Source organism: Homo sapiens, chromosome X (genome assembly GCF_000001405.40).
Source record: "Homo sapiens chromosome X, GRCh38.p14 Primary Assembly".
Lineage (NCBI taxonomy): Eukaryota > Metazoa > Chordata > Mammalia > Primates > Hominidae > Homo > Homo sapiens.
The window spans coordinates 106,802,466-106,940,452 of NC_000023.11; the positions used below are offsets into that span (position 1 = coordinate 106,802,466).

General features: G+C 40.0%; 3 protein-coding genes across 11 annotated transcripts, besides 3 other annotated features; 2 read left to right on the forward strand and 1 right to left on the reverse strand.

Moving 5' to 3' along the window:
- Positions 208–73,685, forward strand: TBC1D8B (TBC1 domain family member 8B). Of its 6 annotated transcripts, none has more exons than NM_017752.3 (21): positions 208–518; positions 16,198–16,308; positions 18,412–18,530; positions 19,512–19,737; positions 20,761–21,001; positions 23,565–23,772; positions 24,705–24,872; positions 36,843–36,992; positions 37,583–37,733; positions 38,205–38,419; positions 45,721–45,838; positions 47,560–47,845; positions 51,056–51,185; positions 51,733–51,831; positions 63,094–63,162; positions 63,328–63,568; positions 64,332–64,397; positions 65,928–66,011; positions 67,020–67,076; positions 68,251–68,348; positions 71,105–73,685. In NM_017752.3, the coding sequence occupies exons 1-21, from the start codon at positions 389–391 to the stop codon at positions 71,498–71,500; spliced, it is 3,363 nt and encodes a 1,120-aa protein (NP_060222.2). In that variant the 5' UTR covers positions 208–388; the 3' UTR covers positions 71,501–73,685. The 6 variants fall into 6 exon arrangements, 5 of the variants coding, with proteins under 5 accessions (NP_060222.2, NP_001428144.1, NP_001428143.1 ...); NM_001441215.1 differs by having other exon boundaries at positions 208–340; NM_001441214.1 differs by lacking the exon at positions 36,843–36,992.
- Positions 60,813–60,872: an enhancer, noted in NCBI's record as "active region_29830". NCBI's record gives its function as "activates an Ori minimal core promoter by ATAC-STARR-seq in GM12878 lymphoblastoid cells {active_cell/tissue: GM12878}" and the evidence as "EXISTENCE:reporter gene assay evidence [ECO:0000049][PMID:35858748]".
- Positions 92,190–92,714: an enhancer, noted in NCBI's record as "H3K4me1 hESC enhancer chrX:106137885-106138409 (GRCh37/hg19 assembly coordinates)". NCBI's record gives its function as "activates a minimal SCP1, AML or CMV promoter by ChIP-STARR-seq in naive H9 embryonic stem cells {active_cell/tissue: H9 hESC(naive)}" and the evidence as "EXISTENCE:reporter gene assay evidence [ECO:0000049][PMID:30033119]".
- Positions 97,598–100,876, reverse strand: RIPPLY1 (ripply transcriptional repressor 1). 2 transcript variants are annotated; one of them, NM_138382.3, is made up of 4 exons: positions 100,668–100,876; positions 99,675–99,750; positions 99,009–99,073; positions 97,598–98,443 (listed from the first exon to the last, which is right to left on the reverse strand). In NM_138382.3, exons 1-4 carry the CDS (start codon positions 100,820–100,822, stop codon positions 98,284–98,286), a joined length of 456 nt encoding a protein of 151 aa, NP_612391.1. In that variant the 5' UTR covers positions 100,823–100,876; the 3' UTR covers positions 97,598–98,283. The 2 variants fall into 2 exon arrangements, with proteins under 2 accessions (NP_612391.1, NP_001165177.1); NM_001171706.2 differs by lacking the exons at positions 99,009–99,073; positions 99,675–99,750.
- CLDN2 (claudin 2) lies at positions 97,699–128,396 on the forward strand. Of its 3 annotated transcripts, none has more exons than NM_001171092.1 (2): positions 97,699–98,039; positions 125,586–128,396. In NM_001171092.1, the coding sequence occupies exon 2, from the start codon at positions 125,764–125,766 to the stop codon at positions 126,454–126,456; it is 693 nt and encodes a 230-aa protein (NP_001164563.1). In that variant the 5' UTR covers positions 97,699–98,039; positions 125,586–125,763; the 3' UTR covers positions 126,457–128,396. The 3 variants fall into 3 exon arrangements, with proteins under 3 accessions (NP_001164563.1, NP_001164566.1, NP_065117.1); NM_001171095.2 differs by lacking the exon at positions 97,699–98,039 and adding an exon at positions 115,895–116,004; NM_020384.4 differs by lacking the exon at positions 97,699–98,039 and adding an exon at positions 117,937–118,086.
- Positions 130,600–131,101: an enhancer, noted in NCBI's record as "H3K4me1 hESC enhancer chrX:106176295-106176796 (GRCh37/hg19 assembly coordinates)". NCBI's record gives its function as "activates a minimal SCP1, AML or CMV promoter by ChIP-STARR-seq in naive H9 embryonic stem cells {active_cell/tissue: H9 hESC(naive)}" and the evidence as "EXISTENCE:reporter gene assay evidence [ECO:0000049][PMID:30033119]".

The following is a 137,987-nucleotide window of genomic DNA, read 5'->3' on the forward strand; positions in this document are numbered from 1 at the left end:
ACTTCAGATAGGCAAAACACACTTAACTGATGGCTGGGACCCGCTTTGAAAGCACCCCCACCCATTCTCACCCCAGTGTATTGTGGGAAGGGTAGTCCCATGTTCCAGTCGCTTGAGCACAGAAAAGCGCGTAGGAAACTACAACTCCCAAGAGGTAAAGAAGCGGGACTATTTCCCAGTCTGGCGGTAGCGCTGTGGGAGGGAATTGGCAATCTCTCTGCCTACGTGGGAGAGAAGGGAGGGTTGGGGGAAGTGTGGAAAACCTGAACCTGAGCTGCTGTCGCCTGAGGAAGATTTGGTGGGAGGAGAAGCAGAGGGGAAGAGACGGGTTGAGAGTGAGGTGAGGAGGGCATCTAGGTCACTGCTCCCGGGGGGCACAAAGTTCGCGATGTGGCTGAAGCCTGAGGAAGTGCTTCTGAAAAATGCGCTGAAGCTGTGGCTGATGGAAAGGTCCAACGACTACTTCGTGCTGCAGCGGCGTCGGGGCTACGGGGAGGAAGGCGGAGGGGGGCTCACAGGTAAGCTGTGGCCACCCTACCTGCCTCTGGGCTGTGTTCGCTGTTACTTAAAAGGTGGTGAGGACAACAGTTACTCGTCGCTACCAGTTTCCCGATCCTAAATCGTGGGCGGAGGGACTGGGGTTCTTCTCCCGACACCACCTTTCCGCCACCACCTCCAAGTCCTGAGAATGTCTCACTGGACGACGAGTTGCTCTTTGGTTGGGACAGGTGAAGGGAGGAGCGCGGTTCTTTCTGAGGCCAAGGAAGAAACGGGTACCTACCTTGTCGCTTCCCATGGGGGGAGGGAGGCTGATGATGAGTGTTAGACCTAGACAGGTCGCATTTAGGCTGGTGACAGGGGCCAGTTCGCAGTTGTGAACTTAACTTTTTTCACAGAACCCATACCGATCATCAGCACCCTGGGGAGATTAAGCGTATGGGGGATGGGATGGAGTGGGTACGCGGGGATGGTGAGGAGAAAGGGAGGCGCCCAATCACATCCTGAGAAATAGACTTCAAAAGAAATATTAGGGAGGAGGGAGAACTGGAGTCAGGAGAGGTGGAGGGGTAGGCTCAGAATTGCTGATCTCTCCCAATTTAGCATCTTTTACTTTGTCTCCAAGTTTTCAATCTTTGGGATCCCCTCTCAAAGGCTATTAACAACGTCGTAATAAATTAATCTCTTGAGTGACTGGTGCTGCCCCTTCATTCAAAGCTGTGATTGTAAGCCAGACGGTAAGAGTTTAACTCTTCCTGTCTAACCCACCCTGACCCCAATTCTTAAAAAGTGTTTTTTGGCCAAATGTTTAAAGTTTCCAGAGAAAGTTATTTTGAGACCACTCATCTTGGGTAGGGATATTTAAAGTTTTGGACGTTGGGAAAGCAAGAGCTCTTTTTCTAATCAATCTCTAATTTGGTATTGTGACCTTGAAGTGGTAGACCAGGCAGCGTGATGTAATGGAAAGAGGGAAGAGTCCCGAAAACCTGCATTTTAGTCCCATCCTACTCTCTTACTTGTTGGATGACATTCCTCAAACTCTTTCATTTACTCAACCTTAAGCACCTACTGTGTGCCACAAGGTTCACAAGATTCAGTTTCTTGGCTTTGCAGTGCTTATAATCTGGATAAGAAGGGTGGGAAGGTCTAAAGGAAAAAGAAAACCACCTAGTAAACTAGGCAAGTTATAATTCATGGAGGAGATGACCTTGCTTTTTCTCTCTTGGAAAATGGTGCCTACCTCACAGAGTTGAGAGGATAAAACGAAAGATAATAGCACCAAATCAATGTATGTCGTCAAGATGGTGATAAACGTATGCTGTTATTTCGTTTTCAAGCCACTCCCGGGGTGCAAAGAATTCTGAGGTTCTACAGGACATTTTTTAAAATTTTGCTAGACCTATTAATCTTATCCAGCTTCTAAAAAGGCCCTCTCGAAAATATGGCAACAAAAATTGCCCTGTTAAATGTGACATTTTGTCATTTTCTAATTTTTAAAAATTACAAATGCTATTTTGCAGAAGAGTCTTTCCATTTAATAGATGCAGATATTTTCGAGATCAAAATTTTAGAATCGATGTTCATAATTACCCAGTGACATAAATTATCCACTTGAGTCCATTGAGAATAGTTCAGGATATATTTAAAATAGATTTCAGGCCGGGCACGGTGGTTTATGCCTGTAATTCCAGCACTTTGGGAGACCGAGGCAGGTGGATTGCTTGAGACCAGGAGTTCAAGACCAGCCTGGACAACATGGCGAAACCCCATCTCTACAAAAAATACTAAAATTAGCCAGCCATGTGGCCCCAGCTACTTGAGAGACTGAAATGGGAGGATGGCTTGAGCCTGGGAGGTCAAGGCTACAGTGAGCCGTAATAGGGCCACTGCACTCCAGCCTGGGCAACAGAGGGAGACTCTGTCTCAAAAAGAAAAAAAAAATTAAAATAGATTTTATAGTCCCGTGTTACAGCCTCAGGAATAGTCTTATAATTTATTTTCGTTCCTCATACTAAAACTGTGTTCCTTTAAGTAGGTAAATCAAATTCTTGAAAATATAATCACTGTAATGTAGTATTGCATGTTTTTTTTAACTTGTTGCAAGTTTCCTTTTTTTTTTTTTTTTTTTTTTGTTTGAGACAGGATCTCTCACTCTGTCACCCAGGCTGGAGGGCAGTGATAGTGATGTGATTATAGCTCACAGCAGCCTGGAACTCCTGGGCTCAAGTGATCTTCCCACCTCAGCCTCCGGAGTAGCTAGGGCTTCAGGTACAAGCCACTAAGCCTGGCTAATTTCTTTTTTTTTTTTTAAGAGACAGGCTGTGTTGCCCAGGCATGATCTTGAACACCTGGCCTTAGGATCCTCCCACTTTGGTCTCCCAAAGGACTGGGATTGGGATTAAAGGAATGAGCCACCTCACCCAGCCTGACATGCTTTCTTCTTAAAGCATGGACCAACTGCACTAGTTTACCTCTATCCTGCCCACTCCATTTACTAGTCCCCATAGTCTAGAATAAGAGAAATTTGTCTGAAGAAATAAACTAAGATTTCTACCACATATATATGTTGTGACTAGTGATATCCACACTTATTTAGTGGTCAGTTTATAACTCTTCATGATTATTTTATCTGTGGTATTGACAAGATGCTTGAAATTACCACATGAGAGCTACCACTGTAATTCCATGTAAATTAAACAAAATGGATAAGAAAGAAACAAAGAGGTGCTTTTAAGGTTCATTTGGTTCTTTTTGGTCCAGAGCATAAGTGTGTGCTGATTTTCCTAGCTGCTCAATTACTGTATTCTTACTTAAAATCATGAAGCCAAAAGCTTTGTTGTGCTTTACCACAAATCCACATTTGGATTAGCTCTCACAGGAGCTTGACTGTGTGCCAGCATAAGTTTGCCTCTGTTCACTTTGTTTGCTAAAATCCAGTGTTATGTGTTATCCCTTTAAAAGATTAGTTTATGCATTTTGTTTAATGAAGAAATGATAATGATCATCTAGAAACCTTAGTGGTTATACTTTAAGATTTCATTTCTTTGCCATATGATAATTGGTGGTAATCACCAGCAATGTAATGACTCTTAAGTGTGGACTTGATAAAGTTAGTTGACTCCATTTTTTTCTAATAATGGAATAGCAGCAACAGAGAACTCAAGGATTATTAAAACAAGAGATGAGTTTGTAAGTTAGAATTCTGAGGTACCTCTTTTAAATTGTTGAAACACTTCTAGTGGATATCTGATAGATTACTGACCATTTGCCTAACTTTATCTTAATTGTTCTGGCTCACAGCAGGATGGAATATCTTGTGGAAATTTTTGGTATACATAAGCGGTTTTATAGATAAAGCGATTTTCCTTCATTTAGAGAAATAATTCACCCTTCTGGATTTTACGGTCCCCTTATGTTATCTCTTGCTTCTCCTAGCTAATAATGACTTTTCTATGACACCTACATTTAGCACCTGGTTTTAAAGAGTTAAAACTAATTTATGCATATTTGTCTTATTAAGCACAAATCAATTTGCTTTGCTTGGCAGATGGGAACTACTACACGAATGGAGCTATGGGGCTACATTCTACTAAGTACTCTAGTATATGGGATTTAGGAAGGTCTGCCAATCAGGAAGCCTTCATATAGGTAGTTTTTAAAGAGTATTTTAGTCTTGAATTTTCCATATCTGAATAGTGTAAGCAGGTTCTTCAGTGTTAGATTGATAAGCTCCCTCAGTAGACCTTTTTTGTGTGGTGTAGAACAAAGCTACGAAGTAAAACTTATTAAAATGGAGAATTTTTAGACATTCTGTTTCTGATTTCCTTTTTCATCTTGGTACCATTACTTTGAAATTAAATTGTCTGTAAAAACCAGAATATGATAATATTTGAAATAAGCTTTTCATTTTATGATATTTATATAGACTGAGCAAATCACTGTGTAAACAATTTGTCATAAACCCATACATAATAAACAATAAGGTAACCTTTTTAAAACCTCTTAGTGACCATCCCTTGAAAATATAAAGCTTCTTTCCCCTATTTCCTCACCCCAGACTCAAGGAGTCCAACTCTGAAAATGTGCGCCTTAGTTATTAGCAAAATATCCCTGCATTTCATGCTTACAAAGGACATATCTGATAAAAAAATTTTGGCCTTCTAAGTACCTGTCTACTGAGATGAGGGTGCCCAAGTGCCAAGCATGACATTTCATTTAAGGTAAGGAAAGATCTACCCGCCCCCCCCCATACACACACACACAAACACACACACACAAAATTAATAAGTTAACATTTTGGCTTATTAAAAAGAAAATCCCATGGGGCAACCCCTAGAGAGGGCAGATCACGCTTTGTGCTCCCATCCCTCTCTGGAACATCTTGGTCCCTGTGAAATCAAGTTAAAGATTACTTTTAAAGATCTCTGAATGAGAAAGAGCAACTTTGTAGGAGGTTTTGAGTAATGAAGGATGATCAGTGTTACCCTCACCTTTTTTTTTTTTTTTTTTTGGAATAGTGGAAAGATTATTGACTGCATACCTAAGTAGAAAACTAATATTTGGTTTCAAGTAGATTTAATTCTAATGAAAGAAAAAACAAGACTGAAAAGTCATGACATTGACCGTCCTTTATTTCTCAAAATCTCCTACAAGGCTGCCCTTTCTTATTCAAAGAGATCTTTAAAGGTAATTTTTTACTTGATTTCAGAGAACGAAATGTTCCAGGGAGGGAGAGGAAAACAGTGTGATTTGCCCTCCCTAGGTATTGCCCTATGGGATTTTAAAAAAATAAAAAATAAATAAACCAGGCTGGGCACAGTGGCTCACGCCTGTAATCCCAGTACTTTGGGAGGCCAAGGCGGGCGGATCATTTGAGGTCAGGAGTTTGAGACTACCCTGGCCAACACGTTGAAACCCCATCTCTACTAAAAATACAAAAATTAGCCGGACTTGGTGGCGGGTGCCTGTAGTCCCAGCTACTGATGAGGCTAAGGCAGGAGAATCACTTGAACCCAGGAAGTGGAGGCTGCAGTGAACCGAGATCGCACTGTTGTACTCCAGCCTAGGTGACACAGGGAGACTCCATCTCAAATAATAATAATAACAATAATAATAATAATAAATAAACCAACTACAAGCCAACATCCACAAATATATGAATATAACACCAAGTTCAGTGATTCCACTTGCCCCATTAACCCTGTTTCTTTTATCTTCCTTGATTTTTTGATAGTTTTATGTCTCTATTCAGCTATAATTATTTTATAAAGGCTTAGTTTCCTCATCTGTAAAATGGGGATAAAAACTTGTCTTTCCTACCTCACAGCATTTTTTATGTGGGTCAAATGAGTTTTGAAACTTGTGAGCAACTATACAAATACTTGACATTTATCTATTAATGAAAGAGAAAGACGTTAAAATGCCATTTTCTGGGCCTGAAGAACAAAGGGGTTATATATTTATGCCATTTTCCCTAGTAATTACTTTCCCCATGTTGTATATAGAAATTGATTTGGAGTGGTAACATAGATTATATCTGATATGCAATGATATCACTACAAAAACAAAACACTGATAGTTACTAATTGAAGAATTTGGGCATGATAGTGATTATGCATTTATGGTTTATAATCAGAATAATGTACAAGAATTAGAATAACTTATCATGACATCATTTCCTTTTGATCTGTCATCGCCCAAAACCTGGAAGTTCTCAAACAGTGCTTCCGTAGATATCAGCATCACTTGTCTTGCTGAGTGGTGATAAAGAGTACATATAACATTGGTTACCTTAGTAGTATTTTTCAAAACAATACTTAAAAAATAATTATTCAACTGGTGAAAACTCATGCTGTTTGTGAACAGTTGTGGAAGGCTTATGGCTATAAGGTAAGCTAAAAATAAAAAATAAAAAGCAGTCAGGCATGGTGGTGCACACCTGTAGTCCCAGCTACTTAGGAGGCTGGGGCGGGAGGATTGCTTGAGCCCAGGAGTTCGAGGCCAGCCTAGGCAATATAGTGAGATAAAAAATATTTTAAAAAGTAAAAGGCATTATAATGTTTGCCACATTGCTGTACAGCTATGACAGATTTTATATTGCCTTTATTTTAGAACATTTGCCCAGTTTTCCACCTTTTGCTACTGCTATGTAAGCACAAAAGGTAAGATTAAATCCTAAATGTGATGGTATACAATGCTTTAATTCAACAGATATTTACCGAGTGCCTTTTAAAAAACAAGCACTGTTTTAAGTGCTGGAGATAAAGCAATGAAAAAAAACAAAGTCCCTACTCTCATGGGGCTAATACCGTAGTTGGGGGAGGCAAATAAACAAATAGTATATGATATGACTGGTGCTGATAAGCAATATGAAGAAAAATAAAGTAAGGTATCATGATAGAGAGGGGAGGGGGTTGGTATATTAGAGAAATTGGTCTGGGAAGGCCTCTTAGGATGAGCTGTGGACAGAGACTTGTGGTACTAGAATATATGAGCCAAACAAATATTTGGGAACAGAGTGAATACATATAATTTTTTCTAGAAGTTTTTTCTGTGAAGGGAAAGAGAGAAATAGGGTGGTAGCTGGCCCTTGTCCTGGGTGTTGAGTATACAGTGGTGAATAAGACAGGAATAGTTCTGGCCAGGCGCAGTGGCTCACACCTGTAATCCCAGTGCTTTGGGAGGCCGAGGCAGATGTATCACCTGAGGTCAAGAGTTCGAGACCAGCCTGGTCAACATGGTGAAACCCCATCTCTACAAAAAATACAAAAATTAGCTGGGCGTGGTGGCACACACCTGTAATCCCAGCTACTTGGGAGGCTGAGGCAGGAGAATCACTGGAACCCACGAGGCGGAGGTTGCAGTGAGCCGAGATCACGCCACCGCACTCCAGCCTGGGTAACAAGAGTGAGACTCCGTCTCAAAAAAAAAAAAAAAAAAAAGACAGAAATAGTTCCAACCCTTACGGAGTTTATCATGTGATGGCTCAGACAGTTGATAAATAAGTAAGCAAACCAATACAATTGCTAGTGTAGTCAATAATAATAGCAGCCTTGTTCTGTTGGCTTAGAAATCTCCATAATGCAGGGAAACCCTCAAAGCAATTTTCCAAGGCCAGCTGTCTTATAAAGTATGCTTATCTGAAGTCCTGTTAAAGATACAAATATTTCCTAAAAGCAGTGATTAATAATAGGTGGTGTACTGGTGGCAAAGTTCCAGTGTGGCATCTGTGAAGCATCTTGCCAAAAACCAGTTTGGGGTGTTTTCAAATTAAATCATCCATCTATGAGCACTAACAATATCTGAGAGGTGGTTTGGTAGAAGTGGTGGGAGGAGGGGGGACGTTCTAAGTAGGAGGAATAATGTGATAGTGCAAAAGCAAAAGATAACAGTTGTTGGGGACACAGCAAATATTCTAGATTCATTTACGTGGAGTTGAAAATATGAGACTCAATATATAATGCACTTAGCGACTAGAAAAAGGTTATTAAAGAGCAATGTCTTAATCTATACCAGAGGAAAACCTGAGATAGAGAATTAAAGGGACCTAATAATTAAACCTTTGTTTTTTGTGTCCACTGTTCTTTCAGTGGACATAAAACAGCCTATGTATAACAAAAATTTCCACAAGATATTCCATCCTGCTCTGAGCCAGAACAATTAAGTAAGATAAAATTAGGCAAATAGTCAGTAATCTATCAGATATCCACTAGAAGTGTTTCAACTCATAAGCCAAATAAATTAACATTTTGGCTTATTAAAAGGAAAATCACGTAGAGCAACCCCTAGAGAGGGCAGATCACACTGTGTGCTCCCCTCCCTCCCTGGAACATCTTGGTCCCTGTGAAATCAAGTAAAAAATTACCTTTAAACATCTCTGAATGAGAAAGGGCAACCTTGTAGGAGGTTTTGAAAAATGAAGGATGATTAGTGTTACCCCCCCACTTTTTTGGTAGCAGTGGAAAGATTATTAACTGCATACCTAAGTAGAAAACTAATATTTCCTGTCAAGTAGATTTCATTCTAATGGAAAAAGAAGAAAGAAAAAAAGAAAAAGAAAAAACAAGACTGAAAAGTCATGACATTGGCCATACTTTATTTCTCAAAATCTCCTATAAGGCTGCCCTTTCTTATGCAAAGAGATCTTTAAAGGTAATTTTTTACTTGATTTCAGAGAATAAAATGTTCCAGGGAGGGAGAGGAATACACATTGTGATATGCCCCTTTTTCCCCCTCCCTTACTACACTATAAAGAACTGAAGTTTTAAAACAAGGTATAGGGCTGGGCACGGTGACCCATGCCTGTAATCTCAGCACTTTGGGAGGCCAAGGCAGGAGAATTGCTTGAGCCCGGGAGTTGGAGACCAGCCTCGGCCACACAGTAAGACCTTGTGTCTACAAAAAATAAACAAAATTAGCAGGACGTGGTGGTATGCGCCTGTAGTCCCAGCTACACGGAAGGCTGGGGTGGGTGGGAGATCGTTTGAGCCAGGGATGTGGAGGCTCCAGTGAGCTGAGATTGCATCACTACACTCCAGGCAGGGTGACAGAGTGAGACCTTGTCTCAAAATAAATAAATAAAACAAGGTGTAATCACATTTTCTGATTATTATTATAATATTAGTTGCTCTCTTGTTTTAAACTAACCAAAATGATGGGCCTGGTTTAGTTCTTCTAAATAATGTTTAAAAGTACTACACTGTATACCAGTTTATTCATTTGCTATCATATTTGCTTTCTTCTTTGTACCTAGAAATTCAGGTGTTGCAATTTATTTGCTTTTCTGAGGGTTACTCTTTTTGTGCATTGGTGTATAGGTCTTGAAGAGTAAGAAGTGGCTGTAAATATAGTACCAATTCTCATATTTTCCTGTGTCTCTATCTTTAGAAATGTTTCTGGGTTTGATTAATAATTCATCTATTCTTTTTTTCCCAGAAGACATTGTAATCTGTTGTTTGTTATATCAATTGCTTCCCTAAAAAATTCTAAATCCTTTAATGAAAAAAAGATTTCAGTTAGGGAAGGAAATGAGTGCTTATATATATATATTCAGTTTTCAAGTAAGTCCCTTTAAAAGAATGCAGGGAGAGAGAAAACAGGACCAAAGAAGAATTATTTTTATTAACTGTTTTCCGAAGCTCTTAATATAAAGTTGGCAGCTTTCAAAATGCCAACTGTGGCTATTGAATTATTCCAAAATAAGCATTCATAGTGTCATTTTAAGGACTTACATCTGGTAGCAAAGTAATAGAATCAGGAAAATCCACAAACTTTATTGAGCACACTACCTTCTCTTATTTGAATATATTTCCTGCTAAGTGTATTGGCAGTTTACTAATTAGTTTGTTTATTAACATATAATGAAACTAAGTTCAGTAAAGTTGTACTTGTTTGACTTTGTAAGCATGACAACTTATGACAAGATAAAGAATCCACTGTAAGTTTCCAGTAATCATTACCGTGGAAAAAATTATAATTGAACATTTTACTTAGAATGGAAATAAATCTTGTTTGTAATTAGGAAGTTCATTACATGGCTCTTCTGCAGCTAGAGCAGTATTCACTTACACAGTGCCCTCAATCCAGTTTACAAACAGAAAGAGCAACTTGTCAAACTAAAGGACATTTTAGTTTGTGTACTAAACTAGCACATTGATAATGAGTATCATTTTCAAGCTGTGGCTGTTTTACTGGTCTTTCCTCTAGCACTCAGCCCATTGCCCTACCTGTTCATCATTACCATTGACCTAATACAAAAAAAGAAATGTTTATGAAATTTGCAGGTGTCTAAATATTGGAAGGGGCAATTAATACCATAGATCAATGTGCTCAATATTGGCCACAGGTTAGATTCAAATGAGGACCTTTTATTTTTATTTATTTATTCATTTATTTATTTATTTTTGAGATGAGTCTCACTCTGTTGCCCAGGTGGGGGTGCAGCGGCGCAATCTCAGCTCACTCCAAGTGATGCAACCTCCGCCTCCCGAGTTCAAGAGACTCTCCTACCTCAGCCTTCTGAGTAGCTGGGATTACAGGCACCTGCCACCATGCCCAGCTAATTTTTGTATTTTTAATAGAGACAGGGCTTCACCATATTGGTCAGGCTGGTCTGAAACTCCTGACCTCAGGTGATTCACCCGCCTCGGCCTCCCAAAGTGCTGGGATTAAAGGCGTGAGTCACCAAGCCCAGCCTCTGAGGACCTTTTAAAATAAACTAAAAGATACTGGATATTCATGGATGAAATGATACAATGTCTAGAATTTACTTTAAAATACTCCAGGAGGGAGTATTTAGAACCCAGAAATTGGTACATATTAATTTCTGAATGACTTGCAGGGACTTGATGATGATTACAGCTTAATGAGCTGGAAGAGTTCCCCAAGTGACTAGAAATGTAGTCTAGCACTAGTTTCCAAATTATTTCTTGCATAGTTTTATACTAACTGCCTGATTTCACACTTAACAAAACTGAGCAATTTTCTTTCTACATAGTACAAGGCGCTTATAATCTTGTGAACATTTCTGCTGCCAAAAAGTGACCTTTCTTGCCAGTGATTTTGACTACTCCTCTCACATCCACATAGCCACCATTAATCTTTCAACAGTATCTTCAAAAAGATAGTTATCTTTTATCTTTATCTGTTATCTGCTAAAGCTATCCTGTATTCAATAAAGTGCCTTCATTTGAAATTCTAATTCCTTTATTTTGACAAATTTGACAACTTATGTTTATTTATATACACACACATTTATGTACTTAATTCTGTTTTTCAACATAGTGATAGCTCTTTTGGTTGTCTTTTGCGACTACTCTTTTATCCCTTTTTTTAGTATTTTCACATTCCTATCTTCAAATTGAAAACATTCTCCTCTTCTCTATTTCCTCAGTAATTTTTTTTTATTATTACACTTTAAGTTTTAGGGTACATGTGCACAATGTGCAGGTTAGTTACATATGTATACATGTGCCATGCTGGTCTGCTGCACCCATTAACGCGTCATTTAGCATTAGGTATATCTCTTAATGCTATCCCTCCCCCCTCCCGCCACCCCACAACAGGCCCCAGAGTGTGATGTTCCCCTTCGTATGTTCATGTGTTCTCATTGTTCAATTCCCATCTATGAGTCTGAACATGCGGTGTTTGGTTTTTTGTCCTTGCAATAGTTTACTGAGAATGATGATTTCCAATTTTATCCATGTCCCTACAAAGGACATGAACTCATCATTTTTTATGGCTGTATAGTATTCCATGGTGTATATGTGCCACATTTTCTTAATCCAGTCTATCATTGATGGACATTTGGCTTGGTTCCAAGTCTTTGCTATTGTGAATAGTGCCGCAATAAACATACGTGTGCATGTGTCTTTATAGCAGCATGATTTATAGTCCCTACAAAGGACATGAACTCATCATTTTTTATGGCTGCATAGTATTCCATGGTGTATATGTGCCACATTTTCTTAATCCAGTCTATCATTGTTGGACATTTGGCTTGGTTCCAAGTCTTTGCTATTGTGAATAGTGCCGCAATAAACATACGTGTGCATGTGTCTTTATAGCAGCATGATTTATAGTCCTTTGGGTATATACCCAGTAATGGGATGGCTGGGTCAAATGGTATTTCTAGTTCTAGATCCCTGAGGAATCCCCACACTGACTTCCACAATGGTTGAACTAGTTTACAGTCCCACCAACAGTGTAAAAGTGTTCCTATTTCTCCACATCCTCTCCAGCACCTGTTGTTTCCTGACTTTTTAATGATCGCCATTCTAACTGGTGTGAGATGGCATCTCATAGTGGTTTTGATTTGCATTTCTCTGATGGCCAGTGATGATGAGCATTTTTTCATGTGTTTTTTGGCTGCATAAATGTCTTCTTTTGAGAAGTGTCTGTTCATATCCTTTGCCCACTTTTTGATGGGGTTGTTTGTTTTTTTCTTCTAAATTTGTTTGAGTTCATTGTAAATTCTGGATATTAGCCCTTTGTCAGATGAGTAGGTTGTGAAAATTTTCTCCCATTCTGTAGGTTGCCTGTTCACTCTGATGGTAGTTTCTTTTGCTGTGCAGAAGCTCTTTAGTTTAATTAGATCCCATTTGTCAATTTTGGCTTTTGTTGCCATTGCTTTTGGTGTTTTAGACATGAAGTGCTTGCCCATTCCTATGTCCTGAATGGTAATGCCAAGGTTTTCTTCTAGGGTTTTTATGGTTTTAGGTCTAATGTTTAAGTCTTTAATCCACCTTGAATTAATTTTTGTATAAGGTGTAAGGAAGGGATCCAGTTTCAGCTTTTTACATATGGCTAGCCAGTTTTCCCAGCACCATTTATTAGATAGGGAATCCTTTCCCCATTGCTTGTTTTTGTCAGGTTTGTCAAAGATCAGATAGTTGTAGATATGCGGCATTATTTCTGAGGGCTCTGTTCTGTTCCATTGATCTATATCTCTGTTTTGGTACCAGTACCATGCTGTTTTGGTTACTGTAGCCGTGTAGTATAGTTTGAAGTCAGGTAGTGTGATGCCTCCAGCTTTTTTCTTTTGCCTTAGGATTGACTTGGTGATGCAGGCTCTTTTTTGGTTCCATATGAACTTTAAAGTAGTTTTTTCCAATTCTGTGAAGAAAGTCATTGGTAGCTTGATGGGGATGGCATTGAATCTATAAATTACCTTGGGCAGTATGGCCATTTTCACGATATTGATTCTTCCTACCCATGAGCATGGAATGATCTTCCATTTGTTTGTATCCTCTTTTATTTCATTGAGCAGTGGTTTGTAGTTCTCCTTGAAGAGGTCCTTCACATCCCCTGTAAGTTGGATTCCTAACTGTTAGAACCAAAGACAAAAACCACATGATTATCTCAATAGATGCAGAAAAGGCCTTTGACAAAATTCAACAACGCTTCATGCTAAAACCTCTCAATAAATTAGGTATTGATGGGTCGTATCTTAAAATAATAAGAGCTATCTATGACAAACCCACAGCCAATATCATACTGAATGGGCAAAAACTGGAAGCATTCCCTTTGAAAACTGGCACAAGACAGGGATGCCCTCTCTCACCAGTCCTGTTCAACATAGTGTTGGAAGTTCTGGCCAGGGCAATTAGGCAGGAGAAGGAAATAAAGGGTATTCAATTAGGAAAAGAGGAAGTCAAATTGTCCCTGTTTGCAGACGACATGATTGTATATCTAGAAAACCCCATTGTCTAAGCCCAAAATCTCCTTAAGCTGATAAGCAACTTTAGCAGAGTCTCAGGATACAAAATCAATGTACAAAAATCACAAGCATTCTTATACACCAATAACAAACAGAGAGCCAAATCATGAGTGAACTCCCATTCACAATTGCTTCAAAGAGAATAAAATGCTCAGTAATTTTAATCACATAGTTCTGAAGACACTATCTGCATATTTTGGCTCCTACTTTTCTTTCTTTTTACTTTACCAAATCTCCAATTTCTCATAGTCACTATTTCAATGCTAAAAGTGATAGAATTATTTTTCCTTTTATCCCCAAACCCATCAGTAATTCCCTCCTCATTAGTTGAAATATAATTATTTTCTGTTTCCCTCATCCTCATTCCCATTGTCTTTTCCCCAATACTTTCTCTTTCATAATATTTGTCAGTTTTCTCATTTCTATTTTTTAAAAGCTTCAATTCATACTTGAACTTTTTTTCATATCAGATAACTTCTTATCTCTATAATCTGCACATACTGCCATTGCCAAAATCTTCTTTCTTGAACTTTGCCCTATCAAAATCCTCAGAAAATTTCTAATTGATGCTATGCTGCATTTGTGACTCCTGTTTTTACTTTTTATCAATTCCTGTATCTACTCTCCTATCCTTTCCTTTCAGCTAAGCCAAATTTCTCTTTATGTCTTTGTCTTATCTCCTACTCTTCTAGTTTACCTCCTTCTATGCATGTAACTTCCTAATGTGATAGGAAGTGATGTGAGGCAAATGTGAGCATCTGCCAATCTATCTATATTCTCATTCAAACCTTGCTTAAAATCTCAATTCTTTTTAAGTGGGTCAAAATAGGAAGAGAGCCAAAAGCCTGGTTTATAATTGAATTAAATTTTTCTTAAAAATCTGTATTCTAAATTAAAGGGAAATGCCTCATAAAGCAAAACCAACACTCAACCAATCAGAGCTTCCAGAAAAGGAAGGTAAATTTATATATTTCAGCCATCCCATTGATATGGTTAAATCAACAAACTATATCCTTATTGTGCAGCAATATGTTGAAAGTTATGGATATAAACACAGAGACAGAAGACATGGTTATTGTCCTCAGAGGACAAATAATCTAGATAAAGAGACAAAAATTATATACATGAAGCTCTTAGAAAGTAGTTATAATAACCAGCCTAATATATGCTAGGTTGTGTAGTACAGGTTAAACATCACTAATCTAAAAATGAAAAATCTGAAATGTTCCAAAATCCGAAACATTGATTGCTGACATGATGCCGCAAATGGAAAATTTCCACACCTGACCTCATGTGACAGGTTGCAGTCAAAACTCATGCATAAAATTATTTAAAATATTGTATAAAATTATCTTCGGGCTATATGTATAAGGTATATATGAAACAAATAAGTTTCATGTTCAGACCTGGGTCCCATCCCCAAGATATCTCAGTATGTGTATGCACTTAATCCAAAACCTGAAAAAATCTGAAATCTGAAACACTTCTGGTCACAAGCATTTCATATAAGGGATACTCAACCTGTATAGACTCTAAGTCCTATGAATATTCAGAGAAAATGGAAAGTATTATTGCTTGGGATAGCCAGTGAGGATTTCATAGGGGAAGTGGGTCTTGAAGAAAATGTAGAATTCAGATTAGTTGGACTGGACTAGAAGACTTTCATTAGGATTTCTTTTTTTTTCATTAGCATTTCTAGGTAAAATGATAATTGCTTAGCAAAGACCCTATGGGAGAAATTAACTGGTTGTTTAAGAAAACAGTGAACTTTGTTCTAGGAAATAGTAGGAAATATAATTAGATTATTAAACTGGAACTAATTGATCAAGAACCTTGAATTCCTAATTGAGGAATTAAGAATTGTTGAAAAGAAAATCCCTGTACAGAAGCATTTTATTTAATCAAGGTTTTATCTTGTTTAAATATCTAAGATTTTCTTAAATAATAATAGTATTAACTAATATCGGGTGTTTTACTGTGTGCTAAGCATTGCTCTAAGTGCGTTAAATGTAACAACTCATTTAATCTTTACAACAGCCCTTTGTAGTAGGATCTGTTTTAACCTTATTTTACAAATGAGGATGCAGAAAGGGTAAGTACTTTAACTTGCTCAAGTTGACACAAGCGACAGAGCCAGAATTTAAACCCAGTTAGTCTATAGTACTATATTCTACATTCTTATCTAATATACATACAACCTTATGAACGAGATACATAAGTGCTGCAGATACATTTTGAGATTTGGACAATTGAAGCTGACTTAACTCTTTTATTGAAAGATAATTTTCTCAGATACTACTCACATTGGCATACTGTAATCTCTCTTTATCCCAAATGTATTTTTTCTTTAAGAAAAATCTCTGTAAGGACTCTATGGGCTAGAAAAGTTTTAAAATAAATTTATTAGTTTGTTATATGAAGTGATACAGATTTGATTTATCTCTTGTAAAGTCCTTATTTCAACAATCTTTCTATTACAACAGGGCTTCTGGTTGGGACTCTTGATTCAGTCTTGGACTCTACTGCTAAAGTAGCTCCATTTCGCATCCTACACCAGACACCAGATTCTCAAGTTTACTTGTCAATTGCATGTGGTGAGTATGATTTTTAAAACATAATTCAAATTAAATAAGGGTACTACAAAGCTGAGTATTCATATTTATTTATAGTCTGTAGTTGCTTTGAGATTTAAAAACAAATTAAATGTGCAACTTTACTTTGAGAGAATAGCAAGACCTCTATTTTTAAAGGATATGGGTTATTAAGTTTTTTTTTTTTTTTTAATCCATTGGTGTGAGGGACCTGAAGCATGTGGTCTAGCAGGGCTGATTCTGCACAGATTTTGGTCAGTGTTACTGCTATATAACTCCTTTCTTCAACTTCTGCTTTATCCAACTGCTGGGAAGATGAGAACTTCTCCATGAAATAAATTGTTTCATTACTAATAACTCAAATGAGAAGAATCTGAAGTTATCTGTGAACCCAAAACATAATGACTCCTAAGGAAGTATAAGCCTGGAAAATTAAACCTTTTTTATTCATTCCCACCTTCTCAGAAAAAGCATCATATCCTTGAAATATGAAGGAATGTCTTACAGTTAATGTTACATATTCATTCATGCCAGGGTGGTTCAGATGCTTCAACATATATATTATGGGTAGAAAAGGAATTAGGATAATCCTTTCTAATAAAGCAAGTCAAAATAAATTTTTAAAAAGCTGCATTGACAGTTTCTTACTTCCTTTTATGATGCCATTATAATGTTGGTCTAAATTAGAATCCCAGATTTCTAGCCTTTTTGATATTGAAAAACTGCCTTTCTTCTTATCCCCCTCTCTTCTAAAGTAGATATATTATAATTTTTTAAAAAGAACAAAAGCACATGAGTTTCTGGAACATTCATATGTGTGAACATATAGCATACAATTAATTTTTTAGGTTGTGTGGCTTGTTTTTTATATTTCCGCCTAAATTTCTTTTAGTGTTGCCAGTGAGTCTTTCCTCCTGGCCCTCTTAAAGTGAATGTCACTTAACCTAAATGAGGTTGACATTATACCTGCTGACATCACGAGAATTCTGTAATCTCAACTCTAAATCTGGTTAGTAAAAATTATTTTTTTTAAAAAAAGGCCTTTCTACTTAAATAAAGATGATTGTATAACTTATTTCCCCCAAATTAACCTGATGCAGAAATAGTGTAGTTACCTACTAATGAAGCTTCCTTATACCAAAAGAATCAAACTTAAGGCCTTAACATTTCCCCCATGGCTTTTATTTGTGGTCCATTAAAGACAGTTATTACTCTTGCTATGGTGACTTAGTAGCATGAATAAAATTCTGATTGAATTGTAGGAAATAGGCCATTTGCAATGTCAACAAATTTTTTAATATGCCAGTCTCCATATATTATAAAATATACTAAAAAGTCAGCATATTTCTTTTGAATATTTATATAATCCATAGTGCTGAGAAGACTTTAATGGTATGTGAGTGATAGGAAGAGATTGATAGATACTGAAATATTCTTCAAGTCAAAGCAACTAGGGCTAATAATGTTTAATCTCACCCTCAGCAAACCTCTTAACACTGATTCAGCGGGTCACATGGATTTAACCTTGCTACAGAATTTCTAACCTCCTGTATGAAATTTCTGTAAGTTTACTAGGTCTTTTGATGAATGGGGTTGCTCTGAGCAAAGGTTTTGTGGCTTCTGAAATAAGTAGAGTGGCCACAGTTAAAATCTACATTTACTTAGCATGCATAGGATTGTCACATACATGCTGTTTTCAGCCACACATATTATAGACACAGCACTAACTGCATTATTTGGAGACCAAGGATTGAATTACACATTATGTATTTTCTGGTACTCTACATATTTTCTTAAAAGATACTGGTTATTCTTTAGGCACCAGTTACTAGCATCTTGTTTTCAGAATTTTATATATTTTCTCATGAGCTGGATTTACTTTACTCCCCTTTCATTAAATGTTTTGTTCTTTCTATTTATGAGAAGTACTGTTCATGCCCACATAGAGGGATAAAGTAGGAATAAATGTAAATATTTTACTCCTTTATGACCATCATTTTTTAAAGTGAAAATGTTATTTCTTTTTAAACTATGCTTTTAAATAACAAGAGCAGTTTTATTGTGGAGTTTTCCTTAAGTGTTTTATTTTCTTGTGTTATTAATCAGGAGCCAACAGAGAAGAAATAACCAAGCATTGGGATTGGTTGGAACAAAATATTATGAAGACCTTATCTGTATTTGATTCAAATGAAGATATTACTAATTTTGTACAAGGAAAAATAAGAGTAAGTGGCACGGATATATCTTGTAGATGGAGTGCCAAAACCTTTGACTCTCATGTATGAGGATCAAAGTTTGCATGGAAGGTCATTGTTTCACTGGCACCTTTCAGGATTGGTAGAAACGAACATATGAATTTCAGAATCAGTGTGCTAAAGAAAACTGTAAAGTCTTTAGCACAGGGGGAGATTGATAGATATTGAAATATTCTCTTAAAACATACTGGTTATTCTTTAGGTACCAATTACTGACATATTGTTTTCAGAATTTTATATATTTTCTCATGAGCTGGATTTACTTTTTTCCCCTTTCATTAAATGTTTGTCTTTGGTGCCCTTGTGAATGCTTTTAGGGGCATTTTTGTTTCAATATCTCTTGAGTTTTGAGTTGAATAAACCATTTGTTCATTCAAAAAAATATATTTAGCACTTGTATTTGTAGTAGTTCCTTATGAGGCATTCAGAAAAAAACCTAAGCACAAAACTGAAGAAAATTTGCTTACCTCTGTCCTAAGAGAATTATCTATGTACACACATATGATATATGTACCTGTATAGATATATACAGTCGTCCCTAGGTATCTATGGGGATTGGTTCTGGCCGCCGCTGTAGATACCAAAATTCACAGATGCTCAAGTCTCCTAATATAAAATGGCATAGTATTTGCATATAACCTATGCACATCTGCCTATATACCTAAAGTCATCTCTAGACTATTCATTCCTAATACAATGCCTATGCATCACTTCATTTGAGTGGACTCTGCATAGTCTTCGGTGCATGGCAAATTCAAGTTTTGCTTTTTGGAACTTTGTAGAATTTTTTTCCCAAATATTTTCAATCCCTGGTTGGTTGAATCCATGGATGAGGAACCCATGGATATGGAGGGCTGACTGTACAATTGTATTCAATCAACTGTTTGAATGTATGAAATATATTTTTGTTGGTAGGTGATGAATTTTCAGAAAATATTTTGTCTCCTTTAGGGATTAATTGCTGAAGAGGGAAAACATTGTTTTGCAAAAGAAGATGATCCTGAGAAATTTCGAGAAGCCCTTTTGAAATTTGAAAAATGTTTTGGTTTACCAGAGAAGGAGAAGTTAGTGACCTATTATTCATGCAGTTATTGGAAAGGACGGGTTCCTTGTCAGGGTTGGCTTTATCTTAGCACCAACTTTCTGAGCTTCTATTCTTTTTTGTTGGGATCAGAAAGTAAGTGGTTTCTATTGCTTACTATGGCCTTGAATTTGCTGTCTGACCTACCAACTCTAATGATGTTAGGTTGTAAATAAAATAATAGGATTGATATTAAAGGTAATTAAACTGTACAATAAAAAGTTTATTTCATCTAGGGAAAGAACTCTTTTAAGACTGGTTGCTTAACATAAAACCATTAGAAGTGTATATAGAATGCCTTGCATATCGTGGGAAGTGAGTCAGTATTAAATGATGATCTGGCATATGACTGCTTTCAATTCCTTGTTATGAACTACCTACATGCTTTAGTCTGTGTTTTAATCTATTTTAAACATACAATTTGAATATAGTGGCCATAGTACCTAATGGCCCACATCTCACTTTGTAGCTACAAAGAAGAATCAAACAGTGCTATTTATAGCATACAAACAGCTTTTACATTGGTAGTTATATAATTATGTAATTATATAAAGAGATAGATTTAAATATCAAATCAGAATCATTTTTTTTAAAAATTATCTAAAATTAAATTGGGCACAGTGGCTCACGCCTATAATCCTAGCACTTTGGGAGGCCAAGGCAGGAGGATCACTTGAGCCCAGGAGTTCAAGACGAACCTGAGCAATATAGTGAGACTCTGTCTCTACAAAAAAAAAAAAAAAAATTACATTAGCTGGGCATGGTGGCACATGCCTGTAGTCCCAGCTACTTGGGGGGACTACTTGGGATGTGAGAATCACTTGAACCCGGGAGGTCAAGGCTGTAATGAGCCATGATCATGTCACCTCACTCCAGTCTGAGCAACAGAGTGAGACTCTATCTCAAAAGAAATTATTTAAAATTAGATCTCTTCCTGGAATCACCAATTCTTGCACGTTCATGTTGATGCTTCAAATTTTTAACTAATCTTGAACTCTAAACTATTTTAGCTGTTTATAGTATTTTTCAAGGGATTAACTATTGTTTCAGAAGAACTGATTAATAAACATAAATCACTATGAAAATTTAATCATACCTGCTTATACCTCTTATTTGCAGTAAAACTCATTATCTCCTGGGATGAAGTCTCAAAACTTGAAAAGACTTCAAATGTCATACTGACAGAGAGTATTCACGTGTGTTCCCAAGGAGAGAATCACTACTTTTCAATGTTTTTGCACATTAACCAAACATACCTTCTTATGGAACAGCTGGCAAACTATGCCATTAGAAGACTTTTTGATAAGGAAACATTTGATAATGACCCAGTCCTTTATAATCCTCTACAGATCACCAAAAGGTATTCAAAGCTTAATTTTTAGTTTTCAAAGTATTGTTTGACCATAAGAATGAAGATAGTATTGCTTACCATTAAAAGTTAACTCTTCTATATTATATGATAGGGTTTTTTTTGGAGTTGATTGTGGGTGTGTGTGTGTTTTGTGAGTTTATTCATATGCATTACATAAATAGTACCCTTCTCTCCAGGAAATTTAATTGTAAGAAATAATAGAAGTTAGATTTGAAAATTATTTCTTGAGATTCAGATAGGACTTGCCCTGGAATGCTTTTAGAAATGCAGAGATTTTTATGTGTGGTTAGTCTAACTCTAAATTTCTCTATGAATAGTCTAGACAGTTTGGGTCTGAAATTGTTAAACATATTGTTTATTTTTTAAAATAACTTACAGAAAACATTTTTTAATGAAGAGGCAAGTTCGTGGAGTCAGTGGAGCATGGACTTTAGAATGAAAGTAGAACAACCCTTAGACAAGTCATATCTCTCAGGACCTCAGTTTCCTCATCTGTCATTTCTACCTCAGAGGGCACTTATGAGGAATGGGCATGATATGTGTGAAAGCACTTTGTAAAATATAAAATATGAGGCAAATATTAATCATTATTAGTGCCTCCTTCAGAAGTATGTGTCTGATAGCTGTTTGCCATTATATTTGGTTTGTTGAAACTGACCAGATATCTTTTATCCTGCTGAACATTCTGAACAGTTGACTAAAATGAGCATGCCAAAGGGGAAAAGGAGAGGAGATGATCCAGAAATAGCTAGTGAAAGCAGCTTCTGGCAAGGAGGATGTCAGTATAGACTATATGGGAAAGTATAAGAGGAACCTAAGCCAAAGTCCTATGGATAGACCAGAACAAGTGACCTAGAAGGTTGTATGATCACTACATAGCCCTCATTGGGTACAGTTGTTCCTCTTACCTGTTCCTAAACTATTCCTAAAATTGATATACATGAGGATTTGTTTGTGAGCCTCCCTGCTTTTATGGAAATTAGATCAGCAAGGTAAATTTTTTATACTTCAGTACCAAAACTAGGTCTCAGTATGCATGATTTATAAATAGAATTCTATAAGGATTAAGAATCCTGTTTGTATTATATTATAGGTGGGCGTTTGTTTTTGTATTTCATTTCTTTATTGGCAACCATAAACAAACTGTTTTGCCATTTTATTTCCCTTAAAATACAGTCTAAAAGGCTATCAATGAGTTATTCATCACCAAATCGGTATTTAATTAAGATATAATAAATCCATTTTTGTCTGTGTGCATTTTTAGGAGAGCCCATTGAAAATCGTACATATCTACATCTTTTTTTCTAGTAAGTTAAAAAGAACAGTAATTTATTGGGACTTAGTCTCCAAATGGCTTTTTTATAAAATGGAATATCTTTATTGCTCTGCTTATTGTTTTTACAAATATGTATTACTTTTATAGTTTAAACAATACAGAAGCACAGTAATGATAGTTAAGTTTAGCGTATATCCTTCTAGGCTTTTTAATGCATGAATTTATAAATATTTGCAAAAATAGGTCTGGACATCACACATTGTTCTACAATCTGCTTTTTTTCTCTTGTATCATGGACAACTTTCTATTCACATAAATGGACTTTATTTTATTTAAATAATAGTGAACCCACAAAATTGCAATTTATTTGTTTTATTAGCTTTCCCAGTTTGAAAAAAATACCATTTAACTGAGGTAAAAATTAACATGGTTGTGTTTTTCTGTTCATGTTTATCCGAAGTATTTTGAAAGACATGATGAACTACCACATATTTAAATAGTATATGCAGGAAGAATGAATTTAGTTTTAGCTTTGTTGGATTTGAGTTAGAACTTGCATTATTTACTTATTATCCCAGATGGCATTGCTGCTTAATGCAATTGTTTCGTGTGCCTAGAAAAAATTATACTATTTAAAGCAATTGCTTTTTACACAAAGGCTACATTTGTCTATCAGTTAATAAGCCCTCTGTATTTATTGACACCTATCCTGTGCCCAACATAGTACAAGCAGTATTATTTTATCATACTTCTACTTTAGATTTTTTAAAACATTCATTTAAAATTTTACTTCACTTAATTTTTAATATCGTCTTTAATAGACTACTCTTTCCCTCTAAATTTTTATGCCACAAATTTTCATTATTTTATTTTACTTGAACTGGGTAACTCGCTTGATTTTCTGGTAACCAGATAGGAACATTGTTGTCTTCCAGGATTGATTTTAACCATAGTCACATATTATGCCTATATGATAATATAATAGTCTTCTAGGAAATCACCCCTTAGAGATAGTTTGAAGACCTACATGATCTCTAACTTTTGTGCATTTTAATCTACTAATAAAATGAAATTGGAAGAAAAGAACAAACAAAAGGAGTTTGCAAGGAATCAGTGTATTTTTTTCTATTTCAGAATTTGTTGAAAAATATAGCATTTTTAGTGTTTAATCTGTGTGCACAGTGTATGTAGATTAGTCAATATAGGCATATGTATACCTTAGAATTCATTTCTAAAAATTCATTTGTGCCTTATCCCATTTTTTCTTTCCTACAGAGGTCTGGAAAATAGAGCCCACAGTGAGCAATTTAATGCCTTTTTTAGGCTGCCCAAAGGAGAGAGTTTGAAAGAAGTACATGAATGTTTCTTATGGGTACCATTCAGCCACTTCAATACTCATGGGAAAATGTGCATCTCAGAAAATTATATCTGCTTTGCTAGCCAAGATGGCAATCAGTGTAGTGTAATCATTCCACTACGAGAGGTAATGTAAATTTGGTTACATATCAGTTTTTAGTTTGAAAATGTTATCCTTCACAGAGTAAAATGTCCTTTAATTCTATAAATTATTAAAACCTCAAGATGCAATATCCTTTTAGTAATTTAAAATAATTATTCTTCAGAATAAGAGTACAGCCTTCTGAGATATTCTCAGTTCCATTTAGTAAAGTCTTTTTTTATTATTATACTTTAAGTTTTAGGGTACATGTGCACAATGTGCAGGTTAGTTACATATGTATACATGTGCCATGTTGGTGTGCTGCACCCATTAACTCGTCACAACATTAGGTATATCTCCTAATGCTATCCCTCCCCCCTCCCCCCACCCCACAACAGGCCCTGGTGTGTGATGTTCCCCTTCCTGTGTCCATGTGTTCTCATTGTTCAGTTCCCACCTGTGAGTGAGAACATGCGGTGTTTGGTTTTTTTGTCCTTGCGATAGTTTGCTGAGAATGTCATACATTTTTGAATGATCAAGCTCCATTTTGCATTAACCTAAATGCTTATCTTGTTTTTAAATTTTAAAGTTTTAAAATTTTCACTTTCAGTAAGAGCTGTAAGACTTTACTAAATGGTAAAGTTAGACTATCACTTTTGATGTACTCTGTCAGAAAAAAATAACATTGACATCTTTTACGTAAGTCAGAAATAAATTGTTGGTATTTGATACTGAATTTTTACATTTGTACTGTCATTTTTAAAGGATACATGTTAGACCTTTTTCTTGAGAAGTGAAATAACTTGCACTGAGGTTAATTGTATGATTGGTGCAACTAGTACCCAAAGTCTATTTCTTAATAAGTCATACTATAGACCAAAACTTTTGGCCACAAAAGAGTAAGCCAAACACATTTTACTTGAAGGTGTCAACAATAAAGGAAAATTTAATTGACCTCTATGTTTTTCACCCCCTAGGTCTTAGCTATAGATAAGACAAATGATTCCAGCAAATCTGTCATCATTAGCATCAAAGGAAAAACAGCTTTTCGCTTCCATGAAGTTAAAGACTTTGAACAACTGGTAGCAAAACTCAGGCTCAGATGCGGAGCAGCTTCAACTCAATATCATGATATTAGCACAGAGGTAATTAATTATACAGCAATCAAATCATTTGGAAAAAAAGGTGTGTGTTTAGTGTAGCCCATTCTTCAAGAGGAATTCATAGTACCTTTCCTATTTATGCCCAGGGGTTTTTTTTAAAGATAGAATCTAAGAAATTATATTGTCTAACTCACATCCTTAAGCAGAAGTGAGAATTAAGGACTTTATTCATTTTTAGGAACCCATACATTATAAAATTACTATAATTTGATCTTTCTTTTACTCTATTTGCTGTTTACCATATAAATATACCTTGTACTTTCACATAGTTTGGTTTTTAAGAAGTCAAAATATATTTGAGAATTCAGTGAGGCCTCGAAAAAGGACTCCTCTTACTGTTGCAAAGACATAGCAATTTTAAACCTGTCTGGATATCTTTTATTTAATATCTTATAGGTCAGCCTTATTTACATAATCTGGCCAAAAGCAAAATAGTGGTATATCTGTTTACTAGTAAAATATTAGAGAGGACAGAGAAATCAGGAAAGATCCAAAATTGACACCCTAACATCACAATTAAAAGAACTAGAAAAGCAAGAGCAAACACTTTCAAAAGCTAGCAGAAGGCAAGAAATAACTAAAATCAGAGCAGAACTGAAGGAAATAGAGACACAAAAAACCCTTCAAAAAATTAACGAATCCACAAGCTGGTTTTTTGAAAGGATCAACAAAATTGATAGACCACTAGCAAGACTAATAAAGAAAAAAAGAGAGAAGAATCAAATACACGCAATAAAAAATGATAAAGGGGATATCACGACCAATCCCACAGAAATACAAACTACCATCAGAGAATACTACAAACACCTCTACGCAAATAAACTAGAAAATCTAGAAGAAATGGATAAATTCCTCGACACATACACTCTCCCAAGACTAAACCAGGAAGAAGTTGAATCTCTGAATAGACCAATAACAGGAGCTGAAATTGTGGCAATAATCAATAGCTTAACAACGAAAAAGAGCCCAGGACCAGATGGATTCACAGCCGAATTCTACCAGAGGTACAAGGAGGAACTGGTACCATTCCTTCTGAAACTATTCCAATCAATAGAAAAAGAGGGAATCCTCCCTAACCCATTTTATGAGGCCAGCATCATCCTGATACCAAAGCCGGGCAGAGACACAACTAAAAAAGAGAATTTTGGACCAATATCCTTGATGAACATTGATGCAAAAATCCTCAATAAAATACTGGCAAGCCGAATCCAGCAGCACATCAAAAAGCTTATCCACCATGATCAAGTGGGCTTCATCCCTGGGATGCAAGGCTGGTTCAATATACACAAATCAATAAATGTAATCCAGCATATAAACAGAGCCAAAGACAAAAACCACATGATTATCTCAATAGATGCAGAAAAGGCCTTTGACAAAATTCAACAACCCTTCATGCTAAAAACTCTCAATAAATTAGGTATTGATGGGACATATCTCAAAATCATAAGAGCTATCTATGACAAACCCACAGCCAATATCATACTGAATGGGCAAAAACTGGAAGCATTCCCTTTTGAAAACTGGCACAAGACAGGGATGCCCTCTCTCACCACTCCTATTCAACATAGTGTTGGAAGTTCTGGCCAGGGCAATTAGGCAGGAGAAGGAAATAAAGAGTATTCAATTAGGAAAAGAGGAAGTCAAATTGTCCCTGTTTGCAGACGACATGATTGTATATCTAGAAAACCCCATAGTCTCAGCCCAAAATCTCCTTAAGCTGATAAGCAACTTCAGCAAAGTCTCAGGATACAAAATCAATGTACAAAAATCACAAGCATTCTTATACACCAATAACAGACAAACAGAGAGCCAAATCATGAGTGAACTCCCATTCACAATTGCTTCAAAGAGAATAGAATACCTAGGAATCCAACTTACAAGGGATGTGAAGGACCTCTTCAAGGAGAACTACAAACCACTACTCAAGGAAATAAAAGAGGATACAAACAAATAGAAGAAAATTCCATGCTCATGGGTAGGAAGAATCAATATCGTGAAAATGGCCATACTGCCCAAGGTAATTTACAGATTCAATGCCATCCCCATCAAGCTACCAATGACTTTCTTCACAGAATTGGAAAAAACTACTTTAAAGTTCATATGGAACCAAAAAAGAGCCTGCATCGCCAAGTCAATCCTGAGCCAAAAGAACAAAGCTGGAGGCATCACACTACCTGACTTCAAACTATACTACAAGGCTACAGTAACCAAAACAGCATGGTACTGGTACCAAAACAGAGATATAGATCAATGGAACAGAACAGAGCCCTCAGAAATAATGCCGCATACCTACAACTATCTGATCTTTGACAAACCTGACAAAAACAAGCAATGGGGAAAGGATTCCCTATTTAATAAATGGTGCTGGGAAAACTGGCTAGCCATATGTAGAAAGCTGAAACTGGATCCCTTCCTTACACCTTATACAAAAATCAATTCAAGATGGATTAAAGACTTAAACATTAGACCTAAAACCATAAAAACCCTAGAAGAAAACCTAGGCGTTACCATTCAGTACATAGGCATGGGCAAGGACTTCATGTCTAAAACACCAAAAGCAATGGCAACAAAAGCCAAAATTGACAAATGGGATCTAATTAAACTAAAGAGCTTCTGCACAGCAAAAGAAACAACCATCAGAGTGAACAGGCAACCTACAAAATGGGAGAAATTTTTCTCAACCTACTTATCTGACAAAGGGCTAATATCCAGAATCTACAATGAACTCAAACAAATTTATAAGAAAAAAACAAACAACCCCATCAAAAAGTGGGCGAGGGATATGAACAGACACTTCTCAAAAGAAGACATTTATGCAGCCAAAGAACACATGAAAAAATGCTCACCATCACTGGCCATCAGAGAAATGCAAATCAAAACCACAATGAGATACCATCTCACACCAGTTAGAATGGCGATCATTAAAAAGTCAGGAAACAGCAGGTGCTGGAGGGGATGTGGAGAAATAGGAACACTTTTACACTGTTGGTGGGACTGTAAACTAGTTCAACCATTGTGGAAGTCAGTGTGGCGATTCCTCAGGGATCTAGAACTAGTCATACCATTTGACCCAGCCATCCCATTACTGGGTATATACCCAAAGGACTATAAATCATGCTGCTATAAAGACACATGCACACATATGTTTACTGCGGCATTATTCACAATAGCCAAGACTTGGAACCAAGCCAAATGTCCAACAATGATAGACTGGACTAAGAAAATATGGCACATATACACCATGGAATACTATGCAGCCTTAAAAAATGATGAGTTCATGTCCTTTGTAGGGACATGGATGAAATTGGAAACCATCATTCTCAGTAAACTATCGCAAGGACAAAAAACCAAACACCGCATATTCTCACTCATAGGTGGGAATTGAACTATGAGAACACATGGACACAGGAAGGGGAACATCACACTCTGGCGACTGTGGTGGGGTGGGGGGAGGGGGGAGGGATAGCATTGGGAGATATACCTAATGCTAGAGGACGTGTTAGTGGGTGCAGCGCACCAGCATGGCACATGTATACATATGTAACTAACCTGCACATTGTGCACATGTACCCTAAAACTTAAAGTATAATAATAATAAATAAATAAATAAATAAATAAATAAATAAAATATTAGAGAGGACAAGGAGGATTTTGATGTTTAATATGTCTCTCATGGAAATGCAGACAGGTCAAATTCAAATGAATTTTCTTTTACAATGTCCAGGAACCCCAAGTTTTAATAGATTGATACAACTTATCAAATTATAGCTATTTGTATTTTAATTAAAATTCAAAGAAAAACTAAATGTGTCTTTATTGGCTATATTATTTTATTTGAATTGGAGTATAGAGCCTTTTACTGCTATCTCCAGAGTAGAGATTGAAAATAATATGCTAAGTCAATTATAATGCAGTATTGATAAAACTAATTTTCCCTTTGATAATTAAAAAGCACAATGAAAACATGTAATTAAATTTTTTTTTCCATCTCAATTCCAGACGCAGAATTTCTACATTGGCCATCAAGGGTTTTCCTTGCCCCAACTTTATTATCTCTCATTCTCTTTTAGTATGTACCCAGGATATTCCTTAGTTTGATGTGGGAATACAAGTAAAATCTGACCAGCCTTAGTAGTTTTCTCTCCCAATGCTCCCAAATTCTTACTTATATCATGTTTTCCTTGTTCTGTTCTATTTCACATTCAGTCCACGTGTTAGCTTCAAAGCTCAACATATCTTTCTTTTTCCTTTAATTTGCTTTTCCAAAACCTGAAGAGCTGTAACTGTTCCCCTTAAAACTTTCATGTGCTTTTAGTAGCTGAATATGCTCAGTTGTCAAGAAAGGATTTTGTTTCAAAATGAGTTTACCATCTTTCCAAATATGCATCAGAATTCTACAGTTTTCTAGTTTCTCACTCGTTTTTAGAGGTTTTAATAAATATATGTACAAAATACCAGCTAGTATACTATCTGCTTGGAAATATGTATTTTTAAATTGCCATAATATTCTGTTTTCACTTAAGATTTTTATCTTATCAATGATGAAGAATATTGACCCATTTTAGTATCTGTATATATCTAGTTTTAATAATAGTACACGTAAAAACTTAGTAAAGAGAAAGCTTTTTAAACAAGAGCTAGTTCCATTTGATTTCTAAGTAACAGAAATTATAGCTATATTCTTTTATAACTACACTTTTACTAAAACGAAGAGAAAAATTGCATTCTATAATTTTAATAAACCTGGTGACTTTTGTACAAACAGCAAGACTTTTTATTTTAAATCTCCAAGAGTCTAAATCAACAAGTCTAAATATGAATACAGGAAGTACTTTAGGAAATCTTTCCTGTGAGAATGTCAAAGACATTATACAAAGAACAAGTCCTACCAGAAGTAATTGAAATTATGCATGAGTACCAGTTCTATCCAAGTTTTTATATGGGTATATATTTAAATGTTCCACATTTTAATAAGTTATACTAAAATCTGGGCATATAAAGAGATTTAGTAAAATTCTAATAAACTGCTTGGAAAAATACATGAATCTTTTACTTTCATTGACACATATAATCAAGAACTATTACTAGATAAGGTAATTTTTCAAAACTACTCAATGAAAGAAAAATGGGCCCTCTTAGGTTAGTTTTAAGCAAAGTGGCCTAAGAATGGAAAGCACTACTGAAGATCCCTTGCCTGATGCTTTTAAACTACATTATGAATGAATTGTAGAAACTATGGAATGTCAAGAAAGGTAGTAATTGAGTTTATGCCTTAAAGTTTTTAGATGGGCAAATAAGTATCTTCTACATATTATCACAGAATATGTAAACATAACTTGTTTCATATAGTTAGTAAGATAGTTACTAACTGTATGTAATATAGTTATTATCTTAATAAGATAGTTTCATAACCAGGACTATCTTACTAAGTTTTTAAATAGAAGTAATGGGTTTCCTACATGATAATGTAGATCAAAATTGTAGTTTAACCAACATAACTGATTTTTTCTTGCCTTGATAAGAATAAGGTGCTTCCTATGACCATAATATAAATTTGGAAAATGATTTTTAGCTGTGGGGGTAGATTTATTTCTAAGTTGGGAAACCAGAAACTATTAAAAATGAAATTCACACCCTTTAAATTGTGGACTATGAACAGGATCCTATTTAAGATAAGCTTCTGATATTTGAGAAAAGCATTTGTTTATATTTTTTTGTTTTAATTATTGGTTTTACAGGTCAACTCTGGCCCCCAAACCACCATTTATTATACCGAGTTTATGAAGTATTCTAATTTAAATATAGTATTTTGTAGAAATTTACACATAAAGAAATGTTAATCTTTGCTTTGTCTTTCCTTCACTTTTAGAGCCATATGATAATTGTAAAATCAATGTCAGATAATAAAAATGAAACAGATTAAGAATACCTGCTATAGAGTTAACAATCTATGTTGCTTTCTAGATGTGATTGGATTTTGCTCAGGCACTAAAAGTCTGATGAGTGCCAAGTTTATTTGTCGTAAGTGTGAACACCCAAATAAATGGAGAGAAATATAGATATTTATCCAAGTATATATATAAAACACCATGGGTAAAAGTTTCCATTCAAAAGAGCCAGAGCAAAAATGTTCAAAAACTTTAAGTTTAGTTCCTTGAATAATCTACTTTATTACACTCTTCAAAATTTCAAACATTAAACTACCATCTTTGAAGGTAAATGTTTTTTATTTTATTTCTTTTGTCATTTTTTTAAATTTTCTAACCACCTACTGCCTGTTGATGAAGGTGAAGGTTTTAACGTGACTTTATGAATACTTAAGAGGCAATAATGGATAGAACTGACATACTTGTCATCACTCTTATAAATTTATGTTTAGGGTTTCATTGCTTAAGAGGTTATTTTTTTCCCTCTGGGATACTTTTCCTGTAGTTTAGAACAATAGATAAACTGATGATTCAGTCATTTAAATTAAAGGAATGTGCTGTGCTTGAGATCCAGACTACAACCATGAATTTTCCAACCTGTATTTGCAAAAATGTAACTCCTCGTTCAAACAGCTAAACTTAATATTAAGTTGTCAAGTATGTGATTTGTCAAAATAAGCATTTAAAAAAAAAAAGAAGGGAATTGTTGCAATTTGAGACCTATACTCTCTAATCATTAATTTTTCCTTTATTGGCTTCTTCTACCTTACCCTTTCATTTACACATTGATTTGAATACTCCTTAACTTTCCTTGAATCCTATCTATACTCATCTGTTCTCACGCTGCTATGATGAAATACCCAAGACTGGGTAATTTATAAAGAAAAGAGGTTTAATTGACTCACAGTTCTGCGTGGCTGGGGAGGCCTCAGGAAACTTACAATCATGGTGGAAGGCACCTCTTCACAGGGTGGCAGGAGAGAAAATGAGTGCTGAGCGAAGGGGGAAGCCCCTTATAAAACCATCAGATCTCATGAGAACTCACTCACTATCATGAGAACAGCATGGGAGAAACTGCCCATGATTCAATTATCTCCACCTAGTCCTGCCCTTGACACGTGGGGATTATTACAATTCAAGGTGAGATTTGGGTGGTGACACAGAGCCAAACCATATCATTCCACCCCTGGCCCCTCCCAAATCTCATGTCATGTCCTCATATTTCAAAACACACTCATGCCCTACCAACAGCCCCCTAAAGTCTTAATTCATTCCCATATTAACCCAAAGTCTGGGTCCAAAGGCTCATCTGAGATAAAGCAAGTCCCATCCACCTATAAGCCTGTAAAATCAAAAGCAAGTTAGTTACTTCCTAGAGACAATGGGGGTACAGGCATTGGATAAATACACTATTCCAAATGGGAGAAATTGGCCAAAACAAAGGGGCTACAGGCCCCATACAAGTCTGAAATCCAGCGGGGCAGCCAAATCATAAAGCCCTGAAATGGTCTCCTTTGACTCCATGTCTCATATCTAGGTCACACTGATGTGAGAGGTGGGCTGCCACAGCCTTGGGCAGTTCCACCCCTGTAGCTTTGCAGGGTACAGCCCCCCTCCTGGCTGCTTTCACAGGCTAGCATTGAATGCCTGCAGCTTTTCCAAGTGCAAGGTGCAAGCTGTCAGTGGATCTACCATTCTGGGGTCTGAAGGATGGTGGCCCTCTTCTCATAGCTCCACTAGGCAATGCTCCAATGGGGACTCTATGTGGGGGCTCCGACCCCACATTTTCCTTCCATACTGCTCTAGCAGAGGTTCCCCCATGAGGACTCCACCCCTGCAGCAAACTTCTGCCTGGACATCCAGGCATTTCCATACATCCTCTGAAATCTAGGCAGAGGTTTCCAAACCTCAGTTCTTGACTTCTGTGCACCTGTGACTTCTGTGCATCTGTAGCCCAACACCATGTGTAAGCCACTAAGGCTTGGGGCTTGCACCCTCTGAAGCAATGGCCCGAACTGAACCTTGGCCTCTTTTAGCCACAGCTGGAGCTGAAGCAGCTGGGATGCAGGGGACCATGTCCTGAGGCTGCATAGAGCAGGGGGGCCCTGGGCCAGGTTCACGAAACCATTTTTCCCTCCTAGGCTTCCAGGCCTGTGATGGGAGGGGCTGACGTGAAGATCTCTGACATGCCCTGGAGACATCCAAATTTGGTGATTAACATTCGGCTCCTGTTGCTTACACAAATCTCTGTGGCTGGCTTGAATTTCTCCCCAGAAAATGAGTTTTTCTTTTCCGTCACATCATCAGTCTACAGATTTTCCAAACTTTTTGCTCTGCTTCCTCTTGAACACTTTGCTGTTTAGAAATTTCTTCCATCAGATATCCTAAATCATCTCTCTCAAGTTCAAAGTTCCACAGATCTCTAGGGCAGGAGCAAAATGCCACCAGTCTTTTCACTAAAGCTCCATTTCCCAAGAAGTTCCTCATCTCCATCTGAGACCACCTCAACCTGGACTTCATTATCCATATTACTATCAGCATTTTGGTCAAAGCCATTCAACAAGTCTATAGAAGTCCATTGTCCATATTACTATCAGCATTTTGGTCAAAGCCATTCAACAAGTCTATAGGAAGTTCCAGACTTTCCCACATCTTTCTGTCTTCTTCTGAGACCTCCAAACTGTTCCAACCTCTGCCTGTTACCCAGTTCCAAAGTTGCTTCCACATTTCTGGGTATCTTTACAGCAGCGCCCCACTACCTGGTACCAATTTACTATATTAGTCCTTTCTTACACTGGTATGAAGAAATACCCAAGACTGGGTAATAAAGCAAAGAGGTTTAATTGACTCACAATTCCACATGGCTGGGAAGGCCTCAGGAAACTTACTATCATGGCAGAAGGCACCTCTTCACAGGGTGGAAGGAGAGAGAATGAGTACTGAGTGAAGGGGGAAGCCCCTTATAAAACCATCAGATCTCTTGAGAACTCACTCACTATCATGAGAACAGCATGAGGTAAACCGTCCCCATGATTCAGTTATCTCCATCTGGTCCCATGCTTGACACATGGGGATTATTACAATTCAAGATGAGATTTGGGTGGGGACTCAGAGCCAATCTTAATGTCCAGCCCTGCTAGGGCTTGTACTGGCTTCTTGGATTTCAAACTAAAGTACCACTGGATTGGTCCACCCTAAGCTGCTACTTTTCCTCTGCCTCAGTCATGGGCATTCTTTATCTTACTTAAGCTACTAAGGTTTACTAAAGTTTAAGGGATGAACTTAAGTGAGTCTTTTCTTCTTTTTTTTTTTTAGCACTCCTAGTAATAACTTGCAATAGCTGGTGTAGTTATAATCCATAGAAGCTGGGTAACTGATATGTTTTAAGAGTAAAACTTTGGTGTTCATAAAGTTTTATGTGGAAATACAAAAGACTCAGAGTAACTAAAACAGTATTGACAAGGAAAAACAAAGTTGGAAGACTCATGCTTTCCAATTTCAAAACTTATTATACAGCTATAGTAAACAAGACATTGTGATACTGGCATAAGGGGAGACATGTAGATCAATGTAATATAGTTGAGACTCTAGAAATACATTCTTACATTTATGGTCAGTTAATTTTCAACAAGAAGGCCAAGCTAACTCAATGGGGGAAAGAACTATTTTCAACAAATGGTGCTGAAACAATGGACAGCAACATACTCCCCACCCCCAAAAAGATGTTGTACTCTTTTCTTAAAACATACACAAAAATTAAATTAAAATGGATCAAAGACCAAAATGTAAGAGCTGAAACTATGAAACTCTCAGAGAACACATAGGAGTTAATCTTCATGATCTTGAATTAGGCAATTGTTTATAGATATGACAACAAAAGCATGTGACCTTAAAGAAAAAATAGGTAAATTGGATTACATCAAAATTAAAAACTTTTGTGCTACAAATGATATCATCAAGAAAGTGAAAAGACAACCCACAGAATGGAGGAAATATTTGCCAATTATATGTCTGGTAAGGGACTGCTGTCTAGAATGTATGAAGAACTCTTACAACTAAATAATAAAAGGCAAACAACCCAATTTTAAAAATGGTTAAAGGATTTGAATAGACTTTTCTCCAAAGAAAATAAAGAAATGGCCAATAAGCACATTAAAAGATTTTTCATATCATTAGTCAATAGAGAAATGCAAATCAAAAGCATAATGAGATACCATTTCATACCCACTAGGGTGGCTATAATTAAAAAGAAATATAATACTGTTGAGGAGAATGTGAAGAATTGAAACTCTCATGTATTGCTGTTGGGAATGTAAAATGGTACAACCCTCCCACCCCATACTTTCTGTCCTCTAATAACCATCATTCCACTCTATACTTTTATGAGCTCAACTTTTTACCTCCTTCATATGAGTGAGAACATATGGTATTTATCTTTCTGTGCCTGACTTATTTCACTTAACATAATGTTCTCCATGTTCATCCATGTCGCTGCAAATGAAAATGTTTCATTCTTTTTTGGGCTGAATAGTATTCCATTGTAAAAATTTATCACATTCTCTGTATCCATCCATCTGTTGGTGGACATTTAGGTTGATTTCATATCTTGGCTATTTTGAGTAGTGCTGCAAGAAACATAGGGGTATAATTTATATATTTGTGCTTATTTAACATTGCATGCCTGTATCAACACATCCTCATAAGCAATTGGTATTTTCAATGTTTTGGGTTTTAATAGGTGTGTAATGTTGTTTTAATTTGCAATTACCCAGTGACATCTGATGTTGAACCTCTTTCATATGATTATTTGCCATTTATATCTTCCTTGGTGAGGTATCTATTTAGATCTTTTGCCCACTTTTTAATGGGTCCTTTATTTTTTTAAACATAGTTTTAATTCTTTGAATATATTTATAATAGCTACTTTATAGTCTTTATTTACAAAATCCAACAAGTGGGCCCCCTCAAGACACTTTCTATTGGTTGCTTTTTTAAGTTCTTGTTTCTATTTTTAAGCCTGACTTCCTTGGATCACCCCCTGAATCAGTATAATTTAGTGGTTATTCAGTGATGGGTTAGATTTCCTTAAATGCCTTATGCTACCAAATATTCTACCTTTTTCTCAAGGATATCTGTGTGAAGGTATATGTCAAACTTCAGGCAATTTTCACATCAGCTTTAGCTTTTATTCCCTGCTTTCAAAGATAGCCAGAGTTGAGTGACTGGGGCTTTCTTCTGTCCCATTTCTTTCCTAGGCATGTTCACAGCCCTGTACATGTATTCATTCTTCTAGATCCCCAAGAATATGTTGCAGCCCTTCAAAGTTCCACATCATCATCTGGTTTTTCAGGTCTTCCTTTTAAATCTTTAGCCAGGCTCTTGTTTGCTCTAGCTGAAATCATAGCCTTGGACAGCTGGGTTGTTACCAACCAATTGCTATTGTTTTCTATAATACCCTGGGAACAGAGTTTTTTCACCAAGCTGAGCTGTGAATAAAATCAAATGATAACAACACCCTGGGAATAGAGATTTTCCAGGGAGTTGCAAGTTTGGTCAAATATTGTCTATGCCCTAGGGATAGGGCTTTTAATGAAACTCCAAAAGATCCACTGGTTGCCATACTGCTGGCTTTCATTTCTGAGCTTGGGCAGGTGGATAGAGTTAAAAGACCCACAGACTCTTCTGGTCTTACTCAGGCAGGCTCATTAGTTTTTCTCGAATAGGTGCTTTTCAGTTTATTGCATGCCTTTGGTTAATTCCAGTGTTCTGAAATGGTTTATTTTGAATGTTTTGCCACTATTTTGTTGCTTTTGTTGGGGAGTGTGTTCACAGGGGTTCTGAGCTTGCCATTCTAGAAGTCAGGTTGTTGACATATCTAATTTTGATAGGTATGTCTCTGAGATATTGCTTTAATATTTGTTATGTATACAGATTGTGGCTTATAAATAACAGTAAACATTAGAACTTTTTTTTCTTGTAGAAACGTAAGCATGCATCTGGGACAACTACATTCTTTCTTTTTCAGCTTGCTATTAGTTCTGAGTCTACAGAGCCATCTGATAATTTTGAGGTGCAATCTTTGACAAGTCAGAGGGAATGCAGTAAAACTGTGAACACTGAAGCCTTAATGACAGTATTTCACCCTCAGAATTTGGAGACTCTTAATTCTAAAATGGTAGGAAAACAAAATATTTAAACCTATGGGCTGAAACATTTGGTGAAAAGTAAAAATCTTAAAAGCAGACTAGAAGGTATCACAACTGAAAACTCTTCTTTTGGGACTTGAAAAGTTTTCCAGCAGGTACTACTGTGTAACTTATTTAGTTCCACTGTACACAAGGACTATTATCAGGAATGAAGATAAAAGATAAAAGTTGGACATTGGGGATTTTTACAGATACATAATAGTCGTACATATTTATTGACATTGGGTTTTATTTGCATGGATTTCTAATCCTTACATAGATGTGATTTGGGGAGAATGATGGTTTAAAGCTTTGCCTCCCAAGTATAACACTTTTACCATTTTTATATGAGTTTAGCTAAGAATTAAAATAGTAAATTAAGCTGCTATGCTCACATGAGTTTAAAAGATTTTCATGATGACAAGGATTCAGTGTTTCACCCCTGGGTGAATACTGATTTTGGTTTTCTATGTTCTTAATTTCTATAGATGTTGTTTCAAGGTAAAGAGAGTGGGAAAGTTATTTTGCAGAAGTTAATTTCTCACTAAATTTAGTTGTTTTGATTTTTCTGTCATTACAGTTGAAAGAAAAAATGAAGGAACAGTCATGGAAAATACTGTTTGCAGAATGTGGACGTGGTGTTAGTATGTTTCGAACCAAAAAGACTCGAGATCTTGTTGTAAGAGGGATTCCAGAAACATTAAGAGGAGAACTCTGGATGCTTTTTTCAGGTATTACGTTTATTCATTGTATTTATTTAATAGACATTAACTATGCCTTTCTAGGAGTTATGCCCTAAGCTAAAGCAAAAGAATTACAAAGATGGTTAATACAAAGTCTTACTCATCTTGAGTTCGGACTAGTCAAAGAAAGAAAGGTAAGTAGTTATCTATACCTTACCTATCTATCCACACATCCAGCATCTGAGCACATTAGTTTATTAGGCAAGATATGTATACTGGGGGAATCTTTAGTGTCAACAGTCAGTTAAGGGGGAAAAAAGCTCATGAAATTGGTATTCTGTTGGATAAATTAGTAGCTTGACATAGATTCTAGTGTAAAGCTCTTTTCTGTTTGTGCTCAGAAATCACTTAAGCATAAGGCTAAATATCAAGGTAATGAAATCCAATTATTTATGTATATATGGAAATAGCTTCATTATATCCACCTTCTGTTGTATGTTAATGTAATAATCTTCACAGGTGCTGTTAATGACATGGCTACTAATCCTGACTATTATACTGAAGTGGTTGAGCAGTCCTTAGGGACCTGCAACTTGGCTACTGAAGAAATTGAACGTGATTTACGTCGCTCTCTGCCTGAGCACCCAGCCTTTCAGAGTGATACTGGCATATCTGCTCTGAGAAGGGTACTCACAGCTTATGCATACAGGAATCCCAAAATTGGATACTGCCAGGTATGACTTAACTATGAGCCCAACTGTGTGTATGTTCCAAATAAAATCACATCAAATCCAATTCCACTAATTTGGAAGTGGCGATTATAAGGAAAGAGATGGGGGTGAGATAGATAGAGCATAGTATTAATGTAAGTAGGATGGTAGTGGGAATACTTAGGAGAATTGATATTTCATTATTTTTCTTTTTCACTTAACAAATGTTTATTGAACTTCTGCTCTATAAAAGATACTCTGCTAGGTACTTAAGGCTATATAAAGATGTATCAGATAAGGGTCCTCCCTTAAAAGTATGTAGACCAGGAGACATTAAAGCATATTCATTAAGAAACAAAAATCAAGTGAGAAAAACTGTTAGAGAAATATAAATTCCTGTCATGATTTATAACAAGGAGAAACTATTTTTCATCTGGAGGAGTCAGAGAAGGCTTCGTGGAAAAGGTAGCATTTGCAAGTCTTAAAAATTGGTGAATTTTGGACATATGGAAATGGAATGAAAAGAACATGCCAGGTGATGGAATCCATGTAACCGAACATAGGTAGAGGTAAACGTAAAGTATGTATAGGACCATGTTTGTTTAGTTTGGTAGAAACATAGGGTGGATGAAGTGAAGTAGTTGGAGAAAAAAAATCAATAAGGTAGATTGGGATAGAGCTGGAGTTTGAATTTTATTTTATAGGCAGTGGAGGAATCATTGGAAAAAAATTATTTAGGAGCACACAATCAATTAGGATAGGCTAGACTGCTAACACAAACACAGATAATAGATGAAACAGTATAATTTTATTTCTTGAAGGAATAAACAAAGGAGATTGACTCTTCAGGTCAGTAGGCAGCTCTCCTCCATGAGATTATTCAGGAACTTAGACTGTAGACTGACAGCAGACTGTCATTTTCAAAACAAACCTTCCCGAGTACATTTTCATCACCATTAGCACTCACAGGAACAGGGAAAGAGCATGGAGAAACAACTGTGAAAGATTTTATGGGCTAGGCTTGAAAGGGGCAAATATCACTTCATGCACATTCTATTGGATGATCTTAGTCACGTGGATACACCTATTCACAAGGAAGTCTGTGGAGTATAGCGTGGCTGAGCAGACATGAGCAGCTACTATGGAAGAAGAGGAGATTGGAATGTCATGGATAGGTAGCACTCTGTGCCATACGTTTATTTATAATGGGTTGAATACCTGTAATTGTTACATGTCAATACTACCTATCCACTGTAACTTGTCAATAGAGATTTTTTTTTTTTGAAAAACTGTTTAAGTGAATGGAACATCTAAATGGCAAGGATTTTTAGCATATTTTAGGATCTCTGAAAGGTACAAAAGAAGCATAATGCTTCTTTTCTCAAAGAGCTTATACTCACAGACCCTGTGATATTGTCTATAAGCAGTAGTTTAGAGATAGCTTCAAAATAGGCAGCACTTAATATTGACTTCTAAAAGATGAGAGCAAAGTTAGAAACATGGAGGGCAGGAGGAAAGTTATTTGGGGCTAAAGTATGAGTGATACCATTCAGGTGAGAATAAGCCCACCTTGGGAGATAAGATTGGCTAGGTTCACATTGGAATAAAAAAGTAAATTTGTATGGCACAAGATCATGAAGAATCTTTCAAGCCTGGGAAAAGAATTTAAACTTAATATGGTAGACAGATTTTGTTGGTTTTGATCAAAAACCCACGTGAGACACATGGCTGGCTAGCTTGCTCTATCTATCTATCTATCTATCTATCTATCTATCTATCTATCTATCTATCTATTCTGTCTCTCTAATCTTTTCTATCATCTGTCTCCATCTATCTATCTAATGTTGATATATAATTCACTTACCACAAACGTCACCCCTTTAGTGGTCTCTCATATATTCACAAAGTTGTGCAAACCTTCACCATTATCTAATTCCAGAACATTTTCATCACCCTAAAAAGAAGCCCCATATCCATTAGCAGTTACTCCCCATTTCTCCTACTACCAACCCAAGCAATCACTGATCTACTTTCTAGCTCTATGAATATGCCTATTGTGCACATTTTATATAAATTGAGTGATACAATATGTGATCTTTTGTGCCTGCCTTCTTTTACTTAGCATATCATTTTCAAAGTTCATCCATGTTGTAGCATGTATCAGGACTTCTTTCTTATGATTTAATAATATTCCATTATATGGATATATACCACATTTTGTTTATTCAATGTTAATAGTTATTTGAGATGTTTTCTTGTTTTGGCTGTTGTGAATAATGCTGCTATGAATATTCATGTACAAGTTTTTTATGGACATTGCTTTATTATTCTTGTGGGTAAATATCTTGAAGTGAAATTTCTGGGTTATATGATAACTGTCTGTTTAACATTTTGGCGCACTGTCAAACTATTTTCCAAAGAGACTGCACCATTTTATATTCCCTCCAGCAATGTATGAGGGTTCTATTTTTTCTTTGTCTTTATTTTATTTTATTTTTTTACCAAATCTCCCCTTCATTGTATGTACAAGGATTCTAATTTCTGCACATCCTTGACAACACTTCTTAATTGTCTTTCTTTTTGATTGCAGCCATTCCGGTGAGCGTGAAGTGGTGCCTTGGCACTCTTGTTGAAAATTAGTTGACCATAAATGTTAGAGTTTATTTCTGGACTCTCAATTCTATTCCATTGATTTATACTTCTACCCTTATACCAGTGCCACATTGTCTTGATTACTGCATCTGTGTAGTAAGTTTTGCAATCAGGAAGTGTGAGTTCTTTAACTTTGTTCTTTTCTAAGATTGTTTTGGCTCTTTTAGTTCCTTGTATTTCCATACAAATTTTAGGATCAACTTGTCAATCTCTGCAAACAAGAAAAAAAAAAGGCAGCTGGGATTTTGATAGTCATCATATTGAATCTGTAGATCAATTTCGGGAGTATTTCATATTAACAATATTAACTCTTCCAACCCATAAACACAAGATGTCTTTCCTTTTCATTTATTTAATCATTCTTTAATCTGTCTCATCCAAAGATGTTTTATAGTTTTCAGTGTTCAAGGCTTGTACTTCCTTTGTTAATTTTATTTCTAAGTATTTTAATTTTTTGTTATTATAGTAAATTGAATTGTTTTCTTGATTTCATGTTTTGATTGTTTGTTGCCAGCATATAGAAATACAACTGATAACTGATCTTGTGTTCTGTAAGTTTGCTAAGCTTATTTATTAGTTCTAGTAGATTTTTTTGTGGATTAATTAGGATTTTCTATATACAAAATCATGGCATCTGAATAGTGTTACTTTTACTTCTCTTATTCCAGTATGGATGTCTTTTTTTCCCTTATTCTTGCCTAGTTGACCAGGCTAGAACCTTCGGTACAATGTTGAATAGAAGTGGTAAGAATGCATGTCCCTGTCTTGTTATTTATCTTAAGGGGAGTAATCAGTCTTTCACCATAAAGTATAATGTTAACTGTGGGTTTCTTGTAGATCATCTTTATCAGGTTGCGGAAGTTCTCTTATATTGCTAGTTTGTTGAGTGTTTTTATCATGAAGGAGTATTGATTTTGTCAAATGATTTTTCTGTGTCAATTGAGATGATCATGTTATTTTTTCCATATATATATATATATAAACATATATATATAAACATATATATATATACACACACACACATATATATAAACATTGATGGATTGTTATATGTTGAATCACTTTTGCTTTCCCAGAATAAATCCCACTTGGCCTTTTGGGATCCTTTTTATGTGTTCTTAAGTTCAGTTTGCTAGCATGTTGTTGAGGATTTTTATGCTTATATTTGTAAGATATATTGATATATAGTTTTTTTGTGATGTCTTCGTCTACTTTGGGTGTCTAGGTTTCTTAGAATAAGTTGGATAGCGTTTCCTCCTTTCCTATTTTTTGAAGAGTTTATGAAGAATTGGTGGTAATTATTCTCTAAATGTTTGGTAGAATTTGCCAGTGAAGCCATCTGCTCTTAGAGTTTGCTTTGTGGAAAGTTTTTTCATTACTAAGTCAATCTCTTTATTTATTATAGGTCTATTTCACTTTTCCCATTTTAGTTTCAGTAGTTTGTGGTTTTTTTTAGAAACTCGTCCATTTTATCTAGATTATCTAATTTGTTGGCATATAATTTTTCATCATAATCACTTATAATCTTTTTTACTTCTATAAGGTTGATAGTTCTCTATTTCCTGGCTATAATAATTTGAGTCCCCCTTCTCACACTCTTGCTCTTGCACACTCTCACTTTTGCACTCTTGATCTCTCACTCGCACTATCTCGTTCTTGCTCTTTTTTTTTGGAAAATTTTTTTAGTTAGGCTACCTAAAAATATTTCTATGTTTTTTATCCTTTTTGTCTTTTTTAATCTTTTCAAAGAACCAACTTTTGCTTTTGTTGATTTTTCTCTATTTCTAGTCTTTTTTTTAATTATATTTTAAGTTTTAGGGTACGTGTGCACAATGTGCAGGTTAGTTACATAGGTATACATGTGCCATGCTGGTGTGCTGCACCCATTAACTCATCATTTAGCATTAGGTATATCTCCTAATGCTATCCCTTCCCCCTCCCCCCACCCCACAACAGTCCCCAGAGTGTGATGTTCCCCTTCCTGTGTCCATGTGTTCTCATTGTTCAATTCCCACCTATGAGTGAGAATATGCGGTGTTTGGTTTTTTGTTCTTGCAGTTAGAATTATTTCTAGTCTTTATCACTTTCTGCTCGCACAAAGCTGGAAGATTAGCTGGAGATAAGAGCTTAGGTCTTTTCTGTTCTTTCCTAAGAATACATACAACTGTGAGTATACATAAAGCCATATGCATGTAGTTGGCCTTCTGGGTTCCCAGGAATATGTCACAGTTTTTCAAAGCCCCCACTTTTCTTTTAACACTTTGTTAGCGTATTGTTTGGCCCAACTGCTATCCACTGCCTTGGATAGCCACATGTTCAACAACTGCCTCTGATTGTTTTCAACAAACACCACAGGGGAAAAGGCTGTTTACACCAGAGGAGCTCTGTGTCAAGTCAAATAAAGACAGTCTTGTGAGAGGAGTCTTCCAGGGAACCACTAGACAAGTCAAATAACAACAATTATTTGGGAATGGGGCTTTGCTGGAGTTCCAACCCCAATCTGTTCCATTCAGTAGCTACTAGGTACTGGTTTCCACTGTAATTGCTAGATGTTGGTTTCTTTCTTTTTTCTCTCTCTCTCTCTTTTTTTTTTTTTTTTTTTTTTAATGATAGAGTCTCACTCTGTTGCCCAGGCTGGAGTGCAGTGGCATGATCTTGGCTCACTGCAACCTCCACCTCCCAGGTTCAAGCGATTCTCCTGTCTCAGCCTCACGAGTAGCTGGGATTACAGGTGTGCACCACCATGCCCTGCTATTTTTTCTTTATTGTATTTTTAGTAGATACTGGGTTTCACCATGTCGGCCAGGCTGGTTATGAACTCCTGACCTCAAGTGATCCACCCACCTCGGCCTCCCAAAGTGCTAGGATTACAGGCATGAGCCACCGCACCCGGCCTAGATGTTGGTTTTTAAGGCTACTGTGAAACTGGGGAGGGGGGTGGGAATAGGGCAATTTAAAATGCCACAGAGCTTACTGGTTTTACTGAGATTCAGCCATTTTATTAAATAAATGCTACCTGAATTGCTGTAAGCTATTGGTTAATTTCCAGAGTTCTAAAGTTGATTCCGATGACTTTTGTCAGTGTTCTTGTTGCTTTTATAGAGGAGAGCATTTTTAGAAGTTCTTACTCTGCCATTTTTACTACATCCCCTCCTAGTATGGCTTCTTGCATGGGAAAATGATTCAGTAAAAACTAAGCTTGACATCAAACAGTGTACTAGATTAGGCAAGAAATTGGCATAGTTAATATACAAATCTATATGAAAGGTATGAAAGTATAAAAATGAGCAATGGACATGAAAGGATTAATCACAGAAGAGAAAATACAGGTTGATGTTAAAGTCTGAAAAAGAAAGTTCAACCTCAAAGAAATTAAAATTAAAACAATGAGCTACCATTTTTCACTATCAAATCAATAAAGATGATTATAGTTATTACGATTCACAATATTGGCAAAGATGCAGTGAAATAAACATTTAAACACTATTGGTCAGAAATATAAATTGGTATTTTCTTTCAGGAATTTAATTTGGCAATAATATGAAGTCTTTTAAAAATACCATGTGACCAAACAATTTCATTTCTAGGTATGTGTCCTGAGAAAAAAGTATAGTTGGATGAAAATTTATATAAAAAAGATAACCATTGCAGCATTATATGTAATAGTAAAAAATTTGAATTAACCTAAATGTCCAACAATAGTAGAATGGTTAAATAATTTATATTAGATCCACCTTAGATTTTTTTAGTCATTAAAAATACTGTTTTAGAAGAATATTTAGTGGCATTGAATATTACTATATAGTGCTAAGCAAAAAAATAAAGATTTAGTACACAGTGTGATACAAATTTTAGGAGAAAAAGGAAGAAAAAACTGCAGAAAAATATATCAACTTGTTAACAGTTTATTTCTGGGTACATAGGATACAAGAGGTTTTATTTTCTCATTCATACTTTTCCATTCTCTCCAAATTCTATCCATTAAGGATTTATTACTTTATAATAAGGGATGTGGCAATGTATATAAAAGTAATGATCTGACATTTGTATGCAAGATAGGTAAGAAGCAGCAGCAAGTTAGAGTGGTAGTGGGAATGGGAAGGAAAAAGCAAATCCGAAAGACGTTTTATAAGAAGAAACTCTAGGATATGAAACAGATGCAGCAGATAGAGGGTTTTCAGCATAATCAAAACTAGGATAGGTAAGAAGAATCCTACTTGATAGGGGAAAGAAGATATTCAGTTTTGGACAAAATTGAGGATGATTCATATCTGAGGGCTATTTCTTTATAGGTAGTTGGAAATACAGATGAAGTTCGTTTTCTTTCGTTTTAGTATGTCTTTGAAAATTATGTAGGCTTTTTTCAGATTAGTGATAATTAAGGTTTTTCACTCTTCGAAATTAGAGAGGTTTTGCTTATTATGTTCTGTATTTATTATATTACTGCTTCACTTTTCTTGAATGTTACTTTATAAAATAACTGATTATCAAATGTTAGCCTGACTTCACCTTGTTTTGCCTTGGACTGGCTCAGAGTTCTCATGTTTCCACTGTTATTACACTATTATTACTCTCAGTTGTTCTTGTTGCTGTCAAAAACTATTATGTTTGAAGAAGTATAATTATTACTTGAGCAATATTTGCTTTTTAATACTGTTTTCTATGAATTTTAGGCAATGAATATTTTGACTTCAGTGCTGCTTCTATATGCAAAAGAGGAAGAAGCTTTTTGGCTTCTGGTTGCTGTATGTGAACGAATGTTGCCTGATTATTTTAATCGTCGAATTATTGGTAAAAGAAAAACCACACACACACATATGCATACACACACAGAGATGTATATTTCCTTTCTAAACAATTTCAGTGTCTCTTGTCTAATTACTAATAAAGTAGAAGGACTGATGGATTATGTTGTGGTATAAAATGCAAGCAATATCAAAATGTCACATTCACTGACATTCTCAAAAGAAGAGCTTTTTGTACTGAATGTATAGTCAGAAAGATTGTTTAATATGTTGCTTTTAAAAATAAAATACCTGGTCTGTTTCTTAACAAAAATGGAAGCATTAAGTTTATAAACTCTATGTTGCTAAAACAATGGTGATCTCAAGTATCCACAGCTACTGGTGAATTTTTGTAGTTTTTTGATGGGAGGGAGATTTCAATCTGCTTAAAATCTCCATATTTGTATGAATTATATAGATATTTGCAAGATTTCAAAGAAGGATCGAGTTCTTAGTTTGTTAATTGTATAATTTTTATTTTATTTTATTTTATTTTATTGAGACGGAGTCTTGCTCTGTCGCCCAGGCTGGAGTGCGGCCTCGGCTTACTGCAAGCTCCACCTCCTGGGTTCACGCCATTCTCCTGCCTCAGCCTCCCGAGTAGCTGGGACTACAGGCACCCGCCACCACGCCTGGCTAATTTTTTTTTTTTTTGTATTTTTAGTAGAGACGGGGTTTCACCGTGTTAGCCAGGATGGTCTCAATCTCCTGACCTCGTGATCCACCCACCTCGGCCTCCCAAAGTGCTGGGATTACAGGTGTGAGCCACCGCGCCTGGCCAATATTTTCTTTAATCATCAAATATTTACAGATCTGTGACCACTTACCTTAAAACTTATGAATGGTCTCTTTGTACCGTAATAGGCTTTCAGGATTGTGGTTAGGTCATCGATTTTACTGTCTTTCATTATAATTATTTGTGTATTTTTTTTTTTTTTTTTTTTTTAGGTTCAGATGATTTTATGCCACTAGTAAGAATCCAAGGACAATGTGTTATTGGGGAGAAGTAGAAAAAGGAAAATCTGGGGTAGCACCTGGCATGCTCTTTCTCCAATTTTCTACTACTTACTCCTATTCCCCAAATTCTCCCATCAAGGAGGAAATGAACTCTGAGACAGAAGATGAGTTTTCCTCAAAGCTTGACCAGGATATAAGTGGATGCCTTATTGGGCAAAGCAGAGGGTAACCAATTAGAAGGCCCTGGCTTCTCTTGATTGATAGCTGAGAACTCATCAGAGGGATCAGTGCTTTCTCTGTGTATTGCTGGAGTCTGAAAGTGTGACTCTCATGTCACTGATTCATTTCTGAAGTGTTAAATTCAGAATAAATTTTTGATAATCAAAATGAACTTAGAGAACTTTGTTGTTTGGCATTGTCAAGAGTGAAGAATTCTAATTATTTGTGTATTTATCTTGTGTTATGCTAGATATTAAACTCCCTGAACATGAGACTATTTCATTAATTGGTATAGCTCTTATAATACCTAGTACAGGTCTCTGCATATAATAAAGACTCAATAAATAACTCTTCAAATGAATTTGAATTGTGTTTCTGAAGTACATGACACTACTAGCAGTTAGATGTATAAAATACAGAAGAGGTTCTGAAAGAGTTCATAATTTAAGGAAGAAGAATGAGATACATCAGCATGCTAATAGAAGTGGGGAGGTATGGAAACAAGTCCTTTTGAAAAATGTTTATTTTTAAACTTCTTTTGATATTCTGTAGGTGCCTTGGTGGATCAGGCAGTCTTTGAAGAACTTATCAGGGATCACCTTCCTCAGCTGACAGAACACATGACTGATATGACATTCTTTTCCTCAGTTTCTCTCTCTTGGTTTCTCACACTTTTTATTAGTGTGCTACCTATTGAAAGTGCAGTGAATGTGGTGGACTGTTTCTTCTATGATGGAATAAAGGCCATTTTGCAACTGGGATTGGCAATACTTGACTATAATTTAGACAAACTGCTGACTTGTAAAGATGATGCTGAAGCTGTGACAGCCTTAAACAGGTATTGTAAGAACCATAACATTTAAATCTGGAGGAGATTTGAGAGATGATGTTGTTCAATCCCCTATTTTACAGAGGAAACTGAGCCCTAGAAATTTCAGTTTGTCCGAGATTACAAAACCACTTGAATGAAAGAGCTACACCTAAAGTCCAGTCCTCTATCTCCAGAAAAAATATAGCAAGAATAAATCACTTTGAAGTGAACCACTAAATTATGTACACATTTACACTAATATTGTTGATTCAGTATGCTAGGACTTTCATATTCCCAGTTTGAGCTATAAAGTGTCTATGTAGAATTAGTTCAAGCAGGAAAAGCATAGTTGATAATGTTAAATATCCAGTGGCCGGGAAGTTATTCTGGTTTCTATGTGGTTTCAGGTGGGTTGAACTTTATTTTCCTAGTAGCTTCTGTATGAATGCTATTTTGTATTGGAGCACATGTGTTGTATGTGTGTGTATGTGTATATGCACACATTTGTATATGCTAAATGAATAAATTTGAGTGGGCAACTATCATAATGCCACATGAAATCCCATTATGTACAGAATAAAATACAAACATCTTACTCTGGCATTCAGAACTCTGTGGTAAGGGCTCAGTGTACCTTTCTTCACTTATTTCCCCCTATATGCTTCTACATACCCTATATTCCACTCTTACTGAGCTGTGTGGTATTTGCCAAGTACTCTCTGAGCCTGTTTGCTTCCTTCAAAACCCCAAAATGATTCCTACACTATCCCATTTCCCTCACCCATGCCCTCCTAATGCTCAACCATCTTCAAACTCCACTTCTTGACCGGGTGCGGTGGCTCATGCCTGTAATCCCAGCACTTTCGGAGGCCGAGGCAGGTGGATCACCTGAGGTCAGGAGTTCAAGACCAGCCTGGCCAACATGGCAAAACCTCGTCTCGACTAAAAATACAAAAATTAGCCAGGCGTGGTGGTGAACACCTGTAATCCCAGCTACTTGGGAGGCCGAGGCAGAATAATTGTTTGAAATCAGGAGGCGGAGGTTGTAGTGAGCCAAGATTGTGCCATTGCATTCCAGCCTGGATGACAGATCAAGACTCCATCTCAAAAACAAAAAACAAGTTCCACTTCTTTTTTTGTTATTATTATACTTTAAGTTTTAGGGTACATGTGCACAACGTGCAGGTTTGTTACATATGTATACATGTGCCATGTTGGTGTGCTGCACCCATTAACTCATCATTTAACATTAGGTATATCTCCTAATGCTATCCCTCTCCCCTCCCCCACCCCACAACAGTCCCCAGTGTGTGATGTTCCCCTTCCTGTGTCCATGTGTTCTCATTGCTCAATTCCCACCTATGAGTGAGAACATGCGATGTTTCATTTTTTGTCCTTGCGATATTTTGCTGAGAATGATGGTTTCCAGTTTCATCCATGTCCCTACAAAGGACATGAACTCATCATTTTTTATGGCTGCATAGTATTCCATGGTGTACATGTGCCACATTTTCTTAATCCAGTCTATCGTTGTTGGACATTTGGGGTGGTTCCAACTCTTTGCTATTGTGAATAGTGCCGCTATAAACATATGTGTGCATGTGTCTTTATAGCAGCATGATTTATAATCCTTTGGGTATATACCCAGTAATGGGATGGCTGGGTCAAATGGTATTTCTAGTTCTAGATCCCTGAGGAATCCCCACACTGACTTCCACAATGGTTGAACTAGTTTACAGTCCCACCAACAGTGTAAAAGTGTTCCTATTTCTCCACATCCTCTCCAGTACCTGTTGTTTCCTGACTTTTTAATGATCGCCATTCTAACTGGTGTGAGATGGTATCTCATTGTGGTTTTGATTTGCATTTCTCTGATGGCCAGTGATGATGAGCATTTTTTCATGTGTTTTTTGGCTGCATAAATGTCTTCTTTTGAGAAGTGTCTGTTCATGTCCTTCGCCCACTTTTTGATGGGGTTGTTTGTTTTTTTCTTGTAAATTTGTTTGAGTTCATTGTAGATTCTGGATATTAGCCCTTTGTCAGATGAGTAGGTTGCAAAAATTTTCTCCCATTCTGTAGGTTGCCTGTTCACTCTGATGGTAGTTTCTTTTGCTGTGCAGAAGCTCTTTAGTTTAATTAGATCCCATTTGTCAATTTTGGCTTTTGTTGCCATTGCTTTTGGTGTTTTAGACATGAAGTGCTTGCACATGCCTATGTCCTGAATGGTATTGCCTAGGTTTTCTTCTAGGGTTTTTATGGTTTTAGGTCTAACATGTAAGTCTGTAATCCATCTTGAATTAATTTTTGTATAAGGTGTAAGGAAGGGATCCAGTTTCAGCTTTCTACATATGGCTAGCCAGTTTTCCCAGCACCATTTATTAAATAGGGAATCCTTTCCCCATTGCTTGTTTTTGTCAGGTTTGTCAAAGATCAGATAGTTGTAGATATGCGGCATTATTTCTGAGGGCTCTGTTCTGTTCCATTGATCTATATCTCTGTTTTGGTACCAGTACCATGCTGTTTTTGTTACTGTAGCCCTGTAGCCTGGTAGTATAGTTTGAAGTCAGGTAGCATGATGCCTCCAGCTTTGTTCTTTTGCCTTAGGATTGACTTGGCGATGCGGGCTCTTTTTTGGTTCCATATGAACTTTAAAGTAGTTTTTTCCAATTCTGTGAAGAAAGTCATTGGTAGCTTGATGGGGATGGCATTGAATCTATAAATTACCTTGGGCAGTATGGCCATTTTCATGATATTGATTCTTCCTACCTATGAGCATGGAATGTTCTTCTATTTGTTTGTATCCTCTTTTATTTCCTTGAGCAGTGGTTTGTAGTTCTCCTTGAAGAGGTCCTTCACATCCCTTGTAAGTTGGATTCCTAGGTATTTTATTCTCTTTGAAGCAATTGTAAATGGGAGTTCACTCATGATTTGGCTCTCTGTTTGTCTGTTATTGGTGTATAAGAATGCTTGTGATTTTTGTACATTGATTTTGTATCCTGAGACTTTGCTGAAGTTGCTTATCAGCTTGAGGAGATTTTGGGCTGAGACGATGGGGTTTTCTAGATATACAATCATGTCATCTGCAAACAGCAACAAAGTTCCACTTCTTCATAAGACCTTCCCTTGTCCTCTCAGTTGAAAGTAACCTCTAACTAACTAGGGAGAAATTATGTGTCATTTCTCTGCTTTAATAATGGTAGTTCCACTAATTCTTGTATTACTATCACTTTTCAATAGGTTCTTTGACAATGTCACTAATAAGGATAGTCCATTGCCTTCAAATGTTCAGCAAGGTTCAAATGTGAGTGATGAAAAAACCAGTCATACTAGAGTGGATATTACAGATTTGATTAGAGAATCAAATGAGGTAAGTTTTTTCATGCCATAAATATATTAGCTAGCATATTTAAAATGATTGAACTATGGTCTATCTCTAATGGTATATTAAGTGTAAGATAATAATGCAAGTAGACATACAACTTAAAATCCAACTTAACTTTTAAAATGAGTTCTGTGAACTGTTCTAGGTTGTGTAACCTCCTCTGCCTCAATTTGTTTTTCATTAAATGAAATTAAATTCACTTGCTTTCACAAATAATGACCACTTTAAACATCTATCACTGGATTAAAAGGTGAATTATTCTCATTATTATTATTCACTTCTTAGAGATTAAGAATTTTACCTATATTTTTGTACTTAGTCTATTCACATAGTAGATGGAATTCTCTCCAGTGAATATATTTAAAAACTGAAACGTGGGAGGTAAAAATTTGCAAAATCATTGAACAAGTCAGGAAATTCCCTAGAAATAGAATCAAGGCCTCCAAGAATTCAGTCTGATAAAACTGAATTGTAAAAGAAAAAGTGGATGTTTATTATGAGTGAGTAGCCACTGAAATCATATCTCTTGCAGAAATATGGTAATATTCGCTATGAAGATATACATAGTATGCGCTGTCGAAATAGGTTGTATGTGATACAGACCCTAGAGGAAACAACAAAACAGAATGTGGTAAGTATGCAACCAATGAGGAAAAACCAGTTGGAGTAATTTTTTTTTTCTATAACTTTCTTTAGAAATTATCTTCTGGGCGAATAAAATGAAAAGGACTAAACTTTTGAGCTAGATCCTTGCCAAGGTTTACCCTATGGTAAATTCTTTTTTAGAGAAAATACATTATTTTCTTCTGGTTGAATTATGTTGCTTTCTCCAACATGTTTTGTACTATTTGACCTTCAAGACCACTGAGACAGGGTCTCGTTCTGTTGCCCAGGCTGGAGTGCAGTGGCATGATCGCAGCTCACTGTAGCCTCTACCTCATGGGCTCAAGAGATCCTTCTTCCTCAGCCTACCGAGGAGCTGGGACTACATGCACACACCACCATGCCTGGCTAATTTTTAAATTTTTTTTTTAGAGATAGGGTCTCAGTATGTTTCCCAGGCTGTCTCAAACCCATGGGCTCAAGAGATCCTCCTTGCCTAGGCCTCCCAAAGGGTTAGGATTACAGGCGTGAGCTACCACACCTAGCCTGCAGCTCAGTGTTGAATGCTATCATGTTGGCATTTAAGCATAACATATTTGTGATGTGCTGCATCAGTAAGAACAGCCGATCTACATAGTAGTCAGTGCTCCAATGAATATTATTATCCTTGGATACCTAAAGTAAATACTATGTTTTAAATACTTGTCTTTTTAATATTTGGATGGCTCCATAAGCAACTGTTAATATTGGTTGCCTTTGGTGAATCGGATTAATAGATTGCTGGTCAGAAGGAGGAGAGTTTTACTTTGCTGTTTATATTCTTCTGTACTGTTTGAGCTTTTATCATGACCATGTGTTGTTTTTGTAAACCTACTTGCTTAAAGGCCAAGGTCCTCAGAGATACAAATCTGGGAAGATTAATGTTTCTGAAGATTCCAGGTTTAGATTTCAATTGAATAATTCAGTGAGGTTACTGTGACATAGTTAGCATAGGGCCCCTTGTTTTAGTTTTTATATGTTAGCATTTTTAAAAATTTACTGAAGTAATACATGCTCACTGTAAATAATTTAAGCATTACATAAATGTAAAAAGTAGATTCCCCACCCCAGAAGTAACCATCTTAAAATAATTTGGCATATATCCTTTCAGATCTTTTATCTAGGTGTCTGCACACATGCATGTGTATTGGAAGGATATAGTTTTTGAAATGAGATCATACCAGTCACTTTGCTCTGCAACTTTTTTCATTCAGAAATAGATCATGGTTATTGAATATCAGTAAATATAGATCTACCTCACTCTTCCTAATGCATTGAATAGTATGCCATAATATGGATATGCTATAATTTATTCACTGCTGATGTACATTTAATATGTCTCCCTTTTTTGCTCTTACAAATAATACTTTATGTAAACATTCTTGTATATCTATTCTTTGCAAGATAGATATCTGGAAGTGGAAGCTGGGTAAAAGGGTATGCCCATTTAAAATTTGACAGGTCCCTGCCAAATTATGCTTCAAAAGATTTTGCCAAATTGTAATCCCACCAGCAGCCTGTAAGAATGCCCCTTTCCCCACATTCTCACTAACACCAGATATTTAAAATCTTGAATTTGTTGGCCAGGCATGGTGGCACACACTCGTAGTCCCAGCTACTCAGGAAGCTGCGACGGGAGGATCACCTTGAGCCTGGGAGTTCCAGGCTACAGTAAGCTATAATCATGCCACTGCACTCCAGCCTGGGCAACAGAGCTAGACCTTGTCTCTAAAACAAACAAAACAAAACAAAATCTTCAATTTGTGCCAATGTGATAGATCAAATACTTTTAAGGTTTCAATTCACTGATCACATATGTTTATTAGCCTTTTTAATTTCTTCTCTTAATTGCCTATTCATAGCCTTTGCTTATTTTTCTATGAGATTGTCTTAAGTATTGATTTGTAGAAGCTCTTTTGACTATTAGTAGTACCAGTTCTTTGTCAGCTATATTTGTGGCCTAATATTTTCCCCTAGTCTTATTATTTCTTTCATTATCTTTATAATGTCTTTCAGATTATACAAGTTACAAATTTTCTTGAAGTCTTTCTCTTTTTTATTACATGATATCTGGGTTTCATATCAAACTTAGCAGGCTTTCCCTATTTAAAATTATATAAATTATAAAAATATTTTTTCATATTGGCCTATAGTACTGGTATTGCTTTTTTAACATTTAGAACTTTAATATACCTAGAGTATATTTTTTTATTATGTAATATTATGTTTTTCCAACCAAAATCACTCATTTTCTAAAAACCAATTATTAAATAGTTTATCCTCACAGTACTCTACTTTCTTCATATGCTAAATTCTTATATACATACATGGGCTTTATTTTTGGACTCTCTTTTTTTGTTACTACAACAGTACCACACTCTTTCAATTACCATAGTTTGTCTACTTTGAAATCTGGTAAGGCTTTTATTCATTTTAACAGTCTGTCTTTTTAAATGTTCTTTAGTAAGCATTTTAATTTTCATCATCTAGGTCTTACACATTTCTTATTGGGTTTATTCTACCCCTATATATTTTATGGTTTTGCTGCTAATATGAATGAGATCATTTTTCCTTTACATTGCCTAATTCTTTATTGGCTGTGTGTGTAAAAGTTATTGATTTGGGTATGTTGCTTTTCTAAGTGGTCGCATTATTGACTCTCATTAATTGTACTATTTTTTTTAGTTGACCTCGAATTTTCTGAATAGACAAGCATGTCATTTCCAGTCTTAGAATTTTGACCCTTCCTAACATTTATACCTCTTTTCTTTTTTCTGTGTTATTGCATTAAGTAGGATCTTCAGAGAATTATTGAATAATAGCAGTAGAAGCAGGCTTCTTTGTCTTATTCTTTTTGTTTTTTTTGAGACTGAGTCTCACTGTCGCCCAGGCTGGAGTGCAGTGGCACAATCTCTGCTCACTGTAACCTCCACCTCCTGGGTTCAAGCAATTCTCCTGCCTCAGCCTCCCGAGTAGCTGGGATTACAGGTGCCTGTCACCATGCCCAGCTAATTTTTGTATTTTTAGTAGAGATGGGATTTCACCATGTTGACTAGGCTGGTCTCAAACTCCTGACCTCAGGTGATCCACCCGCCTCAGCCTCCCGAAGTGCTGGGTTTGCAGGCATGGCCACCACACCCAGCCGCAGGTTTGTTATATAGGTAAATTATGTGTCACAGGGTTTCGTGTACAGATTATCTCATCACACAGGTAATAATGGTACTCAATAGGTAGTTTTTTGATCTTCACCCTCCTCCCACCCTCCATACTCATGTAGGCCCCTGTTTCTATTGTTTCCCTCTTTGTGTCCATGTGTACTCAATGTTTAGCTCCCACTTATAAGTGAGAACATGCAGTATTTGGTTTTCTTTTCCTCTGTTAGTTCACTTAGGATAACGGTCTCCAGCTCCATCCATGTTGCTCCAAAGAACATAATATTATTCTTTTTTATGGCTGCATAATATTCCATGGTGTATATTGACCACATTTTCTTTATCCAGTCTACTGTTGATGGGCATCTAAGTTGATTCCATGTCTTTGCTATTGCAAATAATGCTGTGACATACATACACATACATGTGTCTTTATGGTAGAATAATTTATATTCCTTTAGGTATATGCCCAGTAATGGGATTTCTGAGTTGAATGGTAGTTCTCTGTTAAGTTCTTTGTGATATCTTCAAACTGCTTTCCACAGTGGCTGACTTAATTTACATTTCCACCAGCAGTGTATTAGCATTCCCTTTACTCCACAACCTCACCAGCATCTTGTTATTTTTTGACTTTTTAATAATCATCATTCTGATTGTGTGAGACGGTATCTCATTGTGATTTTGATTTGCATTTCTCTAATATTTAGTGATGTTGATCATGTGCTTGTTGGCTGCATGTAGGTCTTCTTTTGAAAAGTGTCTGTCCATGTCCTTTGCCCACTTTTTTATGGAGTTGTTTGATTTTTGGGTTTTGTTTTTTGTTTTTGTTTTGAGACAGAGTCTTGCTGTGTCACCCAGGCTGGAGTGCAGTGGTGCGATCTTGGCTCACTGCAAGCTCCGCCTCCCAGGTTCACGCCATTCTCCTGCCTCAGCCTCCTGAATAGCTGGAACTACAGGCATCCGCCACCATGCCCAGCTAATTTTTTGTATTTTTAGTAGAGACGGGGTTTCACCACATTAGCCAGGATGGTCTCAATCTCCTGACCTTGTGATCCACCCGCCTCAGCCTCCCAAAGTGCTGGGATTATAGGCATGAGCCACCACACCTGGCCTGGTTTTTAATTTTTTAACTTCCTATGGATTCTGGATATTAGACCTTTGTCAGATGCATAGTTTGCAAATATTTTTTCCCACTCTGTAGGTTGTCTGTTTACTCTGTTGATAGTTTTACTGTGCAAATGCTCCTTAGTTTAATTAGTCCCATTTGTCAAATTTTATTTTTGTTGCAATTGCTTTTGGCATTTTTGTTGTGAAATCTTTGCCACCGCCTATATCTAGAATGGTACTCCCTAGGTTTTCTTCAAGGCTTTTTATAGTTGTAGGTTTTACATTTAAGTCTTTAATCCATCTTGAGTTGATTTTTGTATATGGTGGAAGGTAGGGATCTAGTTTCAATCTTCTACCTGTGGTTAGCCAGTTATCCCAGCACCATTTATTGAATAGGTTGTCCTTTCCCCATTGCTTGTTATTGTTGACTTTGTTAAAGATCAGATGGTTATAGGTGTGCAGCTTTATTTCTGGGCACTCCATTCTGTTCCGTTAGACTATGTGTGTTTTTGTACCTGTACCATGCTGTTTTGGTTACTGTAGCCTTGTAGTATAGTTTGAAGGTGAATAACGTGATACCTCTAGCTTTGTTCATTTTGCTTAGTATTGCTTTGGCTATTTGGGCTCCTTTCTGGTTCCATATGAATTTTCTAGAATAGTTTTTTCTAATTCTGTGAAGAATGTCATTGGTAGTTTGATAGGAATAGCACTGAATCTTTAAATTGCTTTGGTTGGTATGGCCTTTTTAACAATATTGATTCTTCCTATCCATGAGAATGGAATGTTTTTCATTTGCTTGTGTCACCTCTGATTTCTTTGAGAAATGTTTTGTAATCCCCATTGTAGAGACCTTTCACCTCCATAGTTAGCTGTATTCCTAGGTATTTTACTCTTTTTTTGGCTATTGTGAGTAGGATTGAGTTCTTGATTTGGCTCTCAGCTTGGACTTTGTTGGTACATAGAAATGCTACTGATTTTTGTATTCTGAAACTTTGCCAAAGTTGTTTACTAAATCTAGGAGCTTTTGGGCTGAGACTTTGGGGTTTTCTACATATAGAATCATATCATCTGCAAATAGAAATAGTTTGACTTCCTCTCTTCCTATTTGGATGCCTTTTATTTCTTTCTCTTGCCTGATTGTTCGGGCTAGGACTGTCTGTACTATGTTGAACCAGAGTGGTGAGAGTGGGCATCCTTGTCTTCTGGTTCTCAAGGGGAATGCTTCCAGCTTTTACCCATTCAGTATGATTTTGGTTGTGGATTTGTCATAAATGGCTCTTATTATTTTGAGATACAGTTCTTCAATGCCTAGTTTGTTGAGGCTTTTTAACACGAAGTGATGTTGAATCTTACTGAAAGCTTTTTCTGCATCTATTGAGACGATCGTGTGGTTTTTGTTTTAGTTCGTTTTTGTGATGAATTGCATTAATTGATTTGTGTATGTTGAACCAACCTTGTATCCCAGGGATAAAGCATACTTGCTCATGGTGTGTTAGCATTTTGATGTGCTGCTAGATTTGGTTTGCTAGTAGTTTGTTGAGGATTTTTGCATCTGTTCTCCTCAAGGATATTGGCCTGAAGTTTTCTCTTTTTTTTGTTGTGTCTCTGCCAGTTATTGGTAGCAGAATGACACTGGCCTAAAAGAATGCGTTAAGGAGGAGTCATTTCTCCTCAATTTTTTGCAATAGTTTCAGTAGGAATGGTACCAGCTCTTCTTTATATGTCTGGTAGAATTTGGCTGTGAATCCATCTGGTACTGGGCTTTTTATGATTGGTGTGTGTGTGTGTGTGTGTGTGTGTGTGTGTGTGTGTGTGTGTGTTTCTGATTCAATTTTAGAACTTGTTTTTGGTCTGTTCAGGGTTTCAATTTCTTCCTGGTCCAATCTTGGCAAGTTGTGTGTTTCCAGGAATTTATCATTTCTTCTAGGTTTTCTAGTTTGTGTACATAGAGGTGTTCATAGTAGTCTCTGAGGGTATTTTTTGTATTTCTGTGGGGTCAGTGGTAATGTCTCTTTGTCATTTCTGATTGTGTCTATTTGTATCGTCTCTTTTTTCTTTGTTAGTTTAGCTAGTGGTCTATCAGTCTTATTTATTCTTTTAAATAGCCAACTCATGGATTCATTGATCTTTTGTATGGGTTTTCATGTCTTGATTTCATTCAGATCAGCTCTGATTTTGGTAATTTCTTGTCTTCTGCTAGCTTTGGGATTGGTTTGTTCTTGTTTTCCTAGTTCCTCTAGGTGTGATGTTAGGTTGTTAATTTCAGATCTTTCTAACTTTTTTATGTAAGCATTTATGCTGTAAACTTCCTTCTTAACACTGCTTTAACTGTGTACCAGAGATTCTGATATGTTGTATCTTTATTCTCATTAGTTTTAAATATTTCTTGATTTATTCCTTAGTTTCATTGCTTACCCAAAAGTCATTCAGGAGCAGATTGTTTAATTTTTATGTGATTATATGGTTTTGAGCAATCTTCTTAGTATTTATTTTCATTTTTATTATGCTATGGTCCAAAGAGTATAGTTGTTATGATTTTGGGTTTTTTGAATTTGCTGAGGATTGTTTTATGTCTGATTGTGTGGTTAATTTTAGAGTATGTGCCATGTGCAGACGAGAAGAATATGTTCTGTTGTTTTGGGGGGAAAAGTTCTGTAGATATCTGTTAGGTCCGTTTGGTCAAGTGTTGAGTTCAGGTCCCGAATATCTTTGTTAGTTTTCTGCCTTGATGATATGACTAATACTGTCAGTGGGGTGTTGAAGTCCCCCACTATTATTGTGTAGTTATCTAAGTCTCTTTATAGGCCTCTAAGAACCTGTTTCATGAATCTGAGTGCTCCTGTGTTGACTGCATATATATTTAAGATAGATGTCTTCTTGTTGACTTGAATCCTTTACCATTATATAATTCCTTTTTTGTTTTGTTTTGTTGTTGTTGTTGGCCTAAAGTCTGTTTTGTCTGAAATCAGAATAGCAAGCCCTGCTTTTTTCTGTTTTCCATTTGCTTGGTAGATTCTTCCTCAACCTTTTACTTTGAGCCTTTGGATGTCATTGCATGTGAGATAGGTCTCTTGAAGACATCATTCAGTTGCATCTCACTATCTTATCCAACTTGCCACTCTGTGCCTTTTAATTAGGGCAGTCTAGTTACATTCTGGTTAGCCTGTTTACATTCAAGGTTAATATTAATATGTGTAGATTTGATCCTGATATCATGTTGTTAGCTGATTATTATGCAAAACTGATTGTGTAGTTGCTTTATTGTGTCAATAGTCTATGTACTTAAGTGTGTTTTTGTAGTGGCTGATAATCGTCTTTCCTTTCCATATTTAGCACTCCTTTCAAGATCTCTTGTAAGGCAGATCTAATGAACATGAATTCCCTTAGCACTTGCTTGTCTGAGAAGGATCTTATTTCTCCTTTGCTTATGAAGCTTAGTTTGGCTGAATACGAAATTATTGGCTGGAGTTTCTTTTCTTTAAGAATGCTGAATATAGGCCTTCAATCTTTTTTGGCTTGTAGCATTTCTGCTGAATAGTACACTGTTAGGCTAATGGGATTTCCTTTTTAGGTGACCTGCTCCTTATCTCTAGCTGCCTTTAATATTTTTTCTTTCATGTTGACCTTGGAGAATCTGATGACTGTGTGGCTTGGGGATGGTAATCTTATATAGTATCTTGCAGGGGTTCTCTGCATTTCCAGAATTTAATGTTGTCCTGTCTAGCAAAGTTGGGGAAATGTTCATTTATTTTTGTCTAAGTTAATTCAGAGAACCAGTCTTCGAGTTCTGAGATTCCTTCCTCAGCTTGGTCTATTCTGTTGTTAATGCTTGTGATAGTATTATGAAATTCTTGTAGTAAGTTTTTCAGCCCTATCAGATCAGTTTGATTCTTTCTTAAAATGGTCATTTTGTCTTTCACCTCTTGTATCCTTTTATTGTATTCCTTAGATTCCTTGGATTGGGTTTCAACATTCTCCTGAATCTCAATGATCTTCATTTCTATGTAGATTCTGAATTATATGTCTGTCATTTCAGCCATTTCAGCCTGGCTAAGAACCACTGCTGGGGAACTAGTGCAGTTGTTTGGAGGTAAGGTGACACTCTGGTTTTTTGAGTTGCCAGAGTTCTTGTGCTGGTTCTTTCTCATCTGCGTGAGCTGATATTCCTTTAATCTCTGAAGTTGTTTTCCTTTGGATGGGTTTTTTTTTGTTTTTTTTTTTTTTTTTTTTTTTTTTGCTTTTATCTTCTTTGATGCCCTTGGGGGTTTGATTGTGGATTCAGTTGACTGGCTTTGATTTTGAAGATTTCAGATGGCCAAGGCTCACCTGAGCTCTCCTGAGATGAGTGTGCTACCTCTGCGGGGCTGGTACCAGACCCCCAGCTTTGTTCTCTGGGCCCTCGGGGCTAGGAACCTGCTCTGCCAGAGAGGCCAAGGTGTTCCCAGTCCACTGGCCTCAACACTACAATGGAGGTGCTAGCCAAAACACTTAGTCGGGGTGGTGGCGGTGGAATCCATGCTTGCTCGTGCATGCCAGCATCCGTGGCAGCGTGGCAGCATACACATGCATTGGCTCAGGCTGGGTGCTCGTAGGAGCCTTTACCTTAGTTTTCACAGGTGGTGTATACTGGCAGAATATTTTAGTGTTGTCTTTTGGGCTGCGATCCAGTAGGTGGCGCTTAAGAGTGTTAGCCAGCAGATAGCTTCTTGCTCTGCTGCATGGCTCCAGGGTAATGGTCTGTGAATGGGGACAGGGAGATGGCCCATTCACCTAGTCCACCCCTGGGCCTTGGAGGAACCCCTTCTGATTACTGGCTTCATGCCCGCATTTCTTTTGTTGGGTGCTCTGGTCCACAGGGCTCCCTCAGGTAGGAGCCACAGTTGGCAAACAGGTCTTATCCTTACTGGGTCGGCCCTGTGGAGGGAGGCACACACCACCCCTCTATCAAGCTGCGAACCTGGGTGTCTCATCTCTCAGTGATGCTTGGGCACCACCTAAGTCAGAAAGTCCCGCCCAACTGGGAGCTGCGGGAGTGAGTAGTGTCACCTAATCTGCTGTCCAAGTGCATCCTGAGGGTACCAGGGGTTGCAACTGCCAGCAGAGTTTAGGCAGAAGCTGGACCACTGGACTGGAAGCTCTAACAGGCATTGCCCACCTGGCTACCAGTGGTGGAGCGTGGTGGGGTCACCTGCCCTGCCTGTTGGGTGTTTCCAGTGACAACAGGATGTTGCAGCCACTGGCTAAGTTCAGGCAGAAGCGGGACATCTGGGCTGGAAGCTCCAGCAGGTGTTGCTCGCCTGGCTACCAGTGACAGGAGCAGGTGGGGTCGTCCGCCCTGCCGTGTAGGTGTTTCATGGGACAACAGGAGGCTGCAGCCTCTGGCCGATTTCAGGCAGAAGCGGTAGTGCTGGGCTGGAAGCTGGCACCAAGCCTTGTCTGGTGAGGAGGGTGGACCAATCCTACTGCTCCCAGGCACCATGACTTTGGCCTCTATTGGGGCTGTGGCGCTGGTGTTGGTCTGTTCCAGGATCCGAGGCTTGTAGAGGTCCCCTTGGACTTAAGAGTTGCCTCTGCAAACCGTCTGGGTGGCTCTCTGCCTCAGTTTAGAGGTGAGGTGGGAGGATGAGAGTGGCAAGTAGGGGGTTAGGGCAGGGGAATTCTCCCACTCCCAGCCTTACACAGATCCCCATGGAGAGTGTGAATTACCCTCTCCCGTATTGGGGAGCTTCTCCTGACTCCGCATTGATGCCAGATAGGCTGCTGCCCAGCTTCCCTCCTCTCTGCTCTCTGTGTCCCCTTGCTGCTTTGATGGTTCCCAGTGTGGTTTCTTAGATGATTGGCTTTTAGGGTCAGTGTTCACTAAACCCTTTGTTTCCCCTCCATAAGAGAGCAGCACCCATGATCTGCTTCTAGTTTGTCATATTGGCCCCTCCCATGCTGGGCACCTTTTTTTTTTTTTTTTTTTTTTTTTTGAGACAGTCTCACTCTGTCGCCCAGGCTGGAATACAGTGGCATGATCTCGGCTCACTGCAACCTCTGCCTCCCGGGTTCAAGTGATTCTTGTGCCTCAGTCTCCTGAGTAGCTGCGATTATAGGCATACGCCACCACACCTGGCTAATTTTTGTATTTTTAGTAGAGACAGGGTTTCACCAAGTTGGCCAGGCTGGTCTTGAACTCCTGGCCTCAAGTGATCTGCCTGCCTTGGCCTCCCAAGTGCTGGGATTACAGGCATGAGCCACCATTCCTCTGCTGGGCACTTTAAATGACTTCTGTATCCATGCTTAAATTATCCACTTCTCGATGATAGTCATTTGTGATTTCTTTCATCTCACTTGCCAGAAATGTGTCTATCTTATTGATTTTTTCAATAAACCAACTCTTAATTTTATTTACTGAGTCTACCGGGTTTTTTTAATTTTCTGTATTTCATCAATTCTAGCTTTTTTCTTTACCTTTGCTTTCAAATTTCTTAGATATCATAATGATTGTATCATTAGTCCTTCTTCTTCATGGAATAGGATAAAAGTACATATTTTCTAAGCTTATTACTTCTTGGATTATGTTTTTTGGCATAGAGAGGGAATGTACATCTCCCAATGCCTTTGAAGTATTTAATAGCAACCTCACATGATGACTAGATATGCTGCTTATGTGGCAAGAGAGGAATATATGGAATAGGACTTAGAATACTGTTACTTATATTTATAGACATTAAGTGGCTGTTCTTTGGCAGTGATTTCTGAGTATGAAGAGATGAATATCAAAGTACATATTAGAGTAGAATTGAACTAGTCTACTACTACTTTTTAAAAGGAAAAATAGATAATAACTTTATAATATAATAACTTATAATAACTTTTTATTATTCATTTAAGAAGTTAAAACACAAATATTTTCTTCTAGCAGAGAGAGACTCTAAGGTAATTCAAAGAGAATTTCTTTACTGCAATGTTAAAATCTGTGTACTAAATTGCTTTTAATCTTTTTAAAGTTGCGTGTTGTATCACAAGATGTGAAATTGAGCCTTCAAGAATTGGATGAACTTTATGTCATCTTTAAGGTACTGTTGTTCTTCTTTAAATGAAAAATAATGCTTTTTTTTAGCAGAATTGTATCACAGCCATTCTAATTATTTTTATCTTTATTTTAGCAGACATGGTTTTTAAAATCTTCCAAAATTACTTTTTCTAATTAGTAACTTTCCTTTTTTATTTATTTTTAATAGAAAGAGCTGTTTTTATCTTGTTATTGGTGTTTGGGTTGCCCAGTATTGAAGCATCATGACCCCAGTCTGCCATATTTGGAACAGTATCAGATTGACTGCCAGCAGTTCAGAGCGTTGTATCACTTGTTGAGTCCCTGGGCTCATTCTGCAAATAAAGACTCACTAGCTTTATGGACATTCAGATTGTTAGATGAAAACTCTGATTGCCTTATAAACTTCAAAGAATTCTCCTCTGCAATTGGTAAGATGATTTTTTTAAGCAAAAAAAAAAGGTGCTCCTAGAAATACTTAGTACTGCCTATTATTGCCAATTTAGTCAGATTATATCACCATGGGTTACAGTGTGTTTAGCTTTAGTAATAAATGGACCCTTTTCTGCATTTGTTGCTAAATCTAAGTATTTTGATATTATTTTCCCCAACCCTTTCAGAAAAGCAAGCTGTTAGATGTGAGTGTTTTAAGGGTTAACATAAGGAAGATAACGTCCCAATTTTCCCACACTCAGATGCATGGGTACTACCGAAGGACTTCCCCCACCCCACCGACCTCCCCGTAAAAATTCAACCACATAGCCTAGAAGAGTGGTAGATAAATACCCAGCAAACATGTTGTACCTACAGATAGTCAAGATGTTGTACCTGTAGATATTGTTCATTTGCTTTTCCAGATACCCCAGCATGCTTTCTTATCAGGGATCACCCCTTGAAGAACAGTTCTCTCCTGCACAGGCCTCATTCAAAAGAAAAGAGAAATCTGAGATTGGGGGGAAGGAGCTAGGAAAGAGAACATTTTACTTTTTTGATAAAGAGTATTTTGCTTATACAGTTATACACTTGAAGGAGAGCATCTGATTGACTAGGTGGTTGTTTAATTGTTAGCTTAAGTAACAGGTTTCTAAATCCTAATTTTTGACTAATGTCTATATCTTAATTAATCTTTGTTGCTGAAATTGATTGAATGTTCTTTAGATACATGATTATTTACAATTGAATTTTATTGAACAGACATAATGTACAATGGAAGTTTTACTGAGAAGCTTAAGCTGCTTTTTAAGCTACATATTCCTCCAGGTAAGAGTTTACCAGTCTTTAACGATGTACAGCAGGAATTTATTCCATTTTAGCAAGTATAATTACAGATTTTTTTAACAACTAAACTAATTTTCAACATGATATAAGATCGTTGCTTCACTGTGGCCCTCAAATTATATTATGACTACTTTTTGCTGATATAGATACAGTGATCTTCTATGGAAGAGATTCTGTGTAACATATGGGCCCACAAGTTTCCTTCCTGTTAGTAGTCAATTTAATGATAAGTAGTTTGTATATAAGAATCACATATCATTTGATTGTTGGTATAATGTTGAATTGTTGTTGTTGTCATTAGAGTGGAAATTAACTTTAGACAAACTGCCAAACCTGCGAAATACTACAAATTATTCAGAAAAATGGGACAAGGAAGCAGGGATATTAAATATTTTAAAAAGGAAGCACAATAAACGCTATCATTTATTAAGCACCTGCTCTGTCAAGACATTAACTTTACATGCATTTTTAAAATTTAATTCTCATAATATCCATGATAGGTGGCATTATCCTTCCAATTTTGATGATAAGGAAACTGAGAGCTGGAAAGATAAAAATTTGCCAAAGATCACATCGCTAATAAATTGCATAGCAAACTGAAGTCTGACTCCAAAGCTCACATTTCTTTATATTCTTCCGTACTACCTCAAAATTACCACACCATTCAGTTTACTTGTTTTTCCCACTGACCTGAAGAGGATGCCTTGCCAAAGCCTGATCCCTACTTTGTGAAAACAGTCTTAGGCTTTAAACTGAAGGAGCATTGCAAAAAGTACCTTTTAGCCGAGATGGGGTAGTTCACAAAAACAAACAGCACCTCATAATTTGTTTAAAGCTACACCTGGGATCCCTTTTCAGCTTTTCTCAGGATAGCCGGGAAACATTCTTTACCACACCAACAAGGTAAAGGCCATCTTTAACCCTTCACACACTCAAATCACAAACACATCATTAAAAGCAAAAGACAAATCACCTAAAAATTTAATTATAAAAGGAGTTTCCATTGTCAAATCAGGCTACTGTTAGAATGTTTAATATTGTCATCAACTATGCTTTTAACAGAGGGATAAAAAAATAGGAAAAACATTATGTACCTGTTAAAGCACAAGTAGGAAGTAAACCAAAGCACCCAACTTTCTGTTTTCCTTATTATTGAGGATGTTTTTTAAATGGCTGAGGTCACATTTTCAGAGATTTCTAAATGCCAGATTTAAACAATTTCAACTTTTAATAGCTCTTGGAAAACCATTAAAAAAACAAGTAGGAAAAAAATAGAACTCAAAATGATCAACTACTTCTTGTATTTACTATATTTTATATATATTACATATATTACAGTATAATTACTATATATTACAGTAGAGTAGAACCACTTCTGTATTTCTTCACTTACATCTTTCTTATACAGAAACTCTTTAACACCCAGTTCCCAGATATACCTGACCCATTATGAACCTCATCTCTGCCCCTGGTTGTTAATAAATGTAATTTGGGTTATTTATATGTTTTCAGCTTACACTGAAGTGAAATCTAAGGATGCTTCAAAAGGAGATGAACTTTCCAAGGAAGAATTACTTTATTTCAGTCAGCTGCATGGTAAATACCTGTTTAAAATGTTAACTGTTTTGATGATTAGCCACCCATAAAGATCTTGCTGACTTAGATATACTTTACCCAACTAAAATTGGGCTTCATTTTAACTTATACTTCTTTTGTATTACCACAGCACTTAGCATGGTCCATAAATGTTTGACCGGTTAACCAAATTGCATTTTGGTGCTTTGATTTGTGGAATTTCTTGCTTATTGGAGACTCAATAATGTATTTTGTTTCTACTTACGTTGCAGAAATTTCTAAAATGTATTAGACCATTTTCATGCCTTGATAAAATACAATAGAATCTTTGATGATTAAAGGCCATAGCTATTTTTCAAACAGTGAATACTTATTATAAATCACTGTAGGTGTAGGAGACAGGGATGAGTCTGTCTCCAAGACAAAATTTAAAGTGATATGAGTTTATTTTTGTGTCCTTTAGTTTATTTTCATAAATATTCAATGTCCTATAGAGGGATGAACCCTGATTAATGTATATTTGTGGTTATTATATGTTAAAGTGTTTGAACATTAAGTTTGAAGGGACCTTACAAATCATCTAGTCAAGTCTCTTCCTTTTATAGATAAAGGCACTAAGGCCCAGAGAGAAGTGACTTGTGCAAGGTTTCACAGTGAGTTGTTGCCACAGTCAGGGCTTTGTAGCACACTCTTCTGACGTCCAGTATGTGCTTTTTTTCTCCTGATAATAAAAGTAATATAACTTTATTTAAAGAAAGTCACAAAGAAGAAAATACCACCCAGAAATAAATACTTAATATTTGGTATGCTTCCTTCTAAGATTTTTTAAAATACGGATTTTCCCCCAATGTTCTTTTTACTGTGAAAGTTTTGGAATATTTTGTCTTCTGATGATAGGTCAAGTCAGCTAAAATTTGTTTGCAGAATTGAATAAAATAATGTGCTTATACGTCTATATGAAACATTATTTTGCTTTCAAAGAGTATTTGTTAAACATCTTACAGAATGCAATTACATCTTTTCTTATAGTTTCCAAGCCTGCAAATGAGAAGGAAGCAGAATCAGCAAAACACAGCCCTGAAAAAGGTACTATGATCTAGGAGTTATCATTTAATTTATTTAGTTATTTTTATGTAAATAAGGATAGCTACAAAGGGGGAAAAGGTGGATTCCTTTTAAAGGCTATTGATGTCTCAGAAATTATAGAAAATATGATAGTAAATGACCCATATTCATTTAATTTTATTATTTTTAAAAGATTTGTTTTTAATTACAAAAGTAATAGATAATTCTTAGAAAAGAAATTCAGACAGTACATAAGTCCTTTTGTCTTCACTCAACCCTACCCGAAAACATTTTTGTCTATATCCTTTTCAGATCTATTCCTATGTATACACAATATATGCAGACATCTCTCTTTTTTAAAAAAATATTCCATAAGTACTGTTTTATAATTTCCTTTTTGGATTTTGCAGTATATCATGGACATCTTTTAATGTCAGTACATTTGTATCTTAAACTCTTTGAATGAATAAGTAGTGTTTCAAATTTTTGAAAAAGAGCTACTAAAGACCACTTTGTTTTGTTTGTTTTGAGATGGAGTCTTGCTCTGTCGCCCAGGCTGGAGTGCAGTGGCATGATCTCAGCTCACTGCAACCTCTGCCTCCTGGATTCAAGCCATTCTCCTGCCTCAGCATCCCGAGTAGCTGGGACTACAGGCGCCCACCACCACACCCGGCTAATTTTCATATTTTTAGTAGAGACAGGGTTTCACCATGTTGGCCAGGCTGATCTCGAACTCCTGGCCTCAGGTGATCTGCCCACCTCGGCCTCCCAAAGCCCTGGGATTACAGGCGTGAGCCACCGTGCCCAGCCCACTTTGGAACAATATATGCATATTAAGAACATAATATAGAAGCTGTTTTAAACTTAATAGTATACATGAGAATGACTACATAAAATTTGCATTATTAAGTCGGGGTGTATTGTTTTAATCTAAATATGTCCTTTCTCCCTCTCTCGCCACATATTCCCTAGTTCCCAACTTTCCTAAAGTAAACGTTTTAGTCTAAACAGAAATGGGAAAAGTATTCTGAGAGCCAGTGGGTGAAATGAAAGGTAATTTCAGATCATTTCCTGGATTAAAAAAATGGGATCTTATATCTCAGTGAAATACCTTTTAATCATAATTATTATTTTTGAATTTTGGGAAAGTATAGTGGGCTGTTCCTTATGAAATGGTTTTACTCCCTTTCTTCAGGCAAAGGGAAAATTGATATTCAAGCATATCTAAGTCAATGGCAAGATGAGCTTTTCAAAAAAGAAGAAAACATTAAGGATTTACCAAGAATGAATCAGGTATAGCATTTTTAAAAAGAAAATTCTAAGTTCTTGCTTTTTTGTATGGATGTGGGTGTAACCTCTAAAATAGCTAACATGCTATTCCCAAAATAGTTAAATAATCTATCTATTAGCTCTCTAAGTTTCAGATGAGCATGGAAGAGTGGGAAGAAATTTTTTAATGATTTTTTTATTTTTAACACTCAAATGTGTCCAGTGTTTCAGAGAATTCTTCTGCTGTGACATGTACCTATAGAAAAAAAGTATGTGTAGTATATTTCCAACTTTATTGGAAATGTTCATTTATTCAGTAAACATTTGTTTACTGTATACCAGATACCAAACCCAATGCTAGGTACTGGGAATGATAAATTACTGAGATGGGTCACACCCTGGTTCCTACTGATCTTATATCTGAACATAATTTTAAGTTCATCTCTTTCTTATACACTGCCTAATCAAAATATGTTCTTCTTTTTGTAATTAAAATCTGGTTAGTACAGATACTGAGGATCCCGAGAACTTTACCAAAATGAAAACTATCAAATAACTTCATATTTCTCAGTGGACTATATCATTTGACAATTGAATAAGTACTTTCTAAAATGAGTCAGTATGACATATTTATTCTAGAATTACTATAAATGAACAGTACTATTGTTTAGGGAAAAATTCTCTCAAACTGCCTTTTTTCCTCTACTCTCACACCATGACAATAACAATCATCAACATAGAAGAAAATGTCTGTGGCCAAATGTGTGGGGGTTTTCCCCCCAACCAAGCAGCAGATACCAGCTGAGTGTCCTCCAATTAAATTCCAACACTATCTACCTAGAAATAGTATGAGATCCCACAGGTTGAGTGTTCAGTCCCCAAGACTGCTCCCTCCTTTCCCCCAGTAACAAGTCTGAGCCTCCTGAACTTCTGGCTGACCAACTTCAAGTTGGGGTTCCCACTATCCCTTCTTTGAGTTCGATTAATTTGCTACAGAGAGACTTACAGAACTCAGAGAAATAGTTATATTTACTGGTTTACTAAGAAGGATATTTTAAAGAATACAAATAAACAGCCAGAAGAAGAGATACACAGGGCGAGGTCTGGAAGGGTCCCAAGCGCAGGAGCTTCTCTCCACGTGGAGTTGGGGTGCACCACCCTCCCGGCATGAGGATGAGTTCTTCTTTACCTTCCTCCTGTCAGCCTCCATGCATTCAGCTATCAGAAGCTCCCTGAACCCAGTTATCTTGGGTTTTTATGGAAGCTTCATGATGTCAGCATTCCTTCCCCTAAGGGTATGAGGTAAGACCCTTTCTAGGGAGGGTTTTAAGACCGACTATCAGAAAGCTACTCTGGAGGATGAGGCAGGAGAATCACTTGAACCTGGGAGGTGGTGGTTGCAGTGAGCCGAGACTGCACCATTGCACTCCAGCCTGGGCGAGCTGAGATTTAACCATTGCACTCCAACCTGGGTGAGCTGAGATTTCACCACTGCACTCAAGCCTGGGTGACAAGAGCGAAACTCTGTCAAAAAGAAAGAAGGAAGGGGAGGGGAGGGGGAGGGGGAAGGAAGGGGAAGGGGAGGGAAAGGGGAGAGAAGGGAAGGGAAGAAAAGACTGTAACAAAGGACTATGGGAGTTGTGAACTAGGAACCCAGAAAAATATTTATATATATATATATATATATATATATATATATGGAATTCAGGATTAAACATCTTAAACAATTCTTAAACAAAAGCCTATGATTCTAATGTCAGTGACTTTTCATTCCATGGAAGCAGGTCAAAGTGCAGCCTAATTTATGCATAATTTTAACTATATTTCTGTCCAGAATTCTTGTTCACCCTCTGAGGACAGCTTCAAAGGGACTTTGCCTAATTAGAAGTACCACCTGGCCAGGCGCAGTGGCTCATGCCTGTAATCTGAGTGCTTTGGGAGGCCAAAGTAGGAGAGGAGCACTTGAGGCTAGGAGTTTGAGATCAGCCCAGGCAACATAGTAAGATCCTGTCTCTACAAAAAATGTGAAAATTAGCCAGGCATGGTGGCATGTGCCTATAGTCCTAGCTACTTGGGAAGCTGAGGTGTGAGGATCACTTGAGCCCAGCAGTTGGAAGCTGCAGTGAGCTATGATTGCACCATGGTACTCAAGCCTGGACAACACAGCAAGGCCTTGTCTAAGGAAAAAAAAATAGCACCTAACATTTAAGTAATGCTGGCAGGCAAACAGTCCAGGAATTAGTCTGGATAAAATGTACTATTAGGCAATAAGTGAGAGCACTTAAATGAAATTTTCTTCCATGGTTCATACTCATCTTTTTTTTTAAGATGGAGTTTCTCTCTTGTTGCCCAGGCTGGAGTGCAATGGCACGATCTCGGCTCACTGCAACCTCTGCCTCCATGGTTCAGGCGATTCTCCTGCCTCAGCCTCCCAAGTAGCTGGGATTACAGGTGCCTGCCACCACGCCCAGCTAATTTTTTGTATTTTTAGTAGAGGTTTCACCACGTTGGCCAGGCTGGTCTCGAACTCCTGACCCCAGATGATCCACCCGCCTCGGCCTCCCAAAGTGCTGGGATTACAGGCATGTGCCACCGCGCCTGGCCCATACTCACCTTTCTAGAACCAATATGTATTTTGGGGTTAATCACCAGTTCTTATAACTTCTAGGGTGAAGCTTCTATGGTACAAATCCTATATAGGAGACTATTCACTTCTAAGTTCTCTTTATATTTGCTAAGTCTAATATTCAAACGTGATATTTTCAACTTGTGTCTTCTAGTCTCAGTTTATTCAGTTTTCAAAGACCCTCTATAACTTATTTCATGAGGACCCTGAAGAAGAATCATTATATCAAGCCATTGCTGTTGTAACCAGCCTTTTACTCAGGATGGAAGAAGTTGGAAGGAAACTACATAGCCCTACATCATCAGCCAAAGGATTCTCTGGTACTGTCTGTGGTTCTGGAGGACCCAGTGAGGAAAAAACAGGGAGCCACTTGGAGAAAGATCCTTGTTCCTTTAGGGAGGAACCTCAGTGGTCATTTGCATTTGAACAGATTCTTGCATCGCTGTTGAATGAACCAGCATTGGTGAGGTTTTTTGAGAAACCCATAGATGTAAAAGCCAAGCTGGAAAATGCAAGAATTTCTCAGTTAAGGTCTAGAACCAAGATGTAAATCCCTAGGAATTGCCTATCATAGACAAGTTTACTAACATTCCTGTAGCTGTCAGTTTGATTCCTGTGAGTAGGGCTCAGGGATTTATCTTGTTACCAATGTGTCTGAAGGCCAAAATATATATCCAGAAGCACAATGCATCATTCCTTTGTTGTTGATAATGGGCTTTGTTAGCACTTTTTAAAACAAACAAACAAACAAAACAAAAAAGCAAACCACATTTGTTATCTCAAATTTTGATGATATTCTCAAATACAAATATACTTTTTTATATTTCACAATATATGCAATATCAGGGGAATATGCTAAATGTTACCACCAGAGGGCACAAGCATATCACTTTTAGTAAGGAAATTACTAGCTTGTGTTGCTATTTACATATGAATTACTGATTATTTTGAAAAGACGGTGTTATGCTTGGGTGTTAGTGAGGCTGATATGTCATGTCAATCGATAAACCCTACTTTCCAAATTATCTAAAAGATTACCATTTGGGGCCCTTGTTTTCAAGTTATCTAACTGAAATATTATTAATTTTTTTAAGTTAATCTCATTCAGTCTTCTAGTAATAAATGCTTTTTTAAGTACCTTCTACAGTCTTCCTACCTGAGGGGTTCAGAGGCTGCTGACTCACACTGCTAACTCTGTTACTGACAAAAGCAAATCAATAACTCTAAATTCTGGGCTGATATAAAGAAAAAAACAATATTGGATTTGGATTTAATCTGGGTAAAATCAGCCTTCTGAGAAGGGCTAAGAAACAGTTCAATTAACTGTATAGGTCTTTCATTAGACCGAGACATCACTAGAAATTCTGGGCACTGCTGTTTGTGGTATTTGTCTCAGAGTAGCTTATGACTGTTTTGGTTCTAGCTTTAGATTTTGGATTTTCACCAGTCATGTGTTAATTTACATTAGATAGTAAAGAATGGCTACACTAAGACTGAATTATCTTATTAGTCTGGCAAGCATATAAAGTATACTTGTATGTAATGATTGCCAAGGTAACAGAATTGCTGACATCTGTCTAAAAAGTTTTGACTATCCAATTTAGATGTGTAATTTCTATATACTTTATGCTGTTTATATTTCAGTCATTACACCAAGTCCATTTAGAGATAATGGGCTTTGTTAGCACTTTCAAAAAAAAAAAAAGCAAACCATACTTGTCCACTGTCCTGTGCTATTCCTACCAAGGACAATTTATTAATCAATTGACTTAGAAAATAGGGGGAGAAATCATTCATTGGAGCTTCTTTCTTTAGAAAAGACTTTGGTTATAAGCCTTTTGACTTTTCTAGATGTGAAACCATGAAAGGGCAGACCTCCTTCAGAGTGACTCAAGAGGTCTCCCTTTCTTGGAGGGAGTTGGTACAGTCAGCCTTTGGGAAGAATCCACTGTGAACAAAGCTTAACACATGGGGCTTCATCGCTCATAGAATATGTTATTTTCAAAGAAGTTCAAGAATTTTCAAGTTGAGCCTTTGAAAATCCCATAAATTGGTTTTAGCTAAACACTTACTAGTAGTGTCTTTAAATTATTTAATCAACCTTGTCTTTTCAAGGAAATTACCACTTAAAGAGATAGTTGGTAAATAAACATCTATGCCTTTTCTCAGAAATGATTTGCTGAACTATGTCCATATTTTACAGCTTAGATAATAGTTTATATGGAAACTATTATACATCTGCTATTGTGCAATGATTGTTAAATTATACTGAAGTAGCTCTAGAAAGACACATGTATACAAGGCACTATTGTACACACTTTGCTGAATATTTTGTCAGTTGTATTTACAAAGAAAGGTACTTTCTTAAGAGCATATATGTTATTAATATTTGATATGATTTTAAAGTCAGAATAGTACAGATTGCTGAGTATTATACTTTAGGCTAGATTAATTAAAATTGAATACTGAAAGAGATTTTTTGAGTTGCAAAAAGTTTATAAATGCAAAGCAAAAAGAAAACATTTATTTTCTGAGTCTGCAGGAGAAACAAACTAAACATTATAGTTTTATAGCTGCTATCTTGTTAACCAAACAGGTTGTTCATAATATTAAAAATCTTACGTAGTTGTGTTAAACTGAACCAGTTCATTATACCTTATGCATTAAATTAAATATGTTATAAGGTGGCTTTACTTGTCTTTATAAAAATAAATATATCTACTAAACATGAAAAATGGTTTACTTAAAAAGATTAGTATTATTTATTATGATGTCTTTTTTTCCTTTTTCTTTTCTTTTCTTTCTTTTTCTTTTTTTTTTTTTTCTTTATTGAGACAGGTCTCAATCTGTCACCCAGACAGACAGGTCTAATTCTGTCACCCAGATTGGAGTGCAGTACAGCCTTGATCTTCCAGGCTCATGCAATCCTCATGTCTCAGCCTCCCAAGTAGCTGAGACCACAGATACACACCACCATGCCTGGCTTATTTATTTATTTATTTATTTATTTATTCATTCATTCATTTATTTATTTATTGGTAGAGATGTGGTCTCCCTATGTAGCCCAGGCTGTTCTCAAATTCCTAGGCTCAAGCAATCCTACCGCCCCAGCCTCCCAAAATGTGGATTACAGGTGTGAGTCACCATGTTCAGGCTTTTTTTTTTTCTTTTTCTAAATTTCAGTTCACACAGAACTATGATGTATTTTTACTTGCACTTCACTCAGATATCACTTGAGGACTTCCCTCTTGTATCAGAATTCAATTGCAGAGAGCTAATTCACTCTAGTTAGTTTAATCAGGAAAAGATTTATTACTAGATATCAAGTGGCTTACATAATTATCAGGAGGATGGACTAAACTGAGCTTTGAAGAACAACTTCCAAAGGCACACCACTATCAGGCCACCAAGGGAATTGCTAACTCTTCAGTGTTAAGGACACTGCTACTTCCTACTGCTGTCATAAAAAGCCATCACTACTGCTGCTACCTCAGAAACCATGCTTCAACTGCTGTGACTTACACTAGCAAAATAGATGGCAGGCACCCTGCCTCTCATCACCCACAAACTGATGACTAAATTGCAATAGAACAGCCAAACATCTTCACAACTATGTTTACCAGCAGAAATGGCAGAAACATAGCCAACACCTCACTTCTGTCATTCAAATCTCACATGTGTGCATCTGATTGGCCTCTAATAAATCCAGAATCCTAGTTGCAGAGGAATCTGGGAAATTTACTTTTAGCTTTTTAGCCTCTACAGTATAGAAAGGCAAACTAAGAGGGTGGAAAGCAAATTGAACAGTGTGTTTGTTTTCTATTGTTGCATAGCTAATTCCATCACACATTTATTATCTCACCATTTCAGTGGGTCAAGACTCTGGGCTCAACTTAGGTCGATCTTCTGCTTAGAGGATCTCACAAGGCTGCAACCAAAGTGTCAGCCAGGATGGTTCTCATGTAAAGGATCATCTAAGGAATAATCCACTTCCAGGTTCACTCAGGCTTTGGCAGAATTCATTTCCTTATGGTTTCCAGTCTGGGATGCCAGCTTCTTGCTGGTAGTCACTTGGCAGCCACCCTCAGCTTCTAGAGGCTTCAGTCAGTTCCTAACAGCTGCCCTCACCTTCTGTGGACAGTTCTTTGCCACATCAGCTTTCCCCAAAATGGCCACTTACTTTATCAAGGCAGCAAGAAGTCTCTAGAGCAAATCTGCTAGAAAGACAGTGTCTTATATAATGTAACATAATTACAGCCATGACATCCCATCCCTTTCACCATGTTCTGTTGGTTAAAGGCAAATCACAGGTCCTGCGCACACTCAAGGCGAGAAGAGTAACAGTGATGCATGTGACGCTGGGGCCCTGTAGCTCCGGATCCCTAAAGGCAAGGCAAATTATTCCGGTAACTACATTCATAGGCATATAATCATCAAAAGAAGCACATTTATCCTATCTCACGTTATGCTGCAGTTTCCATTTCTGTCTTCAGAACTACATATTTCTCCCATTGCAGAAGCATCAAGCAATGTATTTCCTAGCTTCTAATTCTGCTTGTCTTCCTTTTGCAGGTAATGCCATTTCTTTATGACTACTTTTAAGATCTTGATCTTTCAGTGTTCTACAGTTTCCTATGATCTATCCAGCTTTTAAAAAATCCTGTTTGAGATAAATTATTAAATTTTGATAATTGACTATCATTTTCTAAGACCTCTTTACCTTTGGCAGAGTCCAAACAGACAAGTTAAAGGAGGGTAGGATAGAAATCACCCCCACCTCCCATACACACGCATGTTCTTCAAATCTTTGGTACACACTCATCTCTGTGGTTTCCCTAGGGATGTGTTATTGACAGACCCAACTAATTCTACTTGGCCCTTTCTACCATAAAAAGTTCTTACTACACTGGTCAGGGAGCAAATGTGGTATATCTGTCAGTTGCTGATTGTGGCTATTTCAAGTTATACATTCATGAACTGAGAAATAGCTATACAATATATTTGCAAACACACTAGATCCATTGTAGATGGATTCAAGATAAAACTGTATCTCTTGACTCCATAAGCCCTGCCTCTGACCACTAGATGACCATTGTGTTCTAACCCCCTCTAATCTCTCCCAGGAATGAATGTGAACTCAGAGTCAGTGTCAAATAATCTCTGAAAGTCCAAGTCATTTGCCCAGTGCAAATTACCCTGGTAAATGGCCACAGGTTCCTCTTCCTAAAAGAAGATTTACAACACATGCTCATGGTATTGCAAAATCCTTCCTCACGGGTACCTGGTTTTCCTTCAGGAGCCTCTGAATGTGCAAACTGACTCAGGTCTGCAAATTGGGTGAAAGACCTTAAATCTGCATCATGATTACTCAAATTAGGTCTTTGTTCACCAGACTGGAAATATTTTGGCTATACAAATCAAGTAGGAATTAGTAGGCTACCATTTATTTTAATCTAAGAGACCTGAAGAAAAATTAGCCACTACCAAACATCTCTGCAAGTCAAAACATTTAGATGGCTTCCCTGGCCATGCTCCTATCATACTCAACCATGCTCACCCCATCTCTAGTCATTAAGTTCTCCCACTTGGTCTCTGCCATTCTAGGTTCCCATTATTCTCATTGAATTAGCAAGTTCCTGACAATGGCAGCGTGAACTAAGAAATTAAGGAGACCTACAAATAATATTGTTAAAATGTTCATACTACCCAAAGTGATCTACAGATTCAATGCAATTTCTATGAAAAAAATGACACTCTTCACAGAAATAGGAAAAAAATTCTTAAAATTCATATGTAACCACGAAAGACCACGAATAGCCAAAGTAATCCTGAGCAAAAGGAACAAAGCTCAAGGTGTCATACTACCTGACTTCAAAGTATACTACAAAGCTACAGTAACCAAAACAGAATGTTACTGACACAAAAACAGGCACATAGACCAATAGAACAGAATAGAGAACACAGAAATAAATTCATGTATTTATAGCCAACTGATTTTCAACAAAGACACCAAGAACGTACATTGAGGAAAGGACAGTCTTCAATAAATGGTACTGGAAAAACTAGATAGCCACATGCAGAAGATCGAAACTAGACCTCTATCTCTCACTATATACAAAAGTCGAGTCAAAATGGATTAAAGACTTGAATATAAGCCCAGAAATGATAAAATGACTAGAGGAAAACATACGGGAAATGTTTCATGACATTGGTTTGGGCAAGGTTTTTTTTTTTTTTTTTTTGATAAGACCTCAAAAGCACAGATGACAAAATTAAAAATAGACAAATGGGATTGCATCAAATTAAAAAGCTTCTGCATGGGAAAGGAAATAACAGAGTAAGGAGACAACCTACAGACTGGGAGAAAATATTTGCAAACTATGCATCTGGCATGGAGCTAATAATCCAGAATATACAAGGAAGTCAAACAACTCAACAGCAAAAAAGAAGCAACTCAATTGAAAAATGTGCAAACCACCTGAATAGACATTTCTCAGAAGAAGACATGGCCAACAGATATATGAAAAAATGTTCACCGTTTTCTTCAGGGAAATGCAAATCAAAAGCACAATCAGATATCACCTCACCCCAGTTAGAATGACTGCTATCAAAAAGACAAAAAATAACAAATACTGGTGTGAATGTGGAGAAAGGGGAACACTTACACAGTGTTGGTGGGAATGTAAATTAGTATAGCCATTATGGAAAACAGTGGGGAGGTCCCTCAATTAAAAATAGAACTACCATATGATCCAGCAATCCCTCTTCTAGGAATATATCCAAAGGAAAGGAAATCAGTACATCTAATAGATATCTGCACTCCAGTGTTTGTTGCAGCACTATTTACATAACCAAGGTACGGAATCAGCCTAAGTAATCATCAATGAATGAATGGATTTTTTAATGTGGTATATTTTCACAACAGAATATTATTCATCCATAAAACAGAATGAAGTTTTGTCATTCATGGCAACATGGATGAACCTAGAAGACATTATGTTAAGTGAAATAAGCCAGACACAGAGAGACACATACTGCATGATCTCACTCATATGTGAAATCTAGAAAAGGTTGATCTCATAGAAGAAAGTAGAAATCATGGTTACCAGAAGGTTGGAAGGGTAGTGGGGAGGAAGGGATGGAGAGAGATGGGTTAGGGAGTACAAAGTTACAGTTAGATAGGAAGAAGACGTTCTGGTGTTAGAATAGTAGGGTGACTATGATTAACAATATTATATATTTCAAAATAGCTGGGAGAGAAGATTTTGAATGTCCTCACCGCAAAGAAATGATAAATATATGAGGTGATGGATATGCTAAATACCCTGATTTGATCATTGCACAATGTATACATGTATTGAAACATCACACTTCACCCCATAAATATGTACAATTATTATGTGTCAAAAATTAATTTTAAAAAAGAAGTTAAGGAGACTTAATTTCACCATAAGTCATAGCCTACAAAAGACAGCCACTGTAGCATGTTTCAAGGATACTGAGACTCCTCTCATTAAGGTAATTTTCAATGCCTTGAGTAAGAAAGCATCCTCTGGTCCCTGTTGGAAGAGGGACATGGTTAAAATGTAGGTGACTGAATCATATAAATGTACTCCAATGTTTCTATCTCCTTAAGTCTTTGGAGTACTTCCTCTTCATCATACCAAGGAATATCTGCTATATCAACTTTATTTAATATGGGCTACTTTTGAGCCTTGGCTTCCATCAATCAACTGATCAGAGCCACTTCCAATTAGGTAAGCTAGCAATTGAATTTAGACTCTCTGGTAAATATGTAGATGTTGGTCTATTTGGCCTGATCAAAAATTATTTTTTCCTCTGTAGTATACCATTCTAAGACACATTCCTACACATATTCTCCAGATTTCTGTCATTATAAATTAGCAAAATTTTGCAATTCTTATCTCCTTCCAGGTCAGACTTCATATTTGTACTCTTGGAGCATACGCTTATCTGACTCTAGTTATAAGTCTGAAAGCAATGAGGAGGGTAGGGGTGCTTTATGAAGAAAGTTGACATTCCCCTAAAAGTAAATTCAGAGCGTTCAAGGAAGGCAGGACCAGCCTTATGAAACTGGGGCTGCTTCTGTTGGCAAAGCATACTTGTTGGTAAACTACTTAGGTTGTCTGAATCTACCCAAATGTACACATTTCTTTTTTTAAAAAAATTATTATACTTTAAGTTCTGAGATACATGTGCAGAACATGCAATTTTGTTACATAGGTATACATGTGTCATGGTGGATTGCTGCACCCATCAACGCGTCATCTACATTAGATATTTCTCCTCATGCTATCCCTCCCCTTGCCCCCACCCCCCGACAGGCCCTCGTGTGTGATGTTCCCCTCCCTGTGCCCATATGTTCTCATTGTTCAACTCTCACTTATGAGTGAGAACATGCGGTGTTTGGTTTTCTGTTCCTGTGTTAGTTTGCTGAGAATGATGGTTTCCAGCTTCATCCATGTTCCAGCAAAGGACATGAACGCATTTGTTTTTGTGGCTGCATAGTATTCCATGGTGTATATGTGCCACATTTTCTTTATCCAATCTATCATTGACGAGCATCAAATGTCCCCATTTCTATTCTTGGGTGGTCTCACTCTATCCTGATAAATATTCTTACTTTCATAAAAATGAACCGGTAAGGCTGTGAGTTCAATGTATACTATAATTTAATGACCCATTATATCAGACTCTGTGGCCAATTTTCAACTATGTCAGTTCTACATCAACAAGAAATAAGGGAATAGAAACTCGTAGTTGTCTGTTTCTTGTGCTGACCATGTATATCCCAATGTAGCCATTTTCTTTCTTTAAACTGTAGAGTACAGTTAGAAAAAGTTATCCCACTTCACAATTCTTGGGTTCATTATTAGTGCTAAAATAATCTGTAGTGGCAGTTACCTGGTCCATCTAGCCTTGCCTTCAATAGGCACATGTACCACTAACATCCCGTATTATAATACTAAAAGAATTATCACTGCTTTCAAACTCAACCAGATTATGTAATAATCTCCAGTTTTCTATTTCCTTGAAATGTTATCACCTGCAAGCACTCCAGGTACTACATTCTTTATTTATCATCTCAATAGATGCAGAAAAAGCATTTCATAAATTTCAACATCTTTTCATGATGAAAACTCTCAACAAATTAGGTATAGAAGGAATGTGTCTCAACATAAAAACACATACAACAAACCCACAGCCAACATCATGCTGAACAAGGAAAAGTTGAGAGCTTTTCCTCTAAGAACTGGAACAGGACAAAGATGCCCACTTTCACCACTCTTATTCAACATAGTACCAGAAGTTCTAGCCAGAACAATAGGCAATAGAAAGAAATAAAGGGCATTCAAATTGAAAAGGAGGAAGTCAAATTGTCTTGTTTTCAAATGACATGATCTTATATATAGAAAAAACCTGAAGACTCCACCCAAAAACTCTTAGAACTGATAAATTCAATAAATTTGCAGGATACAACATCAACTTACAAAAATCAGCAACATTTTCATACACCAATAATGAACTAGCTGAAAAAGAAATCAAGAAATCAATCTCATTAACAATAGCTATTAAAAATATAATAGCTAGGAATAAATTTAACAAGGTAAATGAAAGATCTCTATAATGAAAACTATAAAAGACAGATGAAAGAAATTAAAGAGAACATAAAAAATGGAAAGACGTCTCATGCTTATGGATTAGAAGAATTAATATTGCTAAAAGGACCGTATTTTACACAAAGTGATCTACAGATTCAATGCAATCCCCATCAAAATACCAATGACAGTCTTCACAAAAATAGAAAAAATAATCCCGAAATTTGCATGGGACCAATAAAGACCCTGAATAGCCAAAGTAATCCTGAGCAAAAACAATAAAGCTGGAGGCATCACACTACCTGACTTCAAAATATACACTACAAAGCTATAGTGGACAAAGCAGCATAGTACTGGCACAAAAACAGACATGGACCAATGGAACAAAAAAGAGAACACAGAAATAAATTCACACACCTACAGCGGAGTTCACTTTCAACAAAGGTACCAAGAACATACATTGGGGAAAGGATAGTCTCCTCAATTAATGGTGCTGGGAAAACTGGATATCCATATGCAGAAGAATGAAACTAGACCCCTCCCACCATATACAAAAATTAACTCAAATGGATTAGAGCCTTAAATGTCAGACACAAAAAATATGAAACTACTATAAGAAAACAGGGAAAACACTTCAGGACTTTGGCCAGTGATTTTATGGATAAGACCTCAAAAGCACAAGCAACAAAATCAAAAATAGACCCAATGCGACTATACCAAACTAAAAATCTTCTGCACGGCAAAAGAAATAATCAACAAAGTGAAAAGATAGCCTGCAGAATGGGAGAAAATATTTGCAAACTATTCATCCAGCAAGGCATCAATATCCAGAATACACAGGGAACTTAAGCACATCAATAACAACAACAACAACAAAACCCTCAAATGATGCAATTTAAAAATGGGCAGATAAGGTGAATAGACATTTCTCAAAATAAGACATACAAAATGGCCAACAGATACATGGAAATATGCTCAACATCACTAATCAGGGAAATGCCAATCAAAACCACAGTGAGGTATCATCTTACCCCAGTCCAAATAGCTATTATTAAAAGGACAAAAAATAACGAATTGCTGGCAAGGGTGTGGAGAAAAAGGGAACTTTTTTTTTGTTTTGAAACAGGGTTTCCGTCTGTTGCCCAGGCTATAGTGCAGTGGCATGATCACTCACTGCAACCTCTACTTCCCGGGCCCAAGTGATCCTTTCGCCTTGGCCTCCCAAATAGCTGGGGCTATAGGTGCACGCCACCACGCCCAGCTAATTTTGTATTTTTAGTAGAGACGGGGGTTTCGCCATGTTGCCCAGGCTGATCTTAAACTCCTGGACTCAAGCGACTCGCCTCAGCCTCCCAAAGTGCTGGGATTACAGGTGTCAGCCACTGTGCCCAGCCAAAAAGGGAACTCTTATATACTGTTGGTGGGAATGTAAATTAATAAATTAGCCAATATGGAAATCAGTATTTAGATTCCTCAAAAAAAAAACTAAAAATAGAAAACCATATTATCCAGCGATACCACTACTGGGTTTCTATTCAAAGGAAAGGAAATCAGTATGTCCAAGGATATCTGCACTACCATGTTTATTTCAGCACTATTCACAATAGTGAAGATGTGGAATCTACCTAACTGTCCATCAACAGACAAACGGATAAAGAAAATGTGGTACATATACCCAGTGGAATACTATTCAGCATAAAAAGAATGAAATCCTGTCATTTGTGGCAACATGGATGAGCCTAAAGCATATTATATTAAGTGAAATGAACCAGGCACAGAAAGTGAAATATTGTATGTTCTCACTCATGTAGAAGCTAAAAATGTTGAGACAGAAATAGAGAACAGTGGTTTCTAGAGGCTGGAAAGTGTAGGGGGAGGGAAGGATAATAACAGATATTGAAATTATAGCTAGATAGGAGAATAAGTTCTAGTGTTCTATATCACTGTAGACTGACTATATTTATAATTTATTGTATATTTTCAAATAACCAGAAGAGATAATTTTAATGTTCTCAGCACATGAGGAAAAATGTGTTTGCAGTGAAGAATACATTAATACCTTGATTTAATCATTACACATTGTATACATGTATCAAAATATCACACTGTATTCCATAAATATGTACAATTATATGTCCATTAAAAATAACATGAAAAACTATATAAATTGAATCTTATGGCTATGATACAACATGCATTTTTTTAGTTGGCTTCTTTCACTCAACATTATGTTTTTGTAATTCATTTATGTGACGTATCAGCAGTTCATTCCCTTTTATTGTGTGTGATAATTCATTGTATGGCTATATTGTGGTTTTTAAAATCCATTCTACTGTTGATGGAAATTTGGATTGTTTCCAGTTTCGTGATATAAAAATAATGTGGCTGTAAGCATTCTTATATTTGTCTTTTGATGCCCATATTTATGCATTTCTTTTGGGTATATATTTAAATATCTGGAAGTGAAATTGCTACATCAATAGAGTATGTATATGTTCAGCTTTGATAGATGCGGCTAAATAATGTTCCAAGTGGCTGTGCCAATTAATACTCCAATCAGTCATAAATAAGAGTTCTGATATCTGTATATCCTCACCAACACTTGGTATCGTCTATCTTTTTTCATCTTAGCCAGTCTGGTGGGTGTAAAATAGTATCTCATTGCAGTTTTAATTTGCATTTTTCTAATTATTTTTTAAAGTAAACTTTACTGAAGTATAATTTACACAGAGTTAAGGCACTCATTTAAAGTAAACATTTTGACAAAATGTATAATGTATGATTTTTACAAAATGTATACACCCGTGTAACCAACCACACCACAATCAAGATATAGAATATTTCCATCACCCTGAAAGTTCCCTTGTTCCAGGTCAACCTCCCCTACCCTCATGAGGTTCCAGGTAACCTCTGATCTGCTTTCTGTCATTATAGATTTATCTTTTCTAGAGTTTTATAAAAACTGAGTCATACACTAAGTTTTTCTGCCTGCCATTTCTGGCATAATGTTTGTGAGAATCATCCATGCCCATATCAGAAGTTTATTCCTTTTAGTGTTCCATTAGTATAAATATACCACAATTTGTATATTCATTCACCTTTTGATTGTCATTTGGGTTGTACCCAGTTTTGGGCAATTATGAATAATGTTGTTAGGAACAGTTGCTTACAAGTCTTTGTGTAAACATATTTTCATTTCTATAGGGTAAATATTCAGGAATGAAAATGTTGGGACATATTTTTTAACTTCCTAGGGAACGTCCAAACTGTTTTTTAGATTAATGTACCATTTTGCATTCCTGCCAGCGGTATATGTGAGCTCCAGTTGTTCCACATTCTCACCAGCACTTGGCATTTTAAAAAGTTTGTCTTTTTAAATTTTGGCCATTCTAGAGGGTATGTAGAGTATTTCATATTGTAGTGTTAATTTGCATTTCACTGATGGCTAATGAAGTCCAATGTCACTTAATGTACTTATAGATGTTTCTTTTATCATCTTTTGTGAAGTCTGTTAAAATCTTTCACTGATTAAAAATATTTAAATCAATTTTATTGAGAGATAATGCATAGATAATGAAATTTTACCAATTTTAAACAGTTTGAGGAGTTTGGAAAAAGTATACACTCATACAACTGCCACTCCAATCAAGATATAGAACATTTCCATCAGTTTAAAAAGTTCCCTCGGGCCCCTTTGAGGCAATCTCCTCCTTCCACTCCTCACCCTTGGCAACATTGAACTGCTTCCTATCACTGTAGTTTTGGCTTTTCTATACTTTCATATAAATGGAATCATACAGTATGTAGCATTGTTTTATTTTATAAGATGTTATTTTTATTGTTCATATACTTGTAAAAATAGCTTTTTTGAGATACAATTTATGTACCACAAAATTCATCCTTTTTTGTTTGTTTTTGTTTTTTGTTTGTTTGTTTTTTATTTTTGAGACAGTGTCTCACTCTCTCACCCAGGCTGGAGTGCAGTGGCATGTTCATGGCTTACTGCAGCCTTGAATTCCTAGGCTTAAGCAACCCTCCTGCCTCAGCCTCCCAAGTAGCTGGGACTATGGGTGCATGCCACCATGCCCAGCTAATTTTTAAATCTTTTGTATAGATGGGGTCTTGTTCTGTTGCCCTGGCTGGTCTCAAACTCCTGACCTCATATGCTCCTCCCGTGTCAGATCCCAAAGTGCTGAGATTACAGATGTTAGCCACTGTGCCCAATGCAAACCCACACACTTTTAAATGTAAAATTCAATGATTTTTAAGTAAATTTACAGTTTTACAACCATCACCAAAATCCAAATTTAGAACATTTCCATCACTCCAAAGAGAGCTCCCAATCCTCATTCCCATTCCTGGCCCAGGTAACCACTAATCTACTGTCTACCTTTTGTAATTTGCTTTTTCTGTACAGTGAATATAAATGGAATCATAAAACATTTGGTCTTTGCATGTGGCTACGTTTACATATAATGTTTCTGAGGCTATTCCTGTTGTAGCCAAGTATCAGCAGTTAGTTCCTTTTCATTGCTGAGTTGTTTTCCATTTTATGGATATATTGCAATCTATATATTCATTCAACAATTGATGAACATTTGGATTGTTTTCATCTTTTTGCTATTATCAATAATGCTGCTGTGAACATTCATGATATGTTTTTGTGTGGACATGATTTAATTTCTCTTGGATATATACCTAGGAGTGAGATTGCTGCGTCATGTGGTAACTCTATGTGTAACATTTTAAAGACCTGCCAAATTGTTTTCCAAAGTGAATGAACCATTTTACATTCCCACCAGCAGTGTATGAGGTTTCCATTTTCTCCACATCCTTGCCAACACTTGTTATTGTCTGTCTTTTTATGTAACCATCCTAGTAGGTATCTAGTGGTATCTCATTGCAGTTTTAATTTGTATTTCCCCAATGTGAGCATCTTTTTATGTTCTTATTACATATTATTGGATGAACTGTGTCCCCTCCAAATTTATATGTTGAAGTCCCAACCCCCAGTAACTCAGAATGTGACCATATTTGAGATAGGGCCTTTAAAATTGTTATTAAGTTAAAATGAGACCATTAGATTAGGGCGTTAATCCAATATAAGTGGTGTCCTTATAAGAAGAGGTGGATATACCAGGGGCACGTTTGTACAGAAAGACAATCATAAGAAAAGGCAGCAAGAATGGCCATCTACAAGCCATCTACAAGAGAGGCCTCACAATGAAACCAACACTACTGACACCTTGATCTTGGACTTCTAGTCTCCAGAACTGTAAGCAAATTAATTTCTGTTGTTTAAGCCACACAGTCTGTGGTATTTTGTTATGGGAGCCCTAGCAAATGAATACAGCTAATGATGTTGAACATCTTTTCACATGCTTATTCACTATGGATATATCCTCTCTGGAAAAATATTTGTTCATGTCTTTGGCCAATTTTCTAATTGAATTGTTTTGGGTTCTTTATTGTTGAGTTTTAAAAGTTCTTTTTCTATTCTAGATGTGAGTCCTTTGTCAGTTATATGGTTTGCAAATATTTTCTCCTAGTCTCTAGCTTGTCTTTCTGTCTAATTCACAGGACATTTCACAGAGCACAGGTTTTTAATTTTAATGAGGTCTAATTTATCAATTTTTCTTATATAGTATCATGATATTGGTATCAAGTCTAGAAATCTTTGCCTAATTGTAGATACCACAGATTTTCTGCTATAGCTTTCTCTAAAAGTTTCATAATTTCACATTTTACATTTGTTTATAATCCATTTTGAGTTAATTTTTGTATAAGATGTGAGGTTTAGATCAAGGTTCATCTTTTATTTTTGTCTCTGCCTGTCTGATTGTTCCAGCACCATTTTTTGAAATGGCTGCTTTTAGATCTTTGATAAAAATCAATTTTGCATATGTGTGTGAGGATATTCACCTTAATTTTACAAAGATATTTTTACTGGATATCAAGTTCTAGATTACTCTTTTGCTTTTATTTTTTTAATTTTCCAGCACTTTGATAAGCTCATTCTTTTGTCTTTGGCTTTTATTGGTTCTCTAAGGTGTCAGTTTTATTGTTGCACTTTTGAAGTTAATATGTCTTCTTTTTTTCCTCCAACTGTCTTAACCATTAACTTTAAAGTCTAAAAACAATGAAAGCCCTTTAAGGAACATTTAGAAAAAAAGAGGAAATAAAGTAAAATCACATCTAATGTCATCAGCCTAGCACAACCACAGATTTGCACTTCTGGATACTAAACATTTTAAAGAGGGTTCATTATTCAATCCCCTGTCTATTTCTTTATTTTTAATCCTACTGTCATTTTTCCCCCCTTGTGAGATGGGATCTCATTCTGTCGCCCAGGCTGGAGTGCAGTGGTGTGATCTTGGCTCACTGCAACCTCCGCCTTCTGGGTTCAAACCATTTTACTGCCTCAGCCTCTCAAGTAGCTGGGATTACAGGCTCCTGCCACCATGCCTGGCTAATTTTTGTATTTTTAGTAGAGAGGGGGTTTTGCTATGTTGGCCAGGCTGTTCTTGAACTCCTGACCTCAAGTGATCTGTGGCCTCCCAAAGCGCTGGGATTACAGGCATGAGCCACCATGCCCAGTCTAATCCTACTGCCTTCTATTTGGTTAAAGTTGTGGAGTCTCCAGCTGCATGCAATTTTATTGGACTCATAAAAATAGATATAAGGAAGCACTGCAAACATCTACATTTATGATTCTTACCTTCTATTCAGATAGGAAGAGCAAAATTTTCATTTCTACTAACTCCTCATGAGCCTATGTATGGTTTTCCATATATCTAATAGGGGAAGAGTCCACAAAAAGTGTATAATATTTACATAAAAACTAGTATCTTCACCCTTCCTTTTCTTAAAAGTAAAAAGAAACTCTCCTACCTTTGATCATTTTATTTGTATTCCCATGACTCTATCTTCATTTTACTTTTTATGTTTCAGCAAACATTTTGGTCAGTTGGAATTTTGCCTACCATTTTTGGTGGTGTTCTTGTGCCTGGAATTATTCTCTTATGGATTATTTGTAAGTTTTTCCACTATTTTAGAGAAAAAAAAACTGAAAATTTCCCTCTACCTTTTTGGAGTTTAAATAGTATGAATCCTTAAAGTTGTTTGTAGGAAAAAAAAAGTCAATTTTACTAACATGCTGAGTGCCTTCAGAGTGAAATAATATGTAGCCGGGTGCAGTGGCTCACGCCTGTAATCCCAGCGTTTTGGGAGGCTGAGGCAGGCAGATCACTTGAGGTCAGGAGTTCAAGACCAGCCTGGCCAACATGAAACCCCGTCTCTACTAAAAATACAAAAATTAGCTGGGCATGCTGGCGCTCGCCTGGACATTTTCTGGAGTTATATAAAACATAAGAATTGCTTGCCCCCTTGAGATGGAGGTTGCAGTGAGTCGAGATCGCGCCACTGCACTCCAGCCTGGGCAACAGAGTGAGACTGTCTCAAAAAAAGAAAAAAAAGAATGAAATAATATGTTCGTGTTACTCAAATGCACAAGCAGCCTAGCCTCGGAGAAATAATGTGAACTTCAGATTTTGTAAGCTATTGCCAATGGCAACCACCAAATGTCACCACTCTCAGTAATTCAGGCAAAGTTACTGCTCCCACATTTACAGTTTCACATACAGGGCCTCTTGGAAAACTGCCCCAAGTTGATTAGGAAATGGGGTATCCAGGAAAGGTGGGCAGACAAAAACTATTTCTACTACCTTTTTAAGTGAAGCCATGAGGTTTAGCTTCTCTAGCAATTTGCATGAATGACTTCTATGAAGATCGCCAAGGGTTTCTCCCAGAAATTTATAGCGCTTGTGTCTGCATTTTGAAAGGCAGACTATTATCCTGAAGTTCTTTTCACAGTGCTTATAAAATACAACTTTATGTAACATTTTACAGTTTTCTGAGTGGTTTAATCATATAACTATATACTGGAACCTCATTCCCAAAAACCTGCGAGGTTGATAGGCTAAAGGTTGTCCCCATTTTAGAGATGAGAAAATTAAATCACTTGTCCAACGTATTAGAGGACTGAACAAGTAATAAATGACAGAACTAAACAAGTACCTGAGTCAGTCTCCTGATGCTTGGTGCCCTTTCCTTCCCAGCGCACTGCCCCCATCTCAGAAGATATTAAATATCCACTCAAAAAAATCTGCTAAGTTTACAAAGAATGGCTTTTTATTTCAGGGCTTTCTTACACGTGGAAATTGTCAACAGTTTTCCAAGAACGTTTTGGTACTCAAGTTTCTATGGTTGTGTTTGAGCAGGGGGAAATTTGACTGTTAGTCCAAGGCAAAGCTCCTACTCCCAGGCTAACGATTTCATTACATGGGCAGGTCACGTCTCGGTATCCGTGCAAGAGTTACACACTACTGAAAGCTCAATATAAAATTTGATTTTCAATTGGATGTACTCCCAAAATCCTCGAGAAATCAGTGGAAGGTGAGGAAATTGAACACGTGCATCCTTTCTGCCCAGTGTAGACATAGGCTGGGACAAGACTTTGACCTTGGGCAAACCTTCCTAGATGTTGTGGGTTCAAGTTGGAGTTTTTATTCCTGAATTCCTGAATCTTACCCTTCTCCTCAACCCTTCCCACCAAGAAAATTATATGTATAATGAGCAATAGTAGAATAGTAAGCAAAGTATTTATTAATAAACGCTTGATCTGAGAATTCAGCATAGGCTTGGTAACCTTGTTCTCCTCTTTCTGTTGCAGGTTCTTTGGTTTAAAAAAATTGATTGGAAAGTGCAGCTTAAGCTACTCCCTTCACTCTGAATCTGAGAAGCTAAAGTCTTCAGAACAAATTTGGCCTGACCCAATCATCCAGCAGCAAGTGGAACCGGCTATCTAGTCACAGATGTGTATGATTCTTTTCACTGTAATGACCTGAGTCACTGGTGAGCTGTGGCCCAATGATTGGCCTCAGACCAATGAGATTGGAAACTCCCATGCAGGAAGAGCAAAGGTGCCCGAAATTGCAGGTGAAAGTATTTTCTATCACCACGGACCAAGGCTGAAGCACGGAGAGAGGGTTAAAAATGTTTTGCTTCCCTAATATTAGAGAGGGAGTACACTTGCTGTTCCACATATGTCTATTGGGGAGAGATTGATTTCAATGTTGGCTCCCGCTCTCGAGTTGCCATGGTGATGAGCAAGTAAAAAACAAGTGATAGCAGAAAGAAAAATTCAGTGCCACCCAGAGATCCAACACTCCAGAAGGAAGTAACAAGCTTCCCCTCTGAGCAGAACCAAGCTTGCCAGTGTCACATGGGGGCTAGGGAGAGGGTGTTTGGGCTCTATGATTTGTTATCTCAGCAGTGCTCATTTTGTCACCAGTGTGTTAGAATGAGAAAACACGGCCACTGCTACTGACAGCCAAGCCTGCATCCTCTGCCCCCAAAGTAATATCAAATGACACTGAGAGCTTTGAGTTATTATCGTACTGCTTCTCTCAGTGCCTACAAACAGATGCTGCCATCAGGACCCATGCTGCTGACATGCATCAACACCTCCCAATTTTTGTGCTGACTAGGGACAAGGCTGCCCTTCTGAGACACTGATGGTTATGTCCAACACAAAAAGAGTGGCTAAGTCAAGCTGGCTGTGAGTACAGGACAGCAGCTAATTCTTTAGCAGTGCATGCAGCTTGGCTGAAAAGATAATGTTCACCTCTCTGCAAACCCATCATCTAACATTTAATTGTATTCTTTGCATGTTTCGGAGATGTAGCTGTCTTGGGTCACCAGTCCTGGCAACATGGCACCACTTCTTATAGGTAAAGAATCATAGTTTGATAGTTTCCTGGAGATACAACCTTGGCCTCAGTAGAAGCAGGAGATTGGTGTCAAAGTGTAGTGGTGTGGCCTTCAAAAGTAAGTTCTGTCCTGGATTACAAGTGCTTCATATTTAGTCAGAGCTTAAGGCCCTGGACGATTGCAAGGGTTGGTAGAAAGCACTGGACTCAACATCGAGATTCTGGAGGTTAGTTCTGACTCCTGCACTGACTTGCTATGCAACCTTGAGCAAGTCATTTCCCATGTCATCATCTTCAATATCCTCATTTAAAAATGTTACCGGGTACAGTGGCTCATGCCTGTAATCCAATTTGGAAGGCTGAAGTAGAAGGATTGCTTGAGCCCAGGAGTTCAAGACCAGCTTGGACAACAAAATGAGACCACTGTCTCTATTTAAAAAAAAAAAAAAACAGCAGAGCATGATGGCACACGCCTGCAGTCCTAGTTACTCAGGAGGCTGAGGTGGAAGTATTGTTTGAACCCACGAGTTTGAGGCTGCAGTGAGCTATGATTGAGCCACTACTCTCCAGCCTGGGTGACAGTGAGGCCCCGTATCTAAAACAAAATGAAAAAAAATGAGAGTACTGGGAGTATTAAGAGATTCAAATGAGATCACGGAGGTAAAGTTGCTTTGAAACACAGAAAGAGCGTAGCACCTGTGTAAAGCAAGCTTATTAACATTCCCAGAATATTGAAGGACAAAGATGTGCAGTCCAAGATTCTTGAAAGTGTGCATGGAGAAAAGCAAGTATCTTAGCCCATGTCTTTCCCATAAGCTTCAGGGGAGTGTGTTGACAGTAATTGGGGCACCAGGGTTTAGTAGAGCTAGATAGATAGTGTATTAGTCTGTTCTCATGCTGCTAATAGAGACATACCCAAGACTGGGTAATTTATAGGAAAGAGGTTTAATTGACTCACAGTTCCCCAGGGATGGGGAGGCCTCAGGAAACTTAGGATCATGATGGAAGGAGAAGCAAACAAGTCTTTGTTCACATGGCAGCAGCAAGGATAACTGCCAAGCAAATTGGGGAAAAGCCCCTAATAAAACCATTAGCTCTTCTGAGAACTCACTATCATGAGAACAGCAGCATGAGGTAACCGCCCCCATGATTCAGTTACCTCCCACCAGGTCCCTCCCGATGACATGTGGGGATTATGGGAACCACAATTCAACTTGAGATTGGGGGCAGGGGGGACACAGCCAAACCATATCAGATGGGAAAGGCAAGGGAAGTCAAAGTGGTGACGACTATTATGATAGCATGTGTCAAAAAAGAACAATTATTAGATGTGTATACATTCATATATACACCTATGCACAATGTATAGTAGTGTGTGTACATGTATATATAAATATATGTGCATGTCTCTATCACATCTGTAATGTGCCAAGTACTCTGCCAGCCCCTTACATATGCTGTCTCATTTAATTCTTACATTAACCCTGTTAAAATGGTATTATTATCATTCCTATTTTATACATGAAGAAACTAAGGCTTAGAGACATTTTCTCATGGTCACTTAGCTAACAAGGAGTCGAGCCAGTATTTGAACCCAGGTTTGGTTTAAATCCAGAGTCTGTCCCTATAACCACCAGGTACAAAACAGTGCTGGCCATAGAATCCTCTGGATGGATGAGCCCTGCTCATCCTGGGCTTTGTGCTGTAGGTTTAGAGCTCAGCCACTAGAGGGGGCTGCCTGTCTTGCTGTTAGCGAAAACGAATTGAATCGCTAGGGACTTGGAGGCCGCTGTTCTCTCCCTTGGATGGAAGACTTCTAGAAAAACCCAGAGCCTGACTCCAGCTGGTTCCTGGTCTCTCCCTCAACCTCTTTTAATTCACACTTGGTCCCAGGCCTCAAGGTGTCCCCAGTGATGGGGATAGCAATGCCTTTTTGTGACAGTTTACACACTTCTTTCCCCGTAGGCTGCAGGAGGCCAGGGTGAGCTGCCTGCCCTAAGGGACTTTCAGGGCTTCTCTGGGGGAATAAGGAGGAGGGAAGGAGGAGCCTAGTAGTTAAGAGCCAGGACTCTGTAGTCGCACTGTCCTGTTCTACCCCAGCTTCCCACTCATTGCCTGTGCTACTAACAGGTCACTTCACTTCTCTGAGTCCCAGTTTCTTATCTGTAAACATTAGGATGCCCCACCACCACCACCACCCAGTTCAGGATAAAGTGTGTGTGGTGCCAAGCACAGTGCCTGGGATAGAACGGGAGAGCTCAGCAATTGGTAGTTCCTCCCACTTTTCAGCCAGAGTGAGACATGCCCAGCCAGGGCCCATTCCACTCTGAGGCAGCACAGCACCGAGGGGCAGGAACAGAATTCCCTCATCCCCCTCTCACCCCTGGTAGCCCTGTGCCCACAGCCCAGGTGCTGTGAGAGCCTGCCACTGCCGGGCAGGAGGTCCCCAAACATTCCTCCCTCAGTGACACCTTTCAGAGGCCCTCAGTGTTTCCTGGCCCCTGGCCCAGAGTTCTTCATATCCTCTGACTCACTTCCCTGCAGCCAGAACTTAAATCTTTTCTCCCTTGCCCTCCCACAGATTTAATCCTTCAGCAAACCCTGTTGATTCCACCTCCTGAAAGCACAGGGCTCTGGTGTCAGGCAGCCCTGAACTCTAGTTCTGCCACTTACCATTAATGTAACCTGGAGCAATTGCTGTCATCTCTCAAATCTTGGATCGGTCATTTATTAATTACGTGACCTTAAGATTCCTTAACCTCTCTGAACCTCAGTTTCCTCATCCATAAAACAAGGAAAATAATAGTGCTTGAGTTTTAGGGTTGCCATAAGGATTCAATGAGGTAAAATGTGTAAAAAGCCTGACGCTTAGAAGGTGCCACAATTTACCAACTGTGTGATTTGGGGCAAGTTTTAAAAACCACTCTAAGCCTCAGTTTTCCCAACTGTACCTATCCTTCAAAGTTGTTGTATTAAAGGAGTTAATCCATGTAAGGTTCATAACAAGAATTCCAGAATTATCAGCTGTTCTAACTCTTATCCTCCTAGGTATCCTATTGTCTAGTCTTCTCTGGACAGGGAAAGCCCCACTCCCACACCTGTGGGTGTCACCACCTCCTACTCCCCCGCCCCCCTGCCACCCCGCACTGTGACTTTATGGCTCTCTAGTGGACAGACAGTTCATCTCCTCTCTTCTCCAGTCTCCTGTTGTAAACTGGTGACCTGACTTCACTGTTTTACTTGTCATGGCCTGGTGTTGGTTCCTGTATTTTTTACTTAATCACTGCTGACAAGGCTTGTAGCATCTTCCATGCAGGCACACAAACCCAGGCACAGAAACCCAGCTAACTCTTAGTTTTCTCATTAATAAGTGGGGATAATAATAAGACCTATCTCTAGGACTGTTGTGATTACAAGTACCACACAAGATGATGGGTGTAACGTCAGTAGCAAGTGCTGTGGCACCCGCTGTCAGAGCAGTCATTCCTTGTTGGCTTTCTGTATCTGGGTTTCTGTGTTTCCATGGAGGTTGTCACGAGCCTTGCCAGCCAGGGGATAAACCAAAAACACAGGAACCAACACCATGTTCCTGATAGGCCAAAACAGTGGATTCAGGTCTGCTAACAACCTTATTTGGGATGGGGATTGGCCACCATTTGGCAAAAGGGAAGTGGGGAGGAAAGGAGACAATGTATCTACCCACTAGATGGGTCACACAGGCACAGTTTTGAGGAGGGGGTGAGAGGTGAGGGTTTGTAACACCCACTGGGTAGGCAGAGGGCTTTCCGTGCTGAGGCAAAGGAGAATAGGCGACTATTTTAATGAGCATGTGCTGTGTGGGGAAGAGGTGTGACACAATAAAGAACTACAGTCAGGAGTTCAAGACCTGCCTGGCCAACATAATGAAACCCCATCTCTACTAAAAATACAAAAATTAACTGGGCGTCGTGGTGCACACCTGTAATTCCAGCTGTTCGGGAGGCTAAGGCAGGAGAATTGCTTGAGCCTGGGAGGCGGAGGTTGCAGTGAGCCAAGTGCCACTGCACTCCAGTCTGGGCAACAGAGTGAGACCCTGTCTCAAAAAACAAACAAACAAAAAACTATAGAGGTTGTAGTGAAAGGGTTAAGAGCAGAGAGCTGACCTTGACACTTGAGGGGAGTGGGCCTATGATTTGAGCCAGCATGCAGCAGAAAAGGCATTTGAACCCATGTTCATCTGCTTCCAAAGCCCATGCTCCTAATCATTACAACGTTAAGGGCTGGCACATAGTAAGTGCTCAATAAGTATTGTTTAATGAAGGCATTCATAGTGCTGCCTCTTTCTGAAAAGTTTTCTCCCTCCATTACTACTCATGCCCATCCTTCAAAGCCCAGCTCAAATGCAGCCTCACCCCAACAGATGTGTTCTCTCACTGCTGCAACAAGGTGGGAGAAACAGGAGGAAATCAGTGCTAGGATGGGGAAGTGCTGGGACACTAGGATGGGCCAGCCAAATGGAGCTGGAGGAAGGACTCTTGAGTTTTGCACAGAGATTTTTCTCCTGAGTTTGTGCACTGGAGTTGAAGTTGGCACAAGGATTGGAAACGCCCATAACAAAGTAACTCATACTGAGCTCTGATTAGTCAGAACAGTGAATTCCAATGACTTAGCAACCACGTATGGGGAAGAGGACTGGAAGCCATTTCAGGACAGGGGACGGAGAGGACAGCGAGACAAAATGTCTGCCCAGTAAACAACAGCAAGTGTGCAGTAAGGAGGGCGGGGTTGGAAAATGAGAAGAGCCCATTCTGAGTTACGAATTACTGCTCCAAGGGTTTTAGGATCTTTAAATCCCTGAGGATTTAGGGATTTGTAATACTATGCTATATAATACCTTAAAACCAAGGATATTGGGATTCCAAGGATTTTAAATCCCTATAACCTATGGTATAAGGATTCGAGCAATTTTTGAGCTGTGAAATGCTGGGTGCTTAGGACCCAAAACAAGGATTTTAAACAGAACACTGGACATTTTGAAGTACTAATTAATCTCCCTTCTACTTCAAATCAATCCTGGTTTAACCCTTGGAACAGTGGTTTCCAAATTGTGTTTTCCACAGTCTAGGGATCCTTGAAAGTGCCTCCCAGAAAGGGGTGGAGACAGCTACTTTACCGGAGAGAAGACACCAGCATAAGAATTCTGGCCCCCCCCCCCCATTATGGCTTCCACCAGGATAGCTCCATTTTTATTTGATTTATATATTGGGCTTCTGCATTCAATTCAAAAGAAAGGTTTTCCTGCTAAAGCACAAAAAATACGTTTACAAACCTCTGGCCTTGGAAAAAGGGAGCTAAAACCTGTGGGTTACCATTTGAATGTAGACAGTGGTCCAGGGAGCCACACTTCGCCTCTATTGTTGTTTTGTTTTTTTTTTTGGGGGGGCGGTTTCTTTCTTTCTTTTTTTTTTTTCATTTTGGAATAAACACTGAAAAGATGCTTTTACCGGTAAACCATCAAATGGTGCCAGGAAGATCAAGTGGTGATAACTGACAAATCAGTTATTAGTTGAGTAAATCGTCATTAGCTGACTCTGGCCTATAAGATCATTTCCTTTATAAAATCAGCAATAGCAGCTACTAAGACTACTATTATTATGACTACTACCATTTATTGAGGGTTTGTACTATGTGCCAGGGGGCATGCTAAGTACTTTACATATATCATTTAATCCTCACAATAACTCTGAAAGGAAGTATTATTAGCCCCATTTTACAGACGAGGAGACTGAGACTCAGAGTGGATAAGTAACTGGCCCAAGGTCATACTGCTAGCACATGGTAGATTCCACTTTACTTACAAACAGAAACAGAATGGACTAAAAGAATTAATGCAGTCAAAGGTCAACTGCCTGGAAGCCTTAATTAAAGAACAAGGTTAAATTTTGACCAATAGATGGCACCAGTGTGTGAGTTTGGTGGCTTACTCAAGGTTGTGTCCAATGCAGGGAAGTCCCAGCTAGGGCTTAGAACTGAAGCAGCCTGTCTCATGCTGAGGGAGAAGGAAAAGAAAGATGGTCATCGTTTTGCTCCTGAATGAAATGACATTACCCTTTTCCCTTTGTAGCTAAACCAGGAAGCCAGCAAGTTGGGGGAACAATGGTGGTTCCACCAAGAGCTACTTTCAGAAGATTTGAGAATCTTTTCTCTTTCAACATTTCCTGAGCACCTCCTTTGTGCCAGGCAGTGTTCTGTGCAATGAAGTCATATGGGAATATCAAATACAGCCCCAGGTTACTGTATAGGAAAGGAGGCAAATGCTATGGTAGGGGAGGCTCTGAATGAGTGGGGGCACCCAACCTGGTGCCTGGGATGTCTGGGGAGGCTTCCTACAGCAGGGGTGTCTGAGCTGGTTCTGTTAGATGAATGAGAGTTTCCTAGGCATGCGAAAGTGGAAAGGCATTCCAGACAGGGTTAAGGACACACACAGAGGTGTTAGAAAGCATGCCACATTCAAAGAGAGGCAGTGTAAACTTCAAGAGTTGAGAGATGAGTCTCAAGAGACAGGCAAAACCCAGACAACTGAAAGGCCTAGAATATCAAGTTAAGTACTTGATTTGTGAAGATATAGCACTGTGTGTGTGTGTGTGTGCGTGTGGTGTGAACAAATGTATTTTTCTGAGTAGAGAAGCCACAGGTTCTCAAGGGGATCTGTGACCAAAAAAAAAAAAAAAAAAAAAGATAAGCCCAAAAGTGTTGGCAAAGTCATGATGTGGTCTAATCTGGTTGTCAGTGTGGAAGATGAATCACAAAGGGACAGCTGGAGGCCAAAAAAAAAAAAAATTTAGTCGAAGAGTAATTGGAGCAAGGGTAAGCATGAGGGTCTGAGCTGTGGTAAATATAAAGGGAATTGAGGAAAAAAATTGCTAGGTCCTAGTAGCCCTCCTCCCCACATGCACACAGCCATCTCTGAGGCTCAAATGAGGCTGCACCTGTCACATTTCCCCTCTAACCTGCATCCCTACTCCCAACTTACAAGCTGCCCTTTGGGACCTTTTTGTTCCCTTTCCAAGCCATCCTTGCAGTTTAATCAAGTCTGATTTCACAAATTGATGGAGAGGGCCTGGCCCCATGCTGGGTCTCCAGCCCTACAACCCCATGAAGAAAAACTTGTCAACTGACCTCAGGTAGGAAAAGCAATGAATTGGCCTTGAGCTGGTCTCTGAACCTCTGCCCATGGCTTCACAATATGGGCAGAGTTCAGTTAAGAAATCAGCACAGTTCCAAGAAAAAGGAAAACACCATCCAGTTTATTTTTCTCCTGATTCATCTCATGCCAACACACAGACTTCAATGGACAGCAGGCAAAATGGGGAGGCATCCCCAGAGCAAGCCGATTCTCTACACACTGCCTTCCCTTCCTGTAAGACTCATCAAAAAGGCACCCCAACCTTGCATGGATCTGCTGTTGGTATTCCTTGGGGTGAAGCCAGAAGTCAGGCTTTCCACAGAGAGACGGGACTACATGGCCACCTGGGAAGGCTAGGGAGTCAAAGGGCCTGAGGAATGACTACTTCCCTCCACAAGGGCATTCCCTGCCCTGCTCTGCTTCCTGGGGGCTTCAGCAAGCCTTCCTTCTAGAGCTCCTAGAACCCTCCCATGGTCAACACAACAGCAGCCCAGACAATGAGATGCAAGAGGCCTGAGCTCACAGGCCATTCAGGTAAGCCAGGGTGAGCTGGGCAGCTAGATGACCCAATTTTCAGTCCAGAAAGCTCTATCTGCTGGACTAATACTTCCGGCTAACTGATGTCTGTGAAAACTTGCCAGACAAACTGAACCCCAATCAGACTCTGGCTGCCTCCATTTGGATAGGTTAGGGGTGAGGAAGGGGGATGAGCTGTGGCGCTGTAGGGTATGGACCCTGGTACCCTCACACACCCTTCTGGCCCCTTTTCATTGGCCTCCTACTTCTCTTCTTCATCCTCCTGCTCTTCATCTTCCTCTTCTTCTTCGCTGTCTGAGTCCTCGTATAGGTTGATGGTTGCCTGGACAGGAAAGTTCTGCAGTAAAATCTCCCCAGCACTGTACAGATAGTCGAAGGAGCGGGATTTAGGCCAGAAGAGCCTGTGGACAGAGAAGAAACATGGCCCCTAACAGGTGTCATATGTGCAGAGGGGCCAGTAGGGCCAAGAAAGAAGCTGGCCCCTAAACCCCTTCTCTTGGCTGCAACAATGAGGTCAGAGGGAAAGGAAGAAAGAAAGTTTTGTAACAGAACCTTCTGCATTGTTACAAAGTGGCCCCACGCAGGAAGGTAAACCCTTATGGACCTATAGTGGTTGGGTCGGGGGCCAGCCCCAGCATCTGTCACTTATGGCTCTGACTCCACCTGCTACCTACCCCAGAAAGCTTCTAGCCAAGAATTCTCCAGCCCTATGGCCCCATCTCCTTCCACTGAGGATTATTTCACTGACCCATCCATGGGGGATCATTCTTGGGCATCGTTAACAATGCCTCTAGAAAAGACAGCCTTGGCAAAGTCCCTTAACCTCTCTGGGCTCCAGTTTTCTCTCCTATGAAACAGCGATCATAGATAGCAATTCCTCCCCTCTCCTGCTTCACAAGACCTTTGTGAAGATTCAAAGAGCTAATGGATCTATGTCAAGTTTGGAGCTTCATGCCAGAAGCTTACCTGACAGGGTGATGGAACTTGGATTCAGCCTTGGTGACCTCAGCAGCCGTTGCCCCACCAGCAGCCTGTCCAAAGCAAAAGCTAGCATGTGGCTCAAAGTACATGGCTAGATAACTTCCTCCTCTGTACTAGAGGTCAGAAAGCTGCAGGTAAAATGATCTTGAAGAGACCTTAGACATCTCTGGGACCCAGCAACCCCCAATACCCACCCCTCAACAAGGGGTCTCTCTTGGTTCTGGTTGAAAAACAAGCAGACAGAGTCCTGCGGGTTGTTTGCTTCCCTGCCTCTGTTCCAGCACCTGTTTGGAGGCTCTCCAGGGGACAGTGTTCTACTGGAGCAGCAAAGATTCAGGGAGATCGGGTGGGTGGGAGAGCACTGGAGTAAGGTGCCAGGAGACGAGGCCTCAAGCACCAGCACTGCCACACACTGGCTGTGGGGCCTGCCCAGATCCCTTGCCCACTCTGAGCTTTGGTCTCCTCATCTTTCCAATTGCCACAGAAAGCTTGGATCTGCTCTCTGTTGGAATCAAATGTTGGCAAAACTGTGAGGATGCTATCTCAGATCTGCACCTTTGGACTGAGGTCAGGGGCTCTCTGGGAAGTGACCTGGTCACTGTTAATGCATGTGGCTGCATGTGAACACACGTCACAAGGGCTCGAACTCACCAAATCCACCAGCTTCCTCATCTGCCTTGGGGAGTCATTTGTGGAAGACAGCCAGGGCCTCCAGAGACAAGTTCCTCTGGGACAAAGAGGAGAGATCAATCCGTAGAGGAAGAGACTGAAAGGTGGGCTCCCTGAGATAACAAGAGACCTCCCAAAAGCTTGGCTCAGGTGCCATCTGCTCCAGGAAGCCTTTCCTAAGGCTCCTGAGCCCATTCCAGGACAGATGTCCCTCCTCTCGGCTTCAGCAATGTTATTATTGCTTTTATCATGCTGTTTTGTAATTGTCTATTTACTTGTCTTTGGGCTTCTTAAGCTCAAAGATATGCTCAATCGTATCTGAATCCTCAACACCTAGTACAATGTCTGGTACACAGTAGCTGTTTCAGTAAATGTTTGTTGAAGACTAAATGTTTGGAGTAATGAGTGGGGGCTAGATGGAAAATATCTTGCCTCCTACTTCCTGCTCCAAGATGTAGAACTCAGAGCTCTACCATCTTCCTGGGCTGAAGAAGAGGGCCAGAAATGTTCCTGGGTCCACTGCTTCCCCACTGGACTTGCAGAGGTAGGAAAAAAGCAAATGGAAATCTTATGGCGTGGTCAGGAAAAAGACAATGTCCCAGTCAAGGGCCTCTTTAGACTTTGGTCCTCTTTCCCCAAACTCCCCACCCCCACAGTCTAGATTGTGTTAAGCCCAGGTTTCATGGCAGTTCCCCATCCCCCTCAGGGGACTCAGCCACCTGGCCTATGAGGACCTGGCTGCTTCACCTTCAGCTTTGGCAACAGCTGTCCCCAAGTCCCCTCTTGCCACCCAGCGGGATTAGTGAGGTGAAAAGTCAGATGAGATATTCCAGCTAGAGTTGAGGAGGGAGGGCTATGAGGCCATTGCTTTTCCCCTTCACAGAGAACAGGGTGCCCTGGACATCTCATTTTCCTTCCTCTCTCAGGAAGCTCTCAAGCCTAAGTTCAGGTTGCCAAAGGCTAAGCTCAACTTACCTTTCACTCCCATTTACTTCTTGTCCAGAGGAGAGAAGGCAAGATGGGCTTAACAGGCCAGGGAGTGCCAGTGGGGCTTGTGCTAGGTCTGGAGCTAGGGCCAAAGCCAGGGCTGGAACAGGGGTGGCAGCAGCAGCACAGGCAGCAGAGTCCATTCTTAGGGGACCAAAGCCAGTGGGGTCTCCTACTTCCCAGAACCTTCTGCACTCTTTTGGCTTTTCCTGGGAGACCCTTTTATAAGCCCTGCCTGGTCTTATAAATTATTCAGGGAGGACAGGGGTGGGATGACTTGGGAGGGGGATAAAGATTTAGGGAAGGGGCTCAGGGAGGGAAAGCTGGGTTACCTGGGTGTGAAATCTCTCCCAGTTGAATAAACATGGTGTCAGTGGGAGGTGAGGGATTTGCTTTGCCTCCAAGTCAGAAAGAAAAACACAGAAGGGGCAAATCGCACACCATTTGTGTGAATTCCCCAGGGAGTAGCAAGGCCTGAGAGGGGAAGGAGAGGAGCTCATTAGCACTCTGAAACCACAGAGATGTCAGGGACAGAGGGCTGAATAGACAGGCCTTTAACTAAGCCAGTTCCTGGCAAGAAGAGACAGCTGACCCCTTTAAGGAGAGTGAGGGACTCACTTGTTATTTCAGCTCAACCTCAGATAGATTTGCCAGGTGGACCTGAATGTAGGGTGACTGCCATTAAGCATATCATCTGGGTTAGGGAAAAAAGGGGCATTCTGGGCAGAGCAGGCCCAGATGCTTGTTGGGTAAACCTTAAGTCTTCTTTCAATGCCCCTCAGCCCCTTACTGATCAGTTCATTTGTCAAAGTGCCCCCTCCAGCCTCAGCAGTAAGTGGTCCAGTGAAGGAGAGCAGGCAGGATTTCACAGGGCCTCTGGGTGAGATTCCAAACCTCAGAGCTTAGCTTCCAGTTCAGAAGCCAGGGTGCTGGGGAGAGGCAAAGTTCTGCCCGACTACAGAGCTGCCGAAGGACCAGCCCCAGCCCCAGGCCTCAGTTCCCTCATGTAAGAGATGAGGGTGCTGGCCCAGTGGTCTCATAGGACCATGCCAGCCTGAACACTCTCTGACAGGGGCTACATAAATGGGTACTGAACCCGGGCAAGCCCAGAGGCCTGAGCACAGTCCTCGGCCTTAGCCAGCCTTCTGGGCCTTTGCCAGAAAGCTTCTAGTTACAACTACTGGCAGGGACCTTATGCTTCAGAGGTCTCGAAAATATTCCTCCTGACCTCAGTGTCCAGCCCCAGCACAGATTTAGCTTCTTGGATGTTCATCACAGTCTGGTTTGTAATGGTCAAAAATTAGAAACAACTTCAATGTCCAATAATAGGAAACCAGTTACATTAATTAGGGCAAATCCTTGCAACTGAATGCCAAGCAGGTGCTCACAATCATGTTCTGGGAAGTATAATTTTTCAACACAGAAAATGGAAAAAAAAATCAGATGGTAAGATAGCATGACTAATTTAAGGGCTCCTCATTTCTCTGTTCACCTACCCCCCATCTTCACCCCACTTCCAATTCTAGTCCCACTATGTTCTTTTCAGCAAAGGAAAATTGAAAACAACTTTTAAAAGCTGGTTAGATAAATCATTGGGCAGTTACACAATTTCATATTAAAATTGGCATGGTAGAAGAATGAGGGAAAAGTTAACATATTGAAAGAGTGAAAACAAAATAAGTCTCTAAAATATTACTTAAAGGATGATCCCATTTTGGTAAGAAAAAAGATGTAGAATGGACAGCGTGCAGAGAAAAAATAAGACTGGTGAGAAGAAAGAGTGTTAGGGTTGTCATTTCTGGGAGTAACAGTGGGGTGGATTTTTACTTTATGTTTTTCTGAATTTTCTAAAAAGTTCCACAATGAACTGATATTATTTGAGTAATAAAAAGGAAAGGCACAAAAAATAAAAATAAACCAACAAAGAAATGTTTATCCATGGAGGAACGAAAGCTGGGGGAAATGACAGATATTTTCAAATATCTGAGGATTAGACTGCAATGAGATTACACTTGTTCTGGGTGACTTCAAAGGGCAGGGCTGAGGCCCATGGCTGGAAGCTACATGGAGACACATTTTGGCTCAATCAAAGGAAAACTTTCTAACAGCTCAGTCACCACCTAACCCAAGGGCCTGGCACGGTCCCGGCCCTCAATAAACAGAGGTTTATTATATGAGGTGAAATGAGTTCAGTGAAATGTGCTGCCTTGGACTTGAGAGAGCTCTCTGTCCCTGAATTTTCTAAGTGCAAGATAGATCCCAGGTCCTGAAGAGGGAAATCTTGTGGGGAAAGAGAGGGTTGCTGGGGAGCCAGAGCATCTATCAGTCTCTGAGAGTTCTTGCTAAATTTACCTTCATGAGCTAAGCGTTTCCTTGTACTGACTGCATCACTGGCTGAAAGGAGGAGTGTGGCTCAGAGAGGGAGCCAGGCTGAAAAGACTGGGCTGGAAGGAGATGGTGTGCAAAGGAGGAAGAAGCACAACACCTGTTGTCACACTCAAGGATCTTTTCCACCTGTAAGTGGCCTCCGAGAATCAGCAGAAGGAAGGAGGGAGAGGGCTAAGAGGCAGATATTCCTCCTGAGCTCGGGGCTCATGCCTGACCAGACTCAACCATGCCACCCATCATGCCACCTCCCACCTTGAACTTGTGTTCCTTCAGTCACCACCTTCACGTTAGGAGCTGTCCAGTCCCTTCACTCCCCTGAGCAGCAGGCCTCAGGGTTCCACTTACACCCAGCTCCCAGCATGCTCTCCTGGAGCCCAGGGAGCCTTCAGACCTGTTTCCATGGGTCTTTGTCCTCCCTACGCAATGGCTCTGTCTTGCTACCTCCTAGGAATTGCCTCAGCCTCATTTAGCTTGTGGGACATGAAGCCGCTGGCTCTTCTTGTTGGCTTTTCCCCGGCCTGTAAGATTTAAGGCCTGCAAGTGTTGCTAGGCAAAAGTTGGCTGTTCTCCTTTTCACTTAAAACAAAACAGGAGTAAACTGGTCAGCAGGGCAGCAGAAAAGGTATGGATCAACCAAGATGGAGACCTTCCTATCAGAGCAATTAAGATCTTACCTCTGTTCCCCTAACAGCCCTATAGTGCTTCTGGGTTCTGCCAGTGATTGCTTTTCCAGACCTTTCTGAGAGTACTGGGGCTAGCATTGCCTAGCTAACGGACAGACAGGAAAGGAAAGTGCCATGGACTCTGCCTCAAGCTTAGCGAAGGAGACAAGACCCGCAGAGAGAAGACAGACTCGATCAATCTCAGTTGACCCCAGCGCCCCTCAGTCATCCTTGAGCATGTTCCCTTGTCAAGGCCCCAGCTCCAGCCTCCACATTTCGCTTGGCCACATTCCAAACTTCCTTCAGCTCCTTACCACGTTCCTGCCCCTCCCCTCTCTCTGTACAGAATAACCTCTCCTTCTACTTCCCTGAGAAAACAGAGGCCTTCAAGCGTGAATTACCTCAGTGCCATGCCCCACTCCCCCCTCAAACTTGGCCTGCCTTTCCAACTTCCTTCCCCTCCAGCCCTCTCTTCTCAGGGGACAAGGTGCCCCTCTGGTTAAAGGCTAATCCCTTTGCCTGGGCCTTGGCCTCATCCACCTCCTTCCTGGGCCCTTCCTCCAGCCATTTGTTATGCTTCTTGTCTTCGGGAAAGTTCAGCTTCTCTACACCAGCTCTTTCTCTCCTGATTATAAAATGCCTGTCTCTGTTATCCCAAAAAACAAGAACTCCCCCTCCACTGTATGTTCTCTTGCTCCCCTAACTTGCTCTTTCTCTCTTGATCTCTTTCTCTCCCTCCCTTCTTTCCTCTCTCTATTTTCTTTCCCTCACTCTCAAATTTGTTGAAAGTAGTCTACATGCTAGACTTCCGCTTTTCCTGGCTCCCATTCACACCTCAACCAAGAGCAGCTTGGCTCCAGCCACATTATCTCAGTGAAAGGGCTCTGCCAAAGGTCACCAATGACCTCCTAATTGCCAAATTTGATCACTTCTTTGAACTCTGGGTGGCAAAAGACACTATTGGCCAAGTCCTCATTTCCGAAACTCTCCCCTCTTTTGGCCTCCATGATCACGCTTTCTTGGTTTTCCTCCTGCCTCTGGAACCATTCCTCATGGTCTCTTTTGCTGGCCTCTCTTCCTCTGCCCATTCCTTGAATCAGTAGTTCTTCAATTACAGTCCACAGAACAGGCTGGTATTATACAGCAATGTTTTCACAGCAAAATGAGAAAAACTTTACTAGGAAAGTTTTTCAATAAATACATTTTTTCAATTATAAAGGACTAGGCTGGGTGCTGTGGCTCACGCCTGTAATCCCAGCACTTTGGGAGGCTGAGGCGGGTGGATCACTTGAGGTCAGGAGTTCAAGACCAGCCTGGCCAACATGGCAAAACCCCATCTCTACTAAAAATACAAACATTAGCCAGGCGTGGTGGCACACACCTGTAATCCCAGCTACTCAGGAGGCTGAGTCAGGAGAATTGCTTGAACCCAGGAGGTGGAGGTTGCAGTGAGCCGAGATTGTGCCACTGCACTCCAGCCTGGAAAACAGAGCGAGACTCCGTCTCAAAATAATAATAATAATAATAATAATAATAATAATAATAATAATAATAAAGGACTCTCCTTCGTTCTGAGATTATGCTGTTCCTACTTTTTGGTAGTAAAATGTTCTTTGAAATTATGGCAATGATGGAAGTTACTTTATTTCTTTAATGTTTCTACTCTGGCAAAATAAAACATTAGTTTATCTATGTCAGTCCCATAAATGTTTATTGAATGAATGAAAGAATGAGAGTTATGTTTCCCACTGAAATTTTTCCAATGGGTATCTCAAACTTATTCCAAAACTGAACTGTTTTCTTGCCGGACAAATCTCCTTTGTACCTACCTTGGAAACCAGCATTATATTGACCCAGTTACTCAAGCTCAAAACTTCGGCTGCTGATTTTGGTCTTTACCATTTCTGACTTTTGTCTCCTCCATGTTCTCCACTCTTCCACTCTCCCAGTTGTTTCTTAAATTATGGCCTCATCTGTCCTCTCTCACCTGGATGCTCAACAGAGCTTCTTCATAGTTTTCCCTGTCTGTGAGGTAGCCTTTCCAATCCATTCTCCTCACAGCTGCCCCAGAGATTTTTCTAAAACACATAGCCAAGTATGGTCTTCCTCTCCTTAAAAACTTCCAGTGTCTATAGAAAATGTCCAAACTCCTTCGTGTGGCAGTTGAAGTCCTTTGACATCTGAGCTCAGCCTGCTCTCCGGTCTTCTGCCTCAGAAGGGCTTCCACACACCATCCATTGCAGCCTCCCTCAACTCTATCTCCATCCTGCAAACACGCCATTCACCTGTAATCTTTTCAGGGTTTAGGGCCTCTGGAGGGAAGGCTCAGGGTCATTCTTGGGACAGTGTATTTTTTTTCTTTCTTTTCTTTTCTTTTTTTTTTTTTTTGTTGTTGTTTTTTTTGTTTCTTTTTAGACAGGGTCTCACCCTGTCGCCCAGGCTAGAATGCAGTGGCACGATCACAGCTCACTGCAGCCTTGACTTCCTAGGCTCAAGCGATCCTTCCACCTCAGCTTCCCAAGTAGCTGGGACCACAGGTGTGTCCCAACACCCATGGCTATTTTTTTTCATACTCTATAACAATGTTTATATACAAATGCATTGTGTATCAAATGAATACACTGATACCAAATGCATGGACTGGGCCATGCTGTAAAATATATTTCTTACTGTGGGTCACAGTCAAAAAGTTTGATAGCACTAAGGAGATTAGCGCAGATGTTATTCTGTGATTCATTTAGTTAGTGCTGCTCATGTCATTGTCCTTTGCTCTCAAAATGGTTCTGGTCTCATTGCCGGGTGTAACAGAGGTCAGGAGACTGGATACTGCCCAAAGATTTCATGGAGGAGGAGGAGATTGAGTTGGACTGGGTTTAAGGAGGCTGAGAGAAGGTGGAAATGTAATTCTGGCAGAGAAAAGTGGCACAGAGGTGGATAATAAGAGTAGAGAACATTTGTTAAACATTTATACGCCAGGCATTATTCTAAGCACTCTGCGTGAATTAATTCAAGTCTCACAAACAACCCAGTGAGGAAGATACTATTAAAAGCTGCATTTTAAAGATGAGACTGGGGAACTTACCCAGGGTCACAGAGCTAAAAGTGACAAGATTGGGATTTGAACTCGGGGAGTCTCTGTGCTCCTAACCACTGCCCAGCCCTATCCTGCCACTGGGGAGCAGTGGGGAGAGTGGGCTGTCTTGGGAACAGTGAGAGCCTAGGCCAGCGGGCAACAGAGGGAGGAGAACGTTGAATGCCAGGTTGAAATTTCCAGCAACAAGTTCTGCGCTCCTCTCCAGAAAGGAGCTCTTCCTCTTTCCCTCTGGCCTCTGTCTTGCAAGCCGGAGCCCCTGGGGTTGAGGGCAGGAGGCCTAAACATCCAGTGAGGGTGCCCAGTGGAGGCCCGAAGTAATACAGGGTCTGCTCTGAAAGAGGAGCAAAGGAGAAGTTTCTCTCCCCAACCCAGGCCTGCCTCCAAATCATAAATAGCAAATGGTGCCTGGGGCCTCTGCCCTCAAGTCCAAATGTCCCAAATGTGCCAACTCTTATATGCAGTCCCTTGGGTTCCTGGGACGGGGGTCCCCTCTGGAGAACAGTTTGTTCCTGGGTCAGCTCTCTTCCTACACCCTCTGCTGCTTGGTCCACCATTTGAGCCAGGGCTGTGGCCCATGTGGTGCGGGCTCTCTTGGCAGAACCTCTCGCAGCTCCCCATTTGCTCCTCATTTGGACTGCAGAAGCCTAGAAAAACAAAGCTCTGAGGAAGAAGGTGGGCAGGAGGGAGGTGTTTGGAAACGTCACTCCCAGCTGGGCTCCTTTCCTTCTCCGTCCTGTCCTTCCATCCAGCTCCTCCCCTGGCTCCTTGGGCCAGCCTTTTCATCCTCTCTTCTCTGAGACAGCCCCCTTTCCCAGCCTGGCCTGAGACCTTGGGAAGATGAAGCGATGCTGAATTCTCAGTAGTGCGGTCTTTCCTCTTGTCCTTTTAGTCTTGGTGTCCTGATGATCCTGGCTAAGTAAGCAAACGATACTAGTAACTAGTGGCAGCTATCTTCCTGGGATGTGGATCCTGAGAAACTAACAAAAACAATGACAAGAAAAATAGCTCACATCTATTGACTGCTTACTGTGTGCCAGGCACCGTGCTAAGTGCTTTATTGTTTTATTATTGACTCCTCACAAAAATCTTATGAGGTAGTTACTATTATTGCTGCCATTTAAAGGTGAGCAGAGACTGGGCGCAGTGGCTCATGCCTGTAATCCCAGCACTTTGGGTGATCTGCCCGAGGTGGGCAGATCACCTGAGGTCAGGAGTTCAAGACCCTCCCGGTCAACATGGTGAAACACTGTCTCTACTAACAATACAAAAATTAGCTGGGTGTGGTGGCTTGGGGCACCTGTAATCCTGGTTACTCGGGAGGCTGAAGCAGGAGAATCGCTTGAACCCCAGGAGGTAGAGGTTGCAGTAAAATTAGATTGCACCACTACACTCCAGCCTGGGCAGATAGAGTGAAACTCCATCAAAAAAAAAAAGCCATAAAAGTAAAGGTCAGCAGAAAACTGAGGCATGGAGAGATTAAGCAATTTACCCAGGCTCAAGAAGCTATTGAGAGGTTTGTCTGCCACTCTAACTCAGGCCCTTCTTGTCTAATGCCTGTACTTTTGCAGTCGATCTTAACGTGGAAAAAGCTTGGGCGCTATAGCTAGACTTGGGTGTGGGGGAAAAATAATGGTTCCTACTTCACAGAGTTGCAGTGAAGACTGAAAGAAATAGTGCATGGATTTTGCTTAAAACCTGACATGTAGTTAGCACTCAGTAAATGGTGACTATTATGATTGTTCCTTTTGCCCCTCCATCATTGCATACATTGTGGCTATTCAGAGCACAGGCTTTAGAAGCAGGCCTAGGTTGGAAGCCTTCCTCAATCTTTTACCATGCAGGTGATGTTGGGTAAGTGAACCAATCTCTGAGCCTCAATTTCCTGGGGATGAAAACAATAGTACTCATCTCCCAGGACTGGAGTGAGGATGAAATGAAATACTGTATGGAAACTGGTGTTCCTTTTCTGTCCCACATACTTTCAGGTGTTTTTGCATACTGGGCCAGATTTGGCTTCCCAGAACATAGCTTCCATCCTGCTCAGACACCCGCAATGGCAGCTCATGAGTGATGGGAATAAGAGGCATTTACATGTTTTCCCTGTTCCTTCAAGCCTCACCTCTGACTCCACCCTGCTCTCCCCCTTACTTCCAGCAGGCTTGTTACTACAGTGTCCCTGCACATGACCATCTCCACCCCCCAAACCCCTGCCAAGACTAGAACACCACTCTTCCCCATGACACAAATTCTGCCCTCCCTTCCAGGTCCTCCTTGAATCCACACTGACTGCAGGAAGCCTCCAAGCCACGCTAACATCTGCGTCCCTCTGCAGGCCTCTCATTTGAGCTTTTCCCCCATGTAGGGGTGCCAGCCCTCTTTTCAGTCACTTTTTTGGATAAGAAGCAAGCCTTTCTATCGAGGTGCTGTGGCTTAATCTTGTCTCCTCGCTCCCATCAGCACCTGGCACAGGACTGGGGACATGGCAGGCGTTCATTTCATGTGAATGGAATGATGTTGACACAGGTAGTTGGTCTGAGAAGACTAATAGATTTAGTCTAGCAAGTAGCCTTGGGGCTCTACGGTAGGGTGGCAGACAGCTATGACAGGTGCATGGGCCAGGGTGGGATTCTCTGTTCATATTGGGGCCTTCTAAGACAGAGCACCCAAGATCCCAGGATACGAGTAGTTACAGAGGGTCGCTGTTGACTTGGCTGGGACAGCTCATGAACAAGGCAGGTCAGGAGTAGGAAAGGGCACAACAACAGCAGAGGTCCTTTGGGAAGGAACCTAGGAATCCTCTCCTCCTCTTCATGCCCAGCTGTCTCCTCTACTGACAGGACATTTCTAAGCATAATTAAAATTTCATCTCCACTCTTTCCCAGACCTCTTCCCTCCCTCTTCCAGCCTCAGCCTAGACCAGCAGCCCTAAAAATGTGGTCCAAAGACCCAGGGAGCCCCTAAAATTCAGGAGGTTCAGTCAAAACTACTTTCATGGGGCTGGGCATAGGAAGTATATATGGATATATAAAGCACTTCTGCATACTGAAGTGCAATTGTCATGAGGAAAAGCACTTGCACAATTGACTTGCAAGCTAAACTAGCGAATTTTTTATGGAACTCTTTTTTTTTTTTTTTTTTTTTTTCAGACAGAGTCTGGCTCTGTCATGCAGGCTGAAGTGCAGTGGTGCCATCATGGCTCACTGCAGCCTCGATCTCTCAGCCTCAAGCGATCTTCCCACCTCAGCCTCCCAAGTAGCTGGGACTATAGGCTTGCGCCACCATGCCCAGCTAATTGTTTTATTTTTTTAGCAGAGACACAGTGTCGCTATGTTGCCCAGGCTGGTCTCAAACTCCTGGGCTCAAGCATTCCACCTGCCTCAGCCTCCCAAAGTGCTGGGGAGCACTTTATTTTTTTTTTTACTTGAATGATTGACAGATAAATTGTGGTTATTCAAACTTGGGTGCTTGGCAAGTATTTTGTTAAAAATGGACAAAATGATCCTGTCACCTCAAGGAAAACAACTGTTACTATTTGTTGTCAATGATAAAAGTTACGCTTTCAAGTAAAAAGCACAATTTTGGAAAACCTGTATCAGCCACTGTGAGCTTGAGAGCTTCTCAATATCCTAAAGAGCTTTCTAATAAGATTAGTAGGGATACTAATGAATGTGATTTTTTAATATTGTAGAATCAAAAAGCGAGTCAGCAATGGGAAGATCTGCATAAGTGGGTGGACCGATATTTTCCAGATGACTAATGCATGATGTTACAAAATCATGCATGGATAACAGATCCATTCAAAGTGCAATTGATTTTTTTTTTTTGAGACAGAATCTCACTCTGTTGCCCAGACTGGAGCACAGTGGCACAATCTTGGCTCACTGCAACCTCCACCTCCCAGGTTCAAGCAATTTCCATGCCTCAACCTCCCAAGTAGCTGGGACTACAGGCATACACCACCAAGCCTGGCTAATTTTTGTATTTTTTCTACAGACAGTGTTTTGCCATATTGGCCAGGCTGGTTTTGAACTCCTTACCTCAAGTAATCCACCCACCTCAGCCTCCCAAAGTGCTGGGATTACAGGTGTGAGCCACGGTGCCTGGCTGACCAGTAGATTTTAATGTAACAGAGTACAAAAGGTTCACCGATACGGTTTAGTTTCAGATTCAACATTGCAAAGAAACATTAAGAAACAACCACTTGTGAAGTTTAGGTGTAGTTATCAAGAAGAATCCCCACACCATTTATTAGTTTTGTATTGCTGCCATAACAAATTACCACAAACTTAACAACTTAGTACGATGCCCATTTATCATCTCGCAGTTATATAGGTTAGAAATCCAGGTGTGTTCACCTGAGTTCCCTGCTTAGGGTCTCACAAGGCTGAGATGAAGTGGTTAGCTGAGCCGGGCTCTTATCTGGAGGCTCTGGGGAAAAGTCCCCTTCCAAGTTTACTCAGGTTGTTAGCAGAATCCAGGTCCTTCAGGGTGTGGGTCTGAGGCCCCCCTGACTTGCTGACTGTCATCCAGAGGCTGCTTATGGCTCCTAGAGGCTACCTACACTCCTTCTTACGCAGCTCTCTCCATTTGGAAACCATCAACGGCATAGTCAAGTTTGCATCTCTCTCACTTCCGACTTCCTTTTCCACCACTAGAAAACTTTTTTTTTTTTTTTTTTTTTTGAGACAGGGTCTCGCTCTGTGGCCCAGGTTGGAGTGCAGTGGTGCAATCTCGGCCCACTGCAACCTCCACCTCCCGGGCTCAAGTGATTCTCCTGCCTCAGGCTCCCAAGCAGCTGGGATTACAGGCACACACCACCACGCCCGGCTAATTTTTGCATTTTTAATAAAGTGGGTTTTGCCATGTTGCCCAGGGTAGTCTCAAACTCCTGAGCTCAGGTGATTCACCCACCTCGGCCTCCCAAAGTGCTAGGATTACAGGTGTGAGCCACCGCACCCGGCCACAAACCCTCTTTTAAAGGATTCCTGTGATTAGGTGAGTACAACCTTGATAATTTCCCTTTGCCATATAACTAACACAAACATGGGAGTGATATCTCATCAGAAACACTCCCAAAAGAGAAGAAATTTATAGGCATGTGAGGGACATTTGGGGGTCATTCTTAGAATTCTGCCTAAAAGGACTATTAAATACCCCCCTTCTCTACCTCCCTATCTTTGTGGGGCTGGATTTTCTTCACACACTTCAACCAAAAACCACATATTGCAACAGCTGGAGTGCAAGAGCAGATATGAGAATCCAGCTGCCTTGTGCTCAGCCAGACATTAAAGAGATTTGCAAATATTGAATATAATGCCACTTTCTTGCCATTTTTTTGTTTTGAAAACTATAATTGTCATAAATATATATTATTTATGTTATAATGTAATAGGTTTATAATTTTTATTTTAAAGTAATACATAAATAGTTAAAATGTAAGTTTTAATTATAAATATGTTCAATGTCAATAGATATAACCCTTTGGAGGTTAGACAAATAAAAGCCCTTTGGAGTCCTCAATAATTTGTTAACTAATATCTTTTATTTGTTTATTTTTAAATTTGCATAGATATTAAGGTGCTGAATGACAAAATGTGGAGGGATGTATAAAATTCACTCTTTTGGGTGTGCAGCTCCATGAATTTTGACAAATGCATAGAATTATGTAACAACAATTAAGAGTTTCAACACCCCAAATAATTTCCTTATGCCACTCCATTGTAGTAAACCCCTTCCACTACCCCAACTCCTGGCAACCACTAATCTATTATCCATCCCTAAGTAGTGTCATTTCAAGAATGTCATATAAATAGAACATAACAGTAAGCAGCTTTTTGAGTCTGGCTTCTTTCATTCAGCATAATACATTTGAGCTTCACCCATGTAGCTGTGTGTATCAATAGTACATTCCTTTTGATTGTGAAGTAGTATTCCATTACACAGATGTACCAGTTTATTCGTTCACTAGTTGAAAGACATTTAGGTCATTTCCTAAATAAGAATGTAAAGTGGTCCTGAGACCAAAATGTTGAGACCCATTGACAGAATGTGCTCTTCCCAGAGCTCTCCTCAATTGGGATTTTTGTGGACCAGTGGAATTACAAAATTTTTTAAAATGAGGGAGAATCAACATATGGTTTTCAAACTTTTAATTTTGTTAATTAAGGGCATTGAAAAATACTACCACCTCTTATTTTACAAAAGAAACCTTAATACCAACTATTCAAAGAATAAGTCCGGAATTACAAGTAGTCTTTTAAATTGAATAAGCTTTAAATAATTTACAAATCTTGCTACATTGGCCTTAGTTTTCTCCTATTGGTGATCCTCTACCACTCCCTTCCTTTCTTCTTAAGTCTGTGCATTAGTGCTTAGGAAGCCCTTGCTCAACATTTCTCCTCCTAGATCTGCTTATCCATTGCCTCTCAAACCTTTATTCTCTCTTTCCTCCCAGACATGTCTTCATGAGCCCTTCTCCTGCCTCCCCTCCCAGAACTTCTCTTCTTCACCCACCTTTCTCTTACATAATCATTTTGTCTCTCCTTCCTCTTCTCCTGGACCCCTTTCTTCCCAGACCCATCTAGTGTTTCCCTTCTTACCACAATCTCTTCTCAGTCTGATTCCATCAATTCAATGGTGCACCTACTATGTATTAGACTAGAATAGTGATGAAAATAACAATTGAAAGCCAAACCCAATGTGCACAACAAACCCCCATGACATGTTTACCTATATAACAAACCTGCACATATACCCCTGAACCTGAAATAAAAGTTGAATTAAGAAAAAAAAAAAAAAGCCAAACCCTTCAGGCATTCACAGTCCTATGCAGGAGTAGCAACAACAAATACAACCCAAGACAATTGGTGGGGGGATAACAAGATGCTTTGGGAGCATAGAGGAGGAATATCCAACCAAGAGACCCCAGGAATCAGGGAAGCAACCGTTAAGCTGAGCCCTAAAGGATAAGGAGTTTTCCAGACAAAACCAGCTGAAGGTGGAGTAGGGCCAGGGTCCACAAAGAGTTCCAGGCAGAAGGAACAGGACTTGTAAAGGCCTAGAGGGAAGGGAGAGCATTGTAGGCTTGAGAAACTGAAAGGAAGCCAGTCGGGAGAGTGGGGAGTGAGGAGAGTAGTACAAAACCAGTTTGGAGAGCTAGGTAGGGGCCAAATCATACTACTATGTGGAGAATGGACTGTAGAAAGCCAAAAGGAGAAATAGGAAAATCAGAAGGGTATTGCATCCCGGTGAGAGATGATGCTAAGGGGAGTGGAAGTCGAAACCAGCAGATGGACAAAAAAGCTAAATTTTGGAGGTAGAATGGGAAAGATTTACAGGTCTGATACAATGAGGGTCAGAGAAAGTGGAATTAAGGCTAACTCTGAGGTTTCTGGCTTAAACAATTGGCTTTCTCAAAGGGAGAAGACTGAAGGAGGACTGATTTCAGTTCAAAGGGAAATCAAGGATACAATTTTGAGGCTGGGCATAGTGGCTCACACCTGTAATCCCAGCGCTTTGAGGGGCTGAAGCAGGAGGCTGGCTTGAGCCTAGGAGTTTGAGACTAACCTGTGCAATATAGTGAGACCCCATCTCTACAAAAAAATTATAAAAATTAGCTGGGCGTGGCGGCACATGCTTGTAGTCTCAGCTACTTGGAAGGCTAAGGCAGGAGGATCCCTTCAGTCCAGGAGTTCAAGGTTATTGTGAGCTGTGATCATGCCACTTGCATTCCAGTCCAGGCAACAGAGCAAGACCCTGGACATGTTGCATTTGAGACAACTTTCAGCTATCCAAATGGAGATGCCAGTATATAAAGGTCTGAAGCCCAGAGAAGTCTGGGCTGAAAATGATGATTTGGAAGTCGTCAGATGATAGAGGATAACTGAAACCACAGAGGATAAATGAGACTTCCCAGAATGGGAATGCAGAGTGAGGAACGAGGACTTAGGTCAGGCTCCTGAGAAGTGCCCATATTTAAGGGTCTGGCAGAGGCAGAGGTACCAATGAAGAAGTACCCAGAAAGATAAGAGGGAAACCAGAGGAGTGTTGTTATCACAGAGGCCAAGAGGAGAAAGTATTTCAAGGAAGACAAGGTTATCAAGGGCATTGAATGTTGCATAGAGGTCATGGAAATTAAGGACTAAAAAGTGGCCATTGGATTTGGTGACATGCGGTCATTGGTAACTGTGACAAGAACTTCTTTTGGTGGAACAGTGAGGGTGAAATGTCTCTAAGTCTCTCTCTGCCCTAGACCCTAACTCCTTCTCCCAGAGTCCATCCCTACACCCTCTTCCTTAGAGTCTCTTACTTCTCCTTCTAGACTCCTCTTTTCATAGCATCATTTCCTCCCTGCCCTTCAAGACCTTGCTTTCTACAGAGCTCTCTTTGATTTTCTTCCTCAAAGACCCTTTTTCTCTCTTCTCCTTTTCTCTTCCCCCAAACCACCTCTTCCCATACTCTTATTTCCCTCCCTTTATTCTCTCCCTACTCACTTGTCTCCTGAACTAAATGCTGCTTTTCTCAGACTGCTATTCTTTCCTGTTCTTTCAGCCCCCTCTCCATTCCCGCACCCATCTAAGCTCTTTGGATCTCAGCAGGGGTCTTGGCAGAAGGATTACTAAAGAACCTCCTAGGCTCAACACTGAGGAGTCATAGTATTTGGCATGATTCCACCAGGATCTGACAATGCCGACCTGAAGGAAACACAGTGTTAGAACCCAGTCCTTGAATGATTGCCAATCTGGAAACCACATCCTGCCAACACAGTCTCCTCATCCGCCCTGGCACCTGCCCCTAAGATTCTGCCTTTTCCTATCCTCAATTGCACAGTCACTATGAACTGATAAGGTGCCCCTCTACTACATTCTGCATTCAATCAGCATTTTCTACTTGTCAAAATGCATTCACATTCATTCACCCAGCCTTGGGAATTCGGCTGGGTGAAGCCTGGGAAAAGAAAATGGAGAGGCTTGCCTGAGGTCACATAGTTGGTTAGAGGATTAGCCTGGTATCCCTCCCACCCCTTCAGCCTTGCTTGCTTTCATGCCCAAAGACTCCCCAGGCCTGAGCTCAGGCATGGCTGCCCTTTTAGCGTGTCCCAGCCTGCCAAGAGGGAGTGCCCTGGAGAGACCCTTGCTCAGGAGCACTGCCAGGGGATCAGTGCCCCATTTGTACCTGCAAGGTAGGGATGGGCCGCCTTGGGAAGGAGGATGATTTCTGGTTTGCTTCACTGAGTTCACCCTAGGCAACAAATCCGACTGTTTGCTTTGATATGACTTGAAAAATAGAGTCAAGCATAATGACTATGAGGCAAGCTCTAGAGGTGGCCAGGTTTGGTACCCAGGCCTTGCTCTGTACTAGCACAGTGAGACCATGGATAGGAAACACCTCAGCACAGTGCCTGGCACCTAGCAAGTGTTCAATGAACCGTGGCCTTATCATTTGTACATGGGAATCCTTGGGAGGGAGTTGGTGTTGTACACTGCAAAGTTTGCCAAGCTAGATATCTACAGACCTAGATTCCAAGTCTAACTATTACTGCTCAACTTGGGATGTTGGGCAACTCTTTTCATCTCATTGGGCCGAGGTTTCCTCATCTGGAAATAGTAATGGCTGTCTTATTTTTGTAACATGTTGTATTGGCCTTTAAAACATGCACACTCTTTCACCTAGCAATTCTATTCTTAAGACTTTGTCAGTATTATGTGCAAAGATGCTGGGTTATAGTGAAAATGAAAATAACAAAACGTCTAGTAGTTTACGATTAAATAAATCATATTTTATATGATAGAATGCAGTGCAGCCATGACAGAATGATGTAGTTCTGTGTTTTAATTGACATGGAAATAGGTCCACGATATGTTATTTACAAATGATGTAAGGTTACATAAACTGTAGGTATAGTGTGATTCAATTTTATAAAACAAATCCCATCGATATCTTCTACAATACATCAAAATGTTAGCAATGATTATTTCTGGCTGGTGGCATTATGAGGACCTCTATTTTCTTCTTTATAATTCATTTTCTGAATTCTTTTCAATAGCATCTAGTATTTTTCTACTTAGAAAAAACTAGAAAGCTTTTTTGCGTTGGGAGAGTAAAGCCAGTCACTGCGCTCTACTACTCCACAGCATGTTTTTTTGTTTGTTTGTTTTGGTTTGGTTTTATTTCTGTTGTTGTTTGGGTTTTTGTTTGTTTGCTTTGCTTTTTTGAGATGGAGTCTCACTCTGTCACCCAGGCTGGAGTGCAGTGGTATGATCTCGGCTCATTGCAACCTCCGCCTCCTGGGTCCAAGTGATTCTCCTGCCTCAGCTTCCCGTGTAGCTGGGACTACAGGTGCGCACCACCACATCCAGCTAATTTTTGTATTTTTAGTAGAGACAAGGTTTAACCGCGTTGGCCAGGCTGTTTTCGAACTCCTGACCTCAGGTGATCCACCCGCCTCGGCCTCCCAAAGTGCTGGGATTACAGGCGTGAGCCACTGCACACGGCCTTCACAGCACTTTTGAGAGGCTTAAATGACATAGTGCATGGCACTGCCATGTGTGGTAAAAAGGAGAGCCCTGTCCTTATGCTGGCCTACTCAGTTCCACCTTGTAGGACCTGCTCTTTGAACTCAGAGTCTGAACCTACAGTACCCATGTTTGCCCTTGAGCCTTGGGACCAACCTTAGGGGTGGGGTAGGGCTGAGGGCCTGCCAGAGAATCAAGCTGAGTAGAAAAGTCTATGGAGCTGCAGGCCATGCAGGGCTGCTTGGGCACTGGCTCACCAGGGCTGTGTTTATGCAGCTTACTCCCTGCTGGGCTTCAGGGCTGCTAGCCAGGGACACCTAATTGGTGGGACAGAGCCCCCTCCTCTCACCACCCTCAAAGCTGGAATGTTCTGAATTCCTTCTTGGGCCAAATCCCCCTCCCCACAAGGCCTCTCCTGGGTTCACAGAGGTCACCACACAAAAGCCCAGCTGGAGTGGAGTTTTTGACAGAAAAAAAAAAACACACACAGAAAACCCACCAAACCTTTTTTTTTTTTTTTCTAAAGTGCCTCAATCTTTCCCAGCCTCCAGGGGTTTAATTCTGATCTGTAATAAGTCTCTGACCCACGGCTCAGATTTGCAGATGGATTTTGCAAAGCTGTGGTTAACGATTAGAAATCCTTTATCACCTCAGCCCGTGGCCCCTTGTACTTCGCTCCCCTCCCTCAGGATCCCTTTCTCCCTCTCCAGGGGCATCTCCCCCTCCAAGGCTCTGCAAAGAACTGCCCTGTAAGTATCTCCATCCTGATATAGTTGCTGCCTTTTAAATTCACCGAGGTGGGCACTCTTCCTTCCTAGTCACTATCCATTCACCCCATGGTGGAGCCAGGCTGGGCCACCTTGGGTTTCTGAGTGAAGGGTATGGGAGGGGAAACTCCGGTGGCATTTGGGTTGGTGGTATTTGTTCCCTCAAAGCTATCACAAAGGTTCAAATCTTTAAAACTTCAGGACCAGAGAAAGCACTCTCCAAATCAGATATTTTCTGGTTTGGGGGCTTAAAAGGACTGGGATAAAAATTGGAGGAAGGGAGCCACAGTTTACCCCTCTGCCTAAGTGTAGGGGACTGAGGAGTGGCAGAAGGGGCACTCCCTCACAGCCAGCTCCAGTGCCCTCCTTGGCATGAAGGCTCAGGGAGGTAGCAGAAGGTGGGTTCCTAAGTGAAGTCATAAAGTTTCCCCATGAGGTCCTTCAAGGACTCTCCCTCACTGGTCTGCAAGTCTGTCATTAGAAATTCCTTCTTTCGACTGAGGTATTACTCTCTTCAAGTGCCCTCTTTGAAAATGCAGTTGGAACCAAAACATTCACAGCACTTATGGCCGGGGAGATCGTAGGCGATTTTTGTTTTCTAAATTCTGCCTTTCTGTGTTTTCCAGTGTTCTAAAGTGAGAATGCTTTACTTTGATGATCAGGACAAAAATCAACTTCTTTTTCAAACAATAAGAAAATCTCTCAATCCAGTTGCAATTCTCTGAACTGCCATCAATCAATTGATGTAGAAGGAAAGATGAACTGCTCTAAGGACAAACTTTCAAGAAAGTAGGGCCTCAAGGGAATGGCTTTGCCACCTACTAGTGCCCTTGGCAGCTGGAAGTGAGTTTCAGAGAAGGGGGCAAGTGTCTCAGATTCTTATGAGGGGCAGTGAGATCAAGGGATATAGAAATGAGGCTGACTGACAGAAGAGGGCTGTGGTGGCCATCATCACCCCCAGAAGGCCACATCAGTTCCTTCCTTGAGCCTGGGAACCCCAAGTGCCCTGTCCCATGTAGTCTTAGGAGGGTACTGCCAAAGAAAGAGTACCATGCACAAGACTCTTGGAGCAAGAGATGGGGAGAATAGCAGGGAAAGTACCTAGGTGAGAAGGGGTTAAGTCAGGAGCTGCGGTCAATCTTGACCCTCCTAATCCTCTCCTGCAGCTCCAATCTCCCCACTAGGGAAGATTAAGTAAGGATCCTAAGTTAAACTTTCTTGCCCAGTCCTTGGGCCATGGAGTATGTTGGCCCTATGCCCAGAAGACAAATTCAGCTGACAAGGCCTAGAGTCCTCTGTACCTCCAACGCAGCCAGTACTTGACTTCTAGGAGGATCCCTCAAAGAGAGGCTTCTATTAAAACTGGCTGCTTCTAATAACAGCTCTTCAGTCTTCTATATTTGTCAAAGTGGCTTCCTGTCCCCATGCCTTTATTTGAGACTAAAAATCTTGGAGATGACAAACTAGGGCCTAGAGAAGCTATAGGACTTCCTCAGCAGGTTCTAGGCAGAACTGACACAACAAGAAGCTAGATCTTTTGATTCTAACACCAGGACCCTGTCTGCCCTCACCTCTACTGCTCATCAGACAAACAAAAACCTGGCTGAATCCAGCCTGTCTCACCACCCAACCATTCGCCATTTAGCTGGTCTTCCTAACTCTGGTGGAAAGCTGAACCCCCCCTCCATGGGGCCATTTCTATCACTTGAATAAGCTCCAATAACTTGTTCTTCCTCCTGCCTGGGCATGCTGCTATGCCAAGTCAGACTCTAGAGATTCCAAGCCTCAGTAATGGCATTTTCTTGACTCTGCCCTCTCCCTCACCCCAAAACACTTGCCTACTTACTACTACTTAGGACAGGCTCTGGGGAGAGGCTTTCCTCTTGGGGACACTGTTGATTCCCTTGGGAAACTCAAGCTTGACTCTTCAGCTGCCATCCCAGGAAGGCTGAAGCAGGAGCTGCTCCTCTGGGAAGCAGTAGGTCTTCCCCTTGAAAACCTCAAGGTATCTCACCAATTCTCACTGAAAGCTCAGATACAAATAGGAGGAAGAAAGGAAAAGTATTGAACCCAGCCTGGGTGAGGAGCAGGGAGGGCCCAAGGATGGTTTCAAGGCAAGGATGCATCCTCAAAGATGATTTGCAATTATCCAAGCAAATGGTGGATGGTAGAATAGCATGCTTACGGGCTTGGAGACAGAGAGAAAGGCAGTCAGAGAAATTCAAGTGCTTAGGTTTGGCTGGATCATATGTGTATGTATAGGAGCATAAAGCATGAGGTTGGAGGTTAATGGTGTGAGATGAGGCTGTGAAGAAAAGCCGGGGTGAAATAATGGAGGGCTTTCTTGGTTTCCTGGGCTAGCAAGTTTGAACTTCATCCTGAAATACTTAAGAGCTCTGAAGATTTTTTTTTTTTTTTTTTTTTGAGACAAAGTTTTGCTCTATCGCTCAGGCTGGAGTGCAGTGGCACAATCTCGGCTCACTGCAACCTCCACCTCCCGGTTCCAGCGATTCTCCTGCCTCAGCCTCCCTAGTAGCTGGGATTACAGGCACATGCCACCACGCCCAACTAATTTTTGTATTTTTCGTAGAGACGGGGTTTCACTATGTTGGCCAGGCTGGTCTCAAACTCCTGACCTCGTGATCTGCCCGCCTCGGCCTCCCAAAGTGCTGGGATTATAGGCGTAAGCCACCGCACCCGGCTGAGCTCCTGAAGATTTTTAAGCATGGCAAAGCGTGAGGTGAAAGTCACAATTTGATTTCAACTTTACAAAGATCTTTGACTACTGGGTAGGTAATTCATTATTGCAGGATTGGGGCAGAAGTGGAATTAGAGAGATCAATTTGAGGTGTCTATGAGATTTTCAAATAGACAAGAAACGATGGTTGCATAGTCTGAACTATGGTTTAGGGCAGTGGCGACAGAAAGAAGTAGATGGATTCACAGTCTATTTTTGAAGGCAGACCTGATGGTACATTATAATTAATTATATGTCAACAAGAGGTGAAAAAGCAAGGATGACTGGCTTGGGTTATTAACTCAGTGACAGCCCCACTGAGGTAAGGAACACTGCATGAGGAGCAGTTTGGGCATGGGGAGCAAAAAGGGCAGATGATTCCAGCTTTGCAAATGTTGAATTTGAGGCCATTAAAACATTCAGGTAGGGCCATTCCAAGTAATAGTTAACTACACAAATCTTGAGTTCAGGAGAGAAATCTGTGGCAGAGATATGAATTCAGGAGTCACTGGCATGGAGACAGAGAGGATGAGATAACCCATGAAGAATGTGAAGGATAAGAAGAGCCATCTAGAAGTCGAGATGAAACCCTGAGGAGGCTAGAGGGGCAGAGATGGATAGTTAGACTTAAAGAGTGAGCAGAAGAAGAGGAACTTATAAGGGAAAACTAGAAGAATCATTTTGAGAAGTAGTTAAAATGGAGTGGTGTTACAGAAAACAAGGGAGAAGATAGTTTTATGAAGGAGAGAGACAAGGTGAGATGACAGAGATATGATCATTGAATTTTGGATCAAGAAAAGAGTTGATAACTTTGGTGAGAATATTTTCAGTGGAGGGCTAATGGTGGAAGCCAGACTGCAGAGGGCTGAGCAGTGAGTGGGAGGGTGAAGAAGTGGAGACATCAATAATGAATGGCTTGTTTAAGGATCTTGGCTGCAAAGAGAATGATCAAGATAGGAGTAATAGCTGCACAGGGAGGAGGTAGAGTAGGGAGCTCAAAAAGTAGTAGTAAATGTTTGAAGCAGTCATCAGAAGGGTGCTTACCAGGGAGAAGTAGAAGGATTTCCAAGCAGCACTGAAGGCCTCAATGAGATACATAGTCATGATCAGGACAGGTACAATTGTGCCAAGGTTAGCAATAAGAAACCAATGTCAAGAAAGACTTGCTAATGAGTGACAGAGGTGAGATTCAAACTATGTTTCTCTCCCTTCATCAAATGTTTATCGGCTCCTGCTCTGCACTGCTTTGCATCAACACTGGCATTGGTGTTTCCAATGCTGATGAATCGTATTGACTATCAATCATGTGCCCAATGCTGTGGAAGCATGATAGACATTTAATATATATTTTTTCACCCTTAAATTGTTTAGAATTTGGTTGAGGAGACAAAATATTCCACAAATGCATATATATTATAAATATATATAATATACATTATATATATACATAGTGAAGCTCTGCTGTCTCTCTCTCCCCCCTTACCTCTTTCTTCCTCTGATCCCCCATCTCTCTCTTTCTTCTTTCCCAACGTTGGGCAGCACTTCAATGACCCTTACACTGAAGCGTTATTGACTCATTTGGAAAGTCCCTATATTTTAGTCATATGGAGCCCCTCAAACCTCTTTGCCAACTTCATTCATTTATTAAGAAGACAGTTTTTGAATTGCTGCTCTGGATAAAGCAGTATGTAAGGCACATGAGATACAGAGATACATAAGATATAGTCTTGCCCTCAAGTAGCTCACAGGCTAATAGGGAAGAATGAGGGTTTAAACAGGAAATTGCAACATAATGCAAAATGTACTATCTCTGCCTCAGTTTCTTCATCTATACAATAGGGATTATTAGTGCCTACCACAAAAAAACCTGTGACGACTAAATAAGTTAGCATGTAAAAAGTGCTTATAATGGTCCCATAAGAAACACTACATAAGTGTTGCTATTATTATTATTACTATGATGGAAGTAAACACAAGATACTGTAAGAATAGACAGGAGGGGTACTTGACCCAGGCTAGAGTAAGAGACATCTGTGCTGAATCCTAAAAGATGAGAAGGCACTAAACAGAGGAAGAAGAATACATAACACTCTGCATAGAATATTCTGTTCTATTTCTATTTGGGAGCAAAAGACCACATGGCATGATTGAAGAACTGGAAGTAATTTAATTCCACAATAGTACAGACTATGAGGAGGGAAATGGCAAGAGATGAAGCTTGAGAGGTCATGGGGTAAACCAAGCAAGTTTGGACTTTACTTTTTAGCAAATGGGGAGCCACTGGAATGCTTTATGTAGAGTAGTGACTCGATCAGATTAATGTGTTGAAAGATCACCTTGGCAATGATGTGGAGAATGAATTGGGAGAAAGACAAGTTAGAAAGCTGTTGCTATAATCCAGGTGAAAGAGAATGATGAGGTCGTGCATGGTGGCTCACACCTGTAATCCCAGCATTTTGGGAGGCTGAGGTGGGCGGATCACTTGCAGTCAGGAGTTGGAGATCAGCCTGGCCAGCATGGCAAAACCCTGTCTCTACTAAAAATACAAAATTAGCTGGGCGTGGTGGCGTGCACCTGTAGTCCCAGCTACTCAGGAAGCTGAGGCACAAGAATCACTTGAACCTGGGAGGTGGAGATTGCAGTGAGCTAAGATCACGCCACCCCACTCCAGGCTGGGCAACAAAAGCAAAATTCGGTCTCAAAAAAAGAATGGTGAAACTGAACTAGGGAAGTAGCAGTGGAAATGGAGAGAAAGGAACCATGGATTTGAGGTATATTCATAAGGTAGAACTGGTGGGACATAGGGACTATAGGATGCAGGAGGTAAGTAGAAGAAAGGTGCTAAAGATCACTTTCCGGATTTTGGTCTGGCACAAGTGGATGGATAGAGGTATCATTCAGTGAACACAGGGAACACAGGGAAGAACTGTTTGGGGAAAGCTGCATGGGGGATGTGATGAGTTCACTTTTGGACATGTCAAATTCGAGATGTCTATGAGATTTCCCTGTGGAGATTCTGACTAGGTGATTGCTCTGCCAGTCTTGAAGCTCAGAAGGGTCTATCCTGGAAATTCAGATTTGGGAGGGTCAGTGGATGGGTAGTAGATTAAGTTATGGGGGCAAGATGAGTTTGCTCAGGGACAGAGTGTTAATTGAGAAAAGGATGGACTTCTGAGGAATACTCACATTTAAGAGATGAGTAGGGAAAGAGAAATCTTGAAGAAGGCTAAAATGGAATAGCCAGATTGTGGTGGGTTGAAAAATTAGTGGGTTAGTTCGGGCACGGTGGCTCATGCCTGTAATCCTAGCACTTTGGGAGGCTGAGGCAGGTGGATCACTTGAGCTTAGGAGTTCAAGACCAGTGTGGGCAACATGGCAAAACCTGGTCTCTACAAAAAATACACACACACACACACAACTAGCCAGGTGTGGTGATGCGCTCCTGTAGTCCCAGCTACTTGTGGGGCTGAGGCAGGAGGATCACACACACACACACACACACACACACACACACACACACAACTAGCCAGGTGTGGTGATGCGCTCCTGTAGTCCCAGCTACTTGTGGGGCTGAGGCAGGAGGATCACACACACACACACACACACACACACACACACACACACAAACTAGCCAGGTGTGGTGATGCGCTCCTGTAGTCCCAGCTACTTGTGGGGCTGAGGCAGGAGGATCACTTGAGCCCAGGAGGTCGAGGCTGCAATGAGCCGAGATCATGCCACTGCACTCCAGCCTGGGTGCCAAAGTGAGAACCTGTCTCAAAAAGAAAGAAAGAAAAATTAGTGGATCAGAGGGTCTTGTAGAGAATGGGGAGGTGTGCCCTTGACCCTTAGTGTCCTGAATCTTGGCAACACCGAGGGCTCCTTGAACACGGCAAAATCTTATATGGCTCTGAGATTCCAAAGCATTGACTCAGATACCTGCCTCATGCAAAGCCCTATATTCTAGAGCAGTTTCCCTTTCCTCTGTGGCAGACTCTTGTCCCCCCTAACAGATGGCCCAGGGAATTTCAGGGCCCCCTCTCAGTCCTGGAACCCTTGTTCCAGAGTGCTCCCTCATCATCCAAGAGGCTGATGATGGGAGCATCTATTAGGAGACTGGACAGGAAATGTCTGGGCATGTTATACATGCAGGAGGCCTTAGACTAGGCTGCAGAGGGGGATTTGGGCATGGCTGGGAGGATCTGAACTCTCAGAGTATGGACAGAAGGCTTTGCTGCCCACCCCCATCTACCCTGGAGTAGATTTTCACCATGGGCAGAATGATCCAGGGCTAGGCCACTACTCTCTAGGCCCCTGGAGATTCAAGAGGCCTCTAACAAACTGGAGTCCAAGACTACATTCTAGGATCTGTTCCTCCTGATGTAGTCTGCAGTTTGGCCTCAGTCTGCAATTGAGGGGCCCTATGGCACTGTTGCTTGGCAATGTATTAAACAGCAGGCCTTGGAGACTAGCACTTGAGTTAACACAGCCACCACAACCACCACTGCCATCATCACCTTCCCGGAAAGCAGCCACCTGTCTGGCTCCTGGCTTTGTCCAGCTGCCAACCTAAGGCATGTGCCTACGCAGGAGGCGATGACATTTTGGCTCCACGTTCAAAGTTGTTTTTTTTTTCCTTTCTCATGTGTTATTTCTAAAGATAACAAAGGTCAAAAGGCATCCAGCGTTTTCTGGTTTCTCATAAGCTTCTGGTCAATATTTAATCTGGTTTATGGATTTTTTTTAGGTCTTCTAGATGCCTTCTTGAGGCTGCTTGTGGCCACCCACAGACACTTGTAAGGAGGAGAGAAGTCAGCCTGGCAGAGAGACTCTGAAATGAGGGATTAGAGGTGTTCAAGGAGCAAGAGCTTCAGCCTGAAGACAAGGGAGCAGTCCCTGAAGACGCTTCTACTGAGAGGTCTGCCATGGCCTCTCTTGGCCTCCAACTTGTGGGCTACATCCTAGGCCTTCTGGGGCTTTTGGGCACACTGGTTGCCATGCTGCTCCCCAGCTGGAAAACAAGTTCTTATGTCGGTGCCAGCATTGTGACAGCAGTTGGCTTCTCCAAGGGCCTCTGGATGGAATGTGCCACACACAGCACAGGCATCACCCAGTGTGACATCTATAGCACCCTTCTGGGCCTGCCCGCTGACATCCAGGCTGCCCAGGCCATGATGGTGACATCCAGTGCAATCTCCTCCCTGGCCTGCATTATCTCTGTGGTGGGCATGAGATGCACAGTCTTCTGCCAGGAATCCCGAGCCAAAGACAGAGTGGCGGTAGCAGGTGGAGTCTTTTTCATCCTTGGAGGCCTCCTGGGATTCATTCCTGTTGCCTGGAATCTTCATGGGATCCTACGGGACTTCTACTCACCACTGGTGCCTGACAGCATGAAATTTGAGATTGGAGAGGCTCTTTACTTGGGCATTATTTCTTCCCTGTTCTCCCTGATAGCTGGAATCATCCTCTGCTTTTCCTGCTCATCCCAGAGAAATCGCTCCAACTACTACGATGCCTACCAAGCCCAACCTCTTGCCACAAGGAGCTCTCCAAGGCCTGGTCAACCTCCCAAAGTCAAGAGTGAGTTCAATTCCTACAGCCTGACAGGGTATGTGTGAAGAACCAGGGGCCAGAGCTGGGGGGTGGCTGGGTCTGTGAAAAACAGTGGACAGCACCCCGAGGGCCACAGGTGAGGGACACTACCACTGGATCGTGTCAGAAGGTGCTGCTGAGGATAGACTGACTTTGGCCATTGGATTGAGCAAAGGCAGAAATGGGGGCTAGTGTAACAGCATGCAGGTTGAATTGCCAAGGATGCTCGCCATGCCAGCCTTTCTGTTTTCCTCACCTTGCTGCTCCCCTGCCCTAAGTCCCCAACCCTCAACTTGAAACCCCATTCCCTTAAGCCAGGACTCAGAGGATCCCTTTGCCCTCTGGTTTACCTGGGACTCCATCCCCAAACCCACTAATCACATCCCACTGACTGACCCTCTGTGATCAAAGACCCTCTCTCTGGCTGAGGTTGGCTCTTAGCTCATTGCTGGGGATGGGAAGGAGAAGCAGTGGCTTTTGTGGGCATTGCTCTAACCTACTTCTCAAGCTTCCCTCCAAAGAAACTGATTGGCCCTGGAACCTCCATCCCACTCTTGTTATGACTCCACAGTGTCCAGACTAATTTGTGCATGAACTGAAATAAAACCATCCTACGGTATCCAGGGAACAGAAAGCAGGATGCAGGATGGGAGGACAGGAAGGCAGCCTGGGACATTTAAAAAAATAAAAATGAAAAAAAAACCCAGAACCCATTTCTCAGGGCACTTTCCAGAATTCTCTCATATTTGTGGGCTGGGATCAAGCCTGCAGCTTGAGGAAAGCACAAGGAAAGGAAAGAAGATCTGGTGGAAAGCTCAGGTGGCAGCGGACTCTGACTCCACTGAGGAACTGCCTCAGAAGCTGCGATCACAACTTTGGCTGAAGCCCCTGCCTCACTCTAGGGCACCTGACCTGGCCTCTTGCCTAAACCACAAGGCTAAGGGCTATAGACAATGGTTTCCTTAGGAACAGTAAACCAGTTTTTCTAGGGATGGCCCTTGGCTGGGGGATGACAGTGTGGGAGCTGTGGGGTACTGAGGAAGACACCATTCCTTGACGGTGTCTAAGAAGCCAGGTGGATGTGTGTGGTGGCTCCAGTGGGTGTTTCTACTCTGCCAGTGAGAGGCAGCCCCCTAGAAACTCTTCAGGCGTAATGGAAAATCAGCTCAAATGAGATCAGGCCCCCCCAGGGTCCACCCACAGAGCACTACAGAGCCTCTGAAAGACCATAGCACCAAGCGAGCCCCTTCAGATTCCCCCACTGTCCATCGGAAGATGCTCCAGAGTGGCTAGAGGGCATCTAAGGGCTCCAGCATGGCATATCCATGCCCACGGTGCTGTGTCCATGATCTGAGTGATAGCTGCACTGCTGCCTGGGATTGCAGCTGAGGTGGGAGTGGAGAATGGTTCCCAGGAAGACAGTTCCACCTCTAAGGTCCGAAAATGTTCCCTTTACCCTGGAGTGGGAGTGAGGGGTCATACACCAAAGGTATTTTCCCTCACCAGTCTAGGCATGACTGGCTTCTGAAAAATTCCAGCACACCTCCTCGAACCTCATTGTCAGCAGAGAGGGCCCATCTGTTGTCTGTAACATGCCTTTCACATGTCCACCTTCTTGCCATGTTCCAGCTGCTCTCCCAACCTGGAAGGCCGTCTCCCCTTAGCCAAGTCCTCCTCAGGCTTGGAGAACTTCCTCAGCGTCACCTCCTTCATTGAGCCTTCTCTGATCACTCCATCCCTCTCCTACCCCTCCCTCCCCCAACCCTCAATGTATAAATTGCTTCTTGATGCTTAGCATTCACAATTTTTGATTGATCGTTATTTGTGTGTGTGTGTCCGATCTCACAAGTATATTGTAAACCCTTCGGTGGGTGGGGGCCATATCCTAGACCTCTCTGTATCCCCCAGACTATCTGTAACAGTGCCAGGCACACAGTAGGTGATCAATAAACACTTGTTGATTGAGTAACTGTGTTACTGATTAAAAGGGGCCCAGAACGGGCAAGTGAAACTCGAGGGATTTCGGCTAAGGGGAGGGGAGGGTGGAAACTGGCATTTCTTTCCACAGGGTAGATAGACAATTCTAGACCTTACTAGAAATAATTAGAAAGCATGACAATCTCCTCCCCAAGGCAACTCCAACCTCTTCAACTTGCCCAGGGCTCTTTCCTTTTCATAACAATTGTTTTCAGTTATTTACTAAACGATGATGTATTTATTCCTTCCATTCTCTGAACCACTATCATGAGGAAGGTAAAATGGATCTGATCATCTGCATTTGGCAGATGGGGAAACTAAAGCCCACACAAGTAAATAGATTTTCCCAGGGACACAAAGATAGTGTTAGTTCCCTCAGTCTCCTGACTCCCAAAATAGGACCCTGCTAATCCCACACTATTCACAGCCAATAGAAGAGCCTTCCAGAGGTCCCCAAGCTACCTGAGGAAAATAACTCACAGCCAGCCAGGTAACAAGGAGGGCACACAGGCTCTCCTGGTCGCCCATGAGGGCAATCTGGGAAATCATCAAGTGTACCACCTGGAACTGCCCTCTCCTGCTATGCTGGCCAGCCTGGGCCCAGCTAGCTGCTCTACCAGGGGGATGCCGGGCTTACATTGAGTAAAACACAATACCTCAGTTCCAATTCCCCTAACTCTGAAGGTGTGGCAGTTTGGGAGGCCAATGATTTGGCCCTGTTCTACACTCACTAGGAATTAACAAAGCCCCATTCATAAGGGTGTTCACTGTGGCAATACTGACAATAATGGGGCCCTACCTGATTCAGCTTAACCAGCCCCTGGATCTAGAGGGCCCCACCACATAGCCTGTTGTATCAGACACTACCCTTGCACTTCTGAAGTGAGCCTTCTTTGGTGCAGAGGCTAGAACATCAGCATCCAAGTCCATTTAGAGGGAATGGCAGCAGGCAGGGATAAGGGGAGAGAGAGAAGCTCCCTGGATAAAAGCTTAACAAGAAGTCATGTCTCTGGTCTGGCACCAGGAACCCCAGAGCCCTTGATTGGGGGCCACTGGAGGTTGGAAGATAAAACCACCTTGCTGGCTCTGCTATGCTGAGTGGGCAGCAGTCTGGTATGGGCTCTGATGAGCCACCATCTGGCTGCTAAAGCACTTGCAGATCCACTGATTTCACTGCATTCTCCACATACTCCAGTGAAGTGGGTCTTTTACAAGAGACAAAATGGAGGCCCAGAGATGTGAGTAATATCACTCAGGTCACAGTGTCAGAGTTTGAACATAAGCTTAGAAACTTCTCACAGCAACGTGAGCCCAGCATTCTGGTCTCAGAAGGTGTATGAGGACGTATTGCTCTTCAGACTCTTGCAGGCTTCGTGTCCCTGTCTGCCACTGGAATACAAGGGCCTTTGTTGGATATAGAGCACAGAGCTTCCCTTCATCTTAGAAGGAGGCTGGCCTGAGGGGTCCTCCTACCTTTGTTAATCTGGGAAGTTTCAGTGGAAGGAGTCAGAAGTTCATCCTCAACTAGAAAAGCCAGGGAAGACCTAACAAAGAGCAACTGTTCCCTCCAGCTGGTTGAGCAAGAAAGGCTTTGCTCTAAGTAGTTTCCTAGAAATATTCCCGGCTCCTGGGTCCAGGGCAAACACTTTTCAGCTCACCCCATTGCCTTCCCTCATAAAGTAATTTAGATTAGCCACAGAGCTAGGGGATAGTGAAGGCCACTATGTTTATGCTCCAGCCCCATGGCTCTGACCCTTGCACAAGGAGAGATGTTTCTGTCCTCTCTCATTCCTCTGATAGTAACATGACTCATATTTTCTTCCCCTTGGAGCCCTAGTGACCCACTGCTATGTGATCATTAATGGGCGAAGAAGGACTGAAACTGGCTTCTTAGTGGAAAGGCAAGCTCCAACTTTCGGAAAGACCTTTGTCCAGCCATTCAAACAGCTATCTGCTGGCCAGCCCACACTCACTGAACTCTTACTCTGTGTCAGGAAATGTGCAAAGGGCTTTGAGGGCGATGAGAGTGAACAAGGTAAAGTTTGTACCCTGTAGGAACTGACAGCTCATCTAGAGGAGATAAGACATGGACACCTAACTGTGGTACGAGGCAGCATATGGGCTGTCCTGTGAAAGACGTGACAAAAGTGATATAAGATAGGGGTCAAGGGCTGATAAAAATAGTCTTGTAAGTCCCCTTAAATTCCAATCCATATGAAATGAGGGCCTGGCACTACATGAGCTTTTGGGGAAAGCATGATGAAAACTGCTTCTTGCAATGGAAGGACTCCGGGAAATTGAGCAATCGGGTGTAGAGGCGGTGCTAAGGAGGTAGCAGAGATATGCTGTGCAGCTAATCTGGAATCCTTCTGAGTTTGCCTCACAGGACCCTTATGTGACTCTAAAAGAAGGAGTGACCCTGGGGCTCAGCTTCTGCTCCCTCATCTCCTTCCCTTGCACAAGACTTTGGAATTTGCTGGGGGCAGCACAATCAGTGCCCATTCAGGTAGCCAGGGGCCTTTTGTCTCTGGACCAGAGGAGAAATGCAGGTGTGGGAGAAGGGAGACAGGCAAGAGAAGAGCCTAGTGCTAAAGGAAGGTGATGAGGCCTTGCAGGGCCAACTCTGTTCCCTCCCACTCAGCCCTGGGCCCACGGACAGGGGATTCTTTCGTGCCTGCAGCAGCCCACTCTGGGACACAGAGGCCCAGGCCAGGAAGTGCATGTGCTTCTCCTCAGCTGGCTGAAGCCTGGCTTTCACCCAGACTGGTCTCCCTGCTCAAGCGGCTCCCGGCTTTGATGAGAAATTCTGTTATCTCAAGAGGGAAAAGAACCTCAAACAGGAAGTCTAGCAGGTTATCTCTCTCTTCTGCCCTAAGTGGTGGCTCACTATATGCTGTGATGTGATCACTGATAAAATATTAACAGGCTGTTATCAGGCACAGTAATGCAGAGGCTATAATCTGACCACTTCCTCCCACCCCACAGCCCACCACTTTCCTGGGAATTGCAGCTCAGGAATTTCTTAACTCTCACCTAAAATTCCCTGCTCTGGGCTTCATCACCCCCAAAGACAAGCAGCAGTCTTAGAGCTTGATAAAGCAGGAAGCCACCATGCAAGGGCACATCATCAGGTCCATTTTAGGAGAGAGCTGCTGCTTTCCCGTCCTCTCTGAAGTCCTATTCCTCCAGAATGGCAGCCTCACCACTTCACAGGTCACCTCCTCAGGAGTTTTGAAGAAGTTTCCATCTGAAAATTCTCATGACCTTGTGGAGATAACACTGAAAACGCTCACATGCTTTAAAAAAGATACTAGGCCGGGCGTGGTGGCTCATGCCTGTAATCCCAGAACTTTGGGAGGCCGAGGCGGGCGGATCACGAGGTCAGGAGATCGAGACCATCCTGGCTAACACGGTGAAACCCCGTCTCTACTAAAAATACAAAAAATTAGCCGGGCGAGGTGGCGGGCGCCTGTAGTCCCAGCTACTCGGGAGGCTGAGGCAGGAGAATGGCGTGAACCCGGGGGACGGAGTCTGCAGTGAGCCGAGATCGCGCCACTGCATTCCAGCCTGGGCGACAGTGAGATTCCGTCTCAAAAAAAAAAAAAAAAAAGATACTAGCGAGGTTAATGGGATGTGAAATGAGATGCCAAACGAGTGCGAATAGTGTGGTGGACAAGCCAGCATTTGAGTAGTAGCTCCTATTCTCCACCAGTGTTTTCAGAGTCTGTGATATTTGACCAAATTCTGTGTGGGCTGCTCAGGAGAAAAGCCAGTTAAACAAAAACTCATTTTTAGTAGAGATGGGGTTTCACGTGTCCCTTTGTAGGGACATGGATGAAATTGGAAATCATCATTCTCAGTAAACTACACAAGAACAAAAAACCAAACACCGCATATTCTCACTCATAGGTGGGAATTGAACAGTGAGATCACATGGACACAGGAAGGGGAACATCACACTCTGGGGACTGTTGTGGGGTGGGGGGAGGGGGGAGGGATAGCATTGGGAGATATACCTAATGCTAGATGACGAGTTAGTGGGTGTAGCGCACCAGCATGGCACATGTATACATATGTAACTAACCTGCACAATGTGCACATGTACCCTAAAACTTAAAAGTATAATAAAAAAAAATCAAGGAAAAGGCAGACAGGATGAGAAAGGGGGTGCCATCCTCCTGTTGGCAATTCCGGAGGTACCTTGTATGGTTAATTTTACTTCTCTGTGTGTAATAATAAACCAATATGTTCTTAAGTGTCACTTTCTCACTCCCCAAGAGACTTGTCCAACTCAGCACTGTCTGGAGAGGGGGATTCAAAGCAGCCAGTGAGAACACCCATGGGCAGAGGCCAGCAAGTCCAAGACCTCCCGCAGTGTAAGAATAGGATCTCGATAGCTGTTTGGATATCAGGAAAGCTGCCAAGTGACAGTTGTGAGTGAAAAACCCAGTCAAGGGGAAATGAATTTCCACGTTGTTTGGAGGGATATTCATTATATAAGTGAACAATTTCCTGATCATGAGGGCCGTTAAACATTGTGTGGGATTGTGAAACTGTCTTCCTTGGAAATTCCTGTTAGTGTGGGCTGGCTTTAGCATTTTCCTATTAAAAGGAAGAAGACAAGACTAATCATTTTCAAGATAGGCAGTATGGTGTAATAGGCAGTGAGTTTGGGCTCTGGAGTCAGATGAATCTGGGTTTGAATTTTGCCTCTGCACTCTAGCTGGGTGGCCTTGGGAAAGCCACTTCAATTCTCTACAATTCAGTTTCCTCATCTATAAAATGTGGATGAGAGCTGCCTCTCAGTGTGGTCATGGTATACAGTAGGTACTAACAAATGGGTAATAAATAAGTAGATTGGTGACCTAAAGGTAGGGTCAAAGCCACACCAAAATGTGTCTTTGGGGAATGGGGGCAGACAACAAAGTGTATTTTCTGCCACAGATCTGAATCCATGTTATCAAAGGAATAGTCTTTCCCAGGCCAAAACTTCTCAAGATTCTTCCCCAAAGTTCAAATATCTTGAAGACCTTGGATGGGTTTCCACTCATAAAATGTGGGAGGCCAGGGGAAAGGCAGACCTGAGAAGTTGGAGAGGGAAGGGATAATGGTGGCTGTCATCCACATCTGTGACCATGTGGATTGGAACAAATCCATGATTAACCAGGTCTCACTGCTAGAGAAATGGTCAATCCAAGGTAACTACACACTGTGGTTAACATTCCAAATTTAAGGACAATTGGAGAGATTTCAACAGCTACTTCATCCTAATTCATTAAGCAGGTTTAGCACAGCCCCTCTTGCTGGCATTTCCCAGCCCTTGGTTGATTGTGTTCCTTATGCTTCACACTGGATAATCCACTCTCTCAAACCCTCTTGGGTATTTCTGTATTCACTCCCCACCCAGTCTTATGACTTTGTTTACTCTTCCCTATACCTGGAAAACCCTCCCCACACATCTTCAGCTTTCCAATCCTTCCAGGTTTCCAGGGCCTATCTGGAAGATCAGACCTTCTGGAACACTTTCCTGAGCCTCTGTCTAAAGTCATCTTGCCTGCCTGAGGGCACAATGGACAGATATATGGAAGGTGTTTGGTATGTTGAAAGCACCCAAAACATTTGCACGGTTTTATCTAAAATTGGGTTGGGAATTTCTGGTGAATCACATCAAAACTTTGGGCTTAGGGATGGGGGCAAGTAACAAAATTTCTTCTGAAAGATTTTATTTTCTATTAGAAAATGAATGCCATTTATGTCTCACTTGGTAACTAAAGCTTTCACATACTAAGACTAAGTCAGCTCTTCTTTCAATTATCTAATTTATTATCCAAACATGTGCTCTAAGTTTTGATTCAGAAAGTGTAGTTCCTTAATGCCCCCCTTTGCCTAATAGAAGTCATGAGTTAGAGATGTCCATTTCACAAAGCGTAAGTCATTCTTTGAAGGAAATTACACTTGACTTAGCCTGAGCTCACACCTGGCATTCCTGAGCTTCACTCCAAATACAGAACTATAGAAAAGGGTTTGAATTCATATACAGAATTCTGAAAGACATTCTATCTGGAGTCTGCCTCTGGGAATGAAGAGCTTGCAATTAAGCCTCTGCCTCTGAATTGTTAGCCCAGATAATCTGCAATCACTAAACCTGGGCAAGCAAATTTTCTGTTCCCTGGGGCCACAAGGTACCTGGTCTAAGCCTCTACCTAAGCTGCCCATTAGTTCATCCAACAAGCACGTATCGACCTCCTAGTGCCCAGAACTTGTTTCCTACAAACTTGTTCTGTCTGTTCTTTCCTTGTGGATAGCTCCTTTCTTCTCTTGATACAAACTATCACCACTCAGAAAAAGTGAACAGACGCCTCCTCAGAATGTTTTCTTTCTCCTTTTAGTTCTCATTCTCAAGATCTGGTCTCTACAGACATCTCCTGGTTATGTTTTATAGTTCTCAGTATTTAAAAATTGCATGCCAGGGAGCCTCTTTTGATAAGATTCAGAATGTTTGTAGTAAAGAGTACCCACATTCCTGTTCTCCTTTGGTAGCCTTTCTACCTACCCATACCAAAGATCAGTTAAAGAGAAATACTAGGCCACTGCAGCTCACGCTAATTGTCCCTTATAACCTATAGCACTTATTATCTCAGTCTTTCATTTTCCAACTTGAATGTACAGGATTGCCATCTACCTCACTCATACTGTATTTATCCAACCCCTTCTATGAACAAGGCACTGTTTTAGGCCCCTGAGGGAGATGAAGACATGAACAAAACACAGTTCCCATCATTAACTAACTACCTCCTAGATCCCTGGTACTAGGATAAGCTCTAGGATACAGTGGTTGGCAAAAACAGGCATGGCCCTTCCCCTCATGAAACTTACTAGTGAGGGAGGCAGACGGGGAGCATGTGTATTGTGTTCACTACTGTATATCACAAGGCACATAGTCAGTACTCAATAAATATTTGTTGAGTGAAAGCAAATGACCATATATATCATGATACATTGTGAGGTGCTATGAATTGAGGAAAACGGGAAACAGTGATAGCATAATAGGGTAGATAGAGACAAAAGGCTGCCAGGGAATGCCTGTCTGATTAAGTGACACAACAAGACCTGAAGGATGGGGACTAGCCAGCTATATGCTAACACTGGAGATGGGAGCATTCTAGCGGAGGGAGCAGTATGGGTAAAGTATGCTTGGGGAGAGGGAATAGCAGGGTAAAGTCTCTGAGGTAAGTAAGAGCTCGACATGTGTCCATAGGAAGACTACAGTGAGCCAGGGGGAAAGTGGTATATGAAGAGGGGTTGCAAGAGACAAAGTATAAGTAGGCAGGGGCCTTGCAGGATACTGTAAGCAGTTTGGATTTTATTCTAAGTGTCAATGAGAAGTCATTTAAGGGCTTCAGGCAGGGGGGTCACATGATCTATTACTTTAAAAAAAAAATCACTGTCTATAGACAACTGTAGGAACAAGAGTAGAAGCAAGGACTCCAGCTAGGAGTTATAATAACCCATGGGAGATCATGGCAGTTTGGACTAAGGTAGCTGTAGTAAAAGTGAGGAGAGTCAAGACACACTTTGGAAGTAGAACTGACAGACTTGTTGACAGACTGGATGTAGGGAGTGAGAGAAGAGGAAAATTAGGGATAACTTCCAGGTTTCTAGCTTAAACAACTGGATGGGTGGAGGTGCCATTATCTAAGATGAGGAAAACTGGGAGAAAGGGAACAGCCCCAGGGTGTATCACTGCTTATTTTTAATGAGGCATGTTAAGTGTACATGTCAAGTAGGCAGCTGAATATTTGAATCTAGAGCTTTCTAATAGGGAAGACAGGACAAGGATGTTTGTGATAAAAGCCTTGAAAACTTAAATGTTCACAGAGAAATTTTTTGTCTAGCTGGGTTAATCAGAGAAGTTTGCAGGAAAAAGTTGGCATTTGAGCCAAAGGAAAGATGATGAGGGAAAGCATTGCAGCTAAAGGGAATGAAATTGCAAAGATGGAGATGGGAGAAATCTTAAAAGCATGTTCAGAAACTGGAAAATTGTTCAGTTTAGATGGAATGTGGCTTGTATCCGGAATGTTTCAAGATGACTCTAGAAAGGATGACTGAAGCCAGATCACAAAGGGCTTTGAGCACCATCCTAGGGAATTTGTATTGTACTCGGTGGGCAATTGGGAACACTAGCAAGTCTTTAAGCAGAGGCATGACCTGACGAAGTTGTTAAAAAACAAAATTTGGTGACACTGAGTAGGGCGGATCGAGGAGGGAGAACAGGAGGCAAGGGAGGCCATCTAAGAATTTATTTAGATAATCAAGGCATGAGGTAACAAGTTATTTAGGTAATAACCTAAATGCTTATCATGGCAATAGGAAGTTAAAGGGCAAATGTGGGAGACATTTCAAAGGGGAATTATGATTATGTTAACCTAACAGGAGAGCCAGGAGGAGGCACCTGCTTTTTTCTTCTCAATGTCTTTTGCCTCCACACTAGATCGTAACCTCTGGTAAGGCTGGGAGATATTTTTCAATCTTTCCACAGTGGGATTTAACACTATCAAGGAGATCTCATGCTGGTATGGCTTCTTAGTAAATAGGAAACAAAGAGGTGGCTCTGGTATTGAAGTGAATGGACTCACACAGACAGTGGTGCTGGAAAAAGCAGTGTGGGGTCAGGTCCACAAACCAGGGAATGGGCTGAGAGTAAGCACTAGGAAAGATGAGTTCAAATTTCCTACCTTCTTCCCTTTAAAGCCTCATTGCCTGCCCTCCTTCCTACTCAGTCCCCTCATTCACCCAACAAACACTCACACAGGCAGAACCTTCAATGCTCTGAATTTTTCCTTCCAGCAGACTCCCATCCATCTGTGTGAAATCTCACCCACTCACAGCCCCCATCTGATGAATAAGTCTCACTGAGAGAATGTCGGAATGTGCTACTCTTCCCTCGGTACTATTTACATTTAGACAACTGCGGCCTTGACTATCATAATCCAAATGTCTAACATGAAAATTAATCATATGGCAAGCTAGAGCTGGGGTGAGGTGGAAGGTAAGGGGGCAGGGGGTATCTTTAAGTACTCATTCTAATGATGAAGCCTGGATTTGGCCTCCCCTCATTCCCTGCAGTCTCACTTGGGCTATGTACTATGAGCCCCCTTTCGAAGGAGTTAAAATTAATTTGGAAAAGTGTTCTGAAGTAACTCTGTGGAGGAGAAACAGAATGAATATCCAAGACATTTCCTCTGGACTAGCTAATCCTTTTGCCACTGCTTGATCTCACCTTCCTTTGATTGTTTCTCCTCTACTTCCTACTTTTTACTGTTGGTATATTTTTATGTGTTCATTATTCAATGTCTTTTGAAAAGTACCCTGAACTCTTTGGAGAGTATGTGCTATGTAAACACAATAAAGAAATGAATACAATGTCTCCTTTTACAAGAGAATAAGTTTTACTATTTCTGATAGTACGAAGTTTACCCCTCACTCAGCACTAGCCTGAAGAGTAAGTAGGTATATTCTGAGGGACATCAGATTCCACTCTAAAGTACTTCCCTAACTACCTGAAATCCCATTAATTTGA

Excerpts from the sequence above, each read along its gene's own strand:
- TBC1D8B (NM_017752.3), top strand. The coding sequence starts at position 389 with ATGTGGCTGAAGCCTGAGGAAGTGCTTCTGAAAAATGCGCTGAAGCTG. Across the intron at positions 519-16,197 it reads AGGCGGAGGGGGGCTCACAG|GGCTTCTGGTTGGGACTCTT; the intron begins GTAAGCTGTGGC and ends CTATTACAACAG. Across the intron at positions 68,349-71,104 it reads ATTTACCAAGAATGAATCAG|TCTCAGTTTATTCAGTTTTC; the intron begins GTATAGCATTTT and ends TGTGTCTTCTAG.
- RIPPLY1 (NM_138382.3), bottom strand. The coding sequence starts at position 100,822 with ATGGACTCTGCTGCCTGTGCTGCTGCTGCCACCCCTGTTCCAGCCCTG. Across the intron at positions 99,074-99,674 it reads TGAGGAAGCTGGTGGATTTG|GCTGCTGGTGGGGCAACGGC; the intron begins GTGAGTTCGAGC and ends TGCTTTGGACAG. Across the intron at positions 98,444-99,008 it reads AAGTTCCATCACCCTGTCAG|GCTCTTCTGGCCTAAATCCC; the intron begins GTAAGCTTCTGG and ends CTCTGTCCACAG.
- CLDN2 (NM_001171092.1), top strand. The coding sequence starts at position 125,764 with ATGGCCTCTCTTGGCCTCCAACTTGTGGGCTACATCCTAGGCCTTCTG.